General features: G+C 34.8%; 6 protein-coding genes, 1 long non-coding RNA gene and 1 other non-coding gene across 15 annotated transcripts; 6 read left to right on the top strand and 2 right to left on the bottom strand.

Moving 5' to 3' along the window:
* The first annotated feature begins 42,324 nt into the window (after positions 1–42,324).
* Positions 42,325–52,622, top strand: PENK (proenkephalin). Its single transcript, XM_026692416.2, has 4 exons — positions 42,325–42,464; positions 42,587–42,726; positions 43,716–43,856; positions 51,659–52,622. Exons 3-4 carry the CDS (start codon positions 43,719–43,721, stop codon positions 52,322–52,324), a joined length of 804 nt encoding a protein of 267 aa, XP_026548201.1. The 5' UTR covers positions 42,325–42,464; positions 42,587–42,726; positions 43,716–43,718; the 3' UTR covers positions 52,325–52,622.
* Positions 52,623–63,817: 11,195 nt separating this feature from the next.
* SDR16C5 (short chain dehydrogenase/reductase family 16C member 5) lies at positions 63,818–80,350 on the top strand. The gene is made up of 7 exons (XM_026692402.2): positions 63,818–63,963; positions 66,805–67,146; positions 70,249–70,380; positions 73,585–73,684; positions 74,380–74,524; positions 77,265–77,390; positions 79,993–80,350. The coding sequence occupies exons 2-7, from the start codon at positions 66,829–66,831 to the stop codon at positions 80,135–80,137; spliced, it is 966 nt and encodes a 321-aa protein (XP_026548187.1). The 5' UTR covers positions 63,818–63,963; positions 66,805–66,828; the 3' UTR covers positions 80,138–80,350.
* Positions 66,061–78,255, bottom strand: LOC148131474 (uncharacterized). 4 transcript variants are annotated; one of them, XR_015748909.1, is made up of 6 exons: positions 77,782–78,255; positions 73,572–73,658; positions 71,878–71,946; positions 71,555–71,645; positions 70,460–70,569; positions 66,903–67,032 (listed from the first exon to the last, which is right to left on the bottom strand). It is a non-coding gene; the product is annotated as an uncharacterized LOC148131474 (long non-coding RNA). The 4 variants fall into 4 exon arrangements; XR_015748907.1 differs by lacking the exon at positions 77,782–78,255 and adding an exon at positions 76,506–77,271 and having other exon boundaries at positions 73,572–76,396; XR_015748906.1 differs by lacking the exons at positions 70,460–70,569; positions 77,782–78,255 and having other exon boundaries at positions 66,895–67,032; positions 73,572–73,705.
* A 7,949-nt stretch (positions 80,351–88,299) lies between the features above and the next one.
* Positions 88,300–97,157, bottom strand: CHCHD7 (coiled-coil-helix-coiled-coil-helix domain containing 7). Of its 2 annotated transcripts, XM_087961766.1 has the most exons (5): positions 97,020–97,128; positions 93,047–93,149; positions 92,679–92,769; positions 90,692–90,790; positions 88,300–88,626 (listed from the first exon to the last, which is right to left on the bottom strand). In XM_087961766.1, exons 3-5 carry the CDS (start codon positions 92,715–92,717, stop codon positions 88,522–88,524), a joined length of 243 nt encoding a protein of 80 aa, XP_087817892.1. In that variant the 5' UTR covers positions 92,718–92,769; positions 93,047–93,149; positions 97,020–97,128; the 3' UTR covers positions 88,300–88,521. The 2 variants fall into 2 exon arrangements, with proteins under 2 accessions (XP_087817892.1, XP_026548231.1); XM_026692446.2 differs by lacking the exon at positions 92,679–92,769 and having other exon boundaries at positions 97,020–97,157.
* A 196-nt stretch (positions 97,158–97,353) lies between these two features.
* Positions 97,354–120,073, top strand: PLAG1 (PLAG1 zinc finger). Of its 4 annotated transcripts, none has more exons than XM_087961764.1 (4): positions 97,354–97,577; positions 110,567–110,670; positions 117,167–117,525; positions 118,002–120,073. In XM_087961764.1, the coding sequence occupies exons 3-4, from the start codon at positions 117,284–117,286 to the stop codon at positions 119,263–119,265; spliced, it is 1,506 nt and encodes a 501-aa protein (XP_087817890.1). In that variant the 5' UTR covers positions 97,354–97,577; positions 110,567–110,670; positions 117,167–117,283; the 3' UTR covers positions 119,266–120,073. The 4 variants fall into 4 exon arrangements, with proteins under 4 accessions (XP_087817890.1, XP_026548245.1, XP_026548253.1 ...); XM_026692460.2 differs by having other exon boundaries at positions 97,382–97,577; positions 110,567–110,728; XM_026692468.2 differs by lacking the exon at positions 117,167–117,525 and having other exon boundaries at positions 97,390–97,577; positions 110,567–110,728.
* Positions 120,074–129,393: 9,320 nt separating this feature from the next.
* Positions 129,394–133,662, top strand: MOS (MOS proto-oncogene, serine/threonine kinase). The gene is made up of 2 exons (XM_026692486.2): positions 129,394–130,414; positions 131,806–133,662. Exon 2 carries the CDS (start codon positions 131,812–131,814, stop codon positions 132,853–132,855), a length of 1,044 nt encoding a protein of 347 aa, XP_026548271.1. The 5' UTR covers positions 129,394–130,414; positions 131,806–131,811; the 3' UTR covers positions 132,856–133,662.
* Positions 133,663–140,231: 6,569 nt separating this feature from the next.
* RPS20 (ribosomal protein S20) lies at positions 140,232–142,454 on the top strand. The gene is made up of 4 exons (XM_026692496.2): positions 140,232–140,354; positions 141,582–141,681; positions 142,052–142,125; positions 142,226–142,454. The coding sequence occupies exons 1-4, from the start codon at positions 140,352–140,354 to the stop codon at positions 142,406–142,408; spliced, it is 360 nt and encodes a 119-aa protein (XP_026548281.1). The 5' UTR covers positions 140,232–140,351; the 3' UTR covers positions 142,409–142,454.
* On the top strand, positions 141,922–141,986 carry LOC113430113 (small nucleolar RNA U54). The gene has a single exon (XR_003373157.1). It is a non-coding gene; the product is annotated as a small nucleolar RNA U54 (small nucleolar RNA).
* Positions 142,455–144,179: the final 1,725 nt, after the last annotated feature.

Below are 144,179 nucleotides of genomic sequence, written 5' to 3'. Positions count from 1 at the left end.
AGACTGGACAGTCTAGCTAAATTTTATAAGAAGGCCTGAGCTTGACAATACATGTAGCTTTAACTCACTGATATTGACATGCATTTCAAAAATTGTATCAGGTTCAGGGTTGCTTTGTGATAGGTTCTTTATAACTAAAGAATTACATTGTCTTCAAAGAACTGGAAGGCTGCAATTCAAAAGGTGGGGACTAATTATTCACATTAATACTTCATAGCAAATTATATTTATTTATTAAATTTATATAGCCAACCATCACACGCCCCCAACTACCTCAATCCCAACTGCTGCCGGACTTAAATGCAAACTACTCAATGCAAGAAGCCTCGTGAATAAAATACCTGAATTTCTCATCCTCTTAAATATGGCTAACTTCGACATTATATTTGTCTGTGAAACATGGCTCAATGCATCTCTCCCGACTCCATTACCACAGTAAGAGACTATCATGTTTACCGATCAGATCGTGAAAATCGTCGAGGAGGTGGTGTTGCTATATTCTATAAAAAATCCTTACATCTAAAAAATATCCAAGTTACCCAGGAGCTTGCCCTTCCTGAAACCATCATCTGTGAACTATCCTTAAATATCACAATTCGATTCTTACTATGTTACAGAGCACCTGATTATGACATCGAACATGTAAACAAGCTAAATACACTACTAACATGGGCTACATCCTGCCCATACCCTTTTATCTTTCTTGGAGATTTCAATCTACCTCATATTGACTGGACCCTAAATAATTGTACAACTGAAATCATACACACAACCTTCTACAATGCTATTACAAATCTAGGTCTTGAACAACTAGTAACCAACAACACTAGACTGAACAACTGCCTCGATCTCATCTTCTGCAATAGTTTGAATTTAATTTACCGAATACAAACCAAAGAACCCTTTTCCAGTAGTGACCACAATATGATTGACTTTTGCTTCAACATACGTCCACACAAAAATCACCACAACGATGTCATCCCTAGTTGTAACTTCAAAAAGGCAACTATGATCTTATAGATAACGATCTCTCATCCCTCGATTGGCAATCTCTATTCACTGGATGCAATACTGTTGAAGACCATTACAACATATTTTTACTTGAAGTCAAAAGAGTCATCAAACTATATGTTCCAACAACAACTCCAAAAACAAAACAAAAAAGCAGATTACCCATATCAATAAGGAAACTTCAATCCAAAAAGAGATCACTCTGGCGGAAAAACAAATCTGGTCACGTTGCTAATTTCAAAAACCGATACAAAAATTTATGCCACCAGATAAAGACCGAATGCACCAATTACCACATTAAACAAGAGGAAAACCTTCTAAGCACCAATTCCACCCGTGCTTTTTACAATTTTGTAAACAACAAACTAAAAGACTCAAGGTCCATCCCTCCCTTGATAGGACCTGATGGTAAAGACTGCAGCGACGACACCATTAAAGCCAACATCTTTAACACATTCTTCGGCTCAGTGTTTGTAAACAGTAATGGATCATGCCCAATGTTTCCTAGCCGTACCACAGACAACAATAATGATCTAATACATATCGATTTTACAGTAGACAACGTTGAAAAAGCACTACGCAACCTAAAACCATCTCTATCTATTGGACCGGATGGAATATGTGCCTACTTCTTAAGAAAACTATCCGCTGCCATAGCCAAACCTCTAAGCATAATCTTTGAAAAATCTTTCAGAACCAGCTCCTTGCCCAACCTATGGTTACAAGCCACAGTCATCCCAATCTTCAAAAAGGAGACCCAAGCCTAGTTGAAAATTACAGACCAATCTCCTTATGCTGCGTCACCTGTAAAGTCATGGAATCAATTATTAACCAATCCATCATCCTCCATTTAGAGACAAACAACCTACTCTCCAATAAACAATTTGGTTTCAGAAAAAACTATCCTGTAATCTGCAACTCTTACACTGCAAAAACATATGGACTACTCAACTCGACCAGGGCAAAGCAATAGACGCAATCTACATAGACTTCTGCAAAGCCTTTGATTCAGTGGTACACGACAAACTACTCCTAAAAATAAAATCTTATGGTATCTCTGGACAACTGAATAACTGGATAGAAGCATTCCTGTCAAACAGACAACAAATGGTCAAAATTGGGAACGCCCTATCAAATCCAGTACCTGTCAATAGTGGTGTTCCCCAAGGCAGTGTTCTAGGACCAACTCTCTTCATAATCTACATAAACGACCTTTGTGATCATATCAAGAGCAATTGCGTTCTCTTCGCTGATGATGTAAAGCTGTTCAATATCACAGACAATACTACTACCCTTCAAAAAGATCTAGACTATGTATCTGAATGGTCTAACATATGGCAACTCAAATCTCAACAAATAAATGCTCTGTCTTACATATTGGTAAAAAAATCAGAAAATAAAATACAAGCTGAATAGTCAAGATCTCGTTGATGACCCAAGCTCTGTAAAGGACCTGGGAATACTCATCTCTAATGATCTAAGTGCTAGAGCTCACTGCAACTACATAGCCAAAAAGGCATTAAGAGTTGTTAACCTAATCCTACGTTGCTTTTTCTCTGGTAATATCTCACTACTAACCAGAGCATACAAAACATTTGCTAGACCAATACTCGAATACAGTTCATCAGTCTGGAATCCTTATCACGTATGTGATATTAACACAATTGAGAAAGTCCAGAAGTATTTCACAAGAAGAGTTCTCCACTCTTCTACCCGTTATAGAATACCTTATGCCACCAGACTCGAAATTCTAAAACTAGAAAACCTCGAATTACGCCGTCTTCGGTCCGACTTAAGCATGGTATATAAAATCATACATTGCAATGTCCTACCTGTCAATGAATACTTCAGCTTTAACCATAACAACACAAGAGCACACAACAGATACAAACTCAAAGTAAACCGCACCAAACTTGATTGCAGGAAATACGACTTCAGCAATAGAGTGGTCAATGTCTGGAATACTCTACCCGACTCTGTAGTCTCTTCCCCAAACCCCAAAAACTTTAACCTTAGACTGTCTACTATTGACCTCACCCCTTTCCTAAGAGGTCTGTAGGGGCGTGCATAAGCGCACCAACGTGCCTACCGTCCCTGTCCTATTGTTTCTCTTATTCTTTTATTTTTCTTATATGTACCCATTTCATATATTCACAACTATGTATACACTTGTACTTATTATCTTGTAAACAATTGACAAATCAAATAAATAAAATAAAATAAATTTGTCTCTTGGGCAGCACAGATAATTAAAATAACAAAAAGCAAACAGTCAAAGCAATTAAAAAACAATAACAGTTAAAATACAATTAACACAATTAAAAGCTATAAATAAAACAAAAGACAGGGCAGAATGCATTCTAGAGGTTACAAACATTATAACCATTTCTAAGGCTCCATGCTTCTATGAAATCCCCAGGCTGCGTGATAAAACAAAAGAAACAAAAGGAAAATAGGTAAAATTATTGATACTTTCCTTATAGCTCCCTTCCCCTCCAGGTTGCCTCCTATCCTTCCAATTTATATTTATATATTTATTTTATTTAGGCAAGTAGCTCCCTTCTCATAAAAACACTAGACTATAGCTACCCACCATTTTAATTCCCTGAAACAAATGATTTTCAGCTTCAGCAACATAAAGATGGATGGACTTCAATTTCCAGAATTCCCCAACCAGCATTGAGTTGATGTCCACACATCTTAAAAGTAGCTGAGATCAGAAACACAACTCTAAAAAAAAAAAACTATGTGGTTTTTGTAGAACTGATAAAAGACAAATGGGGAGTAATTAAAATCTCTCTCTTCTTCCAAGTAAAAGATACATTATGAGAGGAAACCAGTGTCAGTTGGACTATTTCCTGATGCTGTTTCATTTGTCCAACTGGACCAGAATTTCCCCCAGTCCAGCACTAAGAAAACAGAAAGGAGAGCAATTTGGATCTTTCTAAATCCAGATAAATAATTTAACAAACATGGTAAAACTCCTGAATCACAAATGGTAACTATGCAACTGGATATGCTTGCATATGAGATAATTTCAAATGGAAAATTGCCTTCTCCAGCTAATGAAGCCAAATCTATAGATGCATAAAGCTTTTTTGTGGAAACAGGAAATGTTATAAAAAACAAAAGTAATACTCACGAAAGCAGCACTTTCAAATAGAGCCAATACCTAAATACCTAAATACCTTGCCTAAACTAATTGCTCCTTGAATCTCCAGATTTTAACACCTATTCATTGCAGAGACTATATCAGGAGAAAGAGATCATTTGAGCGCCCTGCACCATTTACTAGCAGGCCCTTCTTATTATTTCTCTTCCCCCACCCCCTTGTTTTTCTCCTTTCCTTTGGAGTACTTAATTCTCTTTATTTACAGATTATAGGAGGTTAAGTAAAAGCCTTCTCTTTGGGAATACTAATTGTTGCTTTGCTAAGTGAAGGATAAGGCTGTGTTTATACTGTCCTAGCTGTAGTCAACAAATCAGAAATTATCTAGAGGCTAAACTCTTCTTCCTAATAAAACTTGATAGAATTAAAAAGATACTGTCTGGTTTTCATTAGCTCTACTACTGTATGAATGAGAATACATAGAAAATAGTCTTTTGGGAAACAGGCCTAAATTTCATCTATTCAGATATCTCAGCAATAGATGAGAAGTCTAGGGGACAATGTGATGCTATACTACTAGGAGTTGTCACAGGATTTCATTCTTGAAAATAAAGATATTTATTAAACCTAAGAAATTATGTTGCATTACATTTCTTTAAAAGAAAGATCCTGGACTTCTGGTTTGTCGGCTTCGCAAGTGGCAGGGATTTGCGATCCTGCGCGATCCCTGCCGCGCTAGCCGCTTTGGTGCCTCCGATCCACGGATCTGGAGGCTAAGGCTGCCACGAAGAGGCAGCCGAAGATAGGAGGGATCCGGACAGGGGGCTGGGGTTTTCGCAGATCCCTTCCCCACCCAGCTTAACCCTCTTTTCTCAGGGCAGTGGAGCGGCGGTCAGCAATGGCCGCCACAAAGAAGCTGACAGCTGGACAAGATTGTGCTGGAGGAAGAAGGAGAAAGTTCTGAAGCGAAAGTTTTTTGGCTGAACTGGGACTATAAGATACAAGTAATATCCTGAAAATCCTGATTTTTTGAAAGATACTTTGTTTCCAGAAGAGATTTACAAGCGGCGAGTGAAAGTGTTTAAAGAGAAAGTTTACTCTCCTTCCACATGGATTTAACAAATGGATATTGAAAATCCTGCTATTCTACAGAAGGTAAAAATTTAAAGCTTTCTGTTATAAGTGGGAAGGGAGAGGACAAAAGGATAATTTATATTAAGATTTTGTTGGAGGAGATGCCTGGAAGATTTTGAGATTGGAAGTTAATTGTAATAAGACTTTAAAATACAGATTGGGTTTTTTTTTCCCTTGCCAATTGATATTACCCCAGGAAGAAAAAGTGTGAAGAACTTTGTGCTCTGTTTGGATTGTTTGATGACTTTAGGATTCTGGGAAATTGTTTCAAGCTTTGAATTATCTTGGTTGTTTTAAGAAGAAGAAGAAGAGAAAAAAGAAGAAGAAAAGGTTTATAATGGCTTTATCTGTTGATGAACTGAGAGAGGAATATGGTAAAATAAAAAAAGAAGGTAAAGATGGTGTGAGAGAAATTTTTCGCTTTTTAGAAATGGCGCTTGCTACTTATCAACAAACACAACAATTAATGGAGGATGAAGAAGAAGAAGAAGAAGAAGAAGAAGAAGAAGAAGAAGAAGAAGAAGAAGAAGAAGAAGAAGAAGAAGAAGAAGAAGAAGAAGAAGAAGAAGAAGAAGAAGAAGAAGAAGAAGAAGAAGCAGCCATCTTTAACGAGTCTACAAAGTTGATTAAGGAAGGAAGGAAAAAGGACATAAGATTTAAAAAAACATACAAGAAAGAGAAAAATAAGATGCAAAATCAATATAATGTTAGAAAGCAAAAGAAAAGAGAAATACAACAGAGAGGGGAAGCAAAGGGGGGTAAAAAGGCCAGATGGGACAAGATAGGAAGGAAGAAGGGGGGAAAAAGCCATAAAGGTATAAAACAAGATGTGAAAAAGAAATCTTTTTTTTAGGGATACTGGGTAATGCATAACTTTGTTTCAAAATATTTCTGCAAGGTACATAAGATAGTATTGTAGTATTTGTATTAGAAATAGAAAATTAGAATTTTATAAGACTTAAGTAAAGATTAAAACATTAAAGGTTTAATAATGATAGATTTTAAGATTTAATAAAATATTAAAAGGAATGTTTAAAATATTTAGTTTAAGTATAGAGTTTAATTGACTATTGTGTGGATGTTTGTATGAACTTATTATTATGGTATTTGTTTTTTGCAATAGATAATTGGAATGTTATGAGATTTAATGTTTAATTATATATTTAATTACTTTATGGATTTACTATTTTAGTAAGTAGAATGTACTAAGCAGAATTAGATAGGGAACTAGGTGTTACCTTAAATGTTAATTTAGGGAGCGATGGAAAGGCATCATGCTTCGATTAGTGATTTCAGGAGAAATCTTTTTTTCTAATATGAATGAGATAAATGGATAATTGGAAAAGAATGGACAAAAGATACAAATATAATGATTTAAATTAAGATGAAATAAATAAAATAGAATTAAGAAGAGTGGAAAGTTGGGAGAAGTTATAATGAAGATATAGAAGGGTAAATAAGATAGGTAATGGCATATAAGTTGAACATGAATTTAATTGAAGTCCATACAAAGAGAGGTAATCCGGGGCCAAGCTACTTTTTAAAAAGAAGTTTTATGTTTTTGTATTTTGTGTGTGTATGCTTGATTGAGATTTAATAAAACCTTGGGAGAAAGCGAGAAGAATAATTGTAAACAAGGCAGAGGGAAATATGAATATGATGAGTATAAAATGGATAAATATTGAAGAAGTGTAATTGAATAAAGAGAAATAATGAGAAATCTGATTTAAGTGGAAATGGGATATATTAGAAGTATATTGTATAAAACAGTGTTTTATCTGCCTTGTAAGAATTTGTAATGGAAAGAGGTTTAATGTTTTTAATGTCTAATGATGCTTTGTTTGTCTTTAAAATTAATAAAATTTGTTTAAAAAAAAAAAAAGAAAGATCCCACATCTTCAAAAACAAGCATGTTTACAGTACGCCCAAAAAATTACATGGAGATCACTCTTATGTTACCTATCACTGGGTTACATTCTAATAGAATATAAGATTGAAGGCTTACACACAATTTTAACTTAGATGTTTCAAGAAATACATTTTTAGCACTTTTATATCCTTTGAACGCCTGATGAAATCAAAAAATCTCCTTTTTGGTCAAAGGTTTCTTTCATGGAATTCTATGATTTAAAAGACATTCATTTTAGTAAATTAACATTTATATAATCACAAGAGCCATTGTCATCTTTGTTCTTTGAATTTATTTATTTTTATTTATTAATTGTATCCCACCTTTATTATTTTTACAAATAACTCAATATGGCAATCACATCCAATACACCCTTCTCCTCCTAATTTCCCCACAACAACAACACTGTGAGCTGGGTTGTTCTAAGAAAGAGTGATCATGTCTGAGGTGGGACTTGAATTTGTGGTCACCTGCTTTCTTGCTTGGTGTGCTTATATTTTTATATTATTTTTGCATCTTTGGAGAAAGAAACCAAGTAGAGATAAAAGGGGAAAATAAGGAGATAAACAAAAATAATATTTAAACTGAATTTTCAGATAGGCTACATTGGATAGGCTAATAGATATAATAGCTCCAATAAATTTGATGCAAGTGTTGGGGGGAAAAAACAAGTTTTCTAAATAACCAAAGTAGTACTCAGATAATTAGTATGAAGCTTCAAATTGAGTAACTCATTCAAATTATTCTTATATAATTTTGCTATCATATAGATAGCATGAAAAGATGCAATTAAATACTTATTTTTATTTAAATATACTTCAAACTTAGAAACATAATTTCTAAAATAAGTACACAAGAATTTTCAAAAAATCCAAACAGAAAACTGGCAGGTGTTAATTTTATTGTAGGTGCAACTGAAATGATGATCTAGGTATAAATAATGTTCTTGTATTAAGAAAAATAGCAAGTCAGATGGATATATGGCAATAATTATACCATAAATTTGTTATGGGTCCAAAATACTCAGAATTATTGAATAATTCATGCAGCAGGAGAATATAGAAGAAACAAACTTTGAATTATGTTAGTATATGAATGATTTAAATTAGGTAAAAGATAATTTAAGCATGGATGACATGTAAGATCATTTCAATAAAATTAGAAATTGCAAAAAGTGAAACATAGAATGTTGTGAAGGAAGGAGGACAGAGAAGACAATTTACTGAAGAAGAAATTGATATAATGATTGACTTTTCTCTCAACATACACCCACACAAAAATCATCACAATGACGTAATCCCCAATTATAACTTCAAAAAAGGTAACTATGATCTTATAGACAACAATCTCTCATCCCTTGATTGGCAATCTCTATTCACTGGATGCAATACTGTTGAAGACCATTACAACATATTTTTACTTGAAGTCAAAACAGTCATCAAACTATATGTACCAATAACAACTCCCAAAACAAACAAATGAACAAAAACAGATAACCCATAACAATAAGAAAACTTCAATCCAAAAAGAGATCACTCTGGCAGAAAAACAAATCTGGTCACGTTGCCAACTTCAACAGCCGATACAAAAATTTATGCCACCAGATAAAGACTGAATGCACCAATTATCACATTAAACAAGAGGAAAACCTTCTATGCACCAATTCCACCCGTGCTTTTTACAATTTTGTAAACAACAAACTAAAAGACTCAAGGTCCATCCCACCCCTGTTAGGACCTAATGGTAAAGACTGCAACGATGACACCATTAAAGCCAACATCTTTAACACATTCTTTGGCTCAGTATTTGTAAACAGCAATGGATCATGCCCAGTATTTCCTAGCTGAACCACAGAAAACTACAATGATCTAATATATATCGATTTTACAGAAGAAAATGTTGAAAAAGCACTACACAATCTAAAACCATCTCTATCTTTTGGACCGGATGGAATATGTGCCTACTTCTTAAAAAAGCGATCCACTGCCATAGCAGAACCTCTAAGCATAATCTTTGAAAAATCTTTCAGGACCAGCTCCTTGCCAAAACTATGGTCACAAACCACGGTCATCCCCATCTTCAAAAAGGGAGACCCCAGCCTAGTTGAAAATTACAGACCAATCTCCTTATGCTGCATCACCTGTAAAGTCATGGAATTAATTATTAACCAATCCATTATTCTCCACAAACAACCTACTCTCTAATAAGCAATTTGGTTTCAGAAAAAAACTATCCTGTAATCTGCAACTCTTACACTGCAAAAACATATGGACTACACAACTCGATCAGGGCAAAACAATAGATGCACTCTACATAGACTTCTGTAAAGCCTTTGGTTCAGTGGTACATGAAAAACTACTCCTAAAATTAAAATCTTATGGTATCTCTGGACAACTGCATAAGTGGATAGAAGCATTCCTGTCAAACAGACCATAAATGGTCAAAATGGTCAAAATCTTGCACAGATACATTCACACTGAAACACAAGTTATCAAGATGTACTGCTTCGTGTCAAGAATGTTTTTGTTATTACTATTACAGTTTTAACATGCTAAAAAGGAATGGGGGAAAATACTAAAATGTGAAAAAGGAAACAGTTAAAATAAAAACATATTCCTGTCAAACAGACAACAAATGGTCAAAATTGGGAGTGTCAAATTCTGTACCTGTCAATAGTGGTGTCCCCCAAGGCAGTGTTCTAGGACCAACTCTCTTCATACTGTACATAAATGACCTCTGTAATCATATTAAGAGCAACTGTGTTCTCTTCGCTGATGATGTAAAGCTGTTCAATACCACAGACAATACTGCTACCCTTCAAAAAGATCTTGACTATGTATCAGAATGGTCAAACAAATGGCAACTTCAAATCTCAACAAATAAATGCTCTGTCTTACATATTTGCAAAAAAAAATCAGAAAATAAAATACAAGCTGAATAGTCAAGACCTTGTTGATAATCCAAGCTCTGTAAAGGACCTTGAATACTCATCTCTAATGATCTAAGTGCTAGAGCCCACTGTAACTACATAGCCAAAAAGGCATTAAGAGTTGTTAACCTAATCCTACGTAGCTTTTTCTCTGGTAATATCACACTACTAACTAGAGCATACAAAACATTTGCTAGAGCAATACTCGAATACAGGCTCATCAGTCTGGAACCCACATTACATATCTGATATTAGCACAGTTGATAAATTCCAGAAATATTTCGCAAGAAGAATTCTCCACTCCTCTACTCGTTGTAGAATACCTTATGCCGCCAGATTTGAATTCTAGACCTAGAAAACCTTGAATTACGCCATCTTCAGTCTGATCTAGGTATGGTATATAAAATCATACATTGCAATGACTTACCTGTCAATGAATACTTCAGCTTCAACCATAACAACACAAGAGCACACAATAGATACAAACTCAAGGTTAACCGCACCAAACTTGACTCCAGGAAATACGACTTCAGCAACAGAGTGGTCAATGTCTGGAATACTCTACCTGACTCTGTGGTTTCTTCCCTAAACCCCAAAAACTTTAACCTTAGACTGTCTACTATTGACCTCACTCCTTTCCTAAGTGGTCTGTAGGGGGGGGTGCATAAGCGCACCAACTTGCCTACCATCCCTGTCCTATTGTTTCTTTTATTTTTCTTATTTGTACCCATTTCATGTATTCATAACTATGTATATACTTATACCTATTATCTTGTAAGCGATTGACAAATCAAATAAATAAATAAATAAATGTTACAATGAGATGTCAGTCTGATTTTTAAACACACTAAATTTTGAACTAATTGAATTAAACAGTTCAGTCTTCCAATTAAATAATAGCCATTGAAAGTGAATACATATTATCAGTATAAAGACTAATGATGAATCTCTCCAACTTTAAAGAGTCATCTTTGTTATTGCCTTTTTTTAACTACTCCCCATGAGGTTTGTAAACTGATAACTTTCATATAGTGATAAATTCCAAATTTGGGGTCTATCATTTAAAAGCATATTCACATCCTTAGCTATGGTGGCTGGAGAATTCTGGGAGTTGAAGTTCACAAATCTTAAAGTTGCCAAGTTTGGGGACCCCTGATTTAAAGAATAGTGAGTAGCCCATACTAGTGATGAGGCAAGGAGAAAAGGTAAATCTGCCCTTGATCCCAATTCCTCTTGGCAAAGGGCAGAGATTATGCCTTTTCCTCAAAGTGTTTGATATCCAAGACTCACGAAGCAATAGTTGACTGGAAGCATTAAAGAAGGTTGCTGCACATTAACAAGTATGCACTCAGAATCTACTTTCAGCTTCTGGAATTGCTGAGAGAAACTTGAGACCAAGGCAGAACAATACGGTCTGACAATTGTGTGTCATTTTAGGGCTAGGAGGAGAAGTTAGTTAATTGGACTGCTTCAAAGAGATACTTTGCATGAACATATGTCAAAGTAAAGCATTCCGTTGAAACTTAACTGTCCTACAACTGAATACTTTTTTTCCTTTTAAAATATAAATTCTATGACTTGGTTTTAAAGCAGGACCAATTATATTCAAGCATCACTTTGATTGAAAAATTCTGAAATAGGTCAAATTTCAACTAATGCAGATGAGGAAAATTACACACAGACAATATTTATAACAATGTTTGTTTGTGCTAGCAATCCATATGTCTGCATACAATTAAAGAGTTAAATATCAATACTACGTGAACGTTTGTATTATAGATGACCAAACAATTTACTTTGAAAAGGAGCTAGATATGCCTTCAAATGGTAGCAGTTTATTATATGTAACATGATGAAGTCTTGAGCCTTTAAAAGCTTGTATTGTTTGCTTTGTCTATAATGGCAGAACTATTTATTTACTTATTGCTTTTTATTACTGAAAAATTTTCCTGCTCTTGTACTAGAAAAAATAATGGATATTATTTCAAACTGATATTCAGATGGAACAGAGGGAACATATTAATTTTGCAGTAGAGAATATTATGTTATCACAAAATGAGCCCTATTCTCATTTCTTAAGTGATTCTTTGTGTCTGACTCCCCAGCAAAACCTTAACAGAAATTGCCAGACATGGAACTTCATACAATTGATTTGAGTTTTAGACATGAACTCAACTAGAGTTGATACAACATGGCATGGCTAGGAATTAGGAATTTTTCCTGACTATCTGAATAAAGCTGAATTGACTAATTGTTCTTTCAGTTATTAATCTCTACTAAAGTGAGGGTACAAATTCCCTCTTTATATCACACAGTCTATAGGTGTTGCCTTTTTGTGTCCCCTATGGGCCAATATCAAATAATATAAAGTGGTTAAAGAAAACAATTTTAAAAGAAATCAGTAAGAGTCATTTCAGCAAACTTTCTTCTCCTAACATCAGGGGTGTCATACTCACAGCCTATGGGGTGGATGCATCACATGCTGGCCAGTGATGGGGGGGAAAGTCACAATACATCACGCGATGACAACATAATGCTGCAAGTTTGACACCCCTGCCTTACATTATCAACTTTCTTCCAGTAACTGTGGATGTTCTTTTTCTTAGTAATAATGCAATTGTAGGTATTATATTTTCATATATTTATATTTCAGGTACTGCTGATACAATCTTTTGCTTCAGATATATATGCTGGTGTTGATCCAGAAGAAGCTGCACAAATTCCTCTGTGTGCCCCTGTAAGAGAATGTTACCTTACCTGGAAGAGTTTGTATCACTCAAAGCAAGATCTGGAATGACAATCTGCAGATGTAACAAGAGTACTGATGCTTCATCACCCTTACCATGACAAAGTTGGCCTTACTTGCAGTTATAACCAGGGGTGGGATTCTACAGGTTCGCACCTATTTGCTAGAACCAGTTGTTAACATTCTAAGCAGTTCGGAGAACCGGTTGTTAGAAGAAATTACTGGCCTAATCCTGTAAGGAAGGCAGGAAGGAAACATTCTGGTGTTGCTTACAGAAACTGCCTCTCCATTAACCCTTATTACATTCTTGGCAGGACTAGACTTCCTGTCTCAGGAACTTCTCTGGAGTTTTTTTCCTCTCCTTTGCTGGTACTTTGCTTGTGTGGAGTGACCCAGTCACATGACCACCAAGCCACGCCCAGCAACTAAGCCACACCCATATAATCGGTTGTTAAAAATTTTGAATCCCACCCCTGGTTATAACCCATGTTTGTTCTAGTTCATCTTTTGTTGAGTGCCAGAGATTCTGTTGACATCTCTTCTCTTGTTTCATCCCATTCAGATCTGAGGGAAGTGCCAGCATCCCAAGAAGAGAGAGATTGCATGGACACAATCCAATCCAAGATCTTGGTTTCCCCCTTATTCAAAGCGGCAACCAAGATATTAAATGGACCATGCAGCAGACCAATAGGGATAACCCCCCTCCGAAACTGCTCTGGGTCCATCTGGTGCTAGGGACAGACCAATTAATAGGTCCAACCTCCTTGCAGTGGGCAGTGGTACTAGAGAACCCATAGAAAACTGAGAGTTATTTTACCATGACAGACATGACCCTGAGAGCTTCTCCAATTTCAGATCACTTTGCCATTGCTACAATAGGATTACCAAATCCAGAGTATGACCACTATCCTAAGCTGAGCTCTGGATAACTGGATAGACACATGGCTGTCATGTCAGCAATGAATTCACAAGACACCTCAGACCGTATTCCAGGGAAGTGCCCCAGAACCATAAATCTGTGGAACCCCACCACTAATTCAGAAATGACATCAAAATGCTCAGGCCCTGCTATGTTGCTATGCAGCAGGGATGTTGGTACAATGTTGGTACAGCTGATTTCTAGAGCCTAGTTTAAGAAATAGAGTTTCAAAATTCAACTTGTGAATCTCATAAAAGTATTAATTTTTGTCCCTCATTCTTTATATGTATCATGGGAATAAGTGTGGCTTAAGCTAAATTATGGTTAATTCAATAAATGTTTTGCAAATGAAATTCACTCTACATGATAATGCATCACCAAAAGAAGACAAACTATTTGGAAAGGTATTATAGCAGCACCACACAAAGAAAGAAATGTTCATAAATATGCATTTTCCTTTATGATGGCAGAATTTTATTATAGAATCACAATGCCTTTGCCCACAAGCAAATGTTAAAGTTCTCACACAATATAGGAAGATTGAAATGAACTCTTAGCTGATAAAGTAAAAAATGCTGGTATCTATTCATACTAGCTAAAATTATCTCTTGTTAAATATTCCCAAACAGTGCAGAAAGCATATCACATGTTCTTTCTGTTGATGGTCTTATTAATCATGAGATTAAATTAAGGATCCATCCATTCCGTTCTTTCTGTTGATGGTTTTATTAATCATGAGATTAAATTAAGGATCCATTCGTCTGTGGAGACTGGCAGGCATGTTTTGCTGTCATACGTACATACCTACAGTATCATATCATTCTGTTTCAAGTTAAGCAACATGATTCAGAAGACAAAAAAGGAATGAAAAATAAAAGGAATGAAAACACAACTCAAACTATTTCAGACAAATCCTCTATTTTTCAAATGTATAGATCACTCATTTCATGACTCTGCACAGTACACAAACTAAAAACACAGTAAATATGGTAGAAATGCAAGAAAACTAATGCCAATTTATATAACACATTGTTTTTTTGCTATCCTTGCAAGTCAACTTTGCTTGCACCACATTTCCGTCACACCATATTCCTTTTCTGGAGGAGCAAACACTTAAAATTAATGTGCATTTGTTTCCATGGCAAAATCAAGGTATACAAAAACTCAAGAGAAAACGTCAGTCTTAAAATATGAGAACAATTAGTCTCTGAAAACTCGGGTCAGGTTTTTGTAAAGAAACAGTTATTTTCAGGAAATCCAGGAAATATGTGGGCCTTGCTACCAAATATATACAATGATTACTAGAGAAAAAAACTGAATTAATTCTATCTTCATTATATTGTAACTCAAAGCTTTTACCTTGTATTTTTTAAAGATATAGTATGTCTATTTAAAGGCTGTTTCTTTTAAAAAAAACTGCCTCAGAAAGTCATCATTTTAATATCAAATTCTACCTCACTCATATTATCCTTCTGTCCAATGCCTTTTTAATAGTTTTTATTTTCTACTTCAAATGCTGTATAAAAAAGAAACTGTGAATAAAATAGCCTCTTTAATCCAACTAGGCCTGGCAAACTGGTGGCCCATGGGCCAGATGTGTCATGCACAGGCCACATCCACTCCTACTCTGCAAAGGCAAAAAATGTCACGATACATCACGGGATGCGGCCATGACCTATACAGTTTTTCCCTTTTGTTTGCAATTCAGCTTTACTACAGTGTTCAACCTTTATAAGAAATATAGGAAACTGGGAGCATTTTCAAACCAGGTTTGTAAGAAAGAGGCTGGACTATTAGACTAATTAAACTGATAATATCTTAGTGTGCTTCCACATATAAAAAACAGAATACAATATCATTGGAACATACTACAACCTATGAGTCCATGTGTTGTACTACAAAATATTCTATGTATTTTTAATGATTTCTTTAAAATTGTATTTTATTTTTCCTATTGAACGTGAGTACTGTATCATTAGAGACCTCCGTGTGTAATGCTCATCAGCAAATGTTTATAGAAAAAGTGAAAGTGCGTTAAGGAATGCAAATACAAAGTTCTTTGCTTTTCTGAAATGACCTACAATTTTCCTGGACCTTATTATTTTCACCATTGAAAAATATTTGTCAGCTATGCATTTGCATTTATTTATGGTTGCTATGTACAATTAAAGCAATACATATGTGAGAAGCATTGCTCTTGTTATGAATCACATAACAATATTCATTGTAATATTGCAGCTATAATCGTAACAAATTTGCCTAGTATTCATGAGTCTGGGTAACACATTTTGTTCCATTATAATTTAGCTATAGTTAATGGTTACATTTTTCTTTTCTTTCACTTTTGGAAAGTTCAGTTTACAGCAGTTCACATCTGCTATGGAATACATATAGAAACCACATTTTGGAATGTTTCTTTGAAATGTTATTGGTTTAATACTCTTCTTCAGGAGATTGTGGGAGGTGCACAACAAATGTTATTGATAATTGCTATAAGTGATCAAAGCCTTTGGTATCGATGTATATGAAAAGAAAAACATACATATAAAAAACTAGTATAATCTTATTATACATGACAAAGAAGATTAGGCAAAAATCTGCTCTGCTTCTCTTTGGAGAAGGGATACAAGCTACTGTATATGTATTTTTCAAGGAGGTCTGAATTCAAGAGAAACTGAACTATTATTGTCTATGATAAGAGATGGTCAGGTCTGGTGAGACTGAAGTAACCATAGTTAATTTAAAAAAACAATGTGGACATGTGTTTTCTCTTTTTTTGTCACATTTCTTTTGTTACTCTCTTTTTTCATCTTTTTCATTTCTTTACCTGAAGCTCATTTCACTCACATTTGCAGGATCCATTGAGTAATGGAAAAGAAGAAGCTGGCTTCAGAGAAAGCAGGGGTGGGATTCAAATTTTTAACAACTGGTTCTGTGGGCGTGGCTTAGGTGGTGGGCATAGCTTGGTGGTCATGTGACTAGGTGGACATGGCTTGGTGGTCAAGTTATTGGCTAGGTGTGGCCAACTCAATATCACTCACATCGAGGCACGCATCTCCTCGCCTGGCCTCTCATGACTGTGGGGATGCTGTAACAGTCATAAGTGTGAAAAATGGTCATGTCACTTTTTTCAATGCCATTGTAACTTTGAATGGTCACTCCACACAAGTAAAGTACCAGCAAAGGAGAGGAAAAAGACTACAGAGACATTCCTGAGACAAGAAGTCTAGTTCTGCCAAGAATGTAATAAGGGTTAATGGAAAGGCAGTTTCTGTAAGCAACACCAGAATGTTTCCTTCCTGCCTTCCTTACCGGATTAGGCCAGTAATTTCTTCTAACAACTGGTTCTCCGAACTGCTTAGAATGCTAACAACCGATTCTAGCGAATAGGTGCAAACTTGTAGAATTCCACCAATATTTTCCATTCTATGTGTAACCAACCATTTGGAAATTAATCTACCAAAAGAGACGAAGAAAAACTCGATGAAGTAGGAACTCCTCAGCTGCAAAAATCTACTTTTTCCAGTTGGTCTCCCCTGAACAGAAGAAAGCAAGCAATTGCAGACAATTTCAGGATGGAACAACCAAGTCAAATACCATAAATTGTGAGAAACTGTCAAAGATGAAGGATGAGGATGAAGATGAACCAATTCTGATCTTTTTTGAGGAATGCAATACGATCTTTCATTGTCTCAAAAATGCCAGGAAAATATTTCCATTTGAAAGGATAAATTGTGGATTAATGTCACTCAGAAGATACTAAAAACATCTCTTTCCATGATATGCACTCCTGTAAATATAATCATGTTACCTTGTGAAGGACCACTGATTACAGTCAAACAACATACTTATCCAGATTTCTGAAACAATTCATTTTGTAGATTTCTATAATATATTGGAACATAAAGCCTTAATTTTGTGTTAAGCCAATTTGCTAAGCCTAAATAAATAAATACTTTTAATCAAGGTTAACACTAACTAAATTTTGTTGTGAGTGTATTTGCTAAATATTTATTTTGGGCTGATTAAATGTGTTTTGTGAGTATAATCACTGAGCTTTGGGTCTTAAAAAAGAAACAAACAATCCAGAAACACAACTTGAGGATTTGAAGCTGATAAAAAGCTCTTCTAGCCTTGATTAAGACTACAAATTGTTCAAGATGTGCTAACATTTGGCTATGATGTTACCTTTGTTGGTTCTAAAGCTTTTATGGACACTTCAATAGCTATCCAAGCTCTCCTGGGGCTTCCAGTTTGAGCTTCTTTAGCGACAGACTGAAATCTGCGATTGTGTGCAGTTTCGATCTGTGCTCGCCGCTGGTGCGCCCTGAGCCAGCTGGTTTTGGGGCTAAGCCACCCCGTAGAGGTGGTGAAGAGGGGGGAGACTGCCAGCAGGGTCGAGGAGAGTCGCATCTCTCCTCCTCAGCTGGTCATTACTCCCTTTGCAGCGGTGGTCAGAAATGGCCACCTCAAAGAAGAACTTGACTAGAAAAGAATGTGCAGGAGGAAGATAAGAAGAGAAAGTTTTGGCTGACTGGGTTGAACTGAAAAAGCAACAATATAAGGTACTCTTGAATTTGAATTATAAAGAACAACATTGTTCTCAAAGAAGATTTTGAAATGGAGAATGAGAGAGGGAAGGGAAAGGATTTGGTTTTGTTTTTTCTTCCCTATATTGACCAATAAGAGATTTAAGCAAGAAACCAGCAAAAATCCACTTTGATATTAACAGATATTTAAGCTGAAAATAAAATGTCAAAGAGATAATAAAGATTTCTGGATTCTCAAAAACTTTTAAAAGAAGGGAAAAAACAAAAGGGTGGGATCTGGAAAAATGGAGGAGACCACCTGGAAGTTAAAGGAATTAACAATGAAACTCTAACAAGATTCCTAAAAGATACATTTTAACTGAAACTTTGTAACAAGATAAGAGAACTCCAGGAAGAGAAAGTGGGAAAAAAAGAAGCAAGAAAAAACAGTTTTGGATTATTTGGATTACTTGGATTACTTTTGGATTTTTGGCTATCAGATCTAAAGGACTAAAATTAATCGGGTGGTTGTTTAAAAGTTTTTAAAATGGTATCACTCTTGGAAGAATTGAGAATGGAACTTAAAAACAGAAAGAAGATGCACAAGAAGGAAGAGGTTCTTTTGGCTTCGTATTTCAATTTTTAGAAATGGAGATCCTGAACTATGAGAAACAACAAGAAATGCCTGTAGAACAAGAAGGGCGGGACAAAGAAGAAGACATCTTCAAGGACCAAGTATTTCTATGTGGGGGGAAAGAAAGGAAAGGGGAGAAAGAGAGTGAAAATTTTAAGATTTGAAAAAATAACCCCAAAAAAGAATAGTTTGAAAAGTAATTACAACATTAGGAAGAAACAGAAGAGAGGGTTACAGAAGAGAGAATCAGAATTAGAGAGAGAAGAGGTCAAAAAGGGAAGGGAGAAGAAGAGGGGGAAGAGGGAAAGGAAAAGAAATTATAAAGGACAGAAACAGGACATAGAGAAACAGGGAAAATGTACAAGGATTAAGGGTATAAGCCTATTTAGAAGACACAGAGATAATGGGTGAAAACTTAATTGAAAGGGGGATTCTGCAAGGGTACATAAGATAGTATTGTTATATTAAAATAGAAATGAACTTTGAAAATATAAAACAAGTGTGATTAAAATGATAAATAAAATACTCATTGTAATGTAATGGAATGTTTAATAAATAAATGAAATAAAAAGAATGAGAGAATGAAATTAGGAAAGGAGGGGAACATTTTAATTATTATAAATGTGTTATAAAATTTAAGTGAAGAGGAATATGAAAGAAACATGAAAAAATTATGGAAATATTATGTGTTCCTAGAAATATGATACCCTATTGAAAAGAAATGTTAAAGATGTCAAAGATTATAACTAACATTAATAATAGAGCTGAATTGGAATAGAATAAGTATTTTATTTATTATTGTTATATATATTTTTTCTCTTTAAGAACTTAGTGCATATTTTAAGAATGTACCAAGCAGAATTCGACTGGAAGTTATGTGTTATATTGAATGTTATAATTGTAAATGCATAAACTGAAGTTTAAATAAGAGTTGAATGGATAAAAATTAAAAGATATAAAGGTGTCATACTCCAATTAGTAACTACAGGGAAAAATTGTTTAATGATAAAAGAAAATATGAAATTGAAACAGGACAGACAAAAGTATAAATATAATGACTAGAAAGATATTGAAACTTAGAAAAAGATATATATAATTGAATTTAGGAAGAAATGAGATAATTAAAAGTAAGATTGAGAAAACTAAGGGAATAATTATTGAGAAAATGTTAAAATAGTAATAAGATATGGAATAGAACACAAAGATGAATATGAAGTTGAATTTGTGTCTGTATATAGAAGTGATAACCCGGGACCATGCTATTCTCAAAAAAAGAAATTTTACTTGTATTATGTTTTGTGAAAACCCAAATAAAAATTTTATTAAAAAAAAAAATAGCTATCCAAGCTCTCCCAAGCTGTCCCAATAGCTATCAATGTGTACTAGAATTGAGCAGAACCTTTTCACCAATTTGCTTCCTCTTTCCAAGGCCATCATACTCATTTCCATCTGATACTTCAATGAAGTAGGCTGAGTCCATCTCAAGCTGGTGAAGATTGAACTCCTGGTAGTGGGCAGAGTCAGCCTGCAATACTGAAGCACTATGGCTCCTTTTGTTCCTCCTAAAATGATTTTTTTCCCCACATTTGCTTCTAAACCCTTTATCCCGTAACCATTCCTTTGAATTTTCTTACCTCAAAAATAGAATTTGCCCTGTTGGATTCAACTTGCTTGTTTCTGTCCATTGTTCCAGTTCTCAGGATCCTTCTGAATCCCAATTCTGTCTTATAAAAATGCTTGCTATGTCCCCTGTCTTTCTTTTAGCTGCAAATTTAATAATCAAATTTCAAAATACACATCCAAGTCACTTATAAATATCTTGAACAGCACAGACCCTATCACAATAGTCCTGTACTATGCCACCTGAAATTTCCCTCTAGGAAGAGATAAAATAAATGGCGTAGAATTGTTTGGTATAGCTTTTTAGCAGGGTCTGGATCTCTTTGGTATAGCTTTTTAGCAGGGTCTGGATTGTTCTAATATTAGAGATTTAAGCTCATTCAAATATTTGCTAACTATTTTTCTTAGCCAGATATTTGCTAACTATCTAATTATTTATCTTGGCTTAGCTCCACCTCTTTTTGTCATTATTAGTTTAGGTTCATTTGAACAGTTTATCTTAGCAGAACTCCCTCTTTGATACTCTGTCATTTTTTTCCTACTGGAAACCTGACCCTCTCTTTTTTTTACTACAGACAATAAAAAATGTTGTTGTTTTTAGCTTGCCTTGTAAATTAAATTCCTTTTCCATTTAAACCTTTCTTTCTGCCTGCAGATATTAGCTGCTTTGGTGGTACATCTCCTTAGTGATGAACCAATCTTCAATTTCTTTTAATTCTTTGCTCAGTAAAAAGCACTCTGTACATCCACAATGAATTCCTAGGGTGCTTCTTTTAAACTCTTTTTTTCTTATTGGAATGACACGCAATTATAAAAGTTTTCCACATTTCCTACATTACCCATAAACTGAGGATTTCTGCCCATTGTGGAAACTGTTATGCAAATGCTTCCTTTGCCCAATTAAAAAAAATTATCTATCATCCTGATGAGTTTTTCCTCTACTTCCTATTTCTTCTCCTCAAGCAGAGCATTCATCTTGCACTTGCAGCCTGTATGGTTGTTGTCTTTAAGGATGAAAACAATCATGGCACAGTTAAGAGGAGCAATTCCGGTCCCTTTTTCTGTTCCTCTGATAAACAATAAATGTCTCCACTCTCACACATAAAGTATTGACACGCTATTTGTTGTACTTCCTACTTGCTTACTTAGTGAGGTGATTCTTTGGGGATCTGACTTCCATATATATATCAGAAACATCTCATAGTACAGCAGTCTCTTCAGAAAGTCAGTGTGGTCTAGATTATTAAAATGTTGTTAACAACCAGTGAGGAAAGTGACACACAAGGAATAACTTATTTTATAGATTCTGTGCTATTTGAAACCCAGGATTGGTTGGATGTTAATATCCAAACTGTTTGTCACAGAACATCCACTTTAAAATATAATGAACTAAAATTATTTTAAAACATTGTTATCTTGAAGCCTATTAGCCAAATGTATGCCTAGATACTTCTTTGTCCATACCAGAGCTATCCAAATATGCAATCTGACAGCAACTTTTCTCTTTTTTATCACAAACAAAATAGATAACAAATAAAAAGATACACAGACCAGATAGAGTACACTTCAGCATATTCTCAGCATATTCAAAAATTAAAACAAAATGACCTGCCTTCAAAGTCCACCTCTGAGTTAGTTAAAGTGAAGCCTTTGGCTAAAAAGGATTGGCTTCTTGGATAAAATGCTTTGTGTTGTGACAAAAGTGGCCAAAAAATTGCAATATTTCAGTTTCATTTCAAGATTATTTTTTCCTGGTTATAAATTGGTGGTTTGCCAAATCATCATCCACTCAGTCTGATACCACAGCTTCCAGGTTGAGTTTGTTGAAATGCATGATTGCAGAGCAATTTGGAGTTCCTCTTGCTAGGATCAATGGGATAGTATTAAGCTGAATCTGAAAAGGTGTAAAACTGAAGCTCTGATGTGAGCATTCTAAAATTGCCTTAGAGACTAACAAACTCACTGTGATATAAATGTTACATTAAAAGCATGGGTTATTATCATTACTATTATTGTTGTCAGAGCCTTTCTGGTTGAAGAGAAAGGAAAAAGCATATTGGGTAAATAAAATAAGAAATAGATGGATAATATATAATAAACATCTGATATTCATTCATAGATCCCCTAGGATGATTAATAACCTAACAAAGTCAGAAAATACTCAAAGATCATTTTTGTTTGTTTGTTTGCTTACACGGCTGCTGGACTGCTTCCTGCAAGTAGGTTGTTCGTGAGATAATTAGATGCTCACCTCTCTTGCTGGGGCTTGCAGTTTTTGTAATTAAGGATCACAGTTTCCAATCTCCAATATGTGTTAATAGCAGATTCCTTGGGGGCTGAACTACATGTTATCTTCAGGTAACTACCCACAAACAATTTCAGGTTTTCAGAATTGTCTTTAAGGACAAAAGAAACCAAGAGGAAGCAGAAAGACCAGTAAAGACTTATAAAAATTACTGCCAAAAGAGAAAGGATGGAAATTAACAGATAGTGAGAGAAAGAATGGAATAGAATATACTGAAAAAGGCCACAAATAATTGGTTGTCTGATGAATTAACCATCAGGGAATATTTTGCAGCAGCTCTGTTTTCTCCATTTAAGATGAATCCAAAAGTAATAATCTTTTTACTTAGATACATAAATATCTACATATACAAACCACAGCCCTGTCCTTAGCATATAGACTATTTTTCAAGGGAATGTCTAATGCAGCCGGCATAGAGTACACAAAACAGATTATATTTTTGCAATATATAAACCACCAAATAAATGCATACAAACTGAAAACACTATCATCTTCAACTAAAACATTTCAGAACTCTGTCAAAACAATACATTTTAGTACCATCAGAAATGCTTTCTGAAACTGAGAAAAAAAACCAACCAAATACTCATTTTCCTGGTATGCGAATCAGAGTAAAACTAATTCATCTGCAATAACAAAACCTTGGTGAGTAATTCAAGAGTCTGAATCTTTCATTTGTTACTGCATCCATTTCAAAGCTTTCCGGCTGCTGAAAATGACCAAAATGGCTGTATTTTAAACCTTGTACTGATAGTCAAATATCAACCTTTTAGAATTAGCAGTATACAAGCAGCATGTACAAAGGTGTGTGTGTGTGTGTGTACACATGGTATATACATCATGTATACAAGGAGGTAATGAGCCACACTGGGCTGTCTTTCCACCCACTATTCATTCAGAAGTAAGTGTCCAATATGCTCTTTCTATGAGAATATACATCATAGTGGTAACACACATGCAAGTGAATCCTTAAGACTCTTTTATGAAACTGTAAGAATTCCCATGATATGGAGTCATTACTCAAGAGCTTTTATGAATTTTTAATTAATAAAAGATAACTCACTATAACTATTAGGAAACAATTACTAGAAAAACCCAGCACCTTCAAATCCCTCTCCTCCAAATGGAAATATTAGTTATATGTGCCCAGTAACATGCTCTTTTATATGACTTAAATTGAAGGGGAGGGAAGGGCATTAAGATTAGAGCATTAAAAATGGAATGTTAACAACAAAATATTAGCAATATAATGTTATCTTTTTTCTGTCTTCTTAAACAAATGTATCAGAAGCGCCATTGTTAAAAATTAGAGCACTGTGCTGCCACACCCTTCGACTAAACCATATTATTGTTCTGATCAATGTTAGGTTTCTAAAGTAAAACAATCAAAGATTTTATAAAGCCCACTTGTCAAAGGGACTGATAGAAAAACTACATTTTCACACCTTCTTTCAAACTTTCACACCTACATTTTCATACCTTCTTCAAACATGCCCATTAGCAGTCCACCCTCACTGTTCTTTTTGTACTGTGTGTGCACTTTATGTACTATGGATGAAACAGAATGAGTATATGATCTTTTATTTACTTGATACAACAACTATACTACTACCACCTCTTTACCTGGATATCCAAGGAAGGCCGGGCCTTAAGTTGTAGGCCTTTTCTGTTATGGTGCCCACATTGTGGAATCTTCTCCCTCCTTAGATCAGGTTGGCCACATCACTGTTGAGATTCTGGAGGTCCTAAGACCTGGTTATGTCAGCAGGCTAAGGACCCCAGGGAATGAATGAGGTAGATCCACTATTTTTTAATATTCATTCAACTATTATTTTTCTCTTTATAATTTATTTTCCATCAAATTCTGACAAGGTATCTTCTCAAGTATTATCATTAGGATAAACTCGCCAATATTTAATATCTGCAGTTTTTATTCATTTTCATGTGGATACTTTCAAAGAAGGTGTCTAAACTGAGTAACTTTAATGCATTTACACACAATTATTAAGAACTTCACATAAATATCATAGCTGTTTTTCTTCTTAAAAATTACAAAACTGACTTCTGACTTCTTCAGTTTAATATTTTACTACCTTAGGCCATCAAAGTTGTGTACTCTCCATTTCATCCATGATTTAATAAGATTTGATTTGTAAAGAAAAGTCTACCCATATAGATTCATTGTTTCTTCTTTTGCCTTGTAGAAAAAGGCAACACTTGCAACATTTTAGTAACTCACAAAAGACAAACTATTTTTCAGTACGGATCCTATTTTAACTACTGGTTTTATTAATGTTAACTTTTTTTTTCTAGAGAACGTTTAACTAGAAAATATTCTTGTGCCAAAGTAGCTATATATATGAAATATATGATGCATGGAAAAAAGAGATGAGGCTTCCATCACAGGGTCAAGGTTGCCACCTTGACATTTTTATCTCATTCCCTTGTAGGCATCTTTATTTCAACCATAACCCTTCTAACCAATAAGTGCATAAATGATTCAGTCTTAGAACAAACATAGACATAATTAGCAATGGTAGATTGCACTTCCTCCAAGGCTGACATTCCTCCAAGCATGTTAGCAAGGGGTAAAAGATGATCAATGTATAATTGTAAAGTCAAGAGGAAAAAAAGGTAAAATACCCACATTATCAATAATTAATATTAGCTACATTTTACTTACTTTACTTACTTTATTTTATATATTTTAAAATAATATGCTTGCAATATATCACATAGAATTCAAGTGTGTGCGTGATTGTGTGTGTGTGTTTGTGTGTATTATCTGTCAAGAAACCTTTTTAACTATAGTTCCAAGAATGGAAGTGGCTCTCAAAATAAATATCAGGAAAGTATAAGTATCCAATATCAATAGTTCTACAGTATATCATGCTCCCAGGGCAGACTTCATACAGCAAAATATTAAAAGTTAAAACTTCCTCTTCCAGAAGCCCCTTATGTCTGCAAACTCTAGTTCTCCTTTCTGCCTTGGTGTGATGCTTCATACCAGCTGTTACCATCTAACTTCCAGGAGGGCACTTACCTTTTAAACTCCCCATAAGCCTACCATGTGAGAGATAGGGGTCCTACAGCCTACTTTGCTTTTCTGGCCTTGTAACATTCAAATGTGCAATTAGCCTTATCAGCACTTTCTCTCCACCTGCCTCATTATAAGATGAATGAACAAAATTCTTAAGAGAGAAATAAAATCAAACTTTATTTTATGAAGGAAAAGAAATACAGAAACAATGCCTATTACCAAAATTTAAATCATTACATACAAAATCTTTAATGGCAAAAATATAGAAAACAAAGGGTAACATATGAATAGGTAACATATAGAATAATTAGAATACAGAATAACAGAGTTAGAAGGACTTTGGAGGTCTTCTAGTGCTAGCCCAATCCCATGGTCATTTGTACCATTCCAGACAAATGACTGGACAAATGACTGCTCAATCTTTTCATAAAAATATCCAATGATGAAGCATCCACCACTTCTGGAGGAAACCTGTTCCATTGAAATTTCCTGATTGTTCTCACTGTCAGGAAATTTCTCCTTAGTTATAATTTGGATCTCTCCTTGATAACTTTCAATCCTTTATTTCCTGTCCTTCCTGCAGGTGCTTTGAGAATAGGTTGATCCCATCTTCTTTGTGATAGCCCCTCAAATATTGAAAGGCTGCTATTATGCCACCCTTAGTCCTTCTTCATCATATGTATTAGTTTCATCTTTGTTCATCTAAATCAGTGGTGTCAAATTTATGTCATGGCATCATCACGTGATATATCAGAATGTTTTCTCCTTTGCTAAACTGGGTAGGGGCGGGCCAGCATGTGATGCATCCAGTCCACGTGAGTTTGACACCCATGATCTAAATCATCAAAATCATTTATGAAGATGTCGAAAAGAACTAGGCCTAAGACAGAGCCTTGAAATACCCCACTGCATGCTTCCCTTCCTTAAATATAGTTCCATTGAGAAGTACATGTTGAGTAGAATTGGTCAGCCCATCAAGAATCCATCTGGTAGTGATGCTGTCTATTCCACAAGAAGTATGTTGATATAAAATATAAAGCTGTGGAGAGACAACTATGTTTTAAAGAGGTTCCAAGTTGAAAAAAAAACCCCACAGAATTACTAAGCTTGATCCAAGAAAATAAAAACCAGAAATAAAATATTATACTTATTTACATTCAAAATAATAGTTTTAAAATGTGCAATATTTTTATCTAAGCATTTTTATATCACTATTCAGAGGAGTCATTCTTTTCTATCTCAGTTATGTCTGTGCTCCCCTTCCATAGTCTTGGGAACTGCAGCAGAGAAAAGGCTGCTGGGAAAATGAAACAATCCTGTTCTTCTTAGCCTCCGATCCTAGCTATTGTCTTTATTTTTAAGAGTTAATGGATTTATAATGGATCTCCCTGCCTAAAAGATCCCAAGCCTTATCTCTGTCAGCTTGAAAGTTCATTAGAAGAGAGCCATGTTTGGCTGTCAGTGAATTTCAAGCAGGAGCTTGTCTGTCCATAAACCATTCACCAAGTTGGTAGACTATCCCAAATGCCATAATTCTCACAAAGTTTTTAAAGCCAGGAAGAAGTTTCTTTCTCTATCTAGGTATGAATATGCAGTCATAATACTGAGTATCAAAGAAGTATGGTAATTTGTAATACAGAATTATAAAAATAAGGATGTTTTGAGGATGTTTATATTGTAATTCAAGTATGGCATTCCTCATAACCAGAATGAATATTTGTAACAAATGAAATATCATTTCCTCTTACCAGCTTACCAAACAAGTTTCAGAACTCCTTCCATGTTTTAGCTGAATATTTCATGCCTATAGTCAACCTAATTACCTGCCACCCAGCAAGCAGTGGATGTGATCTAAGGACAATCTGTTTCTTAGTTTATATGAGGGTGTTATTGTACTTTTCTCCCTGCCATTCAAACTTGGAGACTTAACAGAAGAGCTGGAATTATTCTTGCTGACAATTTGTAACTGACTCACTACATTTCAGTGAAATAATTGCCTTTTTGTATAGAGGACGTAATGTCCTACAATGGATCACAGTAACATAAAAGTCTCCACATACTTACCCAATTGCATTGTAATCCCTCAAATTCTTTTCAGGCAAGATACATAATTATTGCTTAAATTTTTTAAATGAACCACTTCACCTTTAGTAGTATTATTCCCTCCTTGCCTCTCTCGCTTCCTCCCATCCTTCCTTCTCAAGGCCAGTAAGTACTACTTAATGAACATAATATACCTAGCTAAACAATCTTCCACTAACCCATTTCTATACTTTAGAAAATTACTTCCAATGATAATGGAGAATTTCTCAATGACTATTTTTCCCTGTTCTATCCTATTATTTGTACATTATCATGAGAACATAAATCCTTGGTGTTCTGAAAGAAAAAGAAAAATAAGAGCATTTTGATAGCATACCCATGCTTCATTTAGCCAGTGTTTATCTTGTCATAAGCCATATGACAGTAAAATTCAAAATGTCATTGATATTCTACATACAGCTAGATCTAATGAGGCTCAGAGTGGTAAAAATGTAACTTGAAAATTAGGAAATAAACCCAGATTTTTCAATAGTCCCATCTTGGCACTGTATATATTTTTCACGATTAACTGAAATCATTGGATAATGTTTGAATTCAGATATTATATTTGTTTTAAAATGTGATTTTTTGTTTGAAAGTGACTCTGTCTTAATTCTTTTCTTTGAGAAAAGAGAAATAACTGTCCATCACTTTATCGTTTAACTCTTTTGCCTATTTTTTTTCCTCAAAAAATATACAGTACTTTAACTACTTTACAGCTTGAAGATTATTTGTTAGTTGTAAGAATCTTAACTGCAAACAAGATAATAGTCAACAGGTTTTGTTTAATTGTCAATGTGCCCTCAGATGCGTGCAGTAATTATCTCTGGACCTTGGGGTACACAACAAAATCTAGAAATCATCTGAATACATATTCTTAGACTAAATGAAATAAGAGCAGCTTCCATTAAGCTAAAGATGTCTGTATGTGTATATGTGTGTATGCATGTTATATGCATATATGTGTGTATGTACGCATATATATGTATGCATTGTACATATGTTACACCTGCATAATATTTTATAGCTGGCTTTTCTTTTCCCACCTTTCATCCCTAATTTCAATACTGACATTATTTGCCTTTTTATGTTTCAAGCATGTTGCTGAATAGGAATTACTGCAGATGCAATTCTCAATTAGGAATAAGTTTCATGGAAATCAAAATTACTTCTGCTAAGACTGCATTTTTAAATGTTCTTAATGATCTTGTTACAAATGGAGAAAAAGAGAGAGGAAGGAAAGGGCTGTTGTTTTAAAGAAATGAAGCCTGTGTTGGAATTTCTGGTTTGTTCATCATTGGAGTCAAAGAGGAATCCGCGATCGTGTACAGTTTCACCCCGAGCTCACTTGCTGGAGAGTCCTGATTGAGACCAGAACCACACTGGAGGGGTGGTGAAGAAAGGGGGAATGGCCTGGAGGGTTGAGGGGAGCTGCACCTCCCCTCTCTTGACAGAAAAAAACCCTTCCAAGGCAAGCTGCAACAGTGGTTTAAAATGGCCACCATGAAGACAGCAAGCAGAGTGAGAACCAGGCATAATGCATGGATTTTAAGGTATCCCAGGATTAAAAAATAAAGGACTAATTTGGAGGAAAGTCTGTGGAAGCAGCAACCAGAAAAAGTGAGAAGGAAATTGGATCTTATAAAACGCTTGAATTATTGTATTGGATTAACTTGGAGGAGAAAATTTAAAGGAAATATTTGAACACAACAAAGGCTTGGAAATTAAAATTGATAACTATTGGATTATTGCCACTTAAAGGGCCAATAATGCTGGAATTGAGTGTGTGGAAAAATAAAAGAAATAATAACTAATAATTGAAATTAGCGAACTTAAGTACTATATTTAACAAAGAAAATAAAAGTAAAGGAAGGAGTGGATTGTGGAAAAGACTCAAGAGTGCCACCTGATGGTACAGGAAAAATTTCAGTGACTCTTTAAAAAGTGCTTGGTCTTTCTAAGAAATTGGACTTTGGAATCTAAAAGAAAGTTAAAGAAACTCCATTATAATTAAAAAAAAAAGTCTGGAACATGACATTAGAATATTACAAAGTGGAAGATACTTGATAATATTGTTATAGAACCACCAGGTGATTGTGTGAAATAGTTGGGAAAGGGCCAATTAAAAGACCTGGAAACAAAAACTTAAGGACATTGAAAATAAACTTAAAAGACACTGGCTGGAATAAAATACTGGACTTTGGGATTGAATACAACTATTAAGGAAGAGGAAAGAAAAGTAAAAAAGGAGAAGATACAATGGAGGAATTATTTGTTGAAATAAGATTGGACCTGCAAGATATAAAGAAAATGATGAAAATTAAACTTGGAATGTGCAGCTACGTATTACAGAAATTAGAAATGGCAACCCAGCTTGTTGAAGAACAAAGAAAACCAGAAGGGTAGGAGTTTAACAAAGAAGAAACCAGCTTTGAGGAACAAAGGGAGCAACAATTAATTAAGCAGGGGGGAAAAGGAATTAAAATTAAAAATATGTGGTCTGATGTAATAACAAAAGGGAGAATGGTTCAGCAAATGAAAAAAAGGAGAGGGGAAAAGCAGAAAAGGGAAGTACAAAAGAAAAATCAAAAGAGGGAAGGAGATAAATTTAATAATTGGAATGAGAAATGGAGGAGAATAAGAATGTGGAAAAAAGGAATTAAGAGAAATGACTAGAAAATAAAGAGAAATAGAAAGAAAAATAGATGAAAAGGATTTATACTGCAAGGAGAGCAAGAGATAATGGGTGAAAAAAAAGGATAGGGAAAAAGATTCCTCAAGGTATTATATCGTGACATATAAGAATAAGTTCTGAAAATAGATAAGAAGGTAACTGATATGGGTTTCTTTTTTAGTTTTCTGTTTTCTTTTTCTTTTAATTAAAGGATTATTGCTATATCAGACATGGAACAATGAAATATATATGGAAATGGTAATATATAACAAGAATGTTACATATTAATTGATGATTAGCAATGCATAAGAAAGGAAGAGAGAAGATGATGAAAAGAGAATTATTGGAGAAAGTTTCATATCAGTTACTATAATTAATTGAATAGATCAATATCTTTGTAATGTATAGATGACTTATAAGGTGATTGAAAAAAATGTAATGCAGAATCTGACAGTGTGTGTGTGTGTGTGTGTGTGTGTGTGTGTGTGTGTATGTATGTATGTATATATGGTATTCAGCTTTGTTCGGGTATTTTCCCACGTCATTATAGTTGTGCTTTTAAAGTTGTAGTGACGTTTCGGCAGAATCTCATCTGCCATCATCAGGTGTCTGTATTGTGTTCGTCTGTGAGTCAGACTTTCACAGCTTTTTCTGTTTTAAATTTGGTTCTAGCCTACTGCTGTGCCAGAATGGTTTTTTTCTTCATCCTGATTGGTTGGGAATCTTGGTCACGTGGAACAAGAAGATCTGCTTGTAAGTTTCGATGTGGTTTCACTATTCACTCAAGTCCCGATAAAAGAAACTCTCGAAATCATCAAAAATAAATACCAACCACCCAAACACCTCATGGAACTAACAGAACACTACTTAACCAACACATATTTCATATACAAAGGACAAAGATACAAGCAAATTGAAGGAACCTCTATGGGATCACTGCTGTCACCCGTCATTGCAAACCTGTTCATGGAAGAATTCGAATCCAGAGCCCTAGCCAATGCCCCCCACAAACCCAAACTATGGTTAAGATACATCGATGACACATTTGTTATTTGGCCCCATGGAAAAGAAAACCTAAACAATTTCCTAACACACCTAAACAGCACACACCCCAAAATCAAATTCACCATGGAAACAGAAACAAACAAACAACTACCATTCCTAGATGTACTAATCTACAAAAAAACAGATGGCACACTAGGACATACCATATACCAGAAGAAAACACACACCAACCGCTACCTCAACGCCCAATCCCACCACCACCCAGCACAGATAAACTCTGTGGCCGAAACACTAATTGCCAGAACCAAACGCCTGGCAGACAAGACACACATAAAGACTGAACTATGCACCCTGACTAAAGTACTGACAGCCAACGGCTTCCACAAAAGCAAAATCACTGGCTTGATCCACAAAAACACACTGAGACATAATGGAGACCTAGAAGATGAACAGACCTATGGAACAGCTGTCCTGCCCTACATAAGAGGTACTACAGACAAAATCAGTAAGATACTACACAGGCATCACATCAAGACTGCCTTCAAAACATACAGAAATATAGTAGCCATCCTAAGAAACCCCAAAGATAAAACTGACGTGGAAAACCAAGGCATATATGAAGTCCCCTGTGCATCATGCCCTGCCACATACATTGGACAGACCAATAGAAGAATAAGTACCCGCCTAGATGAACACAAAAATGCAGTAAAAAAGCTGGAACACACTTCCTCACTAGTCCAACACATGAAAGCCACAGGTCATAGCATCGACTTCAAAGGCACCAAAACCCTAGCCACTATAGAAAACCCCAGCTACAGAATTATCAGAGAAGCCATAGAGATTGAAAAAAAGACCTGAAAGCATGAATAGAAAAGATGACTCCACCAGACTGTCAATTATCTGGAAGCCCGCACTCTCAAACAAAAAAATATCCACACCACAAGCCAGGCAAACACCTGGGCACAAACAGACTCCCCCTGATACCTCCAGCTCAAACACACCCCAACCAGGCACCCAGATGAAACCTAGCTTCCTAACAAATGATAGCCGTCCGTTTACTTGGAGCTAAGCTGCACTAAAAGCCTCCAATACAGGAAACACAATGTTGCCAGCCAGTCAAGACAAAAAAAGCCACAAAACAGACAGAAGATATTAGAAACACCAATCAAGCAGAACACAGCAAACTCCAAGACCAGTAAACACAGACCAAGACTCCCAACCAATCAGGATGAAGAAAAAACCATTCTGGCACAGCAGTAGGCTAGCACCAAATTTAAAACAGAAACGGATGTGAAAGCCTGACTCACAGACGAACACAATACAGAAGCCTAATGATCGCAGATGAGATTCTGTCGAAATGTTGCTACAACTTTAAAAGCACAACTATAATGACGTGGGAAAATACCCGAACAAAGCTGAATAATACATACATACATACATACATACATACATACATACATACATACATATATATAAAAATATAAATATGGAGATTGGTATTAAGGTAGAATGAAGGTGGCTAGCTTGAATTACTAACCAAAGGGAATAAATTTGAATTAATACTGTAAGGACTGTTAAAATTGCAAATGTGACAGAGAAAGGTAATATGGGAAATGAACATAGAAATGTGATAAGAATTTTAGATAACATTGTAAAATAAGATATGAGAATACCCTAAGAAAAATGAATTAAGTTATAATATGAACTGGAATTGGATAAATAAGTTTAACGTTTAATATTAATAAGGATAATGTGATATGAAATTAAATAAATAAAATGAATAGGCAATTATGGTCATGTTTGTACTGAGATGTGAAACCTGGAACCACACTGCTTGCCAAATGAGAATTTTTTATTTAAAAAATAAAATTGGAGAGGAAATTGAATAATAAAACTATAAGGTATGTTTACCGGATATGGTGGTTGACATTAGGAGAGAATATTGAAATGTTGAAAATAAGCAATGAAGTTTTGACTTAATGTGAATATGTGTATTAAGAGATATTATTAACTCTGCTTATACTAAAATGTATGATACATTGATGCCACACTGTTAATGTATTGTTGTGTGTGTAAATTGAAATAAAAAAACTTGATTAAAAAAAGAAAAAGGAATGCAGCCTGTGCTATTTGCATGTATTCATCTGATTCCTTTTTTGTGGATTGCATGAATAGTATGACCCTTCCTAGGTCCTTTTTCTTATTGCTGCAGCCAATGCTAATTTGCTTGACCTCCAGCATTGGTTACAAACCCAACTTCATAGCTGCTCAGGAAATGAAACCAAGATGAAAAACAAATTCTTGCTTGCCTGCTTGAAAAATGTGGCAAACAGACAACATCATCAAGGCAGAAAGTTGATGTTCCAATGGATATATATTAAGCTGGAGGTGGGTGGTGCATTGTCAAAGAAGGCACCAGCCCCACTCCACACTAGCCCTTGGTTTCTTTAGCCTATATTTAACTTTTGGAATTTAAACATGATTTTATATTTGTAATTGTTTTTAATGTTTTGATTTTTATTGTATTGTAAGTTGCACAAAATGATTTTGGAAAGTGAGATTGGCAGCATATAATTTGAACAATAAATAAATAATAACTAAATAAAAGTAGCAAGGCCAGAAGCATTGAAAATGATCCCTGATTGTGTATCACCTTGGTAGGTATCCAAAGTGCCAGCCTCTGTTTCTAGTTCTGACAAAACTAGCATTTCTTAAGACAGCATAAAGTTTTGAAGAGGTGAAGAATTCTTCTGAAGCTGTTTCACAAAGCAAAATGTCCCCAAGCGCTTTTAAAAGTAAAGTTGCTGTTTGCTTCTACTTATTGTGCCACAGTGTGGTATCACTCTATTGCAAAAAAGTAGCCCAACAAGGAAACACACACCTACAAGAGCTATGGTGGCACAGTGGCTAGCAGGGCCGCCGAGAGGATTATTAAGTGCTGGAACAAGACTATTATGGGCCTACACATTAAGTTAACATGACGAAGGTCTCCCCTCCTCCTCCCCACCACCCTGTGGATTTCGCGTTACTCCTTGCACCGATGTAACTCCTAACCAACTGAGAGGCTCATTAAAAAGGGGGGGAGGTGGAGGGGGGCCAACATTGCTGCAGCTACTGCATGGGAAGGACACACCTTCCTTTCTTGCTGTTTGCCCTCCAATGAGTTGATTTGATCCAGCTTTGGAGTGTTTTGCTGTGAGCCACCCCCACCATCCTCCACCCCCACCCCTGCCCGGGTGCATCCAGGTTGACACACTGTCCCGCTGTTTTTCTTTTTAAAAATTTGGTTTTATAAAAAAATTTAAAACTGTTCCCCTTCACTGGCCCCCTTTGAGCTGCATGGGCCCTGGAACAATGTACCAGCTCAACCCCCCCCTCTCCTCATGCCTGGTGGTTAGAATGCAGTATTGCAAGCTAAGTCGACTGCCAGCAGTTCGATTCTCACCAGTTCAAGATTGAGTCAGCCTTCCATATCTCCAAGATCAGCAAAATGAGGATCCAGATTTTGGGGGGCAATCTGCTGACTTTGTAAACCACTTAGAGGGCTGTAAAGCTTTATGAAGCAGGATATAAGTCTAAGTGCTATTGCTGTGGCTACTTTGCAAGGCTCTAGGATTTCTATGGCATGTGTCAGCTTTGGAAGCCATATTCTACACTGCCACATAGCCTGAGAAAGTGGGAGGGGGTGATTTCAATTGAGTAGCTCTTAGTAGACAAAGTAAAATTCTTTTGTGAATTAAAGGTCATTGAGTATGGTGCAGGATAAAATAAGGATCTTACTTTTGGACAGATCGTGATTGGGCCATGTGATGTGATGATGGCCAAGGGGGGATGGATTTGTAGTTTGGGAAATTGTGGGAAGCCCGAAAATGTTTACATTCGGGATTCCACAGATGTGCAGTTGCTATTCTAATAAAGGTACTTTTGAGATATGGTTGTCTCGGAGTTACTGATTGGAATGGAGATTTGCTGGAACGCTGACAGCATGTAATTTTATTCTTGATATCAAGATCTTATTACTACAGCCATAAAATGTGCAAAAGAACTATATGACATAGAGCCATATAGTATTGTGTAAAAGTGTCTGAGAATGAAACAGTATTTCTTTTACTCCTCTTACATTTATTCATTGATCTATTCTCTTAATTATTAAAGATATTTGAAAATTTCTGTTGTGGCCTTCAAAAGATGAAAATGTAAAGTACTTCCAATCTTCAATTCTTTAACTGTAATTCAACTCTTTAAAAAAGCAGATAATATTAAGATTTATCTTTTGAAGAAAATGAAAAAGAGAATTACTTTGGATAATAATATAAAAAATTAAATTGCTATGAAACAAACCAGAAGATGCCCATTACATGAGGCCTGATGCAGAAAAATACTGTACTGATTATTCACTTTGCACAAGAGACAGCAAATCACATTAGTGATGAATGCAATTGGAATAACTTATCTATTTATGATTTGCAATGTTCTTCTACAACAATAATTCTTCAGCATTGCATTTCTCAAATCAGTGAAGCACTTTTTAGGACCTTTCTTTTGTATGAATGTTGATTATGAAAAGGTCTCTCTATAGTATTAAAACTCCAAATTACAAATTGTTTTATCACTGAGAATTCATTTACTTGATTATATTAAGGCTATTATTATACTTTATTTTGTTCCCTTTGGAATTGCATTTTTATTTCTTTGACAAAGGAGTTTTGATACAGAAGACCAGCAGATAAATCAAAGATTTAGTTTAGCTGGCCTTTTAGTTGTTTCATCATTCTATTCAATGGTATTAAAACTTTTAAGAATTTAATTAAGTAAATCTTTCAGCCATGAATTAATATTCAATGAACTAGAATAAAAGTAATTACGTCACTAAGTCTAACTGATGACAATAGAATGGGTCATATGTAAACTGTGTACTAATTAGCACCATTCTATCTACCTTGAAACAAGATCTTGTTCAAAAAAATTTATTCAAATTTTTTTACTACCGGTTCTGTGGGTGTGGCTTGGTGGGCATGGCAGGGGAAGGTTACTGTAAAATCTCCAGTCAGAGATGGTATTTGCCGGTTCTCCAAAATACTCAAAATTTCTGCTATTGGTTCTCCAGAACTGGTCAGAACCTGCTGAATACCACCTCTGAGTGTAACTATGCATCACAATATATATGATCCATCAATTGCAAGCTGATTAAAATCCTACTTGACTCTGTAATTTCATTGTTTATTTTTCAACAGGGTTTTAAATTGTGATCTATCCACAACCATAACTGTCTTAACTTTTTGTTAATCCCACAGCGTTTGCATTATTCAAAGTAATTTTATTTTATGAATTACTTTTTAGCCTTTTTCTTTTGAAAAGTATGGCTTTTAATTTGCTTACATATTTGAAATCTGAATTTAGGCTTGAAATAATATTTATATATACTATCTCAAAATTTAGTTAGTATTATAACTAAAATAAGAACTATTTGTGTCTGGGAAATATACGGTACTTCAATGTGACATTTAAATCAGCTGAACTATAAAATACACTATTATTTCATTTTTTTTCCTTTAAGTATCAATGAGCATTACATAATTTGAGAGTATTGCAGATTAAATTTTCCAGTCTAAAAGCAAGCATTATCTTTTAACCATTATGATCGTTCCATTTCCATTTTAGAGGAGATTAATGCTAGCTGACCCTTTTTAACTATTCTGCTTTTGTAAAGAAACATTTGGGAAACAGATTCCAGGTTCCTTTCTGTAGATTACATCTCACTGTTTGACTAGAACCCAGTTAAACCAATAAATAATTCTTGTTTATTTGAAGTTTGTTTATGTGGCAAACTATCCAGCTATTATTTCTTTGTTTCATGAAAACCTAGCCAGAGCTATTAATTTGTGGGTCAGTATCATATGTAACCTTAGGAAATCATAGTAGTTGCAGAATTCATGGTTAGGTTAGGTATGGGAAAGCAAATATGCAAATGAAGGCATGTGGTACCTATCCAATGGTCAGCAAGTACCTCAATTTAAGTAGCTCAATTCAACTCAATTCATTTAATGACAAAATATAGGAACCCATTGGAGAATAATCAGGTTGTATACTGAACTGGGAAATGATAAAAACACCGTAAGAGAAGCCCAAAGCATAGCACTTCCGCAATGCTGCTAAATGGCTACATGGCTCTGTCTAGGTTGTTTCCAGACGCTGAGCTGCAAAGGATCCATCTGTTAATTTAGGGCAATGAGTTTAACTTGTTCTTAGCATTAGATGATCCTATTGACTACCATGATTATAAGTGTAATAAAGAAAATAATATTATAGTCAACTTTAATTCACAATAGACTAGAAGAAAATCATTTCAAGAAAAAGAAAATGAGATAATTCTTATAACCATAGAATTCTACTGCAAGAAAGTATTATAGTTTTGCACTTTTTCCCTTTTTCAATATTTAATTATGTTTACTGTTTAAACAGTTGCTACTGTTCGAATTTTACAGGAGTTGAGAACATTCTGCCTCATCCACAGCAATTTCACAGAAACTAGTCAATAATTGCCTGAAGATTCAGGGAAAAGTGTATTACATTATAAAGTCCATCAATCTCTCTCTCTCTCTCACACACAGATGTACTGTTCACTGTTCAAAATATTTAGCACATGATTAGAAAATCATCCTTCCAGTTATAGGAAAGCTGAAGATATTTTCATTATTTTAAACTCTCAGGTTATCAAAATTGAACTGCTAATAGGGATCTCCACTAAAACATTTCTAAACATTTACTTCCTTGGTGATGGGAAAAATACACAAGAAGGATCAGCATTTGCATTCTACATAAACCTTCATATTTGCTGTGTTATATTCATGTTATATTCTAAGCATCTTTCAGACACAAAGATGCTTACAAAACTATTGCTGTAAGCTAAGTACAAAAGAAAGCTCATTGTCCATTTTCTAGAGATACTTTGCATTTTTGTTTTCTTATTTTTCATTCCTTTGCAAAATGCAAAAAAAAAAAAAATCTGAATAATTGACCTATACAACAATGGAAATGAAGCAAAATAAATTTCTTGTCTGTAAAAAATTATCTTGTGGGGGGATGGAACCCTATGACAGTTATGTTCTGGACTGAAAATCAGATTTTCCATGCCTGTGGGTCTTTTTTTTATACAATTTATTTTAGGTTAAATTATAGCAGTTATGCTTTTTTTAAAAAAATGATATTATGCACTATAGAAATGAAAGGTTGAATGTAATCCATGCTAAATTTATTAAATACACTAATATGACTTATTTTGACAATGTATTTACTAAACTCTGGACTAATAAACTCCTAAGCAATTTGCAAAGTCAGTGAAGGCAAATCTGCAGTCGTTGGAAGATAAAAGGGACAAAATCCTATGACTATTATCAGAGTATCTTAACAAAGGCTTGTATGAGCCAGTTGCCTAATTCACCCCAGGACAATATTTTGTTTTCCTATAAATACAGATGTAGATTTAAGGATTTACCTAGCTCTCATTCACCCACCTTACTGCAAATTCAGCATGCTAAAATCATGTAGTTCCAGCCCCGGCATCTCTCTGATTACTTTAAGACCATCAGTCCATCTGTTCCAACATTTCAGTATTGTAGATACAAACAGAAACCTTGTTCAGCTTGTTTTCTGCCACCCAGGTTTACAATTGACCTAAAGCTTCACTCTCTAGAGTATGGGCTACACAGCCACATAGCAGCCATACCCTCAGATTATGATTACAATGGCCAAACATGTTGTGCTTGTTGTGCCTTAACATATGATTTTCAGTCAACATCAGTGTTGAATAAACTTTCCGTGCTGTTAAAAAGTCTGCCTTTGAAAATCTGCTACAAGGCCATGAGTGCCCTCTAGTGTACAAAACTAGCTGAAAAAGATGCAGGGAGGATTAAATGTGATTTTGAAGTCCAAGGAATGCCCAAGGTAGCTGCTGTCTTTTGCTTTCACCTGCGTTCTTACTCTGCAAATAAAAGATGAAAGAGTGACCACAAGAGGGAAAATTATAATATGGATAAGGGAAGTGTTAAATTTTTTTAAAATAGACAATGTCTTGTGGCAATTATTTGTGTAATTACGGAAACATAATGTTGATCCCCTCATGTGATGTCTTGAAATCACTACCACAATGAATTCTACTTTCCCCTGTCTCATATTTCCTGTTTCTTATTCAATTAATACATCAAAAATAGAACGTTTTCTGGATCATTTGTAATTTGCAAACAATAGTAACAGTATCTCTTCCCTAATATGAATGAAATAAAAATGATGTAGGGTAACCAGAAGTGGATTTTCATCTGGAACAACTATGAGTTGCTAGCATTACTTAAAGGATTACTTTAAGAAACTTGGAATCCTCAGACTTCAGGATTCTATTTAAAAAACCTATAAAGCCAAACGGATCCTGCAGACTTGAAGACTGAGGATTCCAGTTCTGCTCCTCAGCAATATTTTGAACTCTTCTTCCTCTTTTTGGCTACGGCGTTGCTGACTTTCTCAGTTGAAACGATTGCAAGGACAATATCCAGTGAACCATCTTCTTTTCGTCCTTTGCTGTGCCTCTTCAAAAAACTTCTTTCCCAAGTATATGTTCTGTATTTTTTTGAAACATCTGTATATCTAACCTTCATTTCAGTTTTTCTCTGTGTTTAGAATAGTTTTAACAGCTCTACGTTCAATTTTTTATGAATTCTAGTAAAGTATGAAGCAATCAGATAAAGTAATTTCAGACCATTTTGTGGAAATGCTTTTTATACATGGTATGAATAGAAATACACAAAAAATAGACTTCTGGCATCTGGAAAAAATGCATAATGAGGATAAAGGACAACAAAATAAGAGGATATGAATTACTAAATATCTCATATCTTAGCTGAGAGGAGCCTAAGCAGAGCCAGATAAATAGACAGGCTAGACTAAATTTTAAAAATCTGGATGAAGATAATGGCAAACCATTTTTATATGAACATCAGTAAGATAAGATATAAATGTCCACGTAGGCATCAGCAATCAGGGACAGGGAACTTTATATTCTAATGATCTGAGTTTCTATTTGGAATTCATGTACAAAATATAAGCACATGGCCATTCACTCATTTCACCAATAATAGAACCAATTGAAACCTGCTTCCTTATATTCCACTCATAGCATTTATGGATGTTGTACTATGGTATTAAAATAAAGAGAGATGTATTTCAATATAGTTAACTGAGACACTTTCTTGGCTTAAGCCTTTCTTCTAATATCTATCCTTGACATGAAGAATAATTTAATTGATTAATCAGTGCTCTTCCTAACATAATTGAATTGATTGCTTCACTTCTCAGGAATGCTTCCCACAACGTACAGTTTTAGAATGGTGTTTTCACCTAAAAGTTAATCAAAAATGTTAAAAGCATGTTTCTGAACTTGTATATTTTTTCTTTTTTGATGTAGCTTTTAAAAATGGCATAAAGTTTATTCCAGAGTAAGGTAGTTAATAGAATCAACCAATACTTTATGTACAGGAAATGTTTATCATTTTTTAAAAAGATAATTGTTTTGAAGATATCTAAAAGTGCGTTAAGAATCATTCAAAGCCACAGAAATGTCATCTAACATCACAAAAATTATATGTTAAACTACTGTGTGGTAACATTTTTTCCTGTGTGGATTTACTGTGAGGATACCATTTTTTCCAAAAAAATTATATAACAGTTGTGTGTTACCTAAAGCTGCCCTTCATAACACAGTGTTAATTGTTTACTGCCACATTTTTGCAGTAAATTGTTTTCCTGATGGATCTCTCTACATAGCAGTCAAAGTACACTCAGACAATCAAACCCATAGTGTGTTCTTAAAATTGGATTTCATTATTAGCAACAGACCCTTATACATCTGACAACACAAACAGCAAAATCCTAAGTAGCATCTCCTAGAGCAGGGGTCTCCAACCTTGGCAAGTTTAAGCCTGGAGGACTTCAACTCCCAGAATTCCCCAGCCAGCAAAGCTGGCTGGGGAATTCTGGGAGTTGAAGTCCTCCAGGCTTAAACTTGCCAAGGTTGGAGACCCCTGTCCTAGAGCCTCTGAAAAACAAGTGGGGAGAAAGATTAGGAATAAATGATATGGACTAGGTTTCCCCTACCTAGTGCTCTCCTGATGCTCCCTCCAGCTAGGGAAGGAGGGGAACTCTGTAGACTCTAGTCCCAATACAATTTAGGCCCAAATTGAGACAAAATCTTTCTAGCAAATGTCTGAATGTGACAAGTTTCTTGTTACACCCTTAAGTGGCTTCTGTCAGAAAGAACTAAATCAAATTCCAGCTTTCCCTGGAATGGGGGCCTGGATCAGAACCTTCCAGAAGAACTTTTGAAAACCCTGTGTAGCCAAAGTTGATTGGACCCAAGGGGTCAACATGGAAGGCCCCACTTGGGATGGTGGGGAGAAGCTATCCTGGGATGAAATATCATCCTGATCAGGTGGAGACGACTACCACATCCACCCACTCACTCCAGGGAACAACAGAATCGTGAGTCTTGCTTTGGCCCTAGGCACGCTGATACGTCTCTCCCCACTTCCCCCCCCCCACCCCGGACCAGATGCTTCACTCCTACTGGATGTCGTAGGTCTTGCGTCACATGGAGGGCAGTAGGCGATTGGGAGAATGCTGCCCGCGTCTCCTTTTTTGACTAATTATAAAGTCGCCTTCTCCACTTCTTTGCTCCTGTTTTTGCTGAAGAGTTCCGAAGCCAGAAAAGATACCCTTCTTGGGAAGCGAAGGAAGGAGTCCCACCAACAGCGCCGTCGTCGCTTCTCTTTGGTAAGATTGATTTCTATTTATTGCAGCGGATCCTTCTTCGCCATCTGCCATTCCTTTCCTCCCTCCTCCTCCTTCTCCTCCGTTGTTCATTTCTTTCTTTCTTTTCCTTCTTTCCCCTGCAGTTCCTTAGGATCTTCAGAGAAAAGCCCCCGCGAAGTTCTTCCGTGGGATCTTCTTCCCCGAGAGGCTCTGAGCGAGAGACTTCGGTGGGAGCCGCCGCTCACTTCACAGGCGCGCCCTATTATCGCGGAGCAAGAGAAATGTAAGCCTGGGCGTGTGGGGAAGGAAGGGACAGCGGAGCTCCAGGTCTCTAGCCTTATGCAGCTTTTCCTTAGCCTAGATTTCACTCGCGCACTTCCCGTGGCTCATTGCCGGCGGAGATGTAAAAGGAATCGGATTAGGCGGCGAACGGGATGAAAGTCGTTCGTCGCTGGTTATATTATAGCATCTGGACCTGTTTGTCGTTCAAGGTTAAATAATCCCATGAAAGTACGCGAAGTATTTTATCGTTCATTTAGTTTGTCACTAAAAAAATTTCCCTCTTTGTTTTCCAGAGTTATACTGAAACTCTGTATAAAAGCCAACATTTATAAAAGGATTGTTCTGTTTATTATGAAGTGAGCGATTTGAGATCTGATAAAAGGGGAAAAAAATACACTTGATTTCAAAGAATGTATTCTAATTGTATGTTCTTTAATTGTTTCTAGCATCGTGCATGAAATTGTCCGCATATGTAATCATAGACATTATTTGCAGGATCCAGTCTGGGTTGGTCAGCTAGTTTTCTGAGCTTTTGGATTCGTGCTGAAACCCATCCTCATGGAACTTCTGTCTAGCTGAATGTGTGCTTTGGACTATTCGGGGTGTAGTGATAAGGCGGCTGTTGTGTATGGCTTTTTAAATGTTGATTGGGGTTTTAGATGATGACAGGCATCATATAAATACCACACACAGAATAGTCTAAAGCACACACTCTGCGAGAGAGAAGTTCCCTGAGGATAGCTCCAGCACGAATCCAAAAGCTTGCAAGTCTAAACCTTTGATCCTAGTGACCTACCCAAACTGGATCCTGCAACATTATCCTGGGACCCGTATATTCGCCTTCATTCACACTAGACATTATTTCTGGTGTAATACAGCTAAAAATAATTTGGATTCTTTTTTCATATGTATTTGTTAATGCAATGTTTTGCTGGTATTAAAAAAGAAAACAGAAAATATTGTGCGTTTCATTTTTCTTTCTTTTTTCAGACCATGACATTGCTTCTGAAGTGTTATTTCTTGCTTTTGGCTCTGAATGCGTATCTTATCCTTACTATTCAAGCAGAATGTACAAAAGACTGTGCATCCTGTGCCCATCAATTGGCATATCATGCTGGTATCAACCCTTTGGTAAGCAGAATTTACTCATTGTTATTTTGAGATTATTTCTCCCAGCTCAGCTTGATACTTCTGGTTGCACAAATAGATTACAAACTCAAAATTAGATAGTTCACTAACTTAGATTAGCCACTCAACAATGGATTTGTTATAATTATGGTCCATATATATTTTCACACAGTGCATTGAATCTAATATATGTCAACTACAGATAGAAGAACTACAACGCTGAAGATTAGCAGATGTTCTTCATCAACAAAATTATAATAGTACATAAAGTATTATTTATATGATTTTTCTAACCAATGTGTTTAAATGGCTTCATTCACTAGTAAAAGGTTGCTTGAAAATTGAGCAACCTCAATTGAAAATTGAAAATGTATTATTTTATTTTAATTTTTGTACTTTCAAGTTAATCTTGACTTTTGGCATTAGCCTTTACAAGCCCCAGCATTTTTCTTGCCCTTGTTCCTCCCCTGCCCCCCCACAAGTGGTTTGCCACTATTTTCTTTCTCAGGGTCAGAGAGAGTGACTGGCACGACTGATCTGGGCTCCTGCCTATAACTGGAACTCATGGTCTCCCATTTCTAGCCTATTGCCTTAGACCACAACACAAAGTGGGTCTCAGTCTTAATATTACTATATATTAAATATTCAAGTTGACTTATTAATAATGAATATACAATAAATTCATTAGCTATATTCCTGTACTTCATCACAGCCAGATCAATCACTAGTCTTCTTTAACTTACTGTATTGGAAAATGCTTGCTCTACTGTAACCTCTAAAGAATGGATGAAATAGAAAATAAGGCAAAAGGGATTGAATGCCTTTCCCATATATCAGCTCATTATGTTGCAGACTTAATGGAAGATCTGAGTTTTAGAATTAGTACAAACAACAGTGCCTCAGTTATATGGTTTATTATTATCTCCCTGTACCCTGCTAATCTCATAATATTATAGTGATGACATAATTATTGCCATTGTTGGTTTCTGTAGCCCCTCCTTTGAGTCAGTTTGGTGAAAACACATTCAACCATCTCATTTTATCAAGCTGGATCAATTAAGTCTCACATGAACTCTTAAGTGAGAATAATATGATACAGGAAAGACTGAAATTTCTATTTACGTTTGGGAAGGTGAAGCATACTTTTTCTACTTTTGGTGATACAGCTCTTACCTGGCTATTCTGGATTATATATATATGTGCCAAAGCTTATAGGAGAGGTTTTATCCAATTAGTGTCTGCTTTCTTACGTAAATTACGTAACTACACCGATATGCAGAGAAAATTGAGCTTTCATTGTTCAAATAGTGTTCCTCCCTTCTAGAGAGAGAATATTTTTTTAAAGATACTCTTATATTTCTTTGTTTTATTCTGTCAAGCATAAAATAGGTTATGATTCTCTTCTTATTGTTTTTTCATATTGTTCTCACATCTTTAGGAATTGAGTAAGGCTGGGAGATACCAAAGGGTCATATTATTTCAGTGTCAGGTGATATTTGAACCTGGTTTGCATTTTATGCTTTGGGGTCTAATCTGACCCAAAACAATATAAATTTCAAAAACACCATATATTAATGTAGGTATTTTCTTTCTCCCCCTCCCTCTATCTTTCTATCTTTCTTCTGTGAATTTGTTTTTAAAATCTCATCAGATCCATAGGAGAATGTGCATTCTTCTATATAATCTTCTTGGTTAATAATTAAGACAATTGAAACTAATAAGATTGTCATAGAGAAAAACATGTGTCTGCCTATGTTCTTAGCTGTCAATGCCCTTTGCAACTCAAAAGCAAAACAGCAGCTGACATTTCATTTTTAATATGCTCCCACATCTTCCAAAATATATTTTTGAGGGGAAAAAAATCTTTTTCAAGTTTTACACTCATTCTTCAGCAGCATGCACATGAAAAGCGAGAGAAATAGTTTGGGGTTTGGGTTCAATCATAAACCTGTAAAATAATTAGGATCATTAGTTTCATTATTATTCCAATAAATATATACCTTAAAATATAATACCAGTATTAACCAGAAAATCAGGTTATTAATTACTATCATAAAGAAAATGGAGGCAAAATAAAAGTGAACAGCAGAGCCAAAATGTTAAGCACATCTTCCTTTATCAGACTTTCATTGTGGAAAATAAATAATATCCCTCTGAAGATAGAGAAAGATAGTACAAGATAGAACTATGGCCACCAAAGGCATCATTTAAGTTACAGTAAACTTTTGAAGAACTTCAGGAATGGCTGTATTGGCCAAAAATGAGAGTTATAATCCAGCATAATTGAATAGAATCTGGTGAATAGATCTACATAGACTTCCAACAGTCTATCCCAATGAGTAAAGATGGACATACTCCTGAGCAAATAAGCATAGGTTTACATCAGATGAGGGGGCAAAATGAACTGAAATTATTCATTTGATTTCTTAGCTCATAAATATCTTGTTTAAATTTGAGCAGGCTAGCCCAGTGGCCGACAACCGGTGGGCTGCGGCCCACTGGTGGGCCTTGAGAAAATTTTGGTGGGCCACAGAGAAATCTCACCCCCAGAGCACCCTTCCAAAGCAATTAATCCAGGCTGCACAGAAACACAAGGCTGCGCCACCCACATGGCCCGCAGGAACGCTCCTGCCCACTCACTCCTTACTCAGCAAACTTGCCTGCTAAAATTGCTATTTTTCCATTTTCCAACCAACATCTGTTCTGCTGTGTCAGGAGATTTAGATTAGCCAGGAAGCAGAAAATGGTTGGATTTCTTGCTTTCTAGCTAGTCTTTAGATCTTTGGCTCTGTTTCCCTTAGGACTGAAGGTTTGCTTGCAAGCAAATTCAGTGCAGACTCACGGCAAGCAAATTTGAGAGACTGAGCTAGCTGATGGCAGATAGATAGAGCACTGAATGATTCTGTGAGCAACTCAATCTGCTTGCTTTGCCTGGTTTTGGGTAAAAGTTGCTCTTTTTTTATAAAAAAAATTCAATATTTATATAAATATTTATAATATTTACATACAAGCCATGCCCAGCCAGTCACATGACCACCAAGCCACACCCACAAATTAGGCCACGCTCACAGAACCTGGTTAGTGGTCCCTGGGATCTAAAATTATGAGTTTGGTGGTCCTGAGGTCCAAAAGGTTGGCGACCCCTGGGCTAGCCATTTATTTTTCCTTTTGTTTAACCACATTCTGAATAACAAGTCATTTCTATAACTATCTTTTTTAGTTTTCGTTCTTAGTTTAGAACAGCAGAAGTAAAACAACCCAAAAATAAATAGGCATTATTCCGATAAATAATGAAAGATTTATCAAAAAGAAAAATCATATAGCGGATATAACATAACCTAATGCTACAAGGGGTATCACAGTTCACTAATTACATATTTGTCTCTTGTTCCTTTTAGCCTGCTAAAAAGTTTTTGGCTGTTCTTTAACACTAATCTATTACATTCACTTAATTCTGCTGTTTTGTTCTTTTTTTGCCATCAGATCTGTTAAGTTAGGGTTATCAGTCAATGGTTGATAGTTATCCTGGTGAATATATACATTCATACCATAATCACAATAAGATATACTATTTGAATCTGCCTGCAAAGATTAAAAATGTTTTGGATATGAGATTTAACAGTAGCGGGAGGCAAAAAAAAGAGTGAAATATTCTGTCAGACTTCAAAAACCAAGAAATTTTCAAATGTTTCTGTACAATAATGTTCACATACAGCTTTATGCTGATGATAATTGCACCATGATTCTATTAAAGTATACTGGATATAATTTAGAGCCAAATATTCATAGTCAAGCATGCAGGATTTTCTTACTTCAAAGAAAAGTCATGATTCCCTAAGGGTTCCCAAAAGATCTCTAATGAATATAAATTATTTCTTCATCAAATTGAGCTGTAAGAAGTGGTAGAAGAAATTCACAGATATAACAGGCAAATCAAGCTAGTGCAATTCCAAGCGTGAAAAACAAAAGCAAAAATAATAAACAAATGTTTAAGTAAAACAATAACAAACTGTCAGTTTGAAGCATTTATTATAAAGAAAGCGAATGACCAACTTCAATAGTCTGAATTAATCACATATCCAGGAACTGTGGACTGTCCATTAAGATGCTCTGACTTATAAACCTTGGGTGTAGATCCTTCTTTATTCTTGTTTCTGAAGTTCTAATATCCTTTTATAATTAGAAATTGGAGAAAAAGTCAGTCAAGGAAGGAAATTATATATTTCATCTTGCAATGCTGTGACCTATTTTCTTCCAACCATGATAAATTCAAAACAATTAGAATTATTCCTCTTTTGAAAAACTAAATTGTTTCAGTTAGACTGACATATGGAAGAAGACAATGAGTTTCAGAGACCTAATAAAACCAAAAATTGCTTTCTGAAAGCTATGAATGTAAACAGTTATAGGCTAACTGAACATACCTTTTAGTATTAAATTTTTCAGATCTTAATGGCATGACCAAAAATGGACCAATTTGGGGGGGAGGGAAGTTACCATATCCTCACAATACAAAAAAGGTGCTGAGACCCTAGAAAAAGTACAGAGAAGAACAACAAAAGGATATGGAGGCTGATCTATATGATGAATGGTTGAGAACTCTGTATGTCTAGACTAAAGAAGAGAAGGACTAGGGGTGATATGATAGCAATTTTCCAGTACCAAGGAGCTCTCACAGAGAACAGGGGTCAACCTATTCTCCAAAGGAACTTGAAGGCATGGCAGGAAGTAACAGGTAGAAGATCCTTACATAAAGATCCAACTTAGAACTAAGAAGAAATTTCCTGACAGTGAGAACAATTAATCAGCGAAATGACTTGCCTTCAGAAATTGTGCATGCACCATCACTGAATGTATTCAAGATGAGATTGGACAATCATTTATTTAAAATGATAGAGGTCTTCCTGCTCAAGCTGTGGATTGAACTAGAAGGCTTCAAATGCCCCTTCCAAAGTTGTTATTGTATGTTCTATATTCTAAATTACAGCATTGGAAGAAATAAAGATGAAGAAACTAAGAGTAGGTTCAGTATACATATTGATATTTGTTCTACTTGGCTACTCCAAATGAATTCTCAAGGTCCAAAATGTTTAATATTAACTGTACAGTTTTTATACAATTTAATCTTTATTTAGTATGGTAACTAATAGAATATTTAGGGATAAAATGTATTTCTTTCCTCAACTTGTATTTGAAATCATCTTTCATATAATTCAACTACTCATTAAATCAAGCCAGCAAAATATTTTAACAATATTTTATTTATATGCATGTATACATATTTAGCTGTCTTTTTGTTGCCTGCCTGCCTGCCTGCCTACCTACCTACCTGAGAGAACATTCCTACCAAGATTCTGCAAGAATCTTGAAATAATTCTGAGGTTTCTTAAACCAATTTCATGGAAAGCAGCATTTGACTAGAATTTTTAATTATATTGTATTCCATATATCAAAATGGTTGCCATCCCAGTTTCTGACAACATCACAGAATAAGGAGACTTTTGTCAGACCCAAGACAATATAGTGAAATTCAATTGAGTCCAATTCTTTATTTGCTTATATCTAATATACAAAATTTTGCAAGACTAAAGCTAAAACTCTCTAGCATAATAGACCGATGCTAAGAGATTCTAGGATGTGGCTACCCTAAACATCTTTCTCCCTTACCCATCTAGTTCTGGATTGTCCAGTCTCTTAATTTGGGCTTATCTGCCTCCTCCCTGGGAAACCACCCCAGGTGCATGTTTCTTCAGGTTCATACCTCATCACACGTTTGACTTATCAGCATCAATGATTATAGAATATCTGGAGAAAACCTTACTAGATTTAAAACTAGCTGAACTGCCAACTAATACTTGCTTTTTGTTTTGCTTTTATCAGCTTAAGCCGTTAAACTTCATAGATATATATAATCATTTAATTGGAGACAGCATAGATATGTATATTTGTGTATGTTGTCTTTATTCAAAATTGTTTTCAATCCCTTAAATGAAGGACAAACAGGGGATTTATAAGTTATATGTGATTCAAAGTATTCAAATGACAGTACATGATGAGGGATTTACAAATGGTTGCTCGAAATATCATTCCAAAGAATTATGTAAGTACTAAACTACTTATGCAACATTGCTGACATACTTCTCTTTATTGTAGTTTTATAATACAAGGCAAAGGTAGTTAGCTTAGGCAGCACCGTTAATCAGTTTAGATAGCTGCAAAACCTTGGGTGAGAGCTTTCTTTACCTTGGGCTCATCAGATAATCAGAACAATAAATAATTGAACATGCAACTATCTACTGAATCTGTGTCAGAACATACATATAATCGTAGAAACTAAATCCAGAGATCATACTTAAGCAAATATGCTTTCTATACATGTCTCATTTCCAGACATTGCCCTCACTGAAATGAAATGAACAACAATGCAAATTCAGCAAGTAGGAAAGAATGGGATTTAGGTCTGAACCTTAATGTTTCTACATGCTGTGCAGTGAAAGAATTCTGGAATCACTTTACTGATCCAAGTAGATCGTTTTAAGCATAACCCTCTGTTTAAAAATTAATATGTCTTATTGGCATCAACTGCTCTAATAATATCACTGTATACAGAATAGACAGATTCATGTTTAGTCATAGACTCATTAAAACAGTATAATTTTAATTAATAAAAACTGATATACCTTGTTGATTTCAAGGGATCTAAGCATAATTTAGTGTAATCCTTTGCATGCTATGGAAAATGGACAGGAAATAATTCTTTCCTTCCACAAAACCGAACTTCTGTGTATTTTTGCAAAGGCTAGGAAAATGCAATACACTGCAGCAGGAAGTGGCCATTAATGAAAATTACTCTACTTTTCCTTCTTTTAGTGGGAAATCTCCTAGTGTCTTCCATGAGCACAATGAAGCAAGAACATATATTCATTATTTATACTATAAATTGTTTGTAAACTTAGTAAAGTTTTACTTAGGAAGGCTTGGGGATTAATTTTAATAAAATTATTTTGCATCATTTTTAAAAATTTTGTTTGTCTAAGTTATTTTTATGAAGTGATTTTATAGTGGTTTTATTGATATAACATGCACAATTTTGAAATACTTATTTTTTTAAAAAAGTTGTATTATAATATTTAAAAATAAATTTGTGTAATAAATATATATTAATTAGCAATGCACTTATATAGTCCGATCATTGTCTCAGTCAGTTTTCTGCCACTGTCTTTAGTTTCATCTACCTTTCTTTTATTCTTTTAAACCTTTAGCTATCCCCCACCCCCAAAAAAAAAATTACAGAATTTTTAAACAATTAGGAGGACAGGAGCAATCAATCTGATCATATTCATTTTCCCATTGTGTGGATATGTACTAAACAAGCAAAATCTCTTCACATGTACATTTTGCTGAATATATGTTTGTAATAAATCATGAAGGTGTGTTCCAGTAGTATAAGGATTAACACTCATATATAGAACTTTAGAGATATTATTTTCTCAAGAGCACTTCCTTCTATCAACAATCCTGCATTTCACAAATTATGCAAAATCTTTCTCATTATTGCCAGATTACTGTTTTGAGAAGTATATCTTTTTAATTCCATCTTCTCCATTCCTATGCTTAGAAGTTGGACATTTTGATCAACTTTGATCAAATTATTTAGATCATCAGTTCCAAAATATACCAAAAAAGTCAAGTATATTTGTTTTGTTTGGCCATACTCAGAATTTAAAAATTCTGAAACATAAGATGATATTTCAAATGTTATATCTACTTCTAAAATAACTTTGTAAATCAAACTATTTTTTCAGCCATGTACACTAGAATGTGAAGGAAAACTGCCTTCTGCCAAAGCCTGGGAAACCTGCAAGGAACTTCTTCAGATTACCAAACTGGGCCTTCCCCAAGAAAGCAGCAGCATCCTAGTGGACAGTCCAAAAGAGGATGAAAGCCATTTGCTAGCCAAAAAGTATGGTGGCTTCATGAAAAGGTATGGTGGCTTTATGAAAAAGATGGATGAGCTCTATCATGTAGAACCAGAGGAAGAGGCCAACGCTGGAGAAATTCTTGCTAAAAGATACGGAGGGTTTATGAAGAAAGATTCAGATGATGATGGTTTAGCTAATTCATCTGATCTTCTGAAGGAGCTTCTTGCAACAGAGGAAAATACTGAAATAGGACACTATCAGGACTTGAGTGATAGTGATAGTGAGGTCCTCAAGAGATATGGTGGCTTCATGAGAAGCATAAAGCGCAGTCCAGAGCTGGAAAGTGATGCCAAAGAGTTACAGAAGAGATATGGTGGATTCATGAGAAGAGTAGGAAGGCCAGAATGGTGGCTGGACTACCAGAAAAGATATGGTGGATTTCTGAAGCGGTTTGCTGATACTCTTTTTCCTTCAGATGATGATGGAGAAAGTTATTCCAAAGAGGCTCCAGCGATGGAAAAGAGATATGGTGGATTTATGAGATTCTAGCATTTCTTGTTTTGTCCTTTTGGCAATCAAAGACTGCCTCATTGACCATAATTTAGTGTAATGTATTGCTTGTACTGTACAGTTTTTTACTGTCCTGGTTAATAATGCAACCCATTGTCTGTTATTTCAGATTTTGTGCTCTTTTAAGTTAAAAATAACTTCTGTTTTAGTCTAATTTGTCTATATTGTACTTTCATGCTAAATCTATTTTAATTACCATATCCATTTCTTTAAAGAATGTAATTGTTTAACTGTATATATAATAAATTCTTCATCTTAACTGCATAAAATATTCTGAAGCAATTTTTGTAGTCACTAAATTAATGAACAGCAAAGATTTAACAGTAGACTATTTTATGTGAGTTTTATGCTGTCCATGAAATAGAAATTAAAATTAGATCAGTCATATTTTATCATTCACTTTCTGAAAATATTTCACAAGGTTACTTTTAAAAATATTCTGTATTTCAACAGCTTAACAAAATTTAATAATTCATATTTAATATAATTTGCAACAAAAAAGTGGAATGTGAAATCTTTCAACATATAAGCAGTTACAAGAGAATAAGCTACAATTTGACATCAAGAATTATGGCAGAATGTTGAATTAATGGCAACACTCCTAACTGCATTACCTCATTTTATTTGAAGTGGCAGGCATCAAATCAATGTTATCAGCCTATGTATAAGACTAGAAAGCAGTTCCAGTCCCTAAAAGTAAATCCATTCAGTTGTTTTAAGCTATAGGCCTTAATAAAATATAAATTGAAGTTAACTGATTATATTATGATTAAACCAATATGAATTATTTATAAATTGTAGTTGACATTTTAGTTATCTTCTATATTACTTCATTTTCATTGATATTAAATGAATAGTAAAGCCTATTATTACATTCTGTACACATCAGATAACAGAAAACTTCTCCCAAATCGTATTTATGGAACCAAATTAAGACCAAAAACAAGTAACAAATCACAGTAAAATAATACAACAGCCAAATTAAAGAACCACCAAGAACACTGACCAACACTGACAGGATAAAATACCAGTATATAAAAAGACAGGAAACCCCATTCCCTTCTAGCATTGGTGATGTTACCTAGTTTGGCAATGAAACCTCTGCAAGAAAACAATCAAGCTCAGAGAGCAGCAAAGACCCCACAGTTCAACCTTGAGCTACTACATAAAGTCTTTTCTAGTGGTACCACATTAAAATAAGTAAGTGGATTTTGTTTCTTCTTCAAAATGTCTGTTCTATTCCAGGAAAGTACATCAGGCAACTTTGTAAAAAAACCAATTTAAACATTTTTAAATGAAGAAAATTCTATCACACAATGAATAGGAATGTGGTTATGAAAACTGTCTTTTGTTGGGTTTTGATCAAATAATTTCATCACAAAAAAAGTTATTTGGAATAACAAAAAATTAGAGACTATAAAGGATGGTGACAATGGTAGAATGTGGGTTCTAGCTTTTGTCATACAGAATTAATTTCTTCCAATACTTGTTCTATGTAGTGAAATGTATTAAAGATATTTATTTTAATTGCAAACTTGTATATAATCTTGAACACAAGCCACTACTTTCTGTGGGCCTCTAAATAGTTCCTGATTATTATTATTTTCACAATCCCATGTCCTGATTTATTTTGTGGAATATTATTAGAGGGCTTTAAAACGTAGCTTTTCCATATATTTCTACATTACTTTTTCTATCTTCTTTATGATACATTTTGACAGGTGTGGGATTCAAATTTTTTAACAACCGGTTCTGTGGGCATGGCTTCATTGGTGGGTGTGGCTAGGTGGGCCTGTGACTGGGTGGGCATGGCTTGGTGGTCATGTTATTGGCTGGGTGTGGCCAACTCAATATCCCTCACATCAAGGTACACATCTCCTCGCCTGGACTCTCATGACTGTGGGGATGCTGCAACAGTCATAAGTGTGAAAAATGGTCATAAGTCACTTTTTTCAGTGCCATTGTAACTTTGAATGGTCACTCCACACCAGCAAAGTACCAGCAAAGGAGGGGGAAAAAACTCCAGAGATGTTCCTAAGACAGGAAGTCTAGTCCTACCAAGAACGTAATAAGGGTTAACGGAGAGGCAGTTTCTGTAAGCAACACGAGAATGTTTCCTTCCTGCCTTCCTTACAGGATTAGGCCAGTAATTTCTTCTAACAACCGGTTCTCCGAACTGCTTAGAATGTTAACAACCAGTTGTAGTGAATAGGTGCGAACTGGTAGAATCCCACCCCTGTATATTGAGCATGCTGAATGCAGGTTAAAGAAATCTAAAATAGGTTGTATGAGAAAATGTGGAAACTTAAAAGAAAAATATGAATTCAGTAACATCTTTAATAACACTGCCATGTTTCCTTGTTCATGCAAGCAGTCTGCTTGAGCAGTGGGTTGTACCAGAAGATCTCCAGGATCTCTTTTAATCCTGTTATTCTATTATTTAACAGCTGTTTTCTCTACTCCACAACCTATCCAGTTCCCGTTGGCAGGATCTATGGCCAAGCCCCGCCCCCAAGGCCCCTCCACCTTATGTTTTTCTGACATATTTAATACTTCTTTCTTTCAAAGCCTGTGTGCCAGCTTGGAGTTGTAACTTTTTTTGCCTTTTTCAGTAGCTGGCTACATATCTAAACTATGCACCTGTCAGTCTGATTACTGGAAAATATCTGATCTTTAAAGTTGACAGACAACCTTTTTTATTTGACTTCAGGGCAGCACATGCTTCCACCAGCAACTGAATTGCTATTAGATCCTAAGCATGGAGAGTAAAAAGGAATCAGACAATCAATAACACTACTAACAGGACAGAAAAAGAATAGTAACTGAATTGTAGGTGTCAGGGCTCCAACAAATCCCCCTCATTCAAAGCAAAAGTCTCTAGCCGCATCTCAGAAAAAGTAAATTGGTTTAATAGAAATTGCCACGTTGATGCGTGGCTGGGTGCAGCTGGTACTAAATCACATCATACATTTTCCCCTTGACCTTGGTCTTTCCCCCACCCTCTGGATGTGACTTCTCCAATAGGACACATCAGTCTCCAAGAGTCATCCATCATGCTCTTCAATAACCTTCTTATGCTCCAACAACTTTGGGCTGCTTAGTTGATTATCTAGGCATTTCAAGAATGCCTTGTTTTCGCCCACTCCCTTTTTCTGGCAGCTAAAATGACCAAAGGAGTATCTTTTTAGTTGACAGTAAGTTGTGCTTGAAAATATACATAAAAAAGTATATCATGCCTACAAGGGTCTCCATTGTGAGATTTTCTGAAACCAACAGCATGATCAATTTGTTGCAGAATATTCTTGTGTGATTGATTCCAGGATTTGTAGTTTGAGAAAGATTATGTTTCCCTACATGAAATGTTCTGTCAAGGATAAAAAGTTCGGTGTCTCTGGTATAGATGCGAAGGAGAATGAGACAAACAGCAACATTTCAACTTTTCTTTCTTCTTAGACTATCTGGTTACATATACAAATTAGATAGTCTGAAGTGCAGTTAGAACAAAATGTTTTCAAAGACAAAGGACAGCAATAGGTAATCCTTTTTTTTCTTCTAACAAAAGCAACATGTAAGCAGTGGATAAAGAAAAGCAAGATGACAGTTTAATAGCAATTGCACTTAGACTTATTTACTGCTTCACAGTACTTTACAGCATATTGCCCCCAATAATTTGGGTCCTCATTTTATCGACTTCGGAAGAATGGAAGGCTGAATCAACCTTGTGCCTGTCAGAACCAAACTGCTGGCAGTTGGCAGAATTAGGCTACAATACTACATTCTAACCACTGTAATAATGACTCCTCTAATAATTAAGAAAAAGATTATAAGTTTTTAATGGCTATCAATGAAAACTTACACATGCTGAAAGTCTAATCTAATCTAATCTAATCTAATATATTTCAAAATATAGTAAACCAATACATTCAAAGGAGGATTTGAATATCCGCCCCTAAGAAAAACCTCCAAGGATACTGTAGTTCTAGTTAAAACATACTTTCTTTAAAAAAACAAAACAGACTTTTGATCTACAGTGACAGATCCTTTTTAACAAAAATGATGTTATATATGATACTAGATTCTATCCAACAAATTTTTTTTTATATGGGGTCCTATCTGAAGAAATTCAGAAGCAATACCAATTCATTATAAACTGCTTAGAGAAGGTTGTAAAGGACTGTGAAGCTGTATATAAGTCTAAGTGCTATTGCTATTATGTTGGTTAGCATGCTGTTATGTTGGTTAGCATCAATTTCCAAATTTTTCTCACATTTAATAAGGTTTCTATTGGAGAACAGCTGGCAAGAAACTGATTTGTCTAGAGTTTTACTAATCAAACTCGGTATTGTTTCATGCAAGCTATTTCTGAATGTTCATAGTCAAGCAGCAAGAAACACAGCAAAATTATGCAAGGACAGACTTACCTTTCATGAAAAGTGTTTTCTCAACTCTGCTTTGTGCAAAAGGCCATAGTTGCTGGGAATTGAAGCACGAAGTCTTGATTGATTAAGGTTTTATTATAATATTTAGTGCAGATAAAAGTTTTAATTTACTAAATTGCGTTTAGGACAGCATTTTCAGAACCTAGCAAAAACATTTTTCTGAGATAAACATTCAGGATATAATAACTTTCATGCTTTTCTGATAAGCTTTGATTTTTATTCTTTTCCCTAGCTTCTAAATTACACTGCTACAAAGCCATCATTTGGCTTTTTGTAGCTTAGTAGGAAGAAAAGCTATATCATGATCTATTCAAGTAATATGAATATATAATTTGTACTCATTTAACAGAAAAATGTATTCTATACTCACAGATGTGCACAATTCTGCTAATAATAAGGATTGGTCACAAATGGTGAATGTCTTGAGTTATGTCTTTATTGACAAAGACTTAAAATGTGAAATCTTAATAGGTGAAGAAAACTGATAATAATACAGGAAAAAAACACATAAATAAATGCAGAGCTTTTTGGTAGGTTCTATGCTGTCCAAAATATTTATAAATGATTTGAATGTGGAGTTAGAAATTATGACTCGATATTATAACACAAAGATAGGGGGAGGGCTAATATGTTAGGGAATTGTGGTTGATGCTCCCATTAGATGAATATGGAGCTGGGTGAATAATTACATCCATGAGTATACATCAGAGGATATAGTAGAAATATAGATCCAATTTGGTCTATAGTTAAGGCATCAGGCTAGGAGCAGGAAACTGTGAATTCTAGTCCTATCTTAGGCATGAAAGCCAGTCAGGTGACTTTGGACAAGTCATTCTTTCTCACCAATTCACCTCACAGGATTGTTGCTATTTGGAAAATAGAAGGAAGAAGTAGTATGTATTCACTGCCTTCAGTTATTTAAAAAATAAAATAAAGGCAGGATATAAATAAATAGTGTGGGGCTCTTTTCCTAGTTCTCAATTATTCAATATACTTATAAATGGCTTAGAAAAAGATTTAGAAAATATTACCAAATTTTCAGGTGACATAAAAATAGCAAGGTATAGCAAATGCCTTAGAGAAAAGTCTTAAGGCACAAAAGGATCCTGACAAATTTGAACATTAGGCAAAATTCCTTAAGATGAATTTCAACATACAGAAATCCTGACTACTGTGAAAAGGATTTAGTGGATCACAACCTGAACATGTGCGAATAGGATGAAGTAATTTAAAAAAAAACAACCAAATACAGTCCTAGGCTACATAAACAGATGTACAACATCAAGATCAAGATAACACATTATTTTTCTCTATTCTACATACATCAAACTGCAACTAAAATATTATGCCCAACTCTGGCCACATTTTTGTAATTGACTTCCTAAAAGTAGAATATGTAAGTGGAGGAAAGTAAATTGGACAACAGCTCTGGAAGAAAAATCTTATGAGAAACAATTTGAGTTATGAGCAGTGGTAAGTTACATTTCTCCTTGTTGGTTCTGCTGGAAACAGCCTGGATACAGGCCAACCTATGTCAGACTTGAGGAACAAGCTCGGTAGTAATTTTTTATCACAACTAATGGATCAACAGTTTGGTTCTGGTTTCTGCATTTGATTGCATGAAATGGCATTTGTTAGTCCAAAAAGCAGACCCTGCACATGGGAAATGCTAGGGTAAAGGAAAAGAATAGTTCAAGTCACTGAATGATTGGGGGAAAAGACTACAGAAATGCATAATAGTTGTCTTCAAATATCTCAAAGACTCCTATGTAGGAGCCAGGACAGAATAACTCAGAACTATTCAAAAATCAGGACAAGAAACAGTGGGTTTAGAGCAGGGGTATTCAGCAGGTTCTGACCAGTTCTGGAGAACCGGTAGCGGAATTTTGAGTAGTTCAGAAAACCAGCAAATACCACCTCTGACTGGAGATTTTACAGTATCCTTCCCCTGCTACACCCACCAAGCCATGCCCATAGAACCAGTGGTAAAAAATTTGAATCCCACCAATATTTCAATTAGCCATCAGGAAAAAAAAATCCAAAAGATAAGAACTTTTCAATAATGTAAAATAATGTCAGAAAGTGATGGACTCTCTTTCAAAACTGGGAGTATTTAAACAGGATGAATGGCCCTCAGCTGGGAATAGTACAATAGTTGAAACTTTTAATTGGACAAGATGATCTCTGGAGTGTTCCAACCCAGAGGTGGTATTCAGCAGGTTCTGACCAGTTCTGGAGAACCGGTAGCAGAAACTTTGAGTAGTTCTGAGAACTGGCAAATACCACTTCTGACTGGAGATTTTACAGTATCCTTCCCCTGCCACACCCACCAAGCCACATGAACCAATAGTAAAAAAAAAAAAATTGAATCCCACCACTTCCAACCTTTATATTATATAAAGTGAATAGTACTAGATATAAGAATTTTCATGAACTCTTAAAGCAATAAGTCTTAACTCTCTAGAAATACTACAACATGTTCAATATCTAATGGATACATGGGTGTTCTGTCTCACTTTTCTTCTTTCCCAAAAGATGAAAGAATACAAACTCACAGTCCACATAAATCATTCATGAAGAAAATCTGAAGTAAGATTAAACTTTGTCCCATACAAAGTTCCAGCCGAAAACACACCCACTTTTATCCCCTGTGGGGTGTGGCTCAATGACTCAGCTCACTCTCTGACCCTCCCACGCCTCCTACGTTGCTGCTCACATTTCTCCCTATGACACTGCTTAGGATCAAGCCAACACTCTTCCTCTTTACTCCCTGTCAGGGGCTGCTCCGATATGCCTTCCTCCTGATTAATCTCAGGCTGTTCCTCTCGGTTGTCTGATGAAACCTGAGGCATTATCAGGGAGGAAGGCATTGCCAGAGAGGAAGGTCCTGGGGAGGAAGGCATTCCCAGTTCCTCCTCCTCATCTTCCAGGTCTTCTTCCTCTGACAGCATAGGCTTGGGAATCGGGGCCACAACACATAGGTATATCACAATATATGTATTATTGCTATATACATAGAAAGTTATCTACTAAAGAAGTCAAGCCTTGAGTATGTATTTGTGTCAATGTCAGCTCCAAGTCTTAAGTCCTAAACCATTTCCTCTTGCCATTTTGAATAAACAACTTTTAGGTATTATTTTTGGGCCATCAGAATTTAAAATATTTGTTTCATGTTTTCATAGTTATTCTTTCTGACTTAAAAATTGCTAGTTCTCAGCCTTTACACCAAATTAACTACTTGATTTGCTTTTGGGACAGTAGGCAGATGCTGAGGATTATTGATTACATTTTTCTTAAGAGTTACAGATATGTAATATGGAGAAGGTACTGAATGGAAGTTTGTCTAAGATATATGTGTCTGTCACCCACATTTTAATAAGTATTTCTCCTTTTAATTTCTCCAAAAAGAGTGATTTAAGTTCCCTTCGCTAAAACTTATTTATTCATCTTCCAAGATGTTACCCTGCTTTAACTAATCATAGAGTTTTTTACAGAGATGCTTCACATATAAATTTACCAATTAGTTATGAAGCTTATTGTTCTATAGTTAGTGCATTAGAAAAAAATATGATCTGCAAGGTGTGCTAAAACAAATATTACATAACATACAGCAATAAGTAGCTTTCTGGTGCTTGAAGAAAACAATACTGGTATTTCACAAGCTCCAAGAAGAAATTGCACAAGTGATATTAGATTATGTAAATCATATTATTCTACCATGGCAATAATGTCAAGCTAGCTGAAAATAATCTGAAACTTCACATTTTGACAATTCTACCTTCTCCAACCTTTTGGTGTAATTTGGCTTAACCATTGAGTTGCATCACCTAAAATCAATCTTCATCTTTGCTAACATACTGTATATATACTGTATATATTCATGACTTACAACACGACTTTTCTTGAAATTCATTTTGCATTTTCACTTGGTCACATGGCACATAATTCAGCCTAATTATTCAAGTTTGGGAAGAGTTTAATTAGACTAATTAAATTCCAAATGATCATAAACTGCTAGGCTGTATCACTGTTATGAGGTAAATTTTTAAACCCCGTGCTTGGGGTGGGGTGGGATGATGGGGATTGGTTTCAAGAGCTAAACTTAAGTCTGAATCTGTCTTTCCCTAGCCACACTCCTCTTTCTGACTGTCTATGTTTAGCGTGTCTTTTCTGTTTTCCTCCACTGGACCTCGCGCCCAACTGTGAGAAAGTACCAAGAGGCAGTTCCTGGTTTGAGCTTCCCCAAAGACGGACCACTGACCGCGATCGTGCACGGCTTTGGTTAGTGCTTCAGCGTCGGAGAGCCCCAATCCTTTGGATTCGGGGCAGAAGCTACCTCGTAGGGGTGGCAGAGGAAGGGGAGACCATCAGCTGGGTAGAGGGGAATCATAAATCCCCTCCCTGGCTTGGCAATTGCTCCCTCCCAAAGACGCCTGAAGCGGTGGTCTAAAATGGCCACCCTGAAGGGGAAGATTAGACTGGAATAAGATTGTGCAGGAGAGAGAGAAAGAAGCAAACAGCAGGAGGAACTGGACGATATAATCAAATGGAAGATACCCCAGGATTAACATTTCAAAGTATCTTTAAGAAAGGATCTAAGCGGCGAAGAGAAAGAGAGGAAAAAAAGGTGTGAATTGCTTTTGATAGCATTGGGGCTTCGAAACTGCAAAAGGTAGAAGCTGGAGAAGGAACTATATAATCAACTTGGATAAGTATACTTTGATTTTATATTGGCACTAATAAAGCTGAACTATAGATTGTTAAAGAGGAAATTTAATATCAACTGGATTTGATCTTTTTCTTGTTGGAAAATTGTGGTTTAAAAAGCTCTGAATAAAAGAGAAGAAAAAAGGAAAGATGGGGTGAAGACTTAGCACAATAAAGAGTGCCATCTCAGTTAAACTCAACTTGTTTTTCTTTTAAAAAACTCTTGTTTCTTGAAATTGCATGGAAATTGATACAATAAAGCAAGAACTTTGAAAAATTGAAACATTGAAACAAAGAAAGAATTAGGAAGATTCTGCCTTTGGATTAGTTGCTGATTCTGACATGAATTTGGCACTGGATTAGCGGAGACTTAAAAACTTAAGAGGAAGAAAAGTTGACTGTTGGAAATAAACTTTAAAGATACTAGTTGGATTAAATTGTGAATCAGAAAGTTGTAAAATGGCGATTTCTATTCTGGCATTAAAAATGGAACTCAGAAAAATGAAAGAAACACTAAAAGAACGAGGTGAATCGCTGGGATTTGCTTTAAAATTTATTGAAAATGCAACAGCAGAATATGAACAACAAAGACAAAAGGCAGAAGAGGAGGTGGAGCAAATCATAGAAGAGACTATCTTTAGTGATCATCGAGAACCAAGAACTCTTGAAAGAAAGAAGAAAAGAGTTGGAAATAAATACAGAGATTTAAGAAATTAAATAGAAAGGGGAATATCCGAAATATTAAAAAAGGGAAAAAGAGTCAGCAGAAATTCAAAGGGCGAAAGGAAGCTATAAATAGAGAGAGGGATAAAAACTGGAGTGAAAGAACAAAGGAGAAAAGACAGGGGGAAAGAAGGGACAAGAAACAGGATTTGGAAACAAAGAAATATGGGAATTGTAAAAAAAATGGGGAAATCCTTAATTGGACACAGAGATAATGGGTGATTATTATATAGAAAGAGGATTCTGCAAGGTATTGAGGGGTAACATAAATATATTTATAGTTATGAAATAGGGACATACAGACTGACAAGATGGAAAAACAGAATTGTTATTATTTGGATAATGGAATCTAATGCTCTTCCTCTTTATGTAGAGAGATAATTGTAACAAATAATGGAATAAGTATATTAGATATATTGAAATATTTTAAGATTGGAATGTTGGCTTTTTTGGTTTAAATATGAATGGAATAATTAATGGAATATGTGTATTAAATATATGTAAATAAATGAAATGATATAGGAGGAGAGCTGAAATGGAATTAACTTTAGGGCTTAGGATTGTTTTACTGTTTGAATGAGAAGATTAATATGTCCTTTTTTTGCGGGGGGGAATTTAATGAAATTTAACAGGAGAAAAATCATGCAGAATCTGATTTATATATGCTATGTAATTTTAAAGGGATTATTAAGTTTAATGTTTTAGGTAATAATGTTAAATATTTCAACGAGATGTAAAATAAATGAATTTATAACTTAGAGATGGCGCACTTATATTGAGATTTCAAGGGGAAACCAATTTATAGAAGTGTCTTTTTAAATTAGAATTTAAGATGAAATATACAAATGTGACAGTTAAAAGTACTAAAGTATGATTATGAATTATCATAAGTGAATTAAATAATGAGATAAATATTTGGAATAATACAATAAAATAGAAAATGTATAAAAGCACTGTTAAGATAAGGATATAAAAATTGAATATGTAACCATGGTCATATTTGTATGTATATGTGAAACCTGTAATCATGCTGTTCACTAAAAAGAGACGTTAAAATATGGAAAACTGAATAAAGCTTGTTTAGAAAAAAAAAAAAGTGCCAAGAGGCGACTGCTCTGAGCGAACTGCCTCAAGCACATTCACCTGATCAACACAGAATGTGTCGGTTTAGCGCAGTGTGAAGAGTATTAAAAGAACAAACAAGTACTGTGGCCAGTTGGCAGGGATCCAATTATAACAGCAATACCTCAAGCTTTCAGCTGTGCAAAGAGAAACGAGAGACCCGAGCGGTGCCGAGCATTTTCCCCTCTTTAAGGGATGCTTAAGTGGGTTAACGCCACCTACCACGCTGCCAAGGGGGCGCTCGGTGTTCTCGGTTGTTTTTTGTTTTTGTTTTTGTTTTTCTCGGCAGCGAAGTTGGGATAACTGGGCTGAGGGGACTTTCCCGTCTCCCCTGGAGAACCGACCCCTGTCGGTCAACTTCTCCTTTCCACTGTATTGGCTGAACAATGAGGGAGGTAAATTCGCTCCTGGAACTGCAGATTAGACTAACAATGAGACTAAGCAGTCTTCCGCCCATAGAGCAGGTTGTAGGACCGCCTTTGGGGTAGATGGGCGGGTTTTCTTTGGACCGCCATCTAGAGAATCTGCGCCGGCGATACTGCTTTGTGGCGGCCTTCTTGTTTGCAGGACGGGCGTAATCTTTTTCTCTTCAGCAAGGTCTCGAGCCGGGAGGAGTAAAACAGCAGAGTAAGTCGGTGCGCGGGGCCGATGACTAGCTGAAAAGCTTCTACGGCGTAGCTCTGGGACGCTGAGGATTGTGGTTGCTTCACGCTCAGAGCTAGGACCCGAGAGACCCTTAAGAATATTGTAGAATGGATTTCACTGTGTGTGTGTGTGTGTGTGTACTTGCACACGGGGAGGGAGCGTGGAAGAAGAGAAAGGTCCGCTCTCTGCGGGTTCGCCCTCGTGCTCTTTATGTAATTGTTTCCCTTAATCCAAAGTTCAGAGTTACGTTGGCTGAAATGGTTGGTAAAATACAAGAGCATTTCCTTTTTAGTGAGAGGGAATTTCCTCTCGTTTTTTCACAAGTTATGGTCAGGCCAGATCTTTTCGAAATTAGCAGAGGCAAAGATAAACTTTTTGCCTAATCTATATGTTTGGCTTTGGGTTTATTTTAGTTAAAGGGTGTATAAGGTCCTTCCTTTTTATACAGTATAACACTGGATGGGTAACAAATCAAACCTATTCAATATATTAAAAATACAAACATATCTCTGCTCCCATTTAAAAACCATCATTTTCTAACCAGGTGGCATAACTACCTCCCACCAAACTGCATATGTAGTTTATATTGTATATTTAGTATGTTGCACTATTTGTATTAAGGTTATCATAATATACAATACACATCAAAAGAAAGATAGTAGAGAAATGGAAAAGGAAGAAAAGGAGGGAGTGTAGGATAAGAAAGCATAAGAGTTCCATTTTTTCAGTTTAGTACAAAGTAAAATTATAGTCTTGTGTTTTCACTTTTACATATTGCACCACATGATGGTGTGAGCTCCCTTTACTTGCCCCAACTTCTGCCAATCTAGCAGTTTGAAACAATGCAAATATGAGTAGATTAATAACTACCATTTCAGTGGGAAAGTTCTGTGCACCTTTGGAGTATAGCCATGCTGGCCACATGACCACGGGAATTGTCTCAGCTAAGAAACATAGATGAGCACTACCCTCTAGTCAGACACCGACTGGACAGGGTACTAGACACTTCTATAACAACAAACAAATCAGCAAATCCCAAAGTCATGGTTTCATTTTTTTTCTATTTTGAGCAGTTTCATATATTGTTATGATTTCAGAAACTGGATCTATCAGGAAAATATTAGACAGTGTTCTGAAACTGGTGGAATACGGTTTTGTTTGACCTGACTACAAAACTGGCTATTGAGCTGAAATGTAGTAAATAAATATTACCTTTAGCTGACCAGGTGACAGTTTAGAGAAGTTTTCTTTTCTTTCTTTCTTTTCATTTTTGAAAAAGAAGCCATATATAGGATTAGGGTTAACAGGACCACTAAAAATTATATTTAACAATGTTTGTTCACAAGTTTACTGGATCATACTGCTGTGTCTTATTTATAATTAAGCATGAAAGTGCTGAATTATCTTCAACAACCAAGATAAACACATCTATACATGAACATCACGAGGTGGAGTATATAGAAATAACATTTAGTATATCATTCTTAAAAGAAATGAAGGATCTCAATTATAGCATCAAAACAGCCAGAAGCTGACTGTGGAACAGATCTCAGACTGCAATGGAAAGTGTGGGTGACATTGAGGAACAAGGTCAAAAGTTGCTAAGATCAGATAAGAGGCAGGAGTTCCCAGTGGCTTAATTATCAGAGAAATAAGGTTTAGGAAGGAGCCACCCTAATGTATCAAGTAATTAAAAGTATATTTTTAGACTTGCAAAATTCTGTTTAAGCTAATCTTACAATAAAGTAGAACTAGTTCATCTAGTCATGTTTCCCATGTAGTTTAGCTAGGAGGGCTGACGTGAATTGTTCCAAGTTAGGCTAAAGAAGAAGAAAGCCAGGCAGTTTCTATGATATGATCTTGAACAAATACCTATCATTTTCAAGGAGAATATCAAGAATCACTTTGAACCTTGTTTATAGAGACAGATGAATTATGGAATGAGCTTAAGGAAGTTATTAAGGATGAATGTAAAAGTATCTGCCAAAAATGAAGAAAAAGAAGAAAACTAAATAGGATTGTTAGAATAAACTGGAGATTCTCAAGAGAAGAGAAATCAAACCAAGAAAGATAAAATTCTCAGGGGTTGGTCAAAGAATTTAAGAGTGCAGTTAGAAGAAACAATAATCAGTATGACAATATCAGTAAAAACATTAAAGATGAAAACAGACATGTTAAAAACAAGGAAAGTCTTTCAGCATAACTCTCAGTTCAAAAGGAGGTTCTAAACTTAAATTGATGTGCAAGAATGCTCCATAGCAAACAATTGGTTCACTTAATAACCATGGCATTCACTTAATGACCACTGCCAAAAGTTCAGGAATTTGAGTCAGTCACATGATGACATACTTCATGATTGTCACAAATTAACAACCATAAGTGGCAGGTTCAGTTGCAATTTGAGGACTACTAGTATAAATTGTGTATAGTAATAAAAACAATCTGTAGTTAATTGGAGGCTAGTGATTTTACAATTCTGTACAGGTAGTCCACAATTAAGCCCAAAATTTATGTTGCTAAGTGAGAAATTTGTTAAGTGAGTTTTGTCCCATTTTATGACTTTCTTGGCACATTTGTTAAATGAATCACTGCAGTTGTTAAATTAGTCACATGGTTGTTAAGTGAATCTGGCTTCTCCATTGACTTTGCTTGTCCGAAGGTCACAAAAAGGGGATCACATGACTCCAGGATACTGCAACAGCCATAAATATGAATCAGTTGTCAAGCTTTTGAATTTTGATCAGGTGATCACGGGGATTCTATAATGGTCATAAGTGTAAAAAATTGGCATAAGTCACTTTTTGTTTTGACTTTATTCAACAGGTAATCTGAAACGTGATCTCCAAAATGAATTTCTTCTTGGAAACGCTCAAAATAATTTTGCTGTGTATATATTATCTGATGGAGTTTTTCTTATCATTCATCTATGCAAAGAAGAAAAATGTTGCTGGTGAAATAGTGCTTATAACTGGAGCTGGAAGTGGAATGGGAAGGCTGATGGCTTTAAAATTTGCTCGACTTGGAGCCACTTTAGTTCTTTGGGACATTAATCTGGAAGGAATCAAAGAAACAGCTAGATTAGCACGTAAAATTGGGGCTGTGAGAGTACATGACTACATTTGTGATTGCAGCAAAAGGCAAGAAGTCTATCAAGTGGCAGGCCAGGTAATTATAGCTTTGTACAACATAAAATATTTTATTTAACCATCAAACATTTGTTCCATCTACTAACATGGCATCTGTAAATCACTGGAATTATACATTGCATTAAACTATAGTTCATTTAAAACTGGATTGCTCCAGCATGTTAGGCAATAGACCATGATTTATAAAGTACCGTGTCTGAGTTTATACAACTTATAAAATCAAAATCATGTTATAGGTTCGAACACAGTTATAAGAGTGCATAATATGTAGTCCTCCAGATGTTGAACCAGAATCCCCAGTAGCTCTAGCCAACATGACCAATAGTGAAATATTCTGCTAGCTGAAATTCAGAAATATCTGAGGACTGGACATGGTATTCCAAATTACTTGCATGCATGACATCATTATGTCATTTTAATACTACTTGTGGTCTTTGATTTATTCAGATAAGTCTTTTTCATGGAGACTTCTGGGATAGCATTTTGGACCTTCTGCTCATAAAACACTTGCATCCCAATTCTTAGTGATGTCTTTTCAAACAGCAGTGAAGACCCTAAGTTTACCACAGATCCTTAATGCTGAATGATAAATTGAATAGAAGGGAATGAAGGTGAAATTTAAATCAGAGAAAAAAAAATATTTTTCAACTTGCCCCAGTGTTTTTCTATTCTTTGAAACTTTAAAGAAGTCTACTTTACTGAACAGTGAAGTGTGACTATAGGTGACAGGTGAAATAAGCATGAGCCTCCATTTCTTTTTTAAAAAACAAGTTTTATTAATTTTCAAAACACAAATCATCATTATCCATTACATGTTTAAACCTTTTTCCATTATAAATTTAACAAGTCAGATAAACTATAATTCTGTTTTAAACCATTTCCATATAAACATACAAAAACCTCTTGTCCAATTTCTCTTTACTTCTCTTTACTCTTATTCAATTTCATTATTATTATTTCATCTATTTCTTTCTGACTTAGTTACCATTATTCTCATTCTATATTTCTGCACGGTTTTATTAATTCTCCCCACCCCCCCAAAAAAAAACATATACACACAACACATAAAACATAAAAAAAATCTTTTTGGAAAGTAACTTGGACCCAGATATCTCTCTCTTCATGGACTTCAATTATGTTCATGCTCATCTTACATATCATTACTTATTTTATTTACCATTCTAAGCTTCTATATTAACTTCTCCACATATTTCACTCTTCTTAATTCTATCTTAATTAATCATCTTAATTTGAGTCATTATATTTGTATCTTTTGTCCATTCTTTATTGTCCCTTTGTCTCGTTCCTTATAAAAAAAAAGAAGTTTCTCCTGAAATCACTAATCAGAGTATGATGCCTTTCTATCTCCCCCCTAAATTAATCAAATTAACCTTTAAAATAACGCCCAATACCCAATCCGATTTTGCTTGGTACATTCTATCTAAATAGTACATCCAGAGTAATTAAATACATAGTTAAACAATAAATCTAAATATTAAAAACAAATACTATAATAGAAATTTTATAATATCAATACCATAATCTTATTAAACTCTTTAATTGAAACTCAATATTCTAAACCTCCCATCATATTATTAAATTTTAAATCCAATCATTATTAAACATTTCAACATTTTAATCTCTTGTCAACTCTTAAACCATTTAAGTTTTCTATTTCTAATACCATACTACAATATCATCTTATGTACCTTGCAAAATCTTTTTGAAGAAATTATACTTTATCCCTAAAAAAGATTCCTTTTTTCCCATTTAATTTCAAAACTTTGTAGCTTTTCTCCACCTTTTCCCTTTCTTTCTTCTCCCAACAAACCTTTCTACCCCCCCTTCTTCTAGCCTCTGCCTTACTGGCTTCCCTTCTCTGTCGTGTTCCTTTTCCCTTTTGTTTACTATCATTATATTGATTTTGCACCTTATTTTTCCCTTTCTTAAGTGTTTTTTTAAATCTTAAGTCCTTTATTTCTCTTCCTTTCACTCTTCCTTCTTTCTTGGTCGAGTTCTGAAGTTTAATAAAAATGGCTTCCTCTCCTTCTTCTTCTTCTGCTGTCTTCATCTGTTGTAATGTTTGTTGATAGTTAATAAGCGCCATTTCTAAAAAAAGGAAGGCTTCTTTCAAACCAGATTTACCATTTTTTTTTGCTTGTTCATAGTCTTTTCTCAGTTCCTCAATAGAAAGAGCCATTATAAATCTTTTCTTTTCCCCTTCTTTCTTCTTACAACAACCAGAATATTCCAAAGAAAAAATAAAACAGTCCCAAAGTTATCAATCAGTCCAAACCAAGGCAGAGTTCTCACTTTCTCCTCCTGGGGTAGTATCAATCAAAGAAAAAGAAAGTCCAAATCTGTTTCTTAAGATCTTATTGCAATATATTTTAGTCTTCAAATCCTTAAGGCATCTCCTCCAACAAAGTCTTAGCATACAAATTTTTTTTTTTAGTCCTCTCTCTTCCCACTCATCGCTTAAAGCCAGTTTTCACCTAAAAGAAATAGGTTTCTTAATATCCACTTATTTATTCCGTAGGAAAAGAGGGTAAGCTTTCCTTTCAGCACCACCAAACTGCCGCTTTTTTCCTCTTCTAGAAGGTATCATTCAGAAAATCATACTTTTCAGGAATTTTGTTAAATATGTCTTAGAGTCCTAGGAACCAAGAAAAACTTTCTCCTTTGAAAAACTTTCTCCACTTCCTCCTGCGCATTCTTACCCGGCTGCCAGCTTCTTTGTGGCGGCCATTACGGACCGCCGCTGCACCGTCTTGGGAAAAGGGGGTTCTGCCGGCCGGGAAGGGGGTCTGCAACACCCCCAAACCCCTCTCCGGATCCCCTACCTTCAGCTGCCCCTGCAGGGCAGCCTAGCTCCGCACCGTCCGGATCGGAGCCCCAAAAACGGCTAGCGCAGCAGGGATCGCGCAGCTTCGTGAATCCCTGCCGCTCGCGAAGCCGACAAACCGGAAGTCGATGAGCCTCCATTTCATGTAATGTCTGATGGCATATTTAATGCAAATGTATGAAGATCTCTGTATGAAGATATTTGTAGCTGTGCTTTCTTTTGAATTATGTAAATTTACTACAATTGTTTTAATGGGCTTTTCTGTGGCTGTTCTAGGTGAAAAAGGAAGTTGGTGATGTTGGTATCCTGATTAATAATGCTGGCATCATAACAGGAAGGATGTTTTTAGACACTCCAGATATGCTTCTAGAGAAGAGTATTCAAGTGAACACAATGGCACACTTTTGGGTAACAGATTTTTGATTAATTGTGAAAGTATATCCAGTATGAACTTAAATTGTGTTTTTATTAGTAAAAATGGCCTTACAGATAGACCTCTCCTGGAAAGTTCTTTGTCTTTTCTCATCATCTGCTGCACAATAAGAAAAAATGATTTCATAGTAGAATATCTTCTCTCACTAGCTTCTGATGAAGTTTCTAAATAGTAAACAAATAAATGGAATCCAAGAAAGAAGATAGGGGCAAGAGAGACCACATTAACATAATTGTAAGAAAATCATAAATATAAATCCTGTTTCTCATAAGCATTTTCAAAGCTCTGCATAGCATTGTCCTCAGCATCCAATCAATTCTGTCACCACATAATACATTTCTATCCTAGTGAAGAAGCTATAAGAATTACACAAAGGCTCTTTTAGAAGATGATTCAATAATTTCAAAGGAGTAATTCTACTATGATGGGATCATTTTCTTTCACTATATGGTGATCTCTAAGATGCACAAATACTTTAATGAGCCCCTTTCAACCTGCAGTGCTTGTAGCCCACTTTCTCTGATCGACAAAAGATTATATTTTTAATAATTTGTTTCTCCGTTTTTTTTTTAAATTAAGCTGTATAATTTTCTCTAAAGCACGTTCCTTTTTAACCCTTCTCTATTCAACTATTGTCACTCAACTTGAGAAGCTGAAAATAACGAAAAAAAGTTCCCCACTTCTAACCTAGGCCATATTGGTACTGATTTATGGCTTTTGTTCTGCTATAAAAGAAGAATAGTATAGTTATTGTAAACATGTGACAGCTGGACAAAATTTACTTTAGTGGAACAAATTGAAAGTTTGGGTGAACATACTTAAAATGGGCAGGATATTTATTACCTAACTGTCTTGATTATTGGCCATGCGTATATGAGCTATAAGCCAGTATGCAACAAATTTTGGAAAGAAAAAAGACCCAAAATCTGGAAGGCCACCAATCGTTTAAGCAGGTAATATCGATGTTGATTTTGACTAAGATTCACACAATCAGCTATTGCTGTTGGCAATCACAGGTTAAAAACCTAGAGGTTTTAAAAAACCTTTCAGACATGCTTCTCTATACATAGCATTTTGCAAGGAACAACAAAAATTTTGACTTCTGTCTCCATAGCAAAGATATTCAAAAATGTTTTTCTTTGTTTCTACCTTTGACTTCAGTCTTGATTCCTGGCAACTTCATCAATAACTCCATGCAGTTTTAAAGCCTGCATTTTTGCTATTGATGCCCTCTAGTGGTCTATTAAAAAAACCAAGAATCATAGCTGCGGTTAGCTGTATATTTAAATTTGAACATAACACAGCAATAACATAGAAACATATAGCAGAAAAAGATCCAGTGGTACATCGAATCTGCCCAATTGGGGGGGGGGGGTTGTTTTGTTTTAAATTATATTGATTGATTGTTATATGATAGACATGTGTTTATTCCAAGCATATTTAAATTCAGTTACTGAAGATTGACCTACTACCTCCACTGGAAGTTGGCTCCAAGTTTTGACTATTCAACACCAAAGTACTGTTGAACTTCTGAAACAGAGCTAGATTAGATGTATTAGTATTCATCAAAAGTTCAGATTTTACAAGAGTATTATAATGCAAAAGGCTAATCTTTTGCATATTTTTTCATTGGTCTTAATTAGAAGATTCCTTGCAAAATAAACTAACATGTTTATTTTTAGAACCAGCAATGATATCACTTTAATAAAATACTGTTGATAAAATAGTATTTAATACATACAATAAATACACTACAATACACTTCACCATGAACAAATAGCAAAACTAACTGAAAACTAAAACCACTGATAAATGTAACAGCCCTAGTGAAATGTAAAATGTGCAGAATTTTAAAAATGGCTTATAATGTTTATTATGCAGATGACAATGTTAAATTGGGTTAATTGTAAAGAAATAAAATTTTCAATCTACGGTATACTCTCATAAATGATTATTATTTATTTACATAGTGAAATATGTAAATATTATTTCTCCTGAATGTATTCTATTTCAGCCTAACATTTCTTGATAAAATTAGAAATCTACTCTGGAACCGAATAATTATATTTTGCTATAGCAAAATCTAACAAATTGCCTTCTAATATAGTACTTAGTATTTACATACCCTGTTTCTCCAACAATATGGCCTCCCCCAATAGGAAGTCCCAGCATGTTTTATAGGCGTGAAATGAAATTAAGCCCCACCCCCCAAATTAAGGCCTATATTAAAACATGCGAAATGGGGGGTGGTGGTGGTGGGGCTTGCCGTTAGGAAGTACTTTTGTTGCACACCCGGATATGGTGCTGCCTGCGTTGACCTCGATACAAAGTGCCCCACCAACGTCAAGGTCAACATCCAAGCTGTTGCCGCCCGCCCAAGATGCAAGGGGGAATTAAGTCACCCCGAAAAGACAGCCTAGCCATTTTTTCAGGGCTCAAAAAAAAATAAGACCCAGCCTTATTATATGAGAAACACGGTAGATGTTATTGCAATAAATAATAGCCTGCAAATTCTGTTATTATTATTTAAATTTGTTATAGTAATGAGGTACACATTTTAGAAGCCCTGGGTCTTTCTGTCAACATTGACTGAGACTGACATCTGAGGAAGGAGGTCAATGCCTCCCACTTCCATCTCCCATAGCTAGTCTAGAAGGATACCAGGATAACATGTTTAGTGGTATTGAAAGCCACTGAGATCCACCACATCCTGGCTTCACCAAAGACTATCAACAAGCACAACCAACCCATTCTCCATACTATATCTCAATCCAACTGAAACAAGTCCAGACAATCTGTTTCCTCCAATATTCTTTGTAGCTAAGGTCCAACCACCTTTTGCACAAAATTTTCCTCAAAAGTAAATTTGAAGACTGGATGATTATTATCCCAAAAAGAGAGATCCTAGTAATGACCTCTTGAGGAGAGAATATGCCCTTCCCTCTTTCGAAGAGATTGATACCACCACATAGATCCATCCTTGGTCACCTCCATTCCAGAAGAGAACAAAATGAAACATAGCTGAACTGGAAGACCGGGAGACTTTTCAGAAACTCTGAAATATTATTGTATCTACCCGATGAGGTCATTTTTGAAGTGAAATTTACAATTTTTAAAAAATAGTTATTTTTTATATGTTCATATGCTGAAATGTATTTGTTTTTACCTCTTCGTCATAGACTGTCAAAGCATTTGTTCCAGCCATGGTAGCTTCTAATCATGGACATGTGGTGACTGTTTCAAGTGCAGCTGGCTTTTATGGTGTCAACAAAATGACAGGTTAGTATATGGCAAAAGTGCTGCAGAACAGATTAAAAATAACATTTAAACTTAATGGATACAGTAGTTTAATTAAAATTCTTAATTTGATAGTTGAGGTAGGCCAAAGAGTTAGCAACTGTTGTTACAAGTCAATGTTTCCTTTGAACAAGAAACAAAAGACTGTAGTAGGAAAAAAGAAGAAATATGAAAGGGTAATCAAGAGTTATAGAAGTGTTAGAATTTTTTTTAAAAAATATTAGGGTAATGTACTTCAAATAATTGAATTAAAAACAGTGAATATGATGGCTGGCAACTTATTTAATTATTCGTTCCATCACATTTCATTAATATTTGAAAGAACTGTCTAGAGGTTCCCCACAAATATTTTTAGATATAGCACATTTAATCATAAAAATGAGACAGAAGATAACAAAGTTACTATTGCTATTAAGTATAATATTTATGCATAGTAATTAAGAAAGTTGGAAATTTGGAGTTTGTAATCTGAGACTGCCTTCTTTACCTGCAAAATTCCCAGCCTTTTAGCAGCAATGTTGTAAACATAGGAAATAGACCTCTGAAGGTACAAACAAAAGATGCCAATTGCCATTGATTATTCAGTTAGCTATGCTTATGTGTAATATCCAAAATATTTTATAGGAAGAATATTCTGCTTCATGCACATACAATTCTATTTCTTTCTCACTTTTCAGATTACTGTACAAGTAAATTTGCAGCTCTGGGTTTTGCTGAATCTCTAGCTTTAGAGATGATGGCAATGAAAAAGAATGGTGTAAAATCTACAATTATCTGTCCATATCTAGTGAACACTGGAATGTTTGAAGGCTGTGAAACAAAGTGAGTTGTTTGTATTTCATGCGTGTGTGTGTGTGTGTGTCCTTAAATGATTACATAAAATGATGACAGGTTTGAATAAAAATAGTGATGACAGGTTTAAATATAACAGAACGTGGTCTTCTACAGCATTTTCCAACCTTAATACCAATTGTGTATATGAACTTTCCCAGTTTCTTTACCGGAAACCATTTCTGATATTTGTAGAGTTAAGGTCCACACATCTGGAAGACTGCTGTTGTATGTCACATACATGGAAGTACATTCTTTTGGAGAACTCATTTTGGTCATGAGGTCCTGCTCACAATACTTTTAGTAATATTTTAGTAACTAAGATATAGGATGAGCATGAATACTCTGAGGGGTACTCAGTACTGGTTCTGTTTCAGCCATCTTGTACTTTCCCCAAAAGGAAAGCCAACAAGAGAAGATGCTTTATTAAAGCAACTACATGTTCAATTGTGAATCATGCAGAAAGGGATGATTATGGTGACTGGCTCAATGGAAAAATCAAATCCTTTCTCACTGACAGAATTGGAGGATAAAGTTCATAAGGTATCAGGATTTCCTTTGTTCAAAGTTCCACTGCTTTATTCAGCCTACCAGATCTTTCAGCAGAGAAAATCTGGCCAAGAAAATCAAGAAGTAAATAATACCCTAATCAAGGAACAGCCAGACAAGCTAACAGTAAACAGCCCAACTAAAAAAACCTCCGAGACCACCACTCCCAAACACCAACACTGATGGGGCAAGCCACTGGTATATAAACTGAAAGCAAACCCACTCCTTTCTTGCACTGATGATATTTCGTTTGGATAATGAAATGTCTATAGAAAACAACCAAATTAAAGAGACCACCAATGACCCCTCAGATGTGGTAGCACAGTGGTTAGAATGCAGTATTTGCAGGCTAACTCTGCCCACTGCCAGTTCAATCCTGACTGTCTCAAGGTTGACTCAGCCTTCCATTCTTCGGAGGTTGGTAAAATGAAGACAGATTGCTGGGACAATATGGTGACTCTGTAAACGGCTTAGAGCAGGGGTCACCAAACTTTTAGACCGCAGGTACCACTAAACTCATAATTTTAAATCCCATGGACCACTGAATTTTGACTGACAGTGGCTTGCTGAGGTTGGTGGGAGAGAGAGATCCAATCTAACCTCAGAGGGCTGGCGGTGATGATCTCTCTCTCTCTCACACACACACACACAGGTCCCTCACACACACCCACTCCTCCAAGGCAGCCATATTCCTAACCTGCTTTTCAGCTCTGTTCTGAGGGGGGGAGAGAGACTTTTGGCTTCACGCAAGCAGCAGAAGTCTTTCTTTCTCTCCCCCAAACTCCACCAGAAATGAGTCTTTGCCAGTGCAGCCTCTTAGAACAGGATGCCCAAAGACTCATTTCTGGCGGAGTTTGAGGGAGAGAAAGAAACTTTTGCTGCTTTCCTTGCGTGCAGCCACAAGCAGAGGAAAGAAGTGGAAAGAAGCAGCCCGGTGGCCAGACCAGGCATGTGGGGCGAATTGGACAAGTTTCCCCCCTTCGCACTTTCCCCTCTCCCCTTATGTGTTGTTCACAATGCTAGCGACATGGGCCATATGTTCCCAGGGGCCATGTGGGCGGCGCAGACTTGTGTTCCCGCACAGCCTAGATTGTTTTGGGGGATGCTTTGGGGGTGACATTTCTCTGCGGACCACCAAAATTTTCTCGCGGACCACCAGTGGGCTGCAGCTCATCGGTTGGCGACCACTGGCTTAGAGTGTGCTGTAAAGTACTATGAGGTGGTTTATAATTCTATTGCTATTTCAAACCTGAACATAAAATATTCTCCTTTATTGGTAAAATCTGGTTTTGGTAAAAAACTGGTAAAATGATTCTTTACATGTATAAAATGCTTGAGCCATACCTGTTATGGATGGGATGTTTCTATACTCTTAGCAACATATTTTATACTGGAATATGTTAATTTAGTCAGCTAAATACACAAAAGAAATCTCACATTTGCAATGTTAGATATGCTTCTCTGAATGCTTATTAATGAAGTATTTGCAAATTACTCCATTAGAATTAAGAAAACTACCTATAAAAAGTTAAAACGTTGTCCTAAGAATATATAGAGTTTAGATTCTGATAAAACAGTACAATAAGCCAAATGAGAAAATATGCATATATGATAGATGGTTGAAGGTAGATAAGTACACAGACATATAATAAATTCCTTAAAATATTATAGAAGGAATTTGCTGGATTGACAAGAAACCAAATCTAAAATCAATTTTTGACAAAGGTTGAAAAATTAAACTGAGGGAATTATTTATATAAATTATAACTGCTTGAAAGCCTTTTATCGAGAAGGCATATGAAGAACTGAGTAAAATACAGGTGACAAATTGAGGATGAAATACAAAAAATTAATAAATGTAGATTGTCCAAATGTTTTATCCATTGTTAACTCAAATATGCAATTGTTAATTCTCTAATGTTTTGCTCTAGAATACTATTTATTATAGTAAGTTATATTATTGTAATAGCGTGAGCATATCTGTATTACATGTACACATATAAAAAAAAGGGCAAGAGCAAAAGAAGATATTGGGGTTACAGAGAAAGAGGGAAACAATGTTCATTAGTTGGTTGGTGCTGGTTGCAAGCATATTTTGATGACTGCTTTAATGTTCAATTGCTATTACAGACAAAAATCAAGAAAAAATGTAATTCAAAGTGGTGATATTTTATTCCATCAGGTGGCCTCATTTGCTGCCCATTATAGATCCAGAATATGCTGTTGAAAGAATTGTGTCTGGGATACTCCGAAATGAACGATATATCTTTATACCACGAAGACTACAGTTGTTTAATGTAGTAAAAAGGTAAGATTATTCTGCTAGAACTAATTGAAAATGTGTGTGTCAAGAAAGGAACACTGAACAACAAAAAGGTGGTATAAAAAGTCACCAAATTTTGTGCTCTATTGAAAGAGCTCTTACCCATATATAAATTAGACAAAATCTTATGCAGATTAACTTTATTTTGGAAATTGATTCACTTCAATTTAATTATTTTAATTGAATTAAACTGAATTATTCAGAAAGATAAAAGAGGGCACCAGGTTAAGCTACATAAAATGACACCATTTCTTTTTTTAGAACAGATTCTAAAGTTGATGTTCAGTTTCATATAAAAGTACAAAAAAGATGGATTCCCCTATAGTTGATATTTAAAAAAAAAAAAAAAGCAATGAGAAATCAGTGTCATACATACTTTCATCCAATAGAACAAATAAGGAACATGCTGAGTGAAGTCTATCTGAAACATAGGAGAATGGTACTTCATAGAAAACAGGGCAAAGAACAGTGTAGCATATAGACCAGTGAAGCATATAGACCAATGATGGCGAACCTTTTCGGCACCCAGTGCCCAAAGTGCAAGCACACACACCCCAAATGAAACAGATGCGTGCCCCATGTATGTGCGTGCCCCTACGCATGCACGCCCCCGATGCGCCTCAAGTGCATGTACCCCATGCATGCGTGGCAGAGACCCAAAAACCAACTGGTCAGTGGGAGGCATGCACGGCAGAGCTGAGCTTGGGCGATGGTGCATGTGCCCACAGAGAGGGCTCTGCATGCCACCTGTGGCACGCATGCCATAGGGCAGGCCTTGGGAAGATTTATTTCGTTTAACTTGAAGCAATATCCACTAATCTTTGTTTTGAAAAGGTAAAGGGGAAGCTTTGTCACAGACCCCAGATCGGCAGCACCTATGCACTAAAGTCAGGCACCATCAGTGTTTTTGTTTTTGTTGTTGCTTTAAAGAAAGAAAATCGAATCATATTCATGGGAATATGAAAGTTTTACAGAATATTCCATTCAAAAGAGGCTTATGTATCCAGCGGTGAAACTGATTTTACAAGATGCTGTATTCCTGTCTTCTACCTTCTGTCTTGCTGCAGAATTCACCATGCTACTTCCATTTATATTTGCCCTTTTGGGTGGAAGATTAAGCACTAGTTTGCAACCATTCATTTTTCTTTACCAATAATATAAAAAATGATGGGCACAGAGCCGTAGTTGGAAATGCATATATTGTTAGAAATAGGTATTTTGCTTTGCAGTTTGTTAATATATTGTAATTTTTAAAAAAATAGGCAATAAACCTGGTGGGTGCAAAAGATTAAAAGTATGGCAAGCATCTTTAAAATAGAATAATTTCTAGAGAGAATGTCAGAAATTCAGATACCACATTGTAATTAAGATATTGTTGAAGGCACATTTTACTGCTTGCAGCAGCATAAAATAAGTAGTATCATGCACAGTGCAGAACCAGTATGGCTTATCTCCAATGCTTCCCTGCAGTCACACTTCAAAGCAAAATTGAAATGTGGTTATCTTCAGGTATTGCCTATTGCCCTGGTAAGTATCTCCACCAGGAGAAGAACTTGGAAGACCTTGGATGGGATGGGATTACTTCTAGAGATTAAAAATCTGCAATATAACCTTTGCTTCAGTGATAGCTCAGCAGAGGACAAGATAGCAGTTAAGTAGCACTTACTTATATACCACTTCACAGTGTTTTACAGCCCTTGCTAAGTGATTTACAGAGTTAGTATATTGATTATTCCTTCTGGTCTTGTATTCAGAAAGGCTGTTCTTTTCTGTTTGAGACAGAGCCTGAATGAATTTTACTGTAAATTCAGCCCTGGAATAGGGTTAACATTTCTGGATAAAAGGGACATTGTTCCTAAGGGAAGAAAGTCCACAGTTCAACCAGCATTGTATTCCTATATGCAAAATATGGGGGGGGGGAGGGGAGAACAACCATATTATTTGAAGAACAAGAAATAAAAAGGGTTTTTTTGCTTCTAAATTCTGAGAAGGGATACCTGAATCATACTCTTAGTAAACCAGAGGCAGTAGTTTGCAGAGGTATTAACAGCATGAATCCAAGTATAATATATCAGTGTATTTTTATTTGTGGATCAAAATAGAACAGAGAGTGGTTAGATGGTTTTACTCTATATACTTTGCATTTCAACATCTCAAAGAAAATTGGGAAATCTAAATGAAGACATTTCTGTTTCATCAATAACAGATCAAAGACTGTATAGAATACTTAAGAAGGGTTTACATGTGTGTATGGCCCCACCTGAGTTATAGACATCTGTTCCAAAGGGAATTAAATCTCTTATGTGCCGTCATGTGTTTAATATGATTGAGAGGGTCTTTTCTTAGCTTCTACAGATTATCTGGGGTCTACAATTTTAGTTTTCTGCTATGTTATCAATTTTAATTTTTATGTTTCTTTTGCATTTAATATTTATTTATTAAATTTCTATACTGTCTATCTCACCTAAGTGATTGTTTAGCTTCTTAAACAATGTGCAAAATTGGCATAACACCAATGTAGCAAAACTGACAGCAACTCAAAAGTTTAATACAGTATAGAGTGATTTATGTTCTTTTTTCTTTTTAGCATTGTTCCTGCAAAAACGCTTGATATCCTTTATGACTATTTTGGAATTTTAAAAGTTATGAATAGATTCAAAGGTCGAACAAAGAACACTGATGAGTACATATACCGGACAAAATCAATAAAACCTCCAGGTTCCCTTGACTAATTATACATTGAGAAGCCAATATATAGAACTTCCCATTTCATTACGTTGTTGCAAAGGTTACGCTTAAAACAAATGTGGAATGGCTTACTAGCAACAGGTGAAATACTGGGAACAGGGTATGAATAATTTTAACTAGTTTTTTTTACAATTACTGAAATATAACCTAATAGTGATGCTTTATTTCAATAAAATTACTTAATTATAGGGAACAAATTACTTTTTTTGTGAACTGTTGGCAAAACAAGGAAAACAATAAACTAATAATAAACTTATGATATACAAGGTGAGGGTGTTGAAGACCTACCGTGTTTCTCATATAATAAGGCTGGGTCTTATTTTTTTTTGAGCCCTGAAAAAATGGCTAGGCTGTCTTTTCGGGGGTGACTTAATTCCCCCCCCCTTGCATCTTCGGGCGGGCGGCAACAGCTTGGATGTTGACCTTGACGTTGGTGGGGCACTTTGTATCGAGGTCAACGCAGGCAGCACCATATCCGGGTGTGCAACAAAAGTACTTCCTAACGGCAAGCCCCACCCCCCCCCCCATTTCGCATGTTTTAATATAGGCCTTAATTTGGGGGGTGGGGCTTAATTTCATTTCACGCCTATAAAACATGCTGGGACTTCCTATTGGGGGAGGCCATATTGTTGGAGAAACAGGGTAGTTGAGTCTAATTACCCCATTCTGATAATGAGACTGTGTTTTTTTACTTTACATGAGAAGAGGTTCCTGTGACTTCTCCCAAAATACCCAGATATTATCCCGACCCAAACATACCACAACTGCTCCCTAGAAATTGAATGAGAACATCTTGTGGGTTCTGGCTTTCCAGACCTTGTAGTAGAAAAATCTTAGTTTCAGGGTATCCAGCCATGATCAGCTAACTTGGCATTTTAGATACAAAATGAAGCTTGCAGCACCAGCAATATTTTTGAGTTCAATTATTGCTCAGATTTTTCACAACTAAGAATATTTAGACCTCTTTTTGGATATGCCCCAATAAGAATCACAGGCCTTTATCTAATTAAATTATCTATTTTAAAATACAATTACTAAAAACATTTTTAATATTAGCAAAATTTAAATTGTGTAATGTAGCAGTCTGCAATCAACATTTTCTTTACTAACACTCTGCACTTCAAGGCCATCTATTTCAATGTGAAATCTGTTTCTGTTGGGAACCAGTTTATGAACATTTTGATTCAGTGCTCTTGGCAAAATGTTTAACATGTTTTTTCATTTTCTTTCATTAAACTGTTGTTTATAATTATTAAAATATTATAGAATTTATTCTATGCAAATGCTTCACATGAAAATTATTGCGCCTGTTCTTGTGAAATATAAAATGCTTTGTCTTATATCTCTAATTTTATTTCATCACAGTGAAAAAGGGAAGTGGCTGCCATAGTTTGGTTTTTTTCTATTCCAGTTTATGTCTGAGAAATCAGATAATAGATGTAGGTTGGATCAACTTATTGACTTCAAATCTATGAAGTATAGGGCAGAATTAAGTTGAAAAATGCAAAAAAACAAAACAAAACAAAACCCACCACCATCACCACACCCAAATGTTTAAATTGCTGTAGAATTAACAGTGAATTATATTCCCATGTTGAAAGAATTTACTGTTTTGCTTTGAGCTAGTCCGAAATAAAAGTTTTATCTTAAGTGTTTGAGAAGTCTATGCAACTCCAAACTCTTGTTAGGGCTGGATTCATAGGCCTGAAACTTCAGAAGAATAGATCTGTTTTTTCTGAATTCTGCTTCTGATCTGGGAAAAGATTTCCAGAGATTAGGCCTTCAACTAACACAGAACATATATCATCTCTTTCATTTATTCAGTAACTTTAGATAACTAAGCTGATAAAATTATTTCATAAAAGTAAAATAATGATAATCACATGATCAATTTAGTCCAAGAAACCAGTAAAGGCTTACATTTAAATTTGAAATTCCGCTTACAATAATTATATTCTTTAGCGATTACTGTCAAATCATTCCTCAAAATTATTTAGCAAGCACAGTGTTTTCATTTATTTTCTGGAATCTTTCGTCTCTAAGATTGAAATGGTGATAGGCAGCTTCTCTCTTTGTCTAGCTGTATATTGTATAGATAAATAATACAAAAGTAGCTTAAAACAAAGATAAAACAAGCTTTTTCTCAAAAATAATACCTTAAACTATACATTGGTCTCATTTATTACAAAGAAATATAATAACATAAAAGATCTGCCAACTCTATATGTGTTCTAACAGTTAAACACATTAATTGCAATTTATAGATACCCATCTTCAATTTTAATGACACTTGGCAGATAACATGGTTAAAAACTACAAAAACCCAAACAGGATCAATAAAATATATAGTGGCAGCCAAGGACAACTGTCACAACAAAAACATGCATCTTACAAGCTTATCAGCCTCCTGACCTCCAAGCTAAAGAAAACAGCCATGTTTTAAAGTTTTATGGAAGTCCAGAAGAGTCGGGCCAGCTGGATTTCCTGAAGTATGGTGTTCCAAGGGAGAATGGGACAACTTGCCACTGTCAACTTGCTGCGGCCAACTCATCATGACTAACTCGCCACTAGGTAAGTCACCACGGATAATATTTTAATTTTTGCCATTCACATTTCATTCTGTTCCTCCTTTTGCATAATTTCTTTAATGATTATATTCCACCATTTCTTTGATATTAGTGTCACTCTTGTCCAGCAGCAAGTTGTCCTATTGTGAGATGGCTGTGGTGAGATGTCCTGTAGCAAGTTGGCCATGGCGAATTGTCATAGACCCATTCCAAGGGACAAGGGTTATAACAGAAAAAAAAATTACCAGGTTGCATTAGTTGACATTTCCTAATACCCTAGCCCCATGTCACAAAAGGCTTTAGAGGCGACTACCAGGACCTTTTAAATACTGCTAAGCCCAGTTAGAACCAGTGCAGTTTACACATTAGATATAATATTTAGATATAGTGGTGTGCTCATAACTGCCTGTGACTCTACATTATCGATCAGCTAAAATTTTCAGATGGTTCTTCAAGACAGCCCAATTAGATCACGTTGCAATAATTATGTAATAGGTGGATATGAGCAATACCACCAATTTAGGAAAGGGTGCAATTGGTGCAAAGTTGTAACTAGAAAACTCTCTGGACACAGCTGCTACCCACAAAAACATGAGATCATAAGATCTCACAAGTTGCACATTGGTTCAGTTTGGGTACTGCATACCATCAAGAACTAAAGATGGTCAATCACCTAATCCTGGCAGCTCTAAAATTCATACCTACTTGGTCTTTCTAATGCTGAATTGCAGCCTGTTTTTTCATATCCAGGTCCCTTGTCAGCACTTTTAAGGTAGACCAAGATAAGGAAGCCAAAGTTATGAATGAAACAAAATATTGCAAGTCTGAATGTGCCGCCTCTTCTCTGTCTTTATCCTAAAAAAACTAGGAAGGATCAAGTCTGAAATGTTTTCTCAAAATACATGTATGCTTTGGACTCAGATTTCTTTTATCTGACCTTTGTCTTGGCTGCAACTCCCCCTCCTGTTCCTCAAAGTTACTATCCCATTACACCCCCTATTGCTTCCAGACATGAAGGACTTAAAAAGCAGCAATTGGTTGTCCTTGGGCAGAAACCATGAGTATATAAGCATATTGAAATGCTTCAATCCATGCTGGCAGATGACCAGCAGCTTCATTATATGTTAATAAAAAAGAACAGGACAAACCATTACAGTAATCCAGAACACCAGAAAATGAAACAGACCACCCATAGACCATCTTTCAAAAAAAAAAAAAAAAAGGATGCCGACACACCTTTATCAAAAAATGCCTGACCATTAAAACCACAACCAACATAAAGTCTGAAAAAGATAAGACGACCACACATCAAAAACATCTTAGAAACCATCAACACATTGTTGCAACAACATGGCATCACAGCAGCACACAAACCAACTAAAACCCTTCAAAACATCTTAAATAAACCAAAAGACAATAGCCCAAGACACATCTACAATATACAATGTAAAAAGATTGGAACAGCTACTATTTAAAACGGACAGAAGACCAGAATGCATCCATGAACTAGAACTCTGAAGACATAATGAAAACTCTTTAAACTTACAATATGTGGACAGATGCAAGTGTACATTTCACTGGGAAAGGGAGCATCCTAAACCAAGCTAAATCCAAAACACTACAGAATTCCTGAAAACTTGCCATTAAAACAAATCAGCCATCAATTGATACATAGAAATAAACCATATTTACATACTATGCAAAAGAGACAATAAAAAAGCTAAACAAAAAGACATCCTCTCCAACAGCAAACACCGAAATAAGTAGGGATTAAGACCAGGCAAATAATTAAGCAGAAAACAATATCATAACCAAGGAACTATCGAGAAAACTGCACCCCACACTGGCAGGGAAAGCTGCTGTACATAAACAGGCAGCAAATCCCAGAGTTACTTATACTGATGACATTACTTGATTAAGCAATGAAACATCTGCAAGCAAACAACCAAGTTCAGAGTGAACACAACATTAACCAGTTTGGCATTTAATGAATATTTACTAAGATTCTGGGTTAATGAAATACTGTATATTCTTCTTTATTCTAATCCTTAATCAGTGAATGAAATTTATAATGGGCTGGATATAGGCCATAGATGAAGACTTTATCCAGACTGAGAAAATAGACTTAACTGTATGACTTTGGGTTGCAAAATAATTCAGGTATTTGTAGCTTCAGCTTAGAAAAACATAATGGTTAAGATATTAATCTAAAACAAAACAGATCTAGATTCAAGTCTATTCTCATGGAATCTCATGGTAACTTAAGTTGATTTGCTACAGAGAAGCACATTAATAAAATAAATAAGATTTATTTAGCAGCAATATTTCTGCTACTTGTTTTGAAAAGTTACATTTTGCAGTATTTTCTCCTGAAATGATACTGTAATTGTGACTTGACACACTGGAGGTAGTGGAGTTATTGACATTTTTAACTTTCTCTAGTTTACTAAATGCATGCTGTTGCTACTACTGCTACTACTACTACTACTACTATTACTACTACTACTACAGAACAAAAATCTAAACTCTTTTAATGAGAAGCATGTGATTGGCAATAAAAGGAAGTATTATTTCAGCTTCAGAAACCAGAAAATGATGGAAGAATGAAAAGAATGCATATATATTCAGGTCTAATGATATATTTCTTATATTCTAAAATGCTTTTAATCTTTAAGTTTTACATCCAAAACTTGTTGGGAAACAGGAGCTACTGAGACTTTATTTTATTAAACAAATGTCCAACTCACAGTTGGGATTATGTACATTAAAATTTTGGAAACTTAATAAAATTTATTTTTTTAAAAAAATCTACAGTTTGACCCACATCATCACCTACAAATAATTTTCAATAATTTTAGAATAATTTACCTCACTGTACACTATAGAAGTGTAACTTCAAGATTAATGACTTAAGAAATAAATTCTATATTTTAATGTATATACTACACAATTAAATAGAAAAATACAACTGCAGTTACTTTTTCAGGTCTTTGTCCACAACGAACTGTTGTCTTTCAGGATAGCAATCATAAACTCGAGTAAAAAATAGTCTCTTATGTTAAGCTCAATTCCAGAAAACTCAAGAGTTTTCTTGGCAAAAATATAGAAGTGGCCACTCTGGGGGAAGTGGGGAAGGGTTTCTATTCTATTTATCCCACCAACCTAGATTCTACAGCTCCACAGAGACCTTCCATTCAAATATTAACCAGGCCTGATCACATTTAGCATCGAAATCCAGAAATATTACCTAGTTGTTAAAGAGGCAGCAAGCCAACTTGAGTTGCAGTAAGCTTTATAAATGCTTTTTAAATTTAGTAATTTAAACACTGACAATGCTGTGGGCATACTATTTTCTGCAATGAATTACATATATCAATATAACATTGTCATATTTCTAATAACATCTGAAATTACCTTAATTATCTAGAGGACAAATGCATTTACTAATAACAATTTATTCTAGGAAAAAAAGATCAAGCCATGTTTTTGTACATGAAAGACTTAATCCAAATTTTCTTGTAAGATCATCAATAAGCAAACAATATAATTAATATAATTATATTAGTAATATATTAATATAATAATTGTCATAAAATATAAGTCCCTACTCATGCAGAAATTCAAATTACAGCATTTCAAATAAATCCATCTAATTTGTTTCTATATCTAAATAAAGAGGTGCCTATCAGTTTTTAGTTAATTGATTCCAATGCGTTAGGTATTTTCCAAGATTCAGTTTTTGTTTTTATGTATCTTAAATCCATTTCATGGTAGCCTATATCTTGTAATATAGTAATAGATAACAAATCTTGATCTTCTTGCGACATCCTCTGGTTTATGAAAAATCCTCTATCTTCCCTATCTGTAATCTTAAGGCTGCATATATCCAATATCTTCACATAACTAAATAGACCCATTCCATCCACCAGACCTGAACAAATACAATCTTGGGAGTGAAGGATATCGTAAAAAACAATTGAACTATTTTATGAATATACTCTGTAAAATCACCAATGGAGTATTTTAAAAGATCAAGCCAACCAACCAACCGTTTCACACCAATACTGGATATATAGACATTCTAGGAATAGTTGACAACTTTTTACCTCCCTCTAGCCATTTTTCATCTTTAATTCTCTGTAATCCAATTCTATATAATGCCCTTTTCAAAAATTGAAGATTCAACAGTTGAACGAGACAGAAAACATAAATGTAAAATCCAAAGTTTTGTGATGACACATGACACATTAGTTGAGTTCAGGATTATGGTGCAATAATAAGCAATTGTTTATTTAATAATTGTACTAAATATGGGAACAGTTTCAATATTGTTTGAAATGTTGCCGTCAATTTTTCTCATTCTAATTTCAATTTATCTGCCTGGTAAATAATACAGAAGAGTTTCTAATCAGTATCAAAAAAAACATTTTTTAAAAAAATCATAAGATTTATATGTATAACTACTCACACTTAAAATTATTGTTTCAACACGATTGCAGTATTGTCAGCTGAATTCACAAGATCAAATTTGATGTAGCACCCCTTCCTTTCAAATAATTATATATGGTTCAGATACAGATTCATATAGAAGGATATGTATAAATCTATTCATTTTAATTATTTGTGTAACTCTTGAAAGTGTTTGTAGTTTGATTTAACCCTTCCATACAACATACCCTTTAACAAATAGCTGCCAAATACTTCCCAGCTCACCTGGCTGTTCTTTGCAGAAGACTTTCCTCATAATGTTCAAATAATACCCTATAAGCAAGAGATGAACAGGGGAGTTTAACCACTAAGTTGAAAAGTTTCTCAAGAACTTTACAAATATATCAAAATACATTTAAGTACTACTCAGTTGAACATTTATTTTTTATTTAATAAATAAATAAATAAATAATTTTAATTAAAGAAATTATTTTAAAAAATAAAGATTGTAGAGGTTCATAAATAACATTGAGGGAACAAAAATATTGCCAAAATTAATATATTTAGTGACCTATTTTTGCAACAGATATAAAAAACAATAGGAATGCTGTGATATCCTGACATTAAATGTAATACTTCATATGAATTCAGTGATTTTTTATTTCACCTATACTGACATTTAAATATAAATTACAAGTTGATGTCTGTTAGACATGTGGAAAGTGTCCAGTTCTTCCTAAACTTTTTGAAAATACTACATAGCACATTTTCTAGGAAAGTCCTGATGTATACCAAACTGAATGTATTAATAAAAATGTTAGTTAATTAATACCACTGAACTGACAGACTTGAGGTAAAAGGTGAAAATATCAAGATTTATAACCATCAGCATTATAGTGAGGAATATCACTCCTTAAAGTAATAATTTTAAGATTACAGGATATTAAGATTTACTGATTACTAATGATACATTGATCTAAATTAAAATTACCCAACTTTTGCCTTTTCTTGGGAAATAAAATCTATGAGAATATGGTATATTTTCAGCTATTTCATTTGAAAACTAGTTTTACATTATCTGTAATCCATTTGAATTCCTTTCTCCGTGTATATATGACATTATGTGGTACAATAAATATAAAACACATGAATTTTCCTAATCAAAACCTTATTTATTTCTACAAGTTTTTCCCATATAAGAATGCATTTCATTCTTTAAACATTTAAAGTTTCAGGGTTCTTTGTTTTTTGTAAAAAAATACAGTATAAGGATAGTGGCATTGCAGCGATCAAGAAACCAGTTTTTAAAAATAAAATAAAGCATACTGTTATTTTAAAATCATTACACATCCAATATTAATAAAATGGTATGGTCAATATGGTGCTCCTTCCAATGAAGCTAGGATTCTCTTTCTTTCTTCTGCTATAGGCATATGCGGTTTTATTCCATCTTGTCTTCTCTGCATCATAATCCCATGCTAGAAATGAAAACAAATAACACACTGTGATTAAATCCATGTTGTTGTTAACAAATATTTAATATATTTACATATTTAGTTCAGCAAATAAAATACTGTGTAGCTGTGTAGTTGGAGAAGACTTGCTCCATTAAAATAAATGTTATCTCTGTCATTTAGAGTACCTATTTTTTTTAATACTATTTCAACTTCAGAAGATCACTTGTTTAAGATACACAGTCATCACTCAATAATTTAGAGATGGAACTTGGCCATTAATAGAAATGTGAGTCAGGAGACTTTGCACATGACAGAACTATACAGAGAGCATCATGCTTTGACTTTCTCTTTATCTGCATAGACACCGATTTATATACATGGACACTACTAGAATGAAGTCACAATGTGGTTAGGCCTAAAGGCTCAACATCAATAATCTACCAGAAGTCACCTTTTTTTTTAATAAAAGGGGAAATAGTTTGGTAGATTCTAGTTGAACAGAGTGGTATAACATCAAAGTATGCTCAGCTGGTTTTTTTTCCACATGGGAATAAATGAATTTCATCCATAATATTAAGTGAAGGAAAGACTACTTCTCTGGGCAAGGGGCCATATTTGGACTTCTGGGAGCATGTGATGGATATATTAAAAAACGGCTGCAATGGCAAGCTTGCTTCTTAACAAAAGGGATATATGGTCTCAAAGCATCAATTCACCAGAACTAAAATTAATGAAATTTTCTCATCACCTTTGCGTTCTTTTTTTCAAAGCAAGCACTGGGATACACCCATCATTATTTACCTTTTAAGACCTAGATATAAAGAGTGTGTTTGTTCTGTCCCTCCTCTAAAAGGTGTTTCATACTATCAACTGAAGTAATTTCCTAGACCCATGAGGAATGAGTGGAGTGTTCCAGCTGATAGTGATAAACAGTCAAACCCCAGTCACTTTTTTATAGAATACCAAAGGCTGTGAATTGTTCCCTATGTAATTTAACTTCTATAGGAAATCACTGGGGCAGGTGATTCATTAATTAGGTTGAAGTATTAAAATAAATATCCAATTATATATTTCCACCATGGGCAAAGCTGAAAAGTGGTCATTATCATTAACTGTGTCTGGAGGCTGGATGGAATAAAATATGAGTAAAATATTAAATACTGTTCAATCAAAAACTATCCCCCTGCGTCAACTCCTCTTTTTTTACATGATAAAGTAGCTGCAACTTCTAAGATTCCCTTGTGTTAACAGAATCTGACTTACTGGTATGAAATAGATGGCTGTTTAACTCAAATCAAATCAATAAATAAATAAATATAATCTGATTGCTCAATAAATAAAGGCTGGAGTTAACCAAGTCTCTGCCCAGTGTCAACTAATGAGGCAACTGCAGGCCTTTTTGGATCAGTCACCACAAACAAGTTACACACATGCATATCAACTTAAAATTGATCTGTTGCAGCACATTCTATAAGGTTTCTTCTGATGCATTCAGCCCAGAATACAGAGGTGGTATTCAGCAGTTCTGGAGAACTGATAGCAGGAATTTTGAGTAGTTTGGAGAACCGGCAAATACCTCTGATTGGAGATTTTACATCCCTTGCCACACCCACAGAACTGGTAGTAAAATGTTTTGAATCCCACCACTGCCAGAATGAGATACTTCAGATCTCAGTGCCAGTGAGAAATGAGTATGAATGTACACTAATTCTGTAGACTAGTCTGCCCCTGAGGTTCAAAGAATCAAACAATGTTAGCATTTAGTATGACAGTGAAAACTATTCATTTTCTCCTGGACATTTAGAAATTGTTTCCGTGTTTATTTTAATTTGTTGTGTATGTGTATTTTAATATTTTAATTTTTACTATTTAAATTTTAATCTGAAGTAACATTTTTTAGATTCTGTGGCTATGAAGGGCTCAGAGACATAATGTAAATTGATATAATGATGCAATAATCTGACACTTTAATATTGCTATCTTTTTTTTAAAAAATGATACAGAAATAGACAAGAGACAGGTTAAAGCCTTATTTCTATTTGCTCCCCTGAAAAAGTTTGTTTAAAAGCCTTTCAAATCTACTTACCCAAAATTTTCGGCAATTTTTGTACTTTAAAAAATAGATTGCACACATATCCTTATCAGATTGATTCACTTCCAAACACTTTCTAGAAGCATTGCTTTCCTTGAATATGAAAGGAAATAAAATATAAAAACCTAGTAGTTGATCTCCACGGTTTGGAAGAGTACCATATTCATTTGTTCAAAGGCAACTAAACAATAAGGCTATGATCTTACAAATAATTATGTTAGAATAAAATCCAACTTAAAAGTAGTGCTACTATCTGTTTCTTTAAACTATTAATCTAAGATATTAAAACTAAATTTAGGCTAAAAGTTAAATCTATAATTTTATAAATATTAAGATAATAAGTATCTTAAAATTCTCCCAACAAAAAATATTTTTACCAAGAAATGCAACCAAATTTGCTAAGGATGGAAACTCTTTGGGTTTTTTTAAACTAAAATAGAATGGATAAATCTAAAGGATATACTAGAATCCCAAGAAATATGCAAGAAACAAGATAATTTCCTTATCTGACTAGAGTGTTTTAAAGCTTGCTCGAAGGTTTTGTAACATCATATGATATCACCTATAACAAATCATGATTAAAATTTAGAAAGAAGTTACATCTTCAACTGATTTCTCAATTCATAGAAAGATGGGAGATGAAAAAGGCAAGCTGAACTCAATAACTGATATTTCTTTGCAGAAGCAAAGGCATTAACAGAACTTCCTACGTACACTTCCTTCATAGAGCTTATACAAGAGCAAGGAAAGAAACATGGAATTCTTGTTGCTAAAAAACAGTACTATAATAGCACTGAAGAGCCCATGTTTTATTTGCATATATACTAGACTTAAGTCAAGTTTTGTATAAATATCTTTAAAAGATTTTAAGTTGTTAAATTATAAATTACAATAGCAAATAAAATATTTGGTTCATGATACCTTCAAAACATTTAATAAAAGATAGGTTAGTATGATTATTAGTATTTAAAGTTGTTAGATGTAATCAGTATTCTATTATCAAGAAATAAGTTATTTATAGATATAGATGGATAATTGTTATTTTATTTGTTCTGCAAAGGGTTAATCTTTGTGCTAACTTATCTTGAAAAACTAAATCAAAGAAAAATAATGGATCTTGAATTATATACTATCAAATCAGTTTATTACAGCCATAAATCCAGGTAAAATATCTAATAGTAGAATTGATATGTACATCTAGATGTGACAGAAAAAAACAATGAATATAAGACTTAAACCAAAGGATATCTATAATAACATAAAATACAATATTATAACAAGTGAATAAATGAGCATTCAAATATAGATTTTGAATCTATAGATTTTGAATCTGTATTCAACAGGATGTTCTTATATTAAATGTCTATTTTTTTCAAAAAGGTAGAAATTTTTGAATTCATAAACATTTCTTAAACATTACAAAAGATGTCTACAAATCCTCAAGACTTCAAAACCAGTTTAATAGCAAATGGAAACTTCAAAGAAGCCTTACATTGGTTCATAGTTTTAAAAAAGAAAACATCATTATTAAATTTTAATTTATTTAATTAAATTTATTATTGCTGTTCATTCCTTTTATAGTTGTTTTATTGTATTACAATAAAGATAAAAATGCAAATACATTATAGAATTCATATATTAGCTCAGTACAAAGGTATTTGCTCTCTAATTGTAGGCATCAGTACAGAGCCAAATCTGAAACACGAAGAGTATGCACACTGTAAATATCGCTGGGAAAATGCTGTTCCACTGGGCCAAGTCAACAAGAAATGTTTTGTTTCAAGCTACTGAAGTTCAGAAGTTTTTCCAAACCATTATGATTTAGCAATTCAACAGAAATAAACCCAGAACATATTGGTAGTTACAGGATCTCCTCAATATGAGCCATCAACATTCTGGTCTGTCTGCTATCTCAACATATGATAGTCTAGTGTGGCAAATATCCCACCTGCCTACCATCACAATCTTCCCAACTTTTTACCTTCCTTCTCCTGCCACCCTTGATGTCCCAGCACATCATATCCTTTTCATTCCGGCATCTCCTCAACTGCCACCCGTTAGATCTTCACAAGCTGTTGCCAAGAAAATCCCTTCAGACTTTTTTTTTTAAAAAAAGCAAGCTCTCCACTGTTCTCTGAATCATGTTTACCTGGATCAATCTTTCTAAAGGAACACAGCCCCATTTCATTCTATATATAAACTAAGATACCTAGAATACATGTCTCTGTTTGGGCACAAACATAGTCAACTGCTATATGTTTGCAGTATTTTTCACATTATTATGTTAAGCTACACTTCAGAAAAATAAATTAAAAACCCATAATGACTGCTTATAAGAATTCAACTTACCACTAAACATGGATTAATGTCATAATCCTGCAATCGGCGTTTTTGGGACATAAAGTCAGTATGGTATTGTTTTTCTCTGGATTTTTTCTTTAAACGACAGCAGCTAAAGAAAAGACAATTTCAATATATCAGGACAGCTTGTGCCTTGACAAAAATTTAATATTTTTTCCTAGGGATTTGTAAATAATATTTTAAGAAAAGAAGGTACATGTTTTGTAGGAAATTTTGAATAAGAAAAAAAATTCTTGCAAATAAGCATAATTAAAATCTGCATCCATATTCATTAACGATATTATGTAGGTATATTCAGTATTATTTTTTAATTCTGGCTTTTTTATGAGGTTTAACATTACCTTGAAAAAAGCACAAAGTTCTGAATAATAATTTTACTTTAAAATTGGAAAAGAATGTGGCAATAGGTGACAATTTTTTAAAAAATAAATAATCTGCAAAGCAAATATGATACAACTTTGAAATTGCCAAAGTTGGCTGAAGTGAAGTATATTTCAGAGAAAATTCTGATTTCAGAAAATCTGCATTGGCACATTTCTGAAAGAAATATAAAGTAGAAATACATTTTTGCCCATCCCAAAGTTATAAATTTACAATTTTCCACAGAGTTTGGCTATCACATATTAATTTAGAGGTAAGAGGTGGGAGCTACAGTAGGTCAAACATGTCTATAGGGGGTTTAGGCAAGTCATTTGTATATATTTGTATAACCACGGGATAGGAGGGGCAATATAGGACCTATTTTTCTACACAGCATTAATTGGGGTCTTGGGCTAATAATCTTGAAAGCTATTAAATAAAAAGATCAATTGTAATAGATATTACAAAAAATGCTGGTTTATTATAATCCCTGGGAATAAATTAAAAAAGAGCAAACTTTCTTAGCTGATATTTCCTATCCATCTATCTACTACTATCTCTTACAGAATGGCTTTTCAGTGACAATTAGGCAAAGAACAATGAGGATGATTTCCAGACCAAAACAATTGTGGATGGCTTTTCTTCTGTTATATATAATTATTGGCTTAACTAAGATGCAACAAATTATAATTTGAGCTTTGAAATACAAAGCAGTAAGAAATTTTCCAAGTTTTAGTATATAAATTAAGAATACACTTTTTAAAACTTTGTTACATTCATATTGCAGGACAGCTTATGTTAGCATAGCCAAAATTCAGAAGTCTGTAGCAGTCTAAGTCTTTTCAAACATCAAGGTATAAGCTTTCATGAACTGCAGCTGATTTCATCAGATCAGAACCAAACTGATCAAAAATACATAACTTTCAATACAATTTGTTCATCTAGCAGAGTCAAAAGAGTCAGGCAGGGCATCAGTTTATACTGTGTTTCCCAAAAAATAAGATCGGGTCTTATATTTTTTTGCCATACAAAAAGGCACCAGGTCTGTCCGGAGCTCTGTTATCAGCTGCAGAAGAAATGGGCCAGCAAGGCAAGTGTCAGGGTGTGCGAGGCCTGGCTGAAACTCTCCAATGCTAAATAGTAGGGCAGCTCCACCACCACCCCCATGCCAGCCTGGCTTAATTTTTACCCGTGCACAATGGAATGGGTGGGGCCTTAATTAGAATTTATTTTGGGGTAGGGCTTATATTGGGCGCAGGTGTAAAAATCAATCTATGACTTACTTTCGGGGAAGGTTGTATTTTGGGGAAAACATGGCAGAGTTTCTACACAGTCCTAAAAGGACTACATTCCAGCCCCTTGAATGCAATCAACTCTTATCTAATTTTATCCAGGTGCAAACCTTTTGTCTAAGAGTGCATAGGCTTGAGGGAAAAAATCAGTAGTTTTGAACTTTCACATGTGGACCTACTTGCTTGAATCTGACTGTACAGCACCCTTGAAATGGGACAAAAGATATAACTTAACTTTGACAACTCAGATAACATCATTCAACATAGCAAATCAAGTAACAGAGTACTGGCAACCACTTAAGAAATAATGCCCACCCTCCAAAAAAAGCACCTGGACCTGTCTGTGTAATCATTAAAAGTCAAGGTTGACTTTTGGGATCATACATACATACACTGATTTGAAAATGAGCTTTGAGATGTGATTTACATCCTAATATTTATTTGTGTAATCGATCTACTACCTCAATCCTTATGATTCTTACATCATTTATCTGCAGACATTGGTCATTCATTTCTTCATTTCAAAATAAGGAAAGACATTCATGTGTTTTGGACACTAGTTCTGGCAAAAAAGGGTAAATTGTGCTTTTAAAGAGATTTTCTATGATAAAGCAGTATTCAGACTAGACTTATCTGCACAGTAAACAATGTATGTGAAATTTGCAGTCTAATCCTATGTAGATTATACCAAGTTCAACATGGTTTACTGTCAGATTGCTGAAATACTTGCAGCTTATATTTAAAGCTCTGTAGTTTATACGAATGTTACAAAGTATAAATACTAAATATACTAATAACTAAACTATAGCCTGTGTGAACTCTAAAATATCTGTTACTTTTTCTGAAATATAAAAAGATACATTAAGTTTACAGACTTGCTAGTTTTTCGTTTTGTGTCAGATTCAGGCTGAAGCACTTTGTATTATAATTCTATTCCTACATCTTATATTAGGAAAGCAATCCTTTATTAAATGTTTTCTCCTTGGTGGAAAACACATAAATGTATGCAGACTGAGCTCTGTGAAATTGATGGCCATCTCTGTGCAATCTGCAGCTGATAGGAGAAATGCCTATATTCCCAATGATTTAAAAATGGTAATAGCAAATAGCAACATATTCCTCCCAAAAACTGTTGCAGAAGTGAAGAGTTGGGAAACGAATAAAATAGCCCCAACACTGAAAATAAATTCCCAAAGACACTTTTTTTTTCAGGTCTATATTTCTGCACTAACCTTTCTGTTTAGACTTGACAAATACAATAAAGATTCCTCGAGTCTACTTTAATCCTAATGAGTTAATAACACTTCCTTGATATTTTCTAGAGAACAGTATATGGAACTTGGAAGTGATCTTATTCTGGGATTCACAGCCCTGGCATTTTCTCATCTAGGTATATACTTATAGATTCAACCTTGTTTAATGACTATTTGAGGTACAAGTCAACAGTACCCACCTCTACCTGACAAACTCAAACTATCTAGCAAAGATGTACAAAAAAAACTTCTCATCGTTGTGTGTCATCCTATGAAATCTTCTATGATAGCAATTTATGGAAAAATGATCCCTATTCACCCCTATTAATTATTAATAGTTTCTAATAGATCTTTTACATCTTTGCTTTGATTATATTGTAAGCCTCCCAGAGTTGCTTGGATATGGAAATGGGCGGAACATAAATGTAATAAATGAATACGTTCCTTCCGTAGCATTCTTTCCAATGAAAAGCTTTCGGGAAGTCTATTAACACAAAGAAATCAGCTGTCTCTGAGCTTCGAATCCAACTTTCCATACCATTCAATGGAGCAGCACACCGCCATTCGCAACAGAAACTGAGGAAGGAAAAAGAGAGGGTGCAGAAAGGCCAAATCCGAACCACAAATCAGGGAAAAATTTAGGAGGATTGAACCTCCGTCGACTGAACTGCTCCCGGGGCCTTCCCACGTAATTTAGCCGAAGGGAACCTGGAGCATCCTGGTGAGTGGCAATAATGCCATAATAATAATAATAATAATGCAATAAAGCCCGTTTGTAGACTACCCTCGAAAGAAAAGCGAATCTAAGAGAGTCGGGATCACCGCGACACCTGAAACGAGCCGGGGAAACTGCTTGGGTCACCTTTCCCTCGAAGGTCTTTCCCTCGCCCGCATTCTTCAGTCTCTTCAGAGCCGGGAGCAGCGTCTGTCTCGGGCAATTTTGCGCCCCGAGAGGAAGTCAGCTCTAGCGAGGACTGTCGAAGCAAGCGAAGGTGCCCCACGCACCACAGGCGAGAAGCCGCGCTCTCACGTCGCCGCTCCGAAGCGAATACTCACCTCGGCCACCACGATGGAACTCAACCCGCAGCTTGAAGTCTCCTCTCGTATTCGAAAGACGTCAGCGGCTTGGGCAACGGACCTTATAACTGGCGCAGCCTACCCCATTTCTGGCCCCGCAGCCCGGTGGAAAATGACAGCTCCTTGACCCAATGGGGAGGCCAGAGTTCTTTGAAAGGCAGCGCCAAGCCGCCGCAGACTGGCCAATCTTTGCTCGGTTCCTCCCCGGGCTACCCCGAGCGGCGTTTCCTCCCACCAACGGGGCAAGCTGTGAGCGCGAAAGGCGCCACCGACTGGGCGCGGCTAGAAGTCTGAGTGACAGGGGGAGGTGTCCAACCCGCGGCGCGTGTGGGCGGCTGGCGGTGTGGGCGCGGCGTGTGCGGCAGGCTGAGCTGCACCGCAGCGCATACACTACAATGGCTGCTGGAAAGAGGGGAAAGCAAACAATTTCCAGGCCCGCCGCGTCCAGCCCGAAATATGGGGAAAAAATTACAGAAAAATCGGAGAACCCTGTAAAAGGCGGGAAGCGGGCGCTGAGGGGATGCTGAGGCTCCCGGGGTGAGTCTGCTGTGGGTTGGGGGTTCTGCAGCCGGGGTTCAGCAGGGAAATATTAGGGTTATTTAAATTCTGAAGGGGGAGGAGGAGGAGGAGGAGGAGGGACGCGAAGAGGAAAGCAACAGCAGCCGGAGCAGGGATGGGGAAGGTTTGCGCGGCTCCATCTCTCTTTTTAGTCCTTCTGAGCTTCTTGGGGGGTCTTTGAATCCAGCCCGGGGAGGCACCCTAAAAGTAAGGCTCGCTTTCTCCAGCCTTGGCTGAGAGTTCTTCCCCGCTCTCTCTTCCCCCCTCTCCTTTGCCTCGGTCCGGGTTTCTTGGAACGGTAAAGAAGTGCCCCCCCTCCCCCGCGCGCGCTTGTTTTAGTAAGTGGGGAGTTTTGCAGAAACTTGGGAGAAAAGCCCCCCCCCCCCAACACACACTTCGTCTCTCTGTATGTGTGTGTCTTCTCCACCCCCTCCCTTCCCTGAGCTCCAGCGTCTGTGCTGTGAATATAGTGACAGCAGCGGTAGCAGCAGCAGCAGCAGCAGCGAGGAAGGAGCGGAAGACATTAAGTTCGCGGTGCCCCAAAATGAGAGAAAATTAATGAAAATTCAGCCGTGTCGCCGAATCGGACACATTTTGCGCAGAAACGTTGCGAGGGGATTAGTCTTCCCGGACGGGGTGCCGGGGTGCCCGCAGATGAAGCTTTAGGGAGATCTGGAGTCACTTTGGGACATCCAGCGCCCTTCTCCCTCTTTTCATTGGACAAAAGTTTTTTTTTTTTGCTTCCCCCCCCCCCTCCCCGCATAAAGAAGCGAATTTGCCTCCTTTTTGACTTCGGCGGATCCGGAGACTTTCTTTTCCTTTCTCGTGCGGGTTTGGAAGAGAAGCTTAGGAAGGCGAGCGGGGTTGAGGGTGGGCAGCATTGGGGAGCGGGGTTCGTTAACTGAAAGCAGGAGAGATCCGGAGAGGGAGCAGGGACAGCTTGTTGTCAGTATCATAAACAACCAAAATGGAGGGAGAACTGAGGCATATAACAAAATTAAAAATAGCTCGAAAATTCCTAAAAAAAATCCCCAAGTCGCCCGAGCTTCCGAATTGGCCCCTAAATGATCGCACTGAACCCGCACACCCTCGTGTTGAGTTTTTAATACTCTCGGAGAGCAAGGAGTTAAAATTGATGCCTATTTTTGTTGTTGATGATCGCTTTAGAAAGGCAAAAGCCCTTTTACAGCTCATTCCCGACACTGCGAGAACGTGAAAAACCCCTTTCTTCCTTGAATGGTGGCGGGAGGTGGGAATGCACGAGCTGCACAGTTTTGGGGCAATGTGGAGCTGATTGTGAAGAAGGTAACTGCTACATTTGCCAAACTTTGTACCTTCCTTTTCTTTGTCTGGGTGGTGGTGGTAGAAGCACAGATGGAAGAAAGGGGAGGTGGCGCGAAATGAATTACCTCGAGATTGCCTTTCTGTCTGTCTCCCAGTTAAGATGTAATGCTGTGTAAAAATGTAAACCTGTCCTGTCTATGGAATATCTTTAGGATTGATTATGGATCTCAGTGTTTGGGGTTCTTCTTTGTAAAGTGTATTCTATTTGTACAATGCGGAGTTAAAAGCAGCGTGCCTTAGAGTGAACTGGCAGAAAATCATATAGTGAGGTTCTAGGAGAGAACCGGTGACTTGGTCTAGCATACTTACTTCACTTGGTTTGCATTTTACAAAGCATGCAATCTCTATTTTTCTTCAGATTAAAAAACGATGCATTATTTGCACCATATTAAAGTTGATGTGGAAGTGCTGCTAATGTTGGTTTCCACGTGGGATCAGAGACAGAGCAGGGTATCTTAAAGAGACAGCTCCTCTTTTAGCTACCCTCACCTATGTCAGAGCTCCAGCTAAGGCAAGGCAGTTGTCCTGTATTTGCTAAAATGTAAAGCCATAAATCAAACTCGAAGGGAGACTGATCCCTTAAGCTGACAGAGTTGCACTAGTTCCAGTGTGATTTCTATGGATATTGATTGGATCTAAGTGTTTACTTGCTGTGATGCCATAAGGTTGTATTGTTCAGTGGTTGAATTTAAATTAACTTGTGCTTCGGAAATTGATTTTGTAATAGTATGTGTAGAAACTGAAATAGTTTCTGCAAGTTATAGCATTATAATTTCTTAGAATAACAAAGTTTCCTTTGTATTAATATAAATTCAGTTGAAGGCACGAGAGAGCTGATAATTAGACAATATTGGGGGAGGGATGTCAGTTAAAATGAAGTAAAAGTATGTCTATGATATTCAAACCTGGTCAAAATATATGGCTAGAGCACATAGGGGGACCTAATCTGTGTGAAATTTTTACATATGCTTATGATATCTCTCTTGTTTTCATTGAAATACAATATAAAGTGAAAACAGGTTACATTTTTAGAATATGTGGTTGATAGTCACCTAATAATTTGAAGTACCAGTGACTGTCTTTTCAGTGAATCATGTTAGTCTTCGTGATATAGAATTCACCATACATGTTTTAAAAGCTTCTAGCAATATACCTGAAAAATATTGTAACAGCTCTCACCTTTCTCATGCATACATATCTAACATACTTGCTTTTACACAGTATAGATTATAAAGTGACTTCAGACAAGTATTCCTTCCAAAAGGGTTAACTGAACATTGAGATTAAAGCCATCAGTGTTATTTTGTATACCTGAACATCTGTTTTAGCATGTCTTTTATGTGAGCAACTGAAAGATTATAGTCTTGTGATCATATATGTCACTTCCTTGGATAAATGTATTGATTGTAAACAATCTTGTGGCTTAATACCTTTGCACAAAAACACCAAATTTTCCAGTTATCTTTTTTTAATTTAATCATTGCAATTGTTTTTAAAGAAAATATTAGTTCATTTGGGGAGGGATTAATTTTTTATGAAGATGCTATATAAACTGTTTGCTGAAGATTTACCTGTTTTTGCTATATGTTCTAATATTTCAAATACAATAAAAACTTTTAAGAAAAACAAACTTTCAAACAACTGATGCATACCACAAGTTTTAAGAATGTCACTTGAGTGACTAGGGTTTGTAGTACATAAGCAATTTTGAATTACCAAGTAAAGTCACTGCATTCATAAGTATATATAGTGGGATAAATAAGAAATAGATATGTAGTCTTCCATTCTTACCCTAAATACATGATACACTATGGCATTTATGGAACACGAATAGTAATGTTCAACATTGGCATTAGCCTTAATGCTGAGTTTTGAGCATGAATCTTGATTTCTCTAGAGTTCACATTAAATTGTATTTCCCAGAGGAACAAATAAAATTTATCTACCTTTCATAATAGAAATTATCTAAAAGAAATTTACAGACCTAGTATTTGAGTATAGTTTTATATGGAATACTGACATCATGATAAATTCATTGTTAAAAATGAATTGTTCTGAAAAATACAATTTGAATGTTATTTTCTTGCTGTTTTTTCAATGTTCTCCCTTTATAGAAAAGTTTAATAAAATAAAATTAGACTGTGTTGTTTAGCCCTAAATATATTTAAAGCTAAAAGAAAGTATTTGTTTCTAAAATACATTTTATTTCCTGACTTTTGTTTTACAACAGGTGAATTTCTACATCTTTTAAAATTGGATAGACCTCCAAGAACATAGATCTTTTACTACTAAGAACATACAATTTTTTCAAAGATAAAATAAAGTTTTAAGAAGTTATATTAATTATCAAATTCGTGTATTATGCTATGTTAGAAATTTCATACTTCTTCAGTGCATTTTATTCTTCATGTTACTTTATAATTCAACCTTGTTTCACAAAATCTTTTAAATTTTAGTTAGGTAGTCATGCTTGATGCATTAATAATTCAATTATGATATTTAACCTCTTTCTAATATTTTATCAAAATTGTTTCATTCCACTGTAATTTTACTCTTTTGATATAGAGGTTTAAGTTGCTCAGTTTCAGTCATTTATGTAAATTGTTTTATACTTAGAAAAGTTTTTGAAAGAGGCTTTAAATTGTGTACTTTACACTTAGAGATTATCATTTGTATCTGATAAATTTAATTGTAATGGTTTTCACACATGTTGTTAAACTTTAAAGGGATACTGAATAATGTGTGAAAGTTTTATAGTATTTAAATCTTCAGTGAATCACACTAAAATGCGAAAATGTCTTAAGTGATGCCCTTCTGAAAGTAGATAGGATTAATAATTCCAGTAGATTTCAGCAGAAGGATTTAGTAACTATCTGAATGACATGCTAATCACCTTTAACCAATTACTGTTTAAAAAGTGTTAGGGAACTGTGAGGATAAATGAAATATGCAAATGTAATTAGTACTTATCTGACATAGAATTTGTTTAAAAAAATTACATGACAGCAGCTAATGCTTTAAGTAAAAGATGCAAGAAACAAAAATTGTCTACATTTAAAGAAAGCAAGAAGCAGTTATAAAGTAGTTTTTCTTTCTTTGCAATAAAGAGATATTTGCAGATAAATAGAAGAGTGTTTTTCTGAAAAACAGTAAAACTAATTTATCTTAGTTTTATGTATATTTAGTTGCTATTAGATAGCACAATCATATGTATAATGCATGAATATAATCTGATTATATTAGTGTCAATACAATAGTGTCTGTCCTATAACTGCACAACAATTAGATAACTAAAACTACAGTACTAAGGTACCCATAATATAACTTAATACTTTCAAATAATGAGGTAAATTTTTGAAAGACCTTTATCTTCAAACAACTAGCACAAATATAAAAATTACAATTCTTATCTATTTTAACAATTGCTTACTTCTGTATGTTACTGAAATTATCAGAGTTTTTGTGAATGTGTGGGATTTGGGCAGCTTATTCATACTTTGTGAAAATTATAAAACTGATTACTATAAGTAGAAAAAAAAGTTTTATTAACATTAAAAAGCTTTCTTAATCTGTTCCTAAATGAACTTCTCACCATGAAATTGTGTGTATTTGTATATTTTTGCTCCAGACCACTGAATACCCAAACAGTTTAGAGATACAATTTAAAGTGTGACATCTGTTGTAATTTTCAAAACAAAAATGTGAAGCAAGATATATATGAATGAGAATCAACGTCATTTCATATCTCTCTGAAAGGTTAGGGATATGCTCTTCTATTGGAACTAAATGAGCCAAGAGATTAGGGGGGAAAAGAAATAGGAACATGGAGGAAGATAATGGAAACATACTTTAAAGGGGGAAATGAAAAAAACAAAAAGAAAATATGTTTGAAAAAGCTATTGTAATTATGTGTAGTGTGTGTACAGAATATCCCTGGGAATCAGATTAGAAGTATTTAGCAGACATTAGTTTTTAGGCAGTTGTCAGCTAAAATTAATTTTTAGAAGGCTAATATGATCCATGTACTGATGGGATGAACTGGATCACTTTCCGTTTTAATAGATCTTTGTGTATTTTTCATCTCTTTTGAGAGGTTGAAAAAGATATCCTTTTTATGTTACATTATATGGGTATATATGTTGTATCTAATGGTATAATTCTGAATTCAGAATGCTGTTGTAAAAACATTTTTAATAAAAATAGCACACTAATTGATGACTAAGAGCTGAGTTGTAATTGGGAAAAAAAGATACATAGATGAAAATAATCATAGAAATTTTGTATACTTCTGTTCTAAAATATTAGGGATACTTTTAGCTAAATTTAATTCTCTGACAAATCAATTCTTAACATTTTCACAATTATTTGTATGACATGCTAAGATACAGTATTTTCTTATTGATGCTATATTTTAAAGTATATATTTTTGTTTGACACTTCAAAGGGAAGGAAATTTGCAACTTACATAGAATCACATTTGTTCAGAAAGAATTGAATATATATTTTACTTAACTTAACATTATATATATATATGTATATATATATATGTATAATTTCAAAGTTTTATATCACTCAAATTAAAATTGATTCTGCTTAATAGAAATAGAATTTGATCTTTTCTTCCTGTCTTACATCCTCCTAACTATATGGAATACTTGTAGAACTATTTGTCATGAATGACATTTCAAATGTGGAAGTTACATATAAGTCTCTCCAAACACTGTTCTAGTGCAATGTTATTATTTATATATCCTTATTGTGTATACTTACTTACGGATGCGTGCTTCTTACTGGTTAATTTAGCTGCTCAATTATTGATTTTCTCTTTTTAGTTTCTCCAGTTTCTTAGATAAAATGATTAATTTTCTTTTAATAATCTTACACAAAATATGTTGAAATAATCTAACCTACAGTGTAAGATATATAAAATGTATTATGCACAATAATTTATATTTTGCTCAGAACTAAGCAAAGTCTAAAGTACTGTGCACAACACAGTTTAAAAGGAAAATTCTGGGAAATATTTATAATGGAATAATTTTATTTTCTTACATAAAAAATAGTCTGTAATAGATGAAATCAGTTTGCAATGGTTTTAACATGGTATCAACATTGGGAATTTCTTAATTATCCGAAGTTTCAGAGAATATCAATACAAATTCTAGTTTTTTAAAAAAATTATAGACATTTCTTTGGTATTGTAATAAAGTTACGACTGTGCATTTGAAGAGAAACTTATCCATGATTTCATTATACTACAAGTTGCTTTTAATAACAAGAAGTTGAAATTGGAAGCAAACCATAAACCACAGTGAAATAGGGACCAATTCTAAGACTTAACTATCTGACGAACTGGATCTAAATCTTGTTCATTTTGCCTATATAAAAAATACATTTAGTAAAATGTATGTGTTTATATACATGAAACTAGTTCTAAAACAGTCCATGGTTTTAATTTGTTATTTTTACTTTTGGTTTTTGTGATATAGTAAATTAAAATGTTATCTTGTACATCAACATGTTGTGGACAAAAAAAAAAAGTTTCGGGCTACAATTAATGAAAGCCTATGCCCAGCAAATATTTGAGTTTTAAAGGACCACAAGTTTATTTCAATATTGCAGTATGTGATTTAGTTTAGTTTATTTCTAGATGAATAAGTGTTAAAAAAAATACTCAAAACCCATAAAGCTTGCTCAGTTTATTTGTAACTGTTTTTCTTGTTTTTTATGTATGATGGCAGATAGCTTCTGGGGGAGTAAATGAATTTGTAGATAGGTAGATTCCAAAAATCTTTCAGTAGTAAAATACAAATTATATAACAAGAATTTAGGTTTATCAGTGTTTCAGATACTCGTTGAATAACAATACCTTTGCTTAGTATGATAAATAACATTCTGGATAGTATTAATGGGAATTTTGTGTAATAAATAGTTTTCATGTTTACTAAAGTGGTTATTAAACATTTTAGGAAACTCCTCTCTATCCAAGAAATTAAAACGATCTTTCAACTATCACATACATATATATTGCTTAGGTCCGAGATGAACAAACAAGTGCAATGTCATATCATTCTAGTTTTTGCATAAGAGAGTGAACAGTCTGTATAAATAAAGTTTTTCTAAGACACAAGAGCTCTCTGATCTTGTGTCTTAATAGTTGAATCCCAAATTTCCTTGCTGATTTTTTTTAAAATGCCAAGGCATTTTCCTTTACTCTTTGAGCCTTTTAACAACTGAAAAGATAGCATGGTAAATTGCAAAAATAATGTAGTATTAGATAAAGTTAATATAGTACTATACGAAAATCTATATTCCATTTTAAAGTTCTGCATTTTTGCAGTATTAATGTTAAATTAAATGTGAAACAGACATTTCCTGCAAGCTTTTGTAATTGATGTATTTATCAGTTTTAATGAAGAAAAACAAAGTAATTGTATTTCTGAAAAATATATTGATACCATTTATAAAACTATAAATTGGTAATTTCTTTCAAAAACTATTTTATTTTGATCATGTGACTATGGGATTGTTGCAACAGTTGTGCATGTGAAAACCAGTCACTTTTTTAGTGCTGTTATAATTTTGAATGGTCATTAAATAAGTAGTTGTAAGCCCAGGACAACTTGTACTTCCACAGACAATGCTAATTCCAAAAGAATTCTCAACTGAGGATCTGGTCCTTTTCCCTGATAAATGGCTATCAAGTATGAGAAGTTTAATATGTATGACAGTAATATAAACGGTTGCAATGTGATTGAAGAATTGTTAGTGTCCAAAGACTCCTATAATTGCTGCAAGTAAATATTATTTAATAATTTATATAGTATGTGATAATATAATTGTAATCTATGTTTCACTGCTTGGAATATTTTGTTTTAAATTATTCATAAACATTGCTGTAATGATGATATGAAAGGAAAGGGAATTCATAATTAACACCTGCAAAAGCATCGGGGAGAGGGTGTGGGACACAGAGATAGTCTAGTTTGGGGTAGCTGTTATAGCAAGACTGTTTCCACATGCAGCAATTTGTTTTTCTATATACAACTGCATAATCTACAGAAATGAAAACAAAGAATTCATTTGAGAAATATAATCATACTTTACCTATTAGTGGTTAATGGAACAGCTGGTTTAGGCAACCCTCTCCATCTCATCTTAGTACAAGCCTCCAAGAATTACTGGGAAGAAAGCCCCAAGATAAATGATATCTAGCCACAAATAAAGTTTATACCTAATATTACTGTATGGTAATAGAATAATTAGGATACAAATATTTTTTTAAAAAAGCCTTAACATTGAAGTGGGAAAAAATTTTCAGTAGGGTTTTCATTAGGTCTTTTCTTCCCAGCTGTAATTCATAGTATCAACAGGAACTTTTTTAAAAAAGTTGCTGTTATGTATGCAATTTTACACATTCAATGAACACAAATTAAATGGAGAATGGAGATATTAGTATCAAGAGTAAAGATACGAATGCAAGCATTACAATTTACTCTATGTTGAAGAATCATTTATGTCCTTTGCACAAGAGTTATGCTGCATATGGATGTTTAGAATTCATATCATTTATATATAGATTTCAAAATGTGGTGTTTTCAGAATTCAATTAGTTTGCATCTCTTTAAGAAAGAAGAAAACATGATGGGCTTTCTTCAATCATGTTTGTTTTTTAAAACAATAACGAAGCATGTTATTGTCTTTAAATTAAATATTAGAAGGTAAAAATTACAATGAAACCTCAATTTACTAAACACTATGCAACAGACCATGTATAATTTGTGTAATAAATATATAAAACACACAGATAATAAATGCTCTAAAAATTTATGGGTGTGTGAATAGTGGGAATCTTATCTTCCCAATTAGTCTACTAAAATGAAAATTATTAATAATGTTGTTAAAGTCTTAGTGACTTTTGAAAAACAAAGACCTTTCCTGAAAGGATGAACAAGCCATGTGTTTTGGAAGAATCATACAACTGCTATGAAGGTTTCTGATTGTGTATGCATATGTAGACTCTTCTGTGGAGTCAGAGAACTGTTGCCTGTGCACAAATATGAATACAACTGGAACATTTTTTAATCAGCTGCACAAGCCTTCCAGATATCCAGCTGTGCCACAATTTTATGCAAGGCAAGTGCTTTGCATAGCTTTATTTTATTCTAATATAAAATTACTAGTAATATAATATAGTAATTTTATAGTAATATTACAGATTATCTGTTCAGTGTGGTGGTAATCGCTCTGAAGTTATCAAAAGTAATACAGAGGAATAGCAGCCTTTGAACAAACTACAAAAATAGTTTTTGCTTCTGGTAATGTTTTAAACTCTTCATTTTTAGTATCTAGCTACCATATGTAGACAAAACCACAAAACCAATGTAAGATCTGTCTCGTATTGTTAGTCATCCCTTTATCTTACATACAATTTGCATTGCTGCCTAGGATGGAGTGAATAATCAAAATCATTTTTTTTAATTTATCAAATTTATATAACTGCCCATTTCACCAAAAGCAATTCTGGAAGCACACAACAAATAAGTGAAATCATATATAAAAACTACAGATATAAAAGATACTAAAATCACATTAACAGTAAATATTATATGAGGTACAGACCTAGGCAAAGAGGAAATAAAAAATAGCCACCTCAGTGATTGAGCATCAGCTTATGAAGGGTAGAAGCAGGACCAAAAGTAGATAGAATTTTAGAATTATAAAACAGTCTAGCTTTTTTCTTATGGCAGTCCAGTCATCTTGTGCCAAAATGCCTTAAATGCATAGGAAATGAATAGTAACTTCCAATAGAACAGTGTGAAGAACAGGAGAATTTGTAGGCATCTAGAAAAACATGATAACGTGTTTCCTGATTTGGATTTTTTAAAAATCCTAAAATCTGGAATGAAACAGCAGGAAGAAGCAACTTCTGTGTGTCTGCAGTACATTGGAATGTTTCTCAATAATGATTCTGCCATACCTGAAAAAGATGTTGAAATAAAACAATTTTTTTATCCAGTACAGAAAGAAGGCATACACCACCACCCCAACAAGTCTATTGTAGTGAATTATAGTCATTAAAGCTCTTTTAATAAGCCACCGAATAACAACACCTGCATGGTTGGATGCCTTTTGATAGTTTAAATTAGCTGCAAAAGATTTTTCAGTTTTGCTGCCAACTAAAAATATAGCTTTGGGAGAAATTGCTTTAGCAGAATGTTTGCTTTTGGAAAATTAATGCTTCTTTAAAATCTGTCAGGTTTCAAAAGCTCTCCCATTCTCACTTTGTGCATTGATAGATATTACAAATACCATGACTTTCCAGAATAATATAAAAAGAATGTGCCCTATAAGGACTACTGCTATGGCTTGAGGAAATAAGAAACACACCACACAGTATTGCTACTTTCATAAGAATGCGTCTGAGCAAATTAGACGTTGCTCTTTCATCTATCTTCAGCACATCAGACAAACTATGTTAGCATCGTATGTGAATCCAGGTGAAGGCTCTTTGTCCTCTACACTACAGTCCCAGCACTTAGATTGATATAGATAGATGTTCAGGATGACTTGAAAGATGAGAATGTCTTTTTCAACTTGCTGGATAGGTTGAAGAAAAGAGACTGCAGGCTGGAAGTGGCAACCTGTAGCTTGCATCCACCCATGGCTCAGAAGTGTTTGGAACAAGATAGTTGTCTAGCCAACTATCTTTCTATGTCATAAACAGCCAAGTAATGCTTCTTGCAAACTAGTTTGCAAAATGACTAAGCATATTGTCTGAACATTAGATTATGTTACCTATTGGACACTTTAAACTGTTCAACTGTAAGCCATGAATATATATTAAAGTTTGCAGGAGACCAGAAATACTTTGTATTCAAACAATACCCATAAATAATTAGCAAGCTAGAGACATCATTGCTCTTGTCACATGCAGTAGGAGTACATTCTTAATTATTTTATAGTTAGGTGTGATAATGTAGTGAATATATTATAGTTTCTTTTAATTATTCTCAAAGACCAGATTCACACATTTTGCTAAGCTATAATAGGGATGATGTTTGATCATTTTGCTTAGCATATTATGTGATTCCAGGAATCAAGTTGGCTTGCTAAAAATTAACCATAAATGAATGACACTCTACCATTTTAGAAGTTCTGCATACCATGAAATTAAATTTGATGACAGTCTTAGGTTTTCATAGTTGCAGAAACCAATGGCTGCATCATCCATACTATCAAATAATTATAATTAGGCATAAAAATGAACTCATACATGGACATAAAATTGTTGATCCCAATACATCAAATAGATGTATTAAATATATGAAGATTTGTCCTTCTCTGTCCATAGTTGTGACAACTGTATCATTGTAAACTTATATGAGGTCCTATTTTACAGAATTATCTTGTTTTCCTTCAGCCTTCCCTTTCCTGTTCACCAAGTTTTTACATATTCCAATAATAATAATAAATGTAGAATATATATAAAGTTACTTGTGATAGACATATTGGAGATATTTTAATACATGGAAAGGATAACATTGAATGTATGAGCTTGTGTGTCACCACACCATTATTTTGAAACCAGTATCTTAAGCTTCGATATATTGCTTGAGTGATATATCATGTTTGTTCATTTTTCATGCTTCTACAGTATGCTTTAACAAGAATTTCCAGAAGCAGCCTAGGGAAGAACTTTGGTGTTGCATCGAAAATTGAAGACCATAGACGACACACTCATTATCACAGGCTTCTTTCAGTAAAGTAATTTATGTGTCACATGGGAGGGTGGTGGAAGAAAGATAGTAGTTGTAATGTTACTTGATTTGTTATGTATGGTTTGGTGTAGTTTATTAGCCTAACGTGCACAGAAAAGAGATTGAGGCTGACAGACCAAAACATATGCAGAGGTATAGAACTTAACTGTAAGCGGACATAATGCAAAGTAAAATGCAGTGTACAGCATTTGAAGGTTATACTGAATATCAGAGCTTAAAATGAGTATGCTTTTTCATGCAATAATACATTTCTAGGCACTTGTTTCGACAGTCAAACTTTTTGTACTCCTAAAATTAGTTGTTTTTCTAACCATGGACGTACATATTTCCTTTCCTAAACAAATACATCTAAACCTGCAATTTATATACATAATCTCATATCTGTCAGCTGAAAAGTGACTATTATTTAATGGTCATGAATTCAGCCCTGGAAACGTGGATCTGCTTCATTTTTAACACTTATTATATGCCATGAAAACACTGTCCTATATTTTCTTGTCTTGTCCAATGCAGTCCTGGACCTTGGGTTTTTTAATTAGTTATTTCCAAGTTTGATTTTTAGATTAACGGGTCATGTTTTGCATAGCAATATTTCATGCACTGAGTTGTGATAACATACATCTGTTGCTGCATAATGTTTCTCTAACTTTAAGATGCTTTGACATTAAGAGTTTACATGGTTGGTTTATTCAGCTACCGTACTTTCCTGAAAATGGTTTAAATAGAAAGGCAAGTTATATGTTCATAAAATAAAGGTACTAAATAGGCTGCCATAACAGAATACAAATATTTGTCTTGGATCATATGATATCTAGCTCTTTCTTTTTCTTTCTTTCTTTTCAGATCAGCAAAAATGGGAAGCAGTAAATTCTGGTTTACTTCTAGAAATGTCAGTGGAACTGGTTAAGACCAAAATCTGAAGGTTTATCTTCGTTGCCCATCACCAGGTGTGCACTGACAGAGGCTACCATAAAACTATTTTGAGTATGAACATCTTTTAAAATGGTATAATACATATATATATGGAAGTATTGTTTTGTAATATAATTTTAAATAGTAATTGATACTTTATCATTCATTCTACAGTTATGAAAGAAGGAATGTGAATAATGTGTACTGAAGCTGAAAATAGACATTGCTCAAATTTTTTTCAGCTGGTCTTTGAGAAGTGTAATATTTGAGCAACAATATTAAATACTGTCTGCATTGCTCAGCCTGTACATCCACAATTGAATTAGCAATATTTGACAACTACAAATAATAAGCTAGTGTTTTAATTATTTAGAAATTTACCCAAGGGATAACAGAACCAAAAGCAGCTGGGCTTCAAAACACTATGCGCATTGTTCATCATTTACATGAGAACTTTTCCAATAATCTTTTTCTGCGCTGTTCCTCATATATATTTTCTCAATCTCTATAAAAAAAACCAACAACCTACTGCTTTCGAAAACCAATCATTTTCTGTGGTATTATTCAGTAATGTAATTTTAATGGAAGGTCAGTTTTCTCTTCAGATATTTTGTATGCGCACACCTCTTTGGATCCGGGCCACCAAAATCCTTTTGTTTTTTAAAGAATCCATAATTGTGAATTTTATTATTACTTGAATCCACATAATTATTAATTAATTAATTCATAATCAATTAAGTTTAAAGCAGCAGGCAACAAGCACTATTTTCCTTTCTCTCATGGATTGGATAAATGTATATCTTTTGGGGATCACAGGCTGCATGATTTCAGATGGTGAGCCACATCCCGCCCATAGACTGTAGGTTACTGACCCCTGTTCTAGGGAAAGCATCTACAGTTTGCTGAATTGATTCAGGATTTTGTCTCCAGTGCAGGTAGACTTACCAGAAGCATGCAAATGAAACACTTGGTTTCCATATATTTTCATATATTTAAAGTACAACTAGTCCTCAACTTACCATTCATTTAGCAATCATTCAAAGTTAGTAACAGTGCTGAAAAATGTCATACTTGCAATCATCACAATGCGCCTATAGTTACATGATCAAAATTTGGGACTCTGGCAACTGATATGGATTTATGAAAGTTGCAACATCCCAGGGTCACATGATCAGCATTTGCAACCTTCTTAGTTGGCTTCCACCAAGCAAAGTTAAGGGGGAGGGGACGGAGTTCGCTTAATGACTGCGTGCTTCATACAACAGTGATGTTCACTTAACTTCTAGGGAAAAACTGATCATAAAATTGGATGCAACTCACTTAACAACTGCCTCAATTAGCAACAGATGTTCACGTCCCAATTGTGATTGTAAGTTGAGGACTATCTGTAAAATGCTTCCCTTTTTCATCTGAACCTGAGGCTCTTATTATGCACCATATTATTAATATTATGGAACCTATACTGCATAGTTCCAAGATGCAGTGAATGAGACACATATGTGTCCTGTGAACTTTTGTAGTTATTCTTAAGAAAATGAACATTTGTTGGTGTATGCTATGCACTGGAGAAAAGAAAGCAGACTTAAACCAATAGAGTCACTTCCCTATTAAGCCTTTGCAGGGTATGCTATAGTGGGAAGACTGGATTGGTGAAAATCACTGTCCCTTTTTCTCCAACAAAACTCTGCTGAACCTTTAGTTGAAGCCAACTAATATGAACATAAAGGACAGGAGAGATGTAAGCAAGAAGAGTTTCATTTATTACCCTAAGTTGTGTCTTCTAAAAAGTTTTTATCACAGTTGGGCTTGAAGATCAATATTATATATGGAAAGGAAAATATGTTGGGGATAGCTAATGTAGGCAATGGGAATGCAGTGTCTGAGAGGCAAGGGTTCTGTTGACCATCACAACCTAAGATGCATTTATTTTTAAGAATTTGAAGATTAACTAATGGGAAAATAGTGAACAATACAAGATGTTATCCCTTCTTTCCTGCTCTTTCATTTTATTTTCTTTCTCTGGTTACTCACAGGTTTTTTAGTGTTCTTTAATCATGATCATAATAGAAACTAGGGTGCTTTACACATCTTTATATACTTTATTAGTTAAATAGCCATTAGTATTAATAAAAAATAGTTACCAAGGCTAGCTTTTTTTAAAAAAATCACTATGGTTGTATTGCTAATTTGAGGTAGAATTATAATTAAAAAATCAGTTTCTAAAATTCAGTCTAATTGAATTAAATGTTGAAATTTACAGAGCAACAACATATATACTAATAATATTAACTTTGGTAGTTTAAGATTAAACTTATTAATAATCAGTGATCTTAGAAATTAGGCTTTCTATTGCTTTAAGACAGGTATCAGTTATATGATTGAAATGTTCAGTGTTCTTTCCTCCCTTAGCATATCAGTTATAATACTGAATTGTTTAAGATATGACCAAATTTGTGCTTGATAAATACAAATTGTATATCAAACTTTTTTTTACCAATAAATAACCCCATCATCTTTACTTAAGTTTTTGGAATGACTTCCGACTTTTTTGCTGGCCAATTGTTGTTAAGCAATCAAGAGTCTATTGTGGACCTGATTTTTTTTCTTCCTTAAATGCCATTTCTTCCTCATCATTTTTGGGTTACAAATAATTTATATTACTGTATAGCTGCAGTTTTATTAGTCATAGAATTAAAACACATTTATAATGTGTTATACTTGCAAAGTGATAAATAAAACTGATATAACCTCTTTAACTGCAATTAGAGTAAATCTGAAGGGTTAGTAATATGCATGAACTTAAAACTCAGTATTTCTGCCTACCTAAGACCAAATAAAATTATCTGTCCATACCTTAAAGCATTTAGCTAAAGTGTTGAATATTTGGATATTTGTGAGAACACCTAGTATAATTTGTGCCAACTATTTTTATAGAATTTGACTTTTAAAATAGGAGTTGCCAACCTTTTGGACCTCAGGGACCACCAAACTCATAATTTTAAATCCCGTGGACCATTAATATGAATTTTGACTAATAGTTGCTCTGCAGAGACCCTGGGAAAATCCCCCCAAAAGCCTGCAGGAAAATTCCCCACCCTGTTTTCCTACCGATCGATCATTCTTTATTTGGGATCGCAGGAGACCATCTCCAGCTCTGTTCTTGGGGATAGAGAGTCTTTGGGACCCTGCTCCAAGAGGCTGCGCAGGCAAAGACTAATTTCTGGCCGAGTTTGGGGGAGAGAAAGACTTCATGCAAGAGAGAAGCAGCAGAAGTCAGTCTTTCTCTCCCCCAAACTCAGCCAGAAAAGAGTCTTTGCCTGCGCAGCCTCTTGGAGCAGGGTCCCAAAGACTCATTTCTGGCGGAGTTTGGGGGAGAGAAAGAAAGACTGTTGTTGCTTTCCTTGCGTGCAGCCAAAAGCAGAAGAAAGAAGCGGAAAGAAGCAGCTTGGTGGCCAGGCAAGGCGAGTGGGGCAAGTTCTCTCCCTATGTCCTTCCCCCCTCCCCTCACTACCTTGTATTGTTCACAATGCAAACAACGCAAGCCTTCTGTTCCCATGGGCCATGTGGGCAGTACAGCCTGGATTAATTGCTTTGGGAAGTACTTTCGGGGTGACATTTCTCTGCGGACCACCAAAATTTTCTAGAGGACCACCAGTGGGCGACCACTACTTTAGAACACTTTTTCCTTAAAAAATCATGTATATTTAAAAAGAATTACTTGCTGCAGTTACTTTCTACATTACTAAACAAAAAAGGCTATTATACAAAAAGAAGATACTTTACATTGATTGTATACTTTCTACATCGCAGTAGCAGCTTCTAGTAAAGACTTCATTTGGATCACATAGTAAATTAATCTAAGCCACTATAGAGAAAAACACTTTTTATTTCTGCCATACCTTTGCTTCTAAACATTTCTCTGAATATTTGAAAACCCTATTGAATAATATGGGATGGGTTATGATTTTCTTTTATGCCACATCCCACTTACCTTGTTCAAGAGGAAACCTGCTTTGCAAGGAGAAAAATGGGAATGATGAACTTACTAAACGCAAGTTTATTGTAGGATCTAAACCTGTGAATTGGTACACGTGGATATAACAAAACTCTATCCACTACAAAATCAGTGAGCGGCAAAAAAGAGACATAAATATTTAATCCCTACACTGTAGCACCATGTTCATACAAATGAAAGTTACATAAATTTTGATATCAAAAGGGAAGGAAGGGAGTGAAAGGGGAAAAAAATCCATTACACTCCTTTAATTGAAATTTATGTTGAAGTATTCTAGTTGGATTCAATGTTATGTTTGTAGTAGAGACCCAAATAGACATAAAAGTTGGAGAACTCTTTAGCAACTAACAGAAAGCAAATACTGGATTAAAGATGTAGAGATCCTAAAGTTATTTTCTCAGCTACTCAAACATTCAGGAACACTGGTTAAAAATAAAAATGGGACTGTTGGAGCATCAGCAATTCAAATCAAAATTCAAAGTAACATTCAAAATAAAATGTCTACTGGTAACTAAGGAAGTAAATAGAAGTCCAAAGCTTGATTTACTGTTCTTGCCCAACTTAATAAGCATAACAACCTAAAGTATGGGTGTATATGTAATTCCTTACTTGTATAGTCCCTGGCTCCCTTCCTTTCCGCTGATGAAGTATTTGCAAGTTGAGATACCAACTTTCTTGTCTGCCTGGGCAATTTGCTGACCCAGATGATGGGCAGAGTTTAGTTTTACAGACCTAATAAGGATAATTCATCAGATGTTTTCTTTGCAGACTTCTTTCCAATCTCCCTTAGCCTTCTTCTTCAACCCCCACCTGCCCTTCTTTCAAAGCTACCTTTATGCTCTGAAAACACTGCCGTTGGTTGCTCTCAAGGAAGTTGGTTTTTAACTTCTTTTTTACCCCAACTCAGGATTCACACAGCTCTTTTTGATAGGCTTCTTAGGCTTCTAATCTAACATGGGGTAGGAAGGGACCAGCCATATTTGTTTCTTGATTTCTCTGATAACTTCTTGCCTGACTGGAGTAAGCCATATAACACAGAGGAAGTATCTTGACTATCAATTTTCTGGCTCTTAACACATCTTAGTGAATAATGGTCCTTCTGTTCTAAATAGCTAGCTTATTCTGCAAATAACAGATTTTAATATATAGATAAAAATGCATCCTTAAGAGAAAAAAAGGAAAAGAAAAAAAATCAGCAGTAAAAAATAAGATTCATTTTTTTAAATTGAAATTAATCAGGAAGAAAAATGTTAGGTTGATTTATGTTTTCTATAAGAAACTACCTTTTCAGAGAAGTAAAACAGGGTTTGGGGGACATTTTTAACATGTTTTTTGACATGGGTGTCAAACTCACCATGTCATGTTGCCATCACGTGACATTTTTGACATTTTTCTCATGCACGGAGCTGAGGTGGGCATGGCCTGTATATGACACATCCGGCCCGCAGGCTGCCAGTTTGACACCCCTGTTTTAAGATATCAGACATTTTAAAAATTGACTAGCCAATTAGAAGGATTATACAAAATATATCAAATTCTGTAAACAAACTAGGCCTTACTCATCTTATTATGGCATCTTCTATGCTTATATTTGTCTTTTCTGAAGCTACATCTATCAGTTATTCCAATCTCTTTCTCTGAGCTTGCTATCTGTGATCCCATTTTAATTTTACCTATCTTAGGGTGATAAAAAATTAAAGCAATTGCACAGTACCTCTAATATTAATACTTAGGTTTAGGTAATTTGTGTATAATATATTTAAATAATTAGCTAGTAAATATTAGGCCATTTTCATATGTTAAAAGATTGCACGGAAAAATTTATTGAGGAGTTTATCACTTCAGAATATACCTGGAAGATCTGCATCTGTGAATATTCTCATAATATTTTTAAAAGTCTTTATAAGGATGAGATATTAAAGAAGGAGCTTTGTTAAACTTTTTCTGATCTGCAAATAATAAGAATGGTTTGGATTGCCTGTTCTGCTTTTATTTTTATATAAAGTTTGGGGGTTTTTTCTATTTCTTAAAGATTGTTGCTTTTATTTAAGACTATTCTAATTCTCTTGAAAACCATATAGGAGGAAGAGAGATGTAAAAATAAAATTAATAATATAAACATGAGACCCTTCAAACATGCAGACCTTCCTTCTATTCTGTAGTATTACTTCCATATTGCTGTATCCTATAGCATTCATTTTTTACAGTGCTATGATTCAGACAACAATCCTTTGAAAGTATATATTAGCCAACCTGAATTTTGATGCTACATTTTCATAAAACATAAATTAGTTCAAAAACATATAAAGTATGAGGTACTTCAGAGTACATGTGGATCTGTCCATCCTGAGCAGTGAATTTTGAGCTATAATAAATAGTCTAAAAAGCGCCTACATATATTACATTAGACCAGCTGAACCTAATTTTATATATGCTTTAATCAAAAGCATCACATAGCAAGTAACTTCAAAATTAAGTGTAGTTACAAATAGTTGTTTCTTATTTTTTTTTTCCAGTCCCCTTTTGCTTTCTTTAACGACCACATGAAACTTGAGAAGCCATCTAAAGCTAAATCATTTAGTGGAGTTGGGCAGTTCCCAAGTGTCCAACAAGAAGGCCTGGTTTAGGCTGCGATGGCCACTGTCATTCCTGGTGATTTGTCAGAAGTAAGAGATACCCAGAAAGTCCCTTCAGGGAAACGTAAGCGTGGTGAATCCAAACCAAGAAAAAACTTTCCTTGCCAACTGTGTGACAAGGCCTTTAACAGTGTTGAGAAATTAAAGGTTCACTCATACTCTCACACAGGAGAGAGGCCCTACAAGTGCACACAACAAGACTGCACCAAGGCCTTTGTTTCTAAGTACAAATTACTAAGGTATTAAACTCTATTTATTTTTCAGATTATATTATGTGTTGGCCATTTTAATATATGTGTACACTTCAGCTGAGAGGAAATGTTAATTTAGACATCAAATTGTACAATTATAAACCACTGCTTAATATTATAAACAAATATGAATATTGTGTGTGTGTGTGTGTTTTTGAAGAGAAAAGTTTAAATCTTTTCAGTTATATAAACTTGTTACAAAGAAGTGAATGGACTGAGCACTTTGGGTATGGATATAAGAAGTAATGTTACATAATAAATTGTTAATGTAACTTAAAATTATCAAAGTATCAGTTGAACTAATTAGCTTATAATTTGTGTTGCTACATTTTAGTATGATATGTATTGTCTGAAGTGACATGTCATGTAATTTCTTTCAAAAATATTTAGTATTTAGGTATCGTAAAAATGAGCATATGTACCTGGTCAAAATAAATACTTACAGAATATATCTGTGTTTAAAGGCATATGGCTACTCATTCTCCTGAGAAAACCCACAAGTGTAATTATTGTGAGAAAATGTTTCATCGAAAAGATCATCTAAAGAATCACCTACATACACATAATCCCAATAAAGAGGCCTTTAAGTGTGAAGAATGTGGAAAAAACTACAATACGAAGCTTGGATTTAAGCGTCACCTGGCTTTGCATGCTGCAACAAGTGGCGATCTCAACTGTAAAGTATGTTTGCAGACATTTGAAAGCACAGGGGTGCTGCTGGAACACCTAAAAACTCATGCAGGAAAATCATCAGGTGGAGTGAAGGAGAAAAAACACCAGTGTGAACATTGTGATCGACGGTTTTACACCCGAAAGGATGTCCGAAGACACATGGTTGTACACACTGGAAGAAAGGACTTCCTCTGTCAGTATTGTGCACAGAGATTTGGCCGGAAGGATCACCTAACACGGCATATGAAGAAGAGTCATAATCAAGAACTTTTGAAGGTCAAAACAGAGCCAATGGACCTTCTTGACCCATTTACTTGCAATGTTTCTGTGCCTATAAAGGATGAGCTGCTTCCAGTGATGTCTTTATCTTCCACTGAACTGACATCAAAGCCATTTACAAACACTCTACAATTAAACCTATATAACACACAACTTCAGTCCATGCAGAGTTCAACATCTGCACACCAAATGGTTGCCACATCATTACCTTTAGGAATGCCTTGTCCAATAGATATGGAATCAATCCACCCTTCTCACCAGCTTTCTTTAAAATATCCACTCAGTTCTACCTCATATACAGTTTCTATGACTGAGAAAGACCAGCCATTAAAAGGAGAAATGGAAAGTTACTTAATGGAACTGCAAAGTGGTATGCCTTCTTCATCCCAAGATTCTCAGGCATCATCATCTAAGTTAGGATTGGATCCTCAAGTAGGTCCACTAGATGATGGATCTGGAGATGTTTCTCTTTCCAAAAGTTCTGTTTCTATAAGTGAACCTCTAAGTAACCCATCACTGGACTTCTCTCAGTTATTCAATTTTATACCAGTAAATGGACCTCCTTTTAATCCTTCTGCTTCTGTGGGAAATCTTGGAATGAGTTATTCACAAGAGGAGGCACACTCATCTATGACTCAGCTTCCTCTACAGGCACAAGACCTTCAAGACCCTGGTAATGGTATTAGTCTTGGGTCTCTTCACTCATTGTCTGCAGCTTTCACTAGCAGTCTAAACACAACCACAACTCTACCACGTTTTCATCAAGCGTTCCAATAAGATGAGAAAATGGCCTTGTGACAAATCTGTAGAAATGCCTTAGATGACTTTAAATACTGTAGTGCCTATGTCATTTACCATTGTAAATCTACTTTTGTACAGTACCAGTCTCATTAAGCCAGTATAAGATTCAAATTGACTTTTAAAATAGTTTGAATGTGTTTGTTCATAGTTGTTTACTCTGGTTGTTAAAACAATCTATATCTTCACTGCCAATAGATCCACAAATTTTAAAAAGTTTATGGAAAAAATATTTCCGGAACATTATGGATCTTTTGTTTTAAAGCTTCATTGAGATTTGATAATTTTTATGATAATTAAATGTGACTCTTCTGATAATTTTAAGAAAGAACAAAACATTAAAAATTTAATTTCATGAAAAAATTATAAAACAATTGAAACAATGATTTATAAATGAGTACATTTGTTACCAGTGTGAAAAATTGTTCAGCTTTTTACATGTAGATTTCTTGGAAGGTCTGAAGGACCTATTATTTTTCTTAAATAATTTCACAATTAGGGGTGTAAATGTATTTCTTCATTTAAGTGCAATTACAAGAAGAATGATTTGGCAAAAAAAGTATGCCTTATTGGCAACTCTAAATAGAGACAAAATTAAGAGCTTGCATTGAAATATACATATTTTTGTTTCATCATTCTGTAAATATCTCATTTCTTATTCTCATTTAAAAGATAAGTCTGCCAAAAGGTTTCATGTTGTTGATTTCAATTTGAAGTTAGAAAATGAATGTAAATCCACAAATATACTTTTTCCATAATTACATTGGAGCTAATCACTTTTGAGTTGTATTTCATGACATATATTGTCCCCTGTGCAAGATCTTTGATGGTAAGCTTCCTTACTACACCTGGGTATTTGACTAGTGATTTTTTTTTTCAATGCCAAGAATTTAAAACAGGACTCTCAGGAGTGAAGTAAAAGCATATTGCTTATACCACTTTTACTTAATATTCAAGGTATTTAGAAAAACTAATAGCAAAACAGCTATTCATGCTGTATGTCAAATTGCTGTTCCTTTTCAAAACACATTCTTATATCCCCAGTAACCAAAAGAAAGAAAAACTGTGATATAAAAATGGAAAATGTACTTTTGCTGTAATTTGGAAACATATCCACTGATACCTTTAGACTTTTAAGTCATGTAATTATCTCTATTCATTAGTGTGGTTAAATACATGAGTAGTTAAAGGAAATATATTTAACAGAAACAAAGTTGCTCCCATTAAGGAGCTTTGGCTCCTAATATTTGTATCATAAGTTCCTACTTTATCGTAGGAGCAATATGCAGGTATGATTTTACTATTTTATACTGATGTATTTAAATTTTATTACTGAATAGTAACTTTTTATAAGTGTTTTGTTCCAAAGGCATTAAAATAAGGATGTATTAATAAGGAAAAGACCTTTTCAAATTTTGTAAGCTGCTCCAATATGCTGTGAGAATACTTTCTCAAAGTAGTCATTAGCTCTGCTGCATGATTGCTTCATTTAGTTTCTATGAAACAGATTGCTAAAATGTATCTTAAATGGAATGATTTGTTCAATATTGCTTTTCGGGCTTTTTAGCACCATTATTTTAATCCCAGGGTGGGGGTATTTCAGAAAGGAAATATTTTCAAAGGACTCGTATTCTACAAGAAATGTAAATGTCCTTATGTGCCTTTTTTGTAGATGGTGATTACTTTCAACCCTTAAAAACAGAATTGGCTTTAGCTTCATTGTCTTGATCCCAGTTTTTTTCATTACTCATAATTATTTGTGTTCCTAGGAAAATACTGTCATTAGACAGTTAATTGAAAACAATTTCACTCATTAAAGAAGTGAAATGAACCAATTTTAACCTATCAGTTTTTCATATTTACCACTACATTACTTATAATTTTTGACAGGGTTGGTATGTATAAAGCATGTTATAACAATATTATCTGTTTCAGTATTAGTTGCTGGTTACCTTGTTTTTTTAAAAAAATATGAACTAGTTTTTTCAGTAATCCTTGATCCATGTTAAAGGTCCATATTGTTATGACAGCTCTTTCAGGTTCTGGAATGGGATTAATTAGAGAACAGGTGCATTTCAAATTAGCAATAGAATTTCAGACAAGATATTGAACCTCATTCAGTTAGTACTTTGGTAAATGGCTACATCTTGTGTGACTGTCACTGAAGATGTATGAATATATGGAAGCAGAATGACAGCGTGGGCGTTATTTACACACTAGTGCTTTATGACTATAAGTTAAGCAGAGACATTGTTTGGAAACTTTAAAATGTCAGTTTTAAAGCCTATTTTATAATTACCAGGTTAACTCTTAAGAATGAAGTGTTGTGTGTGCTGGCTGCTCATACACCACACTTTGTATGCTACGGATTTAAAAATATTATATATATATACATATATATATATATATAAAATTTGCTTATGTTTTATTAGTAGTGAATTGTGGAATAGAGTGATTTATTCATTTGACAGTAGAGGTTTTCAAAAACCATATACTGACTAAAACATGAGCCAGACCTGATTGCTTTATTAAGCTAATAATGAATGTTAAGAGTACATATTTTCAGGATTTTACCTAGTGAGCTCTATATGTATTTTACGCTCTGTGTGTGTGTGTGTGTGTGTGTGTTTTAAACTAAAGCTCGATCAATTTCTGTGTTACACATAATACAAGATATAGCACTTTCAAAATAAAAATATAAAACTTATAAAAAAATTCTTGCAGGTTATGCTTTCTGCTTTTTAAAAAAATATTACTTTTTCAAGTGCCATTAGATGACATATGCAGGCCTTTGATATAATGCTTTGGGTACAATATGGTAAACAGTGTAACTATTAATAGGTACATCATAAAGTATTCTTTTTTATCAATTTGCTCTATTGCACAGAACTAGAGTGTCTTTTTAAAGAGTTTTACAGTAGATTCCTAGGTTTACACTTTTCAACAATATCTTTTAATGCCATTTAATATCAGTCCAGTAAATGGAGTGGTTAACCATATTTAACTGTATACATAGAACTTGGAGATTGCAGTCATGTGCCCACAATTGTTAGCGGAATCCCATATAATTAAATGGGAATGACATTAAGCACAGGGTTTTAGACTTAACAGCTCAGCCCTGTAAATTTTATTTGGAATACCTTTTAAGTTTAGTGAAATGTATTCTATGCATTATTCATAGAAGTGAAAATTTTCAGAATGTTAATAAACAGAATTTGAAAGTGTGATAATCCTGTCACGCAGTGCTGTTGTTGAAATTCAACACAGGCTGACCTTACAGCTATTAATATATATAAAAAAGGATGAAGCTCTTAATTATATGTCTCATACACTGGTTGATCAGATTAAAATAATGTGCCTCTGAATACAAAGATCTCTACATTTACATTAAATGTAAATGAATGAGCTGCCTATCAACATCATATCAGTATACAGTAAGTTAACCACCCATTTGAAATTAGAGATCATTTAATGTAAGTCATGTTGATTAACATACCCTTCACCTTTATAAAGGTGCCCACATGTTGAAAGTCCTTGATTTTCAATAAGTATTTGACCCTAATTAACACAGAACTATTGTTAACTGTATGCAAAGATTTTTTCAGTATCTGCATCAGTGGTACAATTGAACCAGAATGAATGTTTATCTTCTCAGAAACACTCCTACAAATATATTATAGTGGATCATGCTGCTAATATAACTTAGGATACAACTCCTCTCATGGTGCTACAGATTTCCCTGTCTCATTTAGACTGATGTATTTTTATCCATAGAGAAAGGCCTATACTAGATTTATAGATGTATATTTTTATACTGTGACTTAATATGTCATTAATGAATATTGTATACCACAATTTTTTCATACACACTTTCAAAAAGTAGAAACTTGGACATATATGCCCAAATAAACCTATCATCCAAACTAAAATGAATGGGGCTTTTAATATGGTGTGAAGTGAAGAACATACTTGTTTATAAAAGCTCTTAAATATTGACAGACTGGGAATTAACATAAAAAGGATGACATCTGAAACAAGCCTGGATTGCTGAAACTATATTTTTAGATAGTGAGAAATGTTTGAACTTGTGTGCTAAAAAGTTTGAGTGATAACAGATTTTGAGTCAAAATAGAAAAATGCATTCCAGACTGAATTTGTGTATTTCATTTAAAATTACTATCCTGTGATATGGAAATTTGTGTTGCTTATCATGTATATGTACTTTACAATGTATTCACAAACTACTGTTGTATTTGTATAAAATATAGACAAAAGATTGCATATATATTTTTGTGTATAAGCTCTGTAAAATAGCTATCACATTATGAAGCTGCAGCAGAAATTCATTTTAGACATTCATATCCAAAGAAACAGACTATTTATTGTCCACATACCCTGATAAAAATATAACTTGCTGCTATTAAACAATAGTGCTGCAGCTTCTTGCGGCCTACAGTGTTATGTTTGCTGTACAAAAAAGTATGTGAACTCCACAAAATATCAATAAAACTACAAATGGTTTTAGTTATGTACAAGATACGCCTGGATTTAAGATGCTGTATGTTGTTTATCTGTTTGTTGGGGTAACAATGTCTTTGAGCTACGTTTTAAATTTGTGGATAATTGTCAATTTTACTATTTGACAGAAGAATGTTAAATAGCATCACTGCATCATTTGGCCCGAGAATAAGGGAAACTGCTAGGTAAAATGCATACTCCACATTCAGAAATTCCTGTATGTGAGAGAAAAAAGTCCCCATGCTGCATTTTAGAACACCTTACAGATTATCCTGGATTTTTATTTTGTTTTGTTTTTTGGCCTTTGAATCGGTTTTTAATTCCTGGAGATTGCCTGGACTAGTCACTGCAGTATTCTTGGCAAGGTTTTAAGAAATGGCTTGCCATGGCTGCTTCCTAGAGCTGAGAGAAAGTGTGTAGCCCAAGGTCACCAGCTTTGTGCCAAAGGCGTGACTGGAATTCACAGTCTCTTGAGTTCATAGCCTGATGTTTTAACCTCTATACCAAACTGGCTGTGCTGTTGTTTGCCCACCTCAAAATGCTTTCACTTTCCTCCCATGATTCCAAAACACAAAACTTTATAAAACCTTATAAAAGAATATGCAGTTTCTATTGAGGACAACATTGTGAGGGTTCCACATTAATAGTAGCTCAGCCCAGGATTATTTGTTGTTGTATTTTGAGAATCTTAATGAAATATGTATCATGTTTCTGAAAGACTCTGACTTTTAGTCTCTCCTCCATGAAAAGTCTGTACTGAAAGATTTACCCATGCTTGTGGGGAGAACTCAGAAGGAAGACTGACTGCTTCGTGCAGCCTTAAGATCACAAAACAAAGCTGTGCAGCCCTAAATGTGAAAATGTTTCAGTGAAAAAATCAAAACAATATCACCAGTATGTCGGCTATTAAAAAGAATACTTTCTGAAAGATGGGGAAACGGAAAAATATGAGAAGGGAACCATCAATTGTTTCCCACAATGCTAAGCCCAAAACAAAATACTTTGTATAATCTGTGTGAACCCATTCAAACAAAAATAGTCTATCCATGCTATCTGCAAATTATATAGATAACAAGTAAAATCTTATTACAGAGAGAATGGTCAGAATAGTTTAGAAGGCTTAGGTTGAGGGCAAGCTCATAGTTCTGTGAAATTGAAATATGTGAAAGCCATAGTCATAGATATTTTATAGTACTACGAGCTCTTCCATTTCTAATATTAATGTTGAATACATCAATTAGAAAGTATACTAATTACGGTATGAATCTATTTTCCTCTAAATTTCAATAGTGAAACAAATGCTTATACAGTACCTAAACAAATCATTGTGCAAATACAGGGTTTAGACTAGTATTGGAAGATACAATTTATTCAAGTTTCTCACAACATTACCAATTCTAGTAAGCTGAAGAGGCTGAAGTGAGCACATACTGCATTCAATTTCCAGTAGCCAAATCATCTCTGTTTCCCAATATTGGCCATTTTCAGATTTGTGGGGTACATTCCCAGAATTTTCAATGGTCATGTGGGCTGTGGAATACTGAGAGTGGAAATTCACACAACCAAGGTTGAGAGACACTGCTATAAAGTCGATGATGAAAAACAGTATTAAAGCTCAAAATCCAGAGGAGTGTAAACTCTACTTGTGTTCTGCAAGTGTAACTGAATTATATCAGAAATAGGAATTCTTTTATAAAGCTTTATACTTCATAGAATCTATCACAACAGTTATTCAGATCCACTCTTTTTTAATTGACACAATTTTGTACAAAATTGGAAACATGAAATATGAGGTGAGTGAATCTAGTAAAACTGGTTTCTTCATAAGTATACACTTAATTGAGAATAACTTGCTAAGCCTTTTTTGATATGAGAACAATAAAATAGTTGGTGATTCATAGGTTGGGTTTTTCCTCTTCACTTTTCATTGTAAATTTGAAGGAGATAACAAGATTTGTGATTTCATCACAAATACCATCTATTTATTTATATAATTTATATAGCCACCCATCCTCTTGGCATGTGAGTCTGGGAGGCCTACACAATTAAAAATAGAAACTACCAAAATAATTCAATCATTAAAACATAACAAAAAGACAGGAAAGAGTGCAGTCTACACTTACAGCAACCACTTAATGGACTCCACACTTCCATGGGATTCCCCAAACCTGATGGCAAAACCCAAATTTGAGGAACTTCCAGAAGTCCAAAGGGTTTGTCCAATCTTACCTTGGGGAGGGGTGATTTTCCAGAAGGTGGGTGCCAGGCCAGAAAAGGCTCTCTTCCTGGGTCTCATCAAACAGCTTCTTGGACCATAACATTCTCCTGCCAGACCTGATGGGACAAGTAGATGTAATCGGGGAGAGGTCTTATTTCAAATAACCTGACTTCCTGCCATGTAGGGTTTTGAAGGTTATAACTAGTGCCTTAAATTATATCCAGAATCAAATTGGCAACCAAAGCAGCTTATGGAACAGAAGGGTAAGATATGCATACATGTGTTTGGGGCACAAATAATGCCCCCCTACTGCTGTATTGTACATCAGCTGAACCTTCCAGATACTTTAAAAAGACATTCCCATCAGTGGTGGGATTCAAATATTTTTGCCACTGGTTCGGTGGGCATGGCTTGGTGGGCACGCTTTGTGCGCATGCACACACTGCGTGCACGCGTGTACCAATCGTGCACTTTGCGCAGGCGCAGAAGCGTTTGCAGGCACAGAGGCATTCTAACTCGCCTCCTGCAAGTCTGCACAATCCCTGTCGCTTCAGCAGCTGCCGCGCAGCACTATTCTGTGGCGCGCAAAACAGCTGCGCTTCAAATTCAGCGGATAAAGGTGAGTATGGGAGCCCAGGTGGGCAGGTGAGTCCAACAGCAGAGCGGCGGAGAGAAAAGGTTCGGTTTCCACTGCTCATCACTGCTGCCGGCTCGCCAGAACCAAGCCAAACTGGTAGAATACCACCACTGATTCCCATGTACAGTGTGCTATAGTAATTCATTTGGGAACTCACTGTGGTATGGGTGACTGAATTAAGTCTCTCAATCCATATCCCAGTATATAGAGTATCTCTTTATTCTAGCATGAACTCCTACATCCTCAGCCTTTAGTTTGTTGAACATAATAGAGGAAATGTTGAGTGAAGTTGGTAAGCAAGAGTAATAATCGGATTTATGTTTCCCTATATAGGATAAAAATCCAATATGATTCTTTCCTATCAATACAAGCAATTTAAATTACTTTTAAATATTGTTCAAAATTGTTCTTTAGCTACATGCATGCCAAATAAAAGATAAGATTGCCCTCTTGTGTAGACAAACTGTATTAAACATTTTGTTAACCTTAAATCCACAGCAGGAAGGCAGTACTGGAATTCTAAATTAAAATTTTCAGGTCAGATTTGTGATCATTATCCAATTCTAAATTCAGCAACTTGCCACTTTATGTGAATAGTATTTAATTTGGGATTTTTCTGCTTAACATTTATAATTATGTTATAATAGGAAATGGCAGTTTTTTAAAAAGCCATTCCTTTTGAAGTCATAGTTTTTCATTATTGTGTAATATTAATTCTAAAGGTTCATTAAAATTTAAATGACAGATTAGTATAAGGTTCAGAAAACATCTTGAACATCATCCAACCCAATTCTATCTCCAGTTCAGGAACTTAGAACTACAACTTGTACCTATACATTACTACTACTTGTACATATACATCTTCTACTTGTAGCTTCCATTCCTACAAGAGGACTAGAACTTACCATTTCTCAGTTTCTAGTTCAGCATCATAACTTAGTGCAGACCCAAAAGCTTTAGAAAGAGAGTAGCTATTAAAAAACAAATATAAGGCAGCATAAGAACTCCAAATACATGGCACAAAAATTACTTCATTAGTTCAATGAGAGTTAACAAAAGGCCAGATAAGTTTCCCTATAGAGGGAATTCCTTCTCTTTGATGACCTATCAGAGTAATTTCTTCAACCAGATCACTGATTATTAAAAACAACAAGGCTTCAGGTGACAAATATAATCAGAAATAGGAATTAATTCTGCAAAACCTTACAGTCCTTTATAATAAACATTGCTTTGACTTGTTCTTGGAACCAATTTGAAATAGTTAACTTGAAGTTAACCAAATCTGATTTATACACTCCAAAGTAGAAGTCCTAAAGCTCCAAGGGCTGAATTTTTGTGAGAAGAGTGGATGCTTTCAAAGGTAAGATTTAAGAATATTTTATAATATTTGATACCATTTAAATGAATCAGATACATATCTATTGTTAGATATTGTTAACCTGAGATTTAACCTGGAAATAAGGAGAAACTTTCTGACAGTGAGAACAATCAACTAATGGAACAGCTTGCCCTTGGAAGTTGTGGAAGCACCATCACTTGAGCCTTTCAAGAAGAGATTGGACTTCCATCTGTCAGAAATGGTGTAGGGTCTCCTGCTTGGGCAGGCAGTTGGAGTAGATGACCTACAAGGTCCCTTCCAACTCTGATTATCTGTTATATGGATACTGTGGATTAGCCAAATCTGTTTCAGGGCATTCTCAAACACACAACAATGATCCTCCAAAGACAGATCAACTTTGTCTAATGCAAACATGGCTTCCAAGTCTATTTTGCATAATAAAGCTTAGTTCATTACCTACACCCAATCTTCACACCCAAACACGATGTCAGAAAGCTAACTGCTAAGAACATAACGGGGCTTTTTTCCCCATTAAGATTCTCTCATTTTGAGAATCAGCAACATATTCAACCTTCAAATCCTTATATGACTTTTAGTGTTAATGGTATCCCATTAACTGACTCAACTCCAAAGACCCAATAGATCCTTTAAAAATCTTGGGAATAAATCTTCAGGTTTAGTCAATGATCCTGCAAATGTTTGGATGTCTGCTTGTACAGAAGATAATTGAAATGTTATTACCTATTTTTGTGATCTTCATAAATTAAACCTCAATTCATGTGTCTGTTTATGAGAGGAAGCACTCTCATTCAAAAACCTTTGGACAATAATGCATAAATCAGGATCCTGGAAAGCTCATTTATATTGACGTTAGCTACAGTGGAAGATTCTTCTGTATCAGAAGAGTTTACTCCTACAGGCATTAAAATTTCTAAAGTCAAACTCTTGAACAGGGCAAGATCTTGTATGTGACACAGGTTGAGAAGTTGTTAAAAATAACGAAGGTTCTATAAACTAAAATTTTAAAGTTAATACTTGCTGCATTAATCTATAATGAAGGCATCAGATATGGAATAGGTATGCCTAAAACTGAATGTGGGGCTTGGAGGGAAATTCTGAGTTATAGTTAAAAATTTTGTTTCAATGAAACTTATACCTCTCACTTTAATGGATGACAATGCTCCATTTGCCTTGACTGTAGAAAATAAACTACTCAACATTGGTCTATCTAAAGAATAGCTGATCAAACCAAAATTAGCATATGTAAAAGCTGGAAAATGTAGAATTACAAACCAAAATCAGCTTCCTAAGATAGCTCCAAATTAGCATATGTAAAAGCTGGAAAATGTAGAATTACAAACCAAAATCAGCTTCCTAAGATAGCTCCAAAATGTTTATCATCATGAAAACCTGGAAATCTGTGAATTATGTATGTTGAGCAAAAGGAAAGAATTATTTAGAGTTAGGAATAGCATCCTACCTTCTGTCTTACTCTATATACATGGAAGATTATTCTGGAAAAATAGAAAAAGGTAATAAAATGTTTTGTTCCATTATCCATTATGCCCAGTTAAATCATTCTTTGGAAGCATTAATCAAGGAGAAATGTGCATTTGTTTTTAAAAGATATTGAAGTTCTCATGAGACTGAGAATTAAACATATTTGGTTTTTGTAGAACCTTTATTCCGTCTATTTTTATTTTTAGTTATACATTGAAAAAGTTACATAGCATCACAAATGCTATCACATAACCATTAGAGATTCCACTAATAAACTAATAGCATTTTTTCTTTGTTTTTGGAAGACACAGAACATTGGTTGTAATTCAATGAATGCAAAATAACATGAAAGCCATAGATTCTCTACTTGAATCAATAGCAAAAACTAACCTACAACCAGCAACTGGGAAAGTATAATTATATAAGGAAAGAAAACAATTAACATAATTGCATATTAACTAATTAGCTCTTTTAAGTAAAGGAGATTGGTTACAGACTTGTTGGAACAAAGGTTCAAATTTGATATGCTGTTAAACATAATGTATTCAAGCTACCATTAAACTTTTCATGGTCAAACTTCTAGCCCAAATCCCCTTATGGAATATAATTAGGATTAGGAAGTCAGTTATGTCTGACTCTGTCCAGCCCAGAGTTAAGACCAAATCATAATTTCTTTTAAGTAATAGCTATTTAGTTTACTGCAGTATCTCAAACGTAGTATCACAGTTTTCACCCTTGCTTGTTTTGGTAGTTAACCATCAACAATCCTTGAGGCTTGATATAAGAAGATACTTTATAACAAAAGATTGTTTCCATGCAGAGATGGATCATCAGAAATTCTTGCTGAACAGATAGCATACTAATTGAATTTTGAACTTATATATCTACTTGGGGATAAAGATCCAAACACTACAAGGTAAGTAACAAAATTCCTTCTACAGCATGTTGAATATGAAGATTCCTTAAGGAGCACCAAACTTAGCTAAGATTTTTAAAAATTAGAATTTTTTTGTTATATCAGAAACTGATTAGCACCTATTAGTCATATGAATAAAGAATTTTATAAAGTGGCTCACAATAAGTAGGTCTTCAACTTAAATATTCTAGTACTTCAAATTTTAAAAGTTTAATAATTTGTTACTGCCTATGTTCTATATTATTTTAAGAAGTTTATAAATATACTATTTATCAAGTTGACCAGGTGTGGGGGTTCTTATGACCAGTTATACAATTGAGCTTCTCTTTATGACTCCTACTAAGAGCATATATATTTTTATTTGTGCTAATTTTTATGTTCTTACCTGGACTTTACCATTTTACTTGTAAAACATGTATTATATATATCTGTCAGTGACTACTATTGGTTCTTAAAATTGTCCCTCTGAGGCTCACTTTTATAGTAATTTACAATTCAGCAGCTATTGAAAGGCCAATCAAGGAAAGAAGTAACCATTTGATCTCTGCTGTTGTTCTGATCTCAGCAAGATTCCCGCTAAAGCTATTTACCTCTGAAGGAAAACTGTTATTAGTGCCAGTGGTTACCACTTTGGTTTATAAAAGGGAGTGGGTGTTGTTAATGAAGTAATTGTAACAAGTCAAATGTGGATGAAAAATTGCTTTTATTAATTTCACTCATAGTACTTGTTTAAAAAAACTTACCTAAAATACCCAGAATTGTCATATATAAACAATCTCTGTTTTGTAAAATTGCAGCTAATACTTCATTATTCAGTTATGTATCTCCATAAAATTACCACTTCCAGGGGACTTTTTGCTTTTAACTATTGCTCAAGAATGCAAAATTATCTTCTTTTCACAAGAGTGAAATTCCTGCAGATGTTTACCTGCCATACAATTTAAAATAAGGAAACTATGGCAGAGAATTGTGTTGAGTGCCACGTAATGGGGTGAGCTCCCATTCCTGCTCCAGCTCCTGTCCATCTAGTGGTTGAAAAGCATGCAAATGCAAGTAGATTAATAGGTACCACTTTGGTGGGAAGGTAACAGCATTCCGTATACCTTTGACTGGTCACATGTCCATGGAAAATCTCTTTGGACAACACTGGCTCCCTCAGCCAAGAAACCAAAATGACTGGAGTCCGCCTTAGAGTTGGACATAACTAGACAGGGAAACCTTTAGTTTTACCTATCCTCTAAAAATGATTGGCATTTATTGTCTGATAATAGCTTTTATGAAAAGTATATAAAAAGTATATAAAGGATACTAAAGAACAGAAGTGTTGAATTTGCTTTTACTTTCTATTTCAGAAGCAACATTAATCTAGTTTTGCCTAATCTTTTCCTTAGATAATCATGCCATCCCCTCTTCCTCTTAGTCGGCTTCTCCACCTGGAATTCTCTCCATCCGTGAATGCACGTCCCTGCAGTAGCCCTTTGGTCTGTCCTGCTAAAGGAGAAAAGTTCTTTGCGGTGGGAAGCACATCAAGGATTCGTCGGCTACCCCCCCACTTAGCTTGGTGTTCAATCGACTGGGATCAGTTATGTCTCCTGAATCTCTTGGGCTCTGGTGGGTTTGGTTCTGTCTACAAGGCAACTTACCATGGAGCTACAGTGGCTGTAAAACAAGTGAATAGATGCAGTAAGAACCATTTGGCATCAAGGCAAAGCTTCTGGGCAGAACTAAATGTAGCACGTCTTGACCATAACAATGTGGTACACATAGTAGCTGCTAGCACATGTACCCCTGCTAGTCAGGATAGTTTGGGTACCATAATTATGGAATATGCAGGTAATTGCACTCTACATCATGTTATATATGGAACTGGTTATTTAACAGGAAATAGTAATGATGGCCTTAAATGTGACCATGGGTTTTTGAGTACAGCTCAGGCTATCATTTACTCCTGTGATATTGTGGCAGGATTAATGTTTCTCCATTCTCAGTTAATTGTGCATCTGGATTTAAAACCTGCTAACATATTCATCACAGAACATAATGTTTGTAAGATTGGAGACTTTGGATGCTCCCAAAAACTAGAAGATAGTGAATCTTCAGGACTACATCTTTATCATCAAGGGGGAACATATACACATCGTGCTCCTGAACTTCTTAAAGGTGAGAAAATCACACCCAAAGCAGATATCTATTCTTTTGCCATTACTCTCTGGCAAATGGTAACGCAGCAAGAGCCTTATCTAGGTGAGCGCCAGTATATACTTTACTCTGTGGTAGCATGTAACCTGCGCCCTTCTCTAAATGCAGCTGTGTTTCAAGGTTCAGCCACTGGCCAACAACTTGAGACAGTAATTGCAAGTTGTTGGGGAGCTGATGTAGCCAAGCGTCCTAGTGCAGAATGTCTCCTTCACGATCTTCATTGCTTGCCTGTAGTAGTATAAACAGATTTTCTCTTATCTTTTGCTAGTTTTATTATCTTTCTCCTAGCTAAAGTGTATGTTATTGATCTTAACTTTGATGCTTTCTAGAATATATATATTTAAATAAATATGCTCTAGACAAAGAGGTTCTTTATTTAAAAAAAGTGGCAAGTCTTTTCTGCTCATTAGGATTCAGAGTATTCAGTTTCTTAATTGTTTATTTTTGAAAGATCTATTCACCTCTTAACACAATAAAAAAGGGCCCAAAAATTTGAGCAGTGAACTTTTGGACAAATTATGATGAGCTATTCTCCCTGCCCCATTAAACATTATATGGCTTATCAATAAAATGTTGACTATTTTCGAATAACTGCAATTCAAAATATGTAAAGAATATATATGTAACTTTAAACATGGTAGGTTCATTTGTGTATGAAATGAAAACCATAAATAAGATATTTAAGTGCAGTTTTGTATATAGTTTCTGAGACAATTTTTACAGTAAGAAAATAACTGCAGTAAGGTGTTCATTCATTTCTACATGATATTGGGAAGGAAGCTATTGTAGACATTCTTCACATATGTTGTTTCTCTTCCTTCAATGCCCTCTTCCAATAATAAATACAAGAATTTGTACTTATAGTTAAATTATCTCATTAATTAATCAAGGGTATATTATTTTACTGATCTTTTAAAAGAAGTTACTTCCTATACTTTCTGCCTCAAATAAATTGTAAACTTTCTAAAAAATATTTGTCAAATGTACAAAAAAATTACAAAAGGTTTTGTTCATTTGAAAAGAAAATCTGTAATTCTAAAGATACTTCAAGGCAGTATATTTATTGTAACGTATTTCAGAGAACAAATGCTAATCTAATTCTATGTATACTTGTAATTTAAATTCTACTGAAATTAGTGGAAATTACTTTTAATAAAAATAAATAAATTTAGACTGATAGTCTGTATTATTTTGTTAAAATATTAAAAACAAAATGAGAGATTTTGGTTTGTGATGTACATCTACACAAATAGCCAAACGTTGAAGTAAATATCTGCTCCTACTATTCTTCTTTATAATATAATGTGCATTATAATTTATCTTCAATTTTTTGAACAATAATATTTTTGATTTTAAATTAGAATTACAAAGCATCAGAAAATAAGATAAACCAAAAATGTTTTTAATATATTTAGCCTTAACTTGATTACATTTAGTAACTTATTTAGCAATATAAATAATTTGGCCAACTAAGAACAGAATAACAATGAAGAACTATTTAAACTATTTAAATATGGATCGGGGGAACCTTGGCAGTGAGCTCGGCAGGGATCGCGCTGGATCGCAAATCCCTGCTGCTGCCGAAGCCTCGCAAACCGGAAGTGGGGGATATAGCTGCCCTGCAGGGGCAGCTGAAGATAGGGGGGATCTGGAAAGGGAGTAGGGGGTGTCGCAGACCCCCTCCCCAGCCAGCAAAACCCCCTTTTCCCGAGGCGGAGGAGCGGCGGTCAGCAATGGCCGCCATGAAGAAACCTGAAAACGGACAAGATTGTGCAGGAGGAAGAAAATTGGGGAAATCGTGAGAGTTGTTTCTGGACCGGGATAAAGTTGCCAAGGGATAAGAAAGTTTCCTGGGGCTTGAAAATTGCTATGGAGAAGTTGCTACATTGTTTCCAGAGAGAGTTACAAGCGGTGCACAGAATTCTTAAAGGGAAAGTTTTTTGTTTTTTTTCCTTCACTCTCCTTCCTAACGTGACAGCGGATGGAATAACAAGAGAAATCTGAAAATCTAGGTAATTAAATATTGAAGAGATAAGGATTTCTGAATGATTTTTTTTTAAAAAAGACTTTAAAAAATTTTTTTTTGCTGTGAGTGGGAAGGGAGAGGGAAAAATTGGATTAGAATTTGAAAATAAGGAGAAGACTGCCTGGATTTTTAAAGAGCTATAAATACTAACAAGGCTTCTGAAAGATATATATTAAATGGAACTTTGTGATCAAACTCCAATCCCAGAAAGAGAAAGTGAAGGAGAAAGTGCTTAAAAGAATTAACCTACTTGGATTACTTGGTGATTTTACCACTTTTGAGAATTATCTCTGATTAAAAGCACTTGGGTGGTTGTCTGGGAAAACTTTTTCTCTTTATAATGGCATTACTTGTGGACAGATTGAAACTTTTATATCAAAAATATGAAAAAGAAAAGCAAGAAGGGAAGGACGTTTTTGATACTCTTTTTCAGTATTTAGAAATGGCGGTCTACACTTATGTAAAATTGAATGGACAACAGGACGACTGGGATAAAGAAGAAGCCATTTTTGGTGAACAAGTGACTTTGGCTGGGGAAGGAAAGGAGAAAGAGAAAAAGGAAAAAGAGACTTTAAGACCTATAAAAGCAATCAAAAAAGAGAAAAACAAGATGAAAAAGAGATATTATGTTAGAAGACAACAGAAAGGAGGAAAGCAGAGAAAAAGGGAGGTGGAGAGGCAAAGGGGTAAAGAGGACAGAGAGAAGAATAAGCAAGGGAGAAAGGGGACGAGAAGCCTCAGTAGAGAGCAAGATGTAAAGAAACAAGAGTTTTTTAGAGATAATGGGTAAACTTTATTGATAAAGGGATTCTAAAGGTACATAAGATTGTTTTTTAAATTTGTATTTAGAAATAATTTTAGAAAGTTGGAAATAATGTGTAATTTAAAGTGTGATAAAATGTTTAATTTAACTTAGTGAAATTTGTCTTAAGAAAAGGGGAACATTTCATGAAATAAGGATTTGAGATATGATGTGGGGAGGGGGAAATAATTGTGGAAAATATAAGTATTCCCAAAAGGCATGTTATTTAATTGAAATGGATAAAATGGTTAAGATATAAAGGAGTTGGAGAGAAAGATACAAATGAATGTCAATATTAATTAGATTGTGTTATTTCAGTGGGAATTTTTTTTTTGAAAGGAGAGATTTGAAGTAGGAGAAGCAGGAATACCTTAATGAAATAATGATTTAAAATATGTGATGTGGGGGGGAATAATTATGGAAAGTAGGTGCTCCCACAAAAGTATGTTAATCAATTGAAAAGTAATGTGCTAAGTGTTTATGATATAAAAGAATATGAATATTAATGAATAGATTAGTATAGGTATTGATAATATTGTATAATTTTAGAATGTACCAAATAGAATCCCAATGTAAGTTAGGTATTTTATATTAAGTATTATAATTGTAGGGGAAAGAGGTAAAGGCGTCATACTCCAATTAGTGTACAGGAGAAGCTTTTTTTTTTTTTTTTTAAAGAAGAAAGATAAATCGATAGCTGGATAAACAGACAAAGAATACTAAATACTATGATTTGAATTGAGATGAGATAAATAAAATAAAATTAAGAGAATCTAAGAGAGAGAAGAAGCTATATAAAAAATTGAAAATGGTAATAAGATATGGAATGGCATATAAAATGAATATGAATTTGAGTTGGTGTCTGTACAAAGAGTTTTGACCCGGGACTAAGCAACTTTCAGAAAAGATGTTTTTTTTTATGTTTATATGTTTTGTGTTCTTATGTGTTTATGTTTGAATGAGCTAATAAAACCTTGGAGAAAGGCTAGAAAAGGACAATGGAGAGAAAGATAGAAGAAAATAAAGCAAGTTAGAAAGGGAAAATATGTGATTGTAAGGAAATGTGTTAATGTTGTAAAACTTTCAAATAATTTTTAGAAATTTTTAGAAAAAAGGTTTTATGTTTATCTTGTATGTTTTGTATGCTTTTAAAAATTAATAAAATTTGTTTTTTAAAAAAAGAACTATTTAAATATGAATTTATGGCTTCTGAATTTGTTATCAATTACATGAATTTTTTATTTACTTCTTTCTCCCTATGAAAATTGCTGACAATTTCCCACTCCCCTGCCATATCTAAAATTGTCCTATAATACATTTCAGAAAAATAAAATATTGGGTAACTTTCTATGCAAGGTATGCTATAAATACTGTATATGAAAATACAAGTTTTTGAGTACTGAAATAAGACTTCCATCTTACCTGATTTTTTTCCAGCTTATAATTGTCCCTCAGCTAATATCTACTTGCATCTGAAAATATATACATAAATAGCACCTAAAGAAAAATATTTCTGTGTCTGATTGTTATCATACCCCATATCATAACCCAGGTAAGTAGATCATGGCAGGAAATTCCATAGGAATGTTAGAACTTGAAACTATTGAAAAAAATCTTGCAAATCTGATTGTGCTGTTCATCTTCATCCTCATTCTCATTCTTCAATGAAAGAGAGCAGCTGCCTGAGCATCTTCCACATGTTATTTTGGCTTTAAAATGTTTCAGTCCCTTTGCCTAGCAATGTATTCTGCATATCTCCATCAAAATAAACTTCCTTACACTCTCTTTATAATTATTCCTGCACCTATATGTAATGACTAGATGCTGTTTCCAGAAGCTGATTTTCTATGATTTTCTAGATTCTAATACGAATATTTTATACCATTCTATGCTCTTGTTGACATACAGAGCAATTAACACACACACCCCATTTCATTAGAGTTTATCCACAACTCAGTATTTTTCATCATTCCACCAATTTTCTATTATTTCCACTACATCTATGTTCTTATTTAAACTCTACAGTAGAATTTTTCCACCTCAGCTCAGAAAATTTTTAAACAAAAACGATTCAGCTGTTATTTCATAAGTTACTAAGTTATTTCATAAGTTACTTCAGTAAATTTAGTTGCTAAGCATATACTATAAGTCTTTAAACCTAGCTCAACTTTTCTTGACTTCACAAACACATCCATAAAATTTTCTTGGCAACACTGTGGAACTGATTTGCCATTGCCACTTTTTGGAAAATGTCATGATACAATCTGTTCTTCTATATTCCCATTATATTTTCCAACCTTTTTTCATTTAGGTAAATATTAATTTTTTGCTAGTAAGATTGTTGAAACGCCAAATTTTTTTTTTTAAAGTTGTTTTGCAAAAACAATCTGTTTCTATTCTGGGTTGTAGACTTTTTGTGTAATTACGCCTTGAACAAGAATTCTACTCTCTTCCTCCATGTTCTATCACCTCACCTCTGCACTAGCATTACTGTACTTTCTCACACATTGTGTATAAAGTCATATCTATACTTTCTTACAGTTCACATAGTTACCGTAATATGGTTAAAACAGAATAAAAAGAAAACAAAAAAAAAAGAATCCAAATATTTTTTTTTCTTTGCATCCTAGAAGAGAAATATCTGCTGCTACTTAGGATTGAAGTCTCAAACTTTCAAGTAAGAGGCAAGCATCTTCATTACTAAGCCACCAAATTATATGACAATATCTCTTGCGAAAATAGCGATTTAGTTTAGGGATTATAATATCTCTTTTTTGTTGTCATTAGCCATCTAGTGGCTTATTGGGGCAATAACACCATTTCTGACAAATTTAAGTTCACAATACTGAATAGTTGGGTTATCAATTTTGCTTCAGTATTACCTATGATAGTATGAAAACAAAATATTTCAATCAACTGAAATTGAAAAGCCTATGTTATTTCTCCTCTGAACTTTTGACAAAGTTGAAGCTAGCTATACATTAAGAAGCTGTAATATTCTAAAGAATCATAAGATTTTCTTGTTTATGGAGCCATTCTGTCATAACCATAAATTTAAAAAAGTTAACGAAAATATTGTTTTTCAATTGGTAAAGTGAATAAAAATCAAATATAAAATGACTATATTATTCCTTATAGGAGTAATAAACAATTTCTCTTTGTTTGACACTTATCATTTTTTTCATTACATCTCCTGGAATCAATTGATGAGTACCAAAGTACCACTGTAATTAAGTTTAATGGTAAATTTCATTTTGTTAATTCTCCTTGCAGAATCTAAAACACTTAATATAAATATCACTTATACTAGTTATTTTTAATGTCCTTATATTTTAGCATTAAGATTGCATTTGAATCTTAACAATGCTAAAATATCATCTCATTAAAAATTTGCACTCAACTCCCAAGCAGGTCTCTTAGCAACTGGGACCTCCTGAGAGTTGTAGCAATTTAAACATGTTAACCAAGTGTAGTAAGGTTGAATTCAATTATTTGAATTACATAAATATAGCTAGTTATTTAGAGAGATTTCTACTAGAAATAAATACATGCTTCCAGTACTTTATAAAATGTGAAAACACTATGGCATGTGACTACTTTTTTTTTTTTTTTTTGCTTTTCTTCTCCAGGGAAAATGGGAACTTTTCTAGTCTTAGTAAATGACAAGATCCTGAAATTTTCCATTGCAATGTTAGAGGCGGGTGGAGTATAAACAGCCCAATAACCATGATTGTTTTCAGATCCTGGAAGTCAGTCTAAAATAAAGTAGAGCACTGCAGGAATACTCCTGACAACTATAGAAAGTGGCCTGCTGCTTCCCCCTCATCCTAACCTCATGGTCTACTGTCCAAATACTAATCAAAACCTAATCTTTATTATAATTGGTCAGTTGGCTATGTTTTAGCAGAAGTCAACTCCAAGCTACAGATATCCATATCGTTAACCTGATAGCCTCAGTATCCTAAAGAAAAAAAAGTTAGAAGTGGGTAGAGGAAAGGATTCAATCAATTCAATTTCTTGTGCTTCTATCCATGATGTTCTGCTGAAAACTTTACAAAAATAATTTGCTGCTACTTTCTTTCTGGGTTTAAGGGGTCATTTTGATGCCCAGCTCCTTTGTAATAATACACCAACAAAACACCAAATTCCTTAATTCTAAGAGTTGGAAAACTCCCCTTAGCCTAAGTGTGTTTCTGGGTGAGGATATGTGTGCTATTGGCACCTAAATAGTTGTTGTGAAGTACTCTATCTTAAGAGTAGCTTTCCTAGTGGACATTAACGTCTAATCGGTGTTTCTTAACATCAATCAAGTTTAAGATGAATGGACTCCAACTTCCAGGAATGAAGTCTTGGGGGTTTAAATCCACACATCTTTAAACTTGACTGAGGTTGAGAAACACTGAGCTACTCTAAACAATTACTCGAACGTAAATCAGTGGCTGCGGGCAGATTTCCTAACAGCCTATTTTGACACAATAGGGATCTCCTCTCCTCCAAAGTAATTTTTAAAAAAGAGTGACAGGAGAGAACGCCACCTTTCCCAGACGACGCTTCTGTCCCGCCAAGGCGGGAGAGACAAACGATAAACTCCCCATCCACCCACAACTCTCCAGAGCTTTCCAGCACCAACAGGCGCAACCCCCCTCTGAGGCTACGCCTGCATATCTTCCACTCCCCCCACGGCGTTTCTGGGCGCAACGATATCAGTTCCGGGACAAAGAGCAAGAGGCGGTTCCGAGAAATGGTTCTTCCTCAGACTATATAAAGGGCGCCTCTTGAGCGCGTTCTTCCTTTGGGCGGGTGTCTGTGCTGCGTTGTTTCTTTGTTTCCTGGCTCACCGCTGTTCCCCGGGCCTCTGGTGTGCTCACTTCGGCCGGGATTAAGTCGGTCAGGAAGGCTTCGCGGCAACTATGGTGAGGAAGAAAGGGGGGGGGGGGAGCCCCGGAATGTACGAACTCGAACGCCACGAGAGCTTTTAGGCCACCTTCCTTCCTTCCCGCGCCTGCGTCGTGCTCGCTGGCAGCCCAAAGGCTCTTCTTGATTCTCGATGGGGACTGGAAAAACGAAGCCTTTGCTTTGGGGAGTGAAGGGGGCGAAGGGACTGGTACTTGTTTTTTGTTGCCCTGACGCAACTTATTCGCCGCTGGGGTTGAAGTCCGCGCAGGTCGGAAAGATCCCTGCAGATGGTCCTATAAAACGCGTGGGAAGGAGCTACCTAAATACTTAAATAGTACGGCTTCCGATCTGTCAGAAGTCTTAAAATGTACCCAGAATTGGAGACGGTACTAAAGCTTAGAATTCTACCAAAGCAGGCCAAGTTTCTTTTCAGAGCTAGGTATTTACCATGCCTCTCTCCTGTTTAGGTATAAATACTCCTGTATTTCTGCATTTGAAACACGAAAATCAGCAGGTTTTCAAAGAGGGGGGGGAGTATTTTTTCCCCCCTTTAGTATGAGTAATGATAGAGACCTGAAAGAGGAAGAAATTGTCAAATTATTGCTCCTTAATTTAAACGTTTAAAGATTATTTTTGTGTTTGAGAACATAGACTCTTGTTATAATACACGGATTTCACAATTCTGGCTAAAATTATGGTTCAAAAAATTCAGTGCATTTTGACAGATTTCCATATTACAGTTCACATTGTTTAATGGCATAATTTTGATCTTGCCTAATTAAAACCCACAGTTACAATTTCCTCTTACAAACTGAGCATCCTTCAGTGGATTAGGGCAACCTGTTCTCCAAGGAACGCACAGATTGCTGAACAGTCTGAAAAGTTTTATTGCAGACACCCTTTATCAAAAAGAGCACAGACAAATATTTATATATTAAGATGTCATTTCTCTTTGTGTGAGTAGTACTCCATCAACAAATCTTGGAATAAAATATAAGTACTATTTTTGAAAGTCTTTTTTTAGTTTTCTTTGATAATAAAGTCTGTCTATTACTCTAATAGTTACTAATATGTAAAGCAAACCAAGAATTGAACAGTTTCTTCCATAGTTTTTTGTTTGGGTTCCAGAAGTACAATTTTCTGTTTCATTAGATTCCTCCTAATTCCAGCACTTACAGTCTACTTGAAAATATCTGATCTTAAAAAATTGAATTGCTAATTTTCATCTTGGTGGTTTGTTTTAGGCATTTAAAGATACTGGGAAGGCCCCTGTAGAACAAGAAGTAGCAATTCATCGAATCAGAATTACTTTGACAAGTCGCAATGTGAAGTCTCTTGAAAAGGGTATGTCACAAAATAGAACAAACATTTTTAAATGGTGGTAGTTTACATGGTGATAGTTTACATAGTTTGTTTGTGATTACACAGACATGGGGATATCAGAATATATTTTTTTGACTCATATATTTTATATTGAATCATAAAGCAGCATTGATGTGCTTGGCACTTGTATTAATTTTGAATTAAGTCTTCATTGTTGATATAGAACATTCTATATTGATTATATTAGTGCTACTATATAGTTGGCAATGAGGACAAGTGATTAATTGAACTATTATGATAAATTTATACGCTATTCTGAGCCAACATCCAAAACAACGCTATAGTGATAGATATTGTAACATTTAGTTAAAATTCTTGCCTTTTTTTACAGTTTGTGCAGATCTCATCAGAGGTGCTAAGGAAAAAAATCTAAAAGTGAAAGGCCCTGTTCGCATGCCTACTAAGGTATCTAATTTGTGGAAAGTTTAATTTTTCCTGTAATATATCAAATTATTGTATTAGAAATAGTTTGGTTATTGAATGTATCTTTTTGCTTACATTTTAGACACTGCGAATCACTACAAGAAAAACACCATGTGGTGAAGGTTCTAAAACTTGGGATCGTTTCCAAATGCGTATACATAAGCGTCTCATTGATTTGCACAGTCCTTCAGAGATTGTCAAACAGATAACTTCTATCAGCATTGAACCTGGAGTAGAAGTTGAAGTTACTATTGCTGATGCTTAAATGATTGTTACATGTATCAATAAAAGCTGTTAAGTTTTTATCATTACTGGTTGGTTGTGGTAGTGACTTTATGAAGATTTGAGAAGTCTGGTGATCAAGGTATATTAAAAGAAATAGTGTCACACCATAATATCATTCTTGTGAGTTTAATTCTTCGGTCCTGAAATAATTTCTATGATGGACAGTTTTAACTCTAAAAAAGGCACTAGACCTGTTGCGCACTGTAATCTAAAGCCATTTTTCCTTTATTTTAAACTTATCAGAGTCCAACAGTTCCTGACCTTTTTTCTGGAAGTCTCCAGAGTACAAGTGCAGTATATACTTTGATCAAGTCACTTTTTTCACTTCAAGTAGTCCTTGACTTACAACTATTAATTTAATGACCACTGGAAATTACAGCAGCACTAAAAAAGTGACATGACTTTTTCACACAACTGTTGCCACATCCCCATGATTACATTATCAAAATTTGGACACTTAGCAACTGGCATGTGTTTATGATAGTTGCAGTCTCCTAGAATTAGAAAAAGTCACAAAAATGGGGCAAAACCCACTTAATTGTAAGTTGAAGACTTCCTGCAAATAATTTGGAGTTAATACAGTCATTTATTTATACCTTGCAAAAAATGTTGGCTGTATTTGAAAAGAAAATGTTTTCCTCCAAATAGATTGCTAAGTTAGTACTAAATTGCTTCATAAGCAGATTCACCACAGAGAAAAATACACATTTTGGTGGGTCTTTATAAACATTTCTTTAAAAATACAATTTTTAAAAGGCATCACAATCTGTTTCTAACAATAACAACATGAAATGGACTTGTCATGAGTGTGTCTCCTTCCCTGTTACACAATTATGTAGACTTGAGTATTTTGGAAAACCTTTACATTAGTGATGTTACATGCATAAACATTTTTAAATTTAAGCTTGCGATAGCTTAATAACTGTTAAATTATAGTGTGAGACTTGTAGAGCTTTGAAGTAAGCAAAGATGGAAGTTGAATTAAAATTTATTTGCTTATTCTATTAGATATTTGAAATTGCCATAATTTACAGGGTTGGTAGCTTCAGTAGTGTTTGTTAATCATTATTACTCATTACATGTGAAAAATATTTTTGCCTAATGGTTTTAGGCCGGGGTCGCCAACATTTTGGCCCTCAGGGACCACCAAAATCATAATTTTCATTCCCAAGGACCACTAACTGGTTCTGTGGGCGTGGACTAATTTGTGGGTGTGGCTTAGTCATGTGACTGTCTGGGCATGGCTTGTATGTAAATATATTTATATAAATATTGATTTTTTTTATTAAAAAAAGAGCAACTTTTACCCAAAATCAGGCAAAGCAAGCAGATTGAGTTGCTCACAGAATTATTCAGTGATCAATCTGCCATCAGCTAGCTCAGTCTCAAATTTGTTTGCCATGAGTCTGCACTGAATTTGCTTGCAAGCAAACCTTCAGTCCTAAGGGAGGTTTGGTTGTGCTGAGCCGAAGATCTAAAGACTAGCTAGAAAGCAAGAAATCCAACCATTTCCTGCTTCCTAGCTAATCTAAATCTCGGCACAGCAGAACAGATGATGGTTGGAAAAAGGGAAAATAGCAATTTAGCAGGCAAGTTTACTGGGTAAGGAGTAAGTGGGCGGGGAGGGTTCCCGTGGGCCATGTGGGTGGCGCAGCCTTGTATTTCTGCGCAGCCTGAATTAATTGCTTTGTGGGGGTGCTCTGGGGGTGAGATTTCTCTGGCCCACCAACATTTTCTCACGGCCCACTGGT

This window comes from Notechis scutatus, chromosome 3 (genome assembly GCF_049901735.1).
Source record: "Notechis scutatus isolate UNSWTSFEM ecotype Mainland chromosome 3, rNotScu1.2, whole genome shotgun sequence".
NCBI classification, from domain to species: Eukaryota; Metazoa; Chordata; class Lepidosauria; order Squamata; family Elapidae; genus Notechis; species Notechis scutatus.
This window is presented reverse-complemented; position numbering and strand designations above follow the sequence as displayed.

Coding starts and splice junctions, on each gene's coding strand:
- PENK (XM_026692416.2), top strand. CDS start 43,719: ATGACATTGCTTCTGAAGTGTTATTTCTTGCTTTTGGCTCTGAATGCG. Junction 43,857..51,658: donor ATGCTGGTATCAACCCTTTG/GTAAGCAGAATT, acceptor CTATTTTTTCAG/CCATGTACACTAGAATGTGA.
- SDR16C5 (XM_026692402.2), top strand. CDS start 66,829: ATGAATTTCTTCTTGGAAACGCTCAAAATAATTTTGCTGTGTATATAT. Junction 70,381..73,584: donor ACACAATGGCACACTTTTGG/GTAACAGATTTT, acceptor TCTTCGTCATAG/ACTGTCAAAGCATTTGTTCC. Junction 73,685..74,379: donor TGGTGTCAACAAAATGACAG/GTTAGTATATGG, acceptor CTCACTTTTCAG/ATTACTGTACAAGTAAATTT.
- CHCHD7 (XM_026692446.2), bottom strand. CDS start 93,097: ATGTCCCAAAAACGCCGATTGCAGGATTATGACATTAATCCATGTTTA. Junction 90,791..93,046: donor ACATTAATCCATGTTTAGTG/GTAAGTTGAATT, acceptor TTCATATTCAAG/GAAAGCAATGCTTCTAGAAA. Junction 88,627..90,691: donor AAAATTGCCGAAAATTTTGG/GTAAGTAGATTT, acceptor TTTCATTTCTAG/CATGGGATTATGATGCAGAG.
- PLAG1 (XM_087961764.1), top strand. CDS start 117,284: ATGGCCACTGTCATTCCTGGTGATTTGTCAGAAGTAAGAGATACCCAG. Junction 117,526..118,001: donor TCTAAGTACAAATTACTAAG/GTATTAAACTCT, acceptor CTGTGTTTAAAG/GCATATGGCTACTCATTCTC.
- MOS (XM_026692486.2), top strand. CDS start 131,812: ATGCCATCCCCTCTTCCTCTTAGTCGGCTTCTCCACCTGGAATTCTCT.
- RPS20 (XM_026692496.2), top strand. Junction 141,682..142,051: donor TGTGAAGTCTCTTGAAAAGG/GTATGTCACAAA, acceptor CTTTTTTTACAG/TTTGTGCAGATCTCATCAGA. Junction 142,126..142,225: donor CTGTTCGCATGCCTACTAAG/GTATCTAATTTG, acceptor CTTACATTTTAG/ACACTGCGAATCACTACAAG.